Source organism: Glycine soja, chromosome 19 (assembly GCF_004193775.1).
Source record: "Glycine soja cultivar W05 chromosome 19, ASM419377v2, whole genome shotgun sequence".
Taxonomy (NCBI): domain Eukaryota; kingdom Viridiplantae; phylum Streptophyta; class Magnoliopsida; order Fabales; family Fabaceae; genus Glycine; species Glycine soja.
The window spans coordinates 41,636,344-41,752,631 of record NC_041020.1 but is presented as its reverse complement, the minus strand read 5'-3'; the positions used below and the strand labels follow the sequence as shown (position 1 = coordinate 41,752,631).

The 116,288-nt window shown below is 30.9% G+C and overlaps 6 protein-coding genes, 2 long non-coding RNA genes and 1 pseudogene across 11 annotated transcripts; 4 read left to right on the top strand and 5 right to left on the bottom strand.

Moving 5' to 3' along the window:
• The first annotated feature begins 10,667 nt into the window (after positions 1 to 10,667).
• LOC114399687 lies at positions 10,668 to 12,328 on the top strand. The gene has a single exon (XM_028361899.1). The coding sequence runs from the start codon at positions 11,045 to 11,047 to the stop codon at positions 11,948 to 11,950; it is 906 nt and encodes a 301-aa protein (XP_028217700.1). The 5' UTR covers positions 10,668 to 11,044; the 3' UTR covers positions 11,951 to 12,328.
• Positions 12,329 to 13,503: 1,175 nt separating this feature from the next.
• Positions 13,504 to 20,418, bottom strand: LOC114399801. The gene is made up of 2 exons (XR_003663831.1): positions 20,245 to 20,418; positions 13,504 to 13,774 (listed from the first exon to the last, which is right to left on the bottom strand). It is a non-coding gene; the product is annotated as an uncharacterized LOC114399801 (long non-coding RNA).
• A 2,521-nt stretch (positions 20,419 to 22,939) lies between these two features.
• On the bottom strand, positions 22,940 to 31,569 carry LOC114400395 (F-box protein At4g02760-like). Of its 2 annotated transcripts, XR_003663939.1 has the most exons (13): positions 30,881 to 31,569; positions 30,143 to 30,318; positions 29,554 to 29,751; positions 29,363 to 29,473; positions 26,134 to 26,219; positions 25,938 to 26,059; positions 25,175 to 25,239; positions 25,010 to 25,082; positions 24,866 to 24,928; positions 24,703 to 24,767; positions 24,530 to 24,607; positions 24,146 to 24,406; positions 22,940 to 23,556 (listed from the first exon to the last, which is right to left on the bottom strand). XR_003663939.1 is itself a non-coding variant. In XM_028362836.1 (12 exons), the coding sequence occupies exons 1-12, from the start codon at positions 31,214 to 31,216 to the stop codon at positions 24,199 to 24,201; spliced, it is 1,581 nt and encodes a 526-aa protein (XP_028218637.1). In that variant the 5' UTR covers positions 31,217 to 31,569; the 3' UTR covers positions 23,643 to 24,198. The 2 variants fall into 2 exon arrangements, 1 of the variants encoding a protein (XP_028218637.1); XM_028362836.1 differs by lacking the exon at positions 22,940 to 23,556 and having other exon boundaries at positions 23,643 to 24,406.
• A 925-nt stretch (positions 31,570 to 32,494) lies between these two features.
• On the bottom strand, positions 32,495 to 36,064 carry LOC114400523 (pre-mRNA-splicing factor 18-like). Its single transcript, XM_028363009.1, has 2 exons — positions 34,663 to 36,064; positions 32,495 to 33,049 (listed from the first exon to the last, which is right to left on the bottom strand). Exons 1-2 carry the CDS (start codon positions 35,482 to 35,484, stop codon positions 32,636 to 32,638), a joined length of 1,236 nt encoding a protein of 411 aa, XP_028218810.1. The 5' UTR covers positions 35,485 to 36,064; the 3' UTR covers positions 32,495 to 32,635.
• Positions 36,065 to 36,667: 603 nt separating this feature from the next.
• On the top strand, positions 36,668 to 43,267 carry LOC114399092 (annotated as a pseudogene).
• Positions 43,268 to 59,402: 16,135 nt separating this feature from the next.
• On the bottom strand, positions 59,403 to 70,593 carry LOC114398379 (ent-copalyl diphosphate synthase, chloroplastic-like). 3 transcript variants are annotated; one of them, XM_028360564.1, is made up of 15 exons: positions 70,417 to 70,593; positions 69,689 to 69,760; positions 69,494 to 69,585; positions 69,061 to 69,367; positions 68,581 to 68,764; positions 68,130 to 68,344; positions 67,562 to 67,682; positions 67,328 to 67,452; positions 66,830 to 67,056; positions 66,549 to 66,664; positions 63,892 to 63,990; positions 63,554 to 63,793; positions 61,825 to 61,948; positions 60,403 to 60,597; positions 59,403 to 59,804 (listed from the first exon to the last, which is right to left on the bottom strand). In XM_028360564.1, exons 1-15 carry the CDS (start codon positions 70,529 to 70,531, stop codon positions 59,571 to 59,573), a joined length of 2,466 nt encoding a protein of 821 aa, XP_028216365.1. In that variant the 5' UTR covers positions 70,532 to 70,593; the 3' UTR covers positions 59,403 to 59,570. The 3 variants fall into 3 exon arrangements, with proteins under 3 accessions (XP_028216365.1, XP_028216367.1, XP_028216368.1); XM_028360566.1 differs by having other exon boundaries at positions 69,061 to 69,364; XM_028360567.1 differs by having other exon boundaries at positions 67,328 to 67,440; positions 70,417 to 70,591.
• Positions 70,594 to 91,561: 20,968 nt separating this feature from the next.
• On the top strand, positions 91,562 to 94,661 carry LOC114398382 (fatty-acid-binding protein 1-like). The gene is made up of 4 exons (XM_028360570.1): positions 91,562 to 91,967; positions 92,335 to 92,584; positions 93,432 to 93,523; positions 94,359 to 94,661. The coding sequence occupies exons 1-4, from the start codon at positions 91,616 to 91,618 to the stop codon at positions 94,490 to 94,492; spliced, it is 828 nt and encodes a 275-aa protein (XP_028216371.1). The 5' UTR covers positions 91,562 to 91,615; the 3' UTR covers positions 94,493 to 94,661.
• A 3,637-nt stretch (positions 94,662 to 98,298) lies between these two features.
• Positions 98,299 to 99,947, bottom strand: LOC114398110. Its single transcript, XR_003663504.1, has 4 exons — positions 99,823 to 99,947; positions 99,494 to 99,711; positions 99,247 to 99,363; positions 98,299 to 98,788 (listed from the first exon to the last, which is right to left on the bottom strand). It is a non-coding gene; the product is annotated as an uncharacterized LOC114398110 (long non-coding RNA).
• Positions 99,948 to 107,054: 7,107 nt separating this feature from the next.
• On the top strand, positions 107,055 to 108,624 carry LOC114398201 (probable inactive patatin-like protein 9). The gene is made up of 2 exons (XM_028360368.1): positions 107,055 to 108,090; positions 108,253 to 108,624. The coding sequence occupies exons 1-2, from the start codon at positions 107,131 to 107,133 to the stop codon at positions 108,439 to 108,441; spliced, it is 1,149 nt and encodes a 382-aa protein (XP_028216169.1). The 5' UTR covers positions 107,055 to 107,130; the 3' UTR covers positions 108,442 to 108,624.
• Positions 108,625 to 116,288: the final 7,664 nt, after the last annotated feature.

Genomic DNA, 116,288 nt, shown 5'->3' with positions numbered 1-116,288 from the left:
ATATCTAAATAGAGCAAACATTCTATATATTAACGTAATTTTTTTCTTTCTTTATCTCTTTTTGTCATATCATATAGTTTTTTATATTTATATTTTTTTCTTTTATTTGTTTCTCTCTCTCTCTGTGTCTATTAACATAGAATGTTTATGAATCATTTTCCTAAAATTCAATATCAATTAAGAGCTGAACTAAAAAAATCCAACACGAAAGATAATAAACCGGTCATCATTGTTCGGCCTCACAAATTAAAATTTTTTTCCAATCTACATTTTGTCCACGTACATATATAATTAAGTTGCATGAAAGCATATATAAGAAACTTTAAAATTTAAATAACATTTATACCTGATTGATGCAACGCTGGTAATCTCGTCATCTCTCTCTAGAATTGCAGTAAAAAAATCTCTTGCAGTCCAGGCGAGGGAAGTTGACCTGACCAAGATATATATAATCACACCACACATGATAAAAAAAGAAAAAGAAAAACTATCCACCATAGCACATTAGATTTTCAGATGCATTATTAGAATCCCATAACTTTCATAGTTGTGAATGTCAAAAGAAGAAAAATCATTTAAAATATAATTTTTCCATGCATTGTTATCCTTATTGTGATGCCTTGTACAGCGTTTAAAACTCCCCTCAAAGGGGTGGTTTTCTATTCTTCATTCTTCACATCAGGAACCAACCGTGAGTGGAAGCATCCCTTCTTCATTCTCTTTAATTAAGAACACAATGGAGTATCATATAAACTCAAGCCTTGCATTTATTTCTTTATCTTACACTACTGCAGATATTTAACAACGGTTGATAACGATGTTTAATGATGGTTTCAAAATCGTCTTTATAGTAAACGCTGTTAAAAATTTATGATGATTCTAAAATAACCGTTGTAAAAAAGTTAAATTTTTTAAGACAGTTCCAGATAAAAATCATCTTAGTATTTTCTAAGATAGTCCAGACAAAAATAATTTTAAAAGTCCATTTTCTAATAAGTTTCTAAGATAGTCTAGATAAGAACCATCTTAAAAAATTAACTTTTTAAGTCGGTCCAGACAAGAATCGGTTAAAAAAATTCATTTTCTAAGAATTTTCTAAGACGATCCAGATAAAAACCGTCTAAGAATGACTTCTTTCTAAGACGTGTCTTAAGTTTGACTATAATAATTTTAAATGAGGTAAAAACACAAGAAACAGCAAATACTACTAATCATTGAAACATACAGTAATTAGCAAGAAGCAAGAATCTAAATTTACATCGTACATAATCCAAGTCATAGACAATGAGAAGGTTTCTTATAAAGCAAAAGTAGAACATAAAAAGGACCTAATATTTTCATTCCACAACAATAATAAAAATTAAAATCCTAAATGTTCCTCAATCTATTACCATATCACTTGGAGAAAACAGAATCATCTACTTTGATGCATTCACTTTCATTAATTCTTTTCATTTTGAATATAATGTATGTGTACGTTATGTTATTAGCTTAATCCAAGCTACTTTCACAAAACATCATATTTGACCATATTCAGAAAACATTGTAGAAAGGAAGGTAGATGAGTTAAAATTCAAAAGCAACTTTAATAACAACAAATCTTTCGGCAACTCAGGGGTGATGGTTTGGGCCGGCATATTGAACCTAACATATTAATACAATAACATAATTCAATTTTATACTCCAACTTAAAAAGCAAAAGAGATCCCAAAAATTATATCCAATAATCAGGTTACTATCACTACATCCAGCTAAGCTATGCAAAAATGAGATCCGAAAAATTATATCCAATAATCATGCACAAGAAGAATAAGAATCTCAACCAGATATGCAATAGGAAGCACTTCTCATATTTGTGTTTAGTTTCACAAAAAACAACATTGGAATTATGTAGAAGTTAATGGTGGACTATTTGTAATTTGCACGGGTGTCCAAAAATAGATTATTGATATATGGATAAAAAAAAGGGCCAAACAGATTCTGGATATATAGATAAAAAAAGTATAGAAAAATAAAAAAGAAATATATATTTCTAGTAGTGTATAAATGACTAAAACGATATCATATATATTTTGTCGTACTATATAATTGTTTTATTTTGAGATTATACTTCGGTTTCGTTTTCTCATATGATACGTATCCACCTCTGCTTCTTAATTTTGTCTATATTTTTCTTATATTTTAATTATTTAAATAATTTCATGATGATAACTTAAACGAATATATTAGATTTAGGGTTTAATTAAACCATAACACAATTTTATTTAACTCTTTTAAACAAAATCTCAAGTTCAAATCTTGTAAATAAAAAAATATAATCAAAAAAAGAGAAGGTGACTACTCTAAGTTCTCAAAGACACTACAATTTAATCACAGCTCTTAGCTTTTATCAGTGAAGTCTCACCAATTTAATAACTCGGCATTGTGGGATATCACATTTACAACTGCGAAAATAATCACAACTCTTGCCTGTTTTCACTGAAGTACAACACCAATTTAATTACAATTATGAAAAAAAAAAAAAGGCGACGAGCAATTTACAACTCGTTCGGCCACGTAAAGGTCCGAAACCACTTTCAAATAAGAATCTATAGAAAATTAGAAATACATGTAGAAAAGCAGGAGAAAATCGAGCATATTCAAAATGTTGTACATTTATATTATGTACTTGAAATGAAACTACATCAATATTTTTCTCTCTGTACTTGCTGTAAGGTAAATTAGATTCATAATCATTTTGATGGCAAAGAAGCAGGGGCAGCGCCTGACTCAACCAATATTGACCAGAGGACATGCACATCTTCGCAAGGGCAAGACTTCACATCCTTATAGAGAATGTATATTCCTCTCCCTATTTAGTAAAACAAACAAAGGTATCATCGATCATTTTGTATTAAAATAAAGATTAATGATATGAATATATGAAACTATGTTCTGTTTATGAATCTATAATGTAAACATTAACAAATTCCATGTATGACAGAAGCTGGTAAATTAAAAGAGAACAAAAGAGGATACAAAATGTCAATTGCATAATTAAAGATGGAATCTAACTCATTTGGTTTTGAAGGGTCTCTGAGTTACTATAAATCCTAGTACTTCTCTTTGATTCTATGAATAAAAAAGTGTCTAGAATTGAAGCTCAAATGCATTCTTACGCTTTTTGTGGCTTGAATGAAGGCGATCCCAGAGCTTCTTCAAAGGGCAGAGAAGGGATTGAAACCATCCCATTCGGTGATGTGTGCTACTACTTTTGGTCTTGGGTCATAGTAGGTGAAAGATTGGAAGAAAATGAGACCAGTTTTAACAAGGGGGTTGCTTGCAGCATAGTGACTTGAGTAGTACTGCTTCTCATTTAATTTACCAAATTCCTTTTCAGTGCAATCATGCAAGAAAAACATGCCCAGTCGGTGCTATGTCTTTGTCACACATTTTTCTCTCTCGTGGGAGAAGCAAAACCCATGTGTGTATAAGCTATGAAGTTACCCTTTCTCTGGGTATTCACGCTTTCAAACTATCCTACTCTTACCTAAACTTACATGTGAAGCCAAATGTTCTTGACAATTTTATTATACCCTCTTGGTTTCTACGCATTTGGTGGGTTTTCTTCAATTGGTAACTATATTCTTCTGGATGATGATGTTGTACACAAGAAAAAACATAACTTTGGTTGCCCAAGGGGAAATTAAATTAAGCCTCCAAATCCATGCGTTCAAAGCCACACAGAACACTTGATATGTAGTCTTGATCCTTATCCTCTATATATGCGTGCGTATGAGATCAAACAGAATAATTACTAATTAATTAGTTATAATTTTGAGTTACAGACAAGAAAAACAAAATTGAGCAATTTCAAAGTTAATCAAATGCAGCAAAGATACACATACTTTGGCGTCTCAATGAAGGTTTACACAAATCCACTAAGTTCTATATGTATCATAGCCCAATGTGTATCTTAGTAGACTAGTAGTATATAATATTGAGAAGCTAACAGAATGCAGATTTCAACAAAAAATAAAATGCAATTAACGTGTCAAACTTAATCTACAATGTGAAGGAAGGGTTCTAAACAATAAGACATGGTTTCTACTTTATGCTAACCCCTCCATAATTTTTAATTCTTTTTTTAAAATTAATTTGAAGGAAAAGATGGGAATCTTAGAATTAATTATTTTTTAGGCAACCAAAAAGATTTTGTGTAATTATTTGACGAATTAAATAAATCATTGGAAACATCGTATGGTGTGAAATCAAAAGATATATATAATGAAAAAATATGTAGTGTCGTTGGGGTGTTATATTAGCTAGTGTGGTTGTGATGTTATATTGTTAGGTGTCTGACTTTGGTAAAATATGAAGGTGCTACAAGACCAGCAATTTGATAGGGAAGTACCATCTAAAAAAAGATAGCAGTTTTCCAACATGCACATTAGCCCATTATTTTATCAAATGAAGATTTAATTGAATACACGGTGAAATTTGAATTACTTTTATTTGTTTCATAAATTAACTATGTGTACTGGACGCTACATATTATTCAATAGATAAAAGAAAATAAAAAAAATGGACAAATGAGGCTCACTAATAATAAAATTCATGTAGGAGTCACTTTGATTAATTTTTAATAAAATTCATTTAAGATTTAATAAATTACGTAAATTTCATTATTTATTTAATGGGTCTCAATAATAAGAATCATGTAGCAAAAAGTGTGTTAAATAATATACTGTTAACATTTTTTGAAGTTATTATATTTTATGATGCATTACTAAAATAATAATTTAAATTACTTTTCTGTCTTATGTACCAAGTGCATATGAAGAAGTTAAAAATAAAAAGGTTTAATATTAAAAAGAACGTATATATTATATCATAAACATAAAAATCATTTAATATTTTTAAAGTAATTGAAAGGCATTTAAATATCCCTCTTCTAAAAAAAAAGATGTATTAAACTTCCCCTATCTTATTTACTCGAAGCATATGAAAAAATAGTATTTTTTTTGTTATACAAGAAAACAAATGATAATGTAATATGGTACAAATAGCATGTTACATGTATACTTTCTTTTTCAATAACATCGTTTAAATAATCACATTTTGAATTAGGGATGATAAAAATATTTAAGATAGATCTGCCAAGGAAACAGTTTCATTATATTTTTTTTTTATCTTTTTTCATTTTTTGACTTTTATTTTTGTCAGATTTTTTTACTTTGCGGATTGTGTTTCATAAATTTAAGTATGAATGTCTCATCTGTATATACCTCCTACAACTGAGGTTTTGATCACACACTGTGCACAAGTCTTTTTCCAGGATTGTCTCGTTTGTTTTACTCACATTCAAGTATGTTTTGGGAATATTTCCTCTCAACATGTGACATATATGTTCTCAGAATCTTCCAAGAGTTTATTGTCTACAGAACTAGAAACTTTGATATGCAACTTTTAACATAATCTGAACATCAATACTCATCTGCCAAATATATATTGTCACGTTTTTATGAAATGTTGTATCAATGAAGAGTCTTTGAAGACAGGATTATCTGATGTCTTAAGGTTTCAATACTTTGTTTATTGAAGGATAAAGGATGTTAGCGGAATGAAACAATTTTTTAGCAATTTCACTTTTCGGCTTTATAGATTTATACAAAATATAAGGCTGCTTCTAGAGTGTATATAATGGATGCAGCCAGCATGCACAAACCCAGTTGAGGCATATGCACTAGATCGCATACACTGCATACGCAGAAAGACATTATGAATATCTTATCAATGGGTCACGAGCACACTATTACATGAGTGAAATTGACATCACATTTTAACTCAAAATCTATCTAAAGAAATCAAGTTTGTGAATCTTCTTTGTGTTATTCAACTTCCTCATTCTTATTTAATGTAAAACTTCATCTTCACATTTGAACTTCAACATCAACTAATTAGAAATTATATTTTGTAGGTTTTAAAGGAAGTTACTATCAAAGTTAATAAATTTATCATATATTTATATATGAGAAATATAATACCTTACTTCATAATATTATTTAGAAATCAAAAGCATACATCCTCTAATCATTCTTACTAAGTTATATCCCACAAGTCTCTTAAAAGCAAAATATCAAATACAAGGCAACAGAAACACAATACACTTCCATTAATTATATGCCATCAATGTTTCTCGATTTGATTCTTAGGAAAACACAATACACATCCATTAACTATAATATTTAAACCTTAATAAGGTATCTAGGTTTTTCCTATTCCTGTTCTTGACAAGATTTTGGATAGATATATAACGGAAACATATTTTTTTGTTTTCTATCTCATAAAAATTTATAGTGGGGTGTCAAATGTCAGGGTATTTTCGTCAAAAAAATAAATAAATTTCTAAAAAACTGGAGGTTTTAGGGGGTGCCAATAGTAATGCCCACATTGATATTATCTATTTCAATTTCTTTTATGGGCTTATAAGTATGGAAGTTCTAGGCCGAATAACTAACTTTTTTGCTTATCCATTCCCATTTTTAATTTGTTTTCTAAAAAATATACTCTCCAATTTACTTAGAAAAGGAGAGTGGATAAGTAAAAAAGAGGAGTGGATATAACAATTCCCTGGGACTATTAACATGGTGGCCACTGCTTAGGACCCTTAGTTTAGGCTCATGCTATTCGGTATTCTTCACACTTTCACTTTTTTGCTCTTCACACTCCTTTATTTATATATTTCTAAATTATTCTTGCCTCTCACTCTCACACCTTTACTTTTTCATAAATTTTATGAAATTAATTTTGTAATATACATATTTTTAATACATTTATGAAAAACTAGTTTTTATTGAAATATTCTTGCTAAGAAAAAGTTAAAGAAAAATAGACGACATGAAAAATCAAAAAGGTCGAAATAGTTATATTGAAGAGGAAGAAAACAAAGTCTATTATATTGAAATAGTTATATTTTTTAAATAAAATTTAAATTATTCAATTTAATTTAATCTATTTTTATATTATAAATTATGATGCATAATTTGGAGAATTAATTTCATTCTCTTAATTGAACTTTTTAATATATGCAATGCATAAGTTAAAATACCAATTTATTACCATGTCAATGTGAAACATTTTTGAAGATATATTTAATATGAATTTACTTTATTGTCACATCCGATAAGTAAGATGACATGGTAAAATTATTATATCTTACTCAACATCTATGTAAAAGATATTTTGCAATGATAATATATATATAATCTTTCTCTCTTTATATAGAAATGCTAAAAATACGCTATGTTATATACTTTTTGTGACACTTTTTATTATTATTTAAAATTTATGAAAAATTAAAAATAAGATAAAGTAAAGAACCATTCTTGTGATGTTAAATTCGTAAGAAGCATGATTCCTATACTTAAGGTTAAGGCTTGATAATGTTAGCTAACATGACTTAATAATATTATCAATCCTTGGTTATCTTCTTCAATTCCTCCAAAAGCAAGTTATTTAATTCTCAATTTCCCTCCTTCCGAGAATGATCCTCTCCTGTGCTCTAGCAAATTTGGCCCGCTGTACAGTACAAAAGAAGACTCAATGTAACACAAAACAGCAACATCAGGATTTGTAATGTGTGATAAACCCACGAACACATTCCGCAGAAGTTGGATGCCGAAAAAAAAATCCACATGACATGTTTATGTTAATTACCATGCACCTTTTGACAAGTGACTTGGATGCATTTGGAACTTTTCGTCACATGGGTAGCCAAGCTAGGGTTGGCAGGACTTGGTGATAACAAAAAAGTTTCAATATTGTAGAATTTTATTCGCAAATCCAATCCAACAAAACGCATAAAATTCCATCATTGATATTGTAGTTGAGAGCAATTGGTTGTAAGTATGTAGATGCTCTTATTACTACATCGAAGGTGGGAGACAGCAGGACAATTTGTCATCAAGTTAATTAGTTCCCCTATGTGGCAGTGTATGCTTTAAAGTCTATATACCTTTTTCTCTGATGCTTTGATATACAGCACTAGCTTACAGTAACAAACACCAACACTTACATAAGGGATAAATTAACCTGAATTTCCAAGCAATGTTTTGTCTGATAAACTTTACCATTATTCCATCTCCTATAATTATTCCACTATACTCCTGTTTTTTGTTGGTTCGCTTTGTATATAGAATCTATTATATATTCTGTACACTATATGTTGCCTTTTTCTATGACCATTGCCAATGGATGATTTACTATTGTGAGTTTTAAACCACTCATAACTTTTAGATATATAAAAAAAAAAGATTTAATGAGTATAATAAATAAGTATATTATTATGAAATTTGTTTAATATTTTAAAATTTTTATAGCCATTGTGTCTAATGGTTATCATCGTAATATAACCCATAATCGACTATTCAGAAATAGATTTGGTTTACAACTTATATTTAGATGAAAATGGATGACTCATATTTAAGTGTTTTTTTTTTCTTATTTGACTTTTAAATTGTATTTCTGGTACGTATACAAAGAAGATTTCAATTAACTTTATTTTATTTAATATTATTATTTTTAAAATACTCTTCATTTAATTAAAGTGCTAATTTTAATAATTTTTTTTATTTTTCTATTAAGTTTCAATGAATAATAAATTTTAAAAAATATTTTTTGATTAAAATTAATATAATTTAATGTGCTTAGCTAATTTTTTTAATTAATGAAACATTTTTTTCTTATATTTAAGATTATTAAAGGAAGTAAATATTATTCAATTAACTGTAAAAATACTATTAATTTGAACGTGAGAATAGCCCTTCAATTTATTTTCAGGGTCCTAGTTTTACCGTAAAACCCACTGAATTAAGATATATAACCGCAAACCTCGCATCCGTCAAAATATTTGTTAATATTCTGACATATTAACGTGTGTTTCTCATTATTCATACGGTATGGGGTGCAAATTAATTAATATTGCCCGTGGGACACTCTTTTATTTGTACATGCAAATGCAATGCAGCTTGACCAACTTGAAAATCCTCTATTGACGTCCTATAGTTATTACTATTAACTATATCCTTCCAATTCCATTTATTGACTTTTATTTGTACATGCAAATGATCCACATTATGTCATGAATTAATTGTTGAAGATGATGGTCAAACGGCCTGCAATTACCATAGGAACACTTCGACAAATAGTCTCTGGCTATGTCCCCCGACTTTTTAAAGTGAACGCAAAAATAGACCACAATTGACACTATGATAAGTGAAGGAGTTTACTCTATTTTTACTCCTATCATTTTATAACTAAAAGAGGTAAAATAACAATTTTGATATTCTTCATGATACCACTACATCATGATTACATAAGAATATATATGTACAAATACTCACAATCTAACATAAATATAACAAACTCCTTTTAGAATATGTTTAAATGAGATATTATCTATATTTATCTATTATTATTAAAAAAAACAATTAAGAAACATTAATACCAATGATAGATATCACTATTAATCCTCTATTGAACCTAAGATGTGAGATGGATCGTAACACACTAGGTGGCAATGGATGAATCAAATAGTTTCTTGATGAAACAACCATGGTTTATTTAATTTAACCATGCAAAATAAATGTTTTATTTAAATTTTAGAGGGACAAAAACTTAAGATTGTTTTAAACCTTCTAGCCTTGCACTGATAGAAAGAAAGAAAAAAAAAAAACCCTTCTAGCCTTGAATTGATTGAGTAGTCAGTAATAAGTTAACTGTTGCCAAGGTGATTTTGGTTGTCTAAACACAATTGCTCCCACTAATTGTGGGAAAAAGCCAAGCTTTGGGGGGTTGGATATAGAGATGCATTCTTAGTTCTCGAATGATGATTCAACTGAGAAGGAGCCCACTTAATTAATACCCTCCACTTCTCATATCTTGATCCCATAATACACTGTATTGACTCATTCTCTCCTCTTTTCTAGAGAATACCAAAAAAATCTAATATTTTATCCTCATGTATGATTATGGTATTCCGCCTAACAAAAAATCCTTGATCAAAATAATTGTTGATGACTGAAAAAAAATGTTGATATATTTTTTTCTTGCAACTTTAATCGCAAAAGATATATTTAAAACCCCAATTGTGCATATACAAAAATTTGCCAATATATTTTGCCAAACAGTTTGATAATTCAGATTTTTTTTAATAATAAGGATGTAAAAATGATTAAATATTAAATAAGGTTACTCTCTTGCATATATATATATATATATATATATATATATATATATATATATATATATATATATATATATATATATATATATATATATATATATATATATATATACATTTTTTATCATTTAATTATAATTAATCTCATCCTTTTTTCATACTCACTTTAATTACACCAGCTCACAGAGAATGCCCAGTGATGCATCCCATATCATTCTTAAATATTACGTTTATTTCTAATGATTTCAATTATTTTATTTTATGGCAATTATTTTGAACAGTTTTAACATTGTCTCTACTTCTCAGCAGTGACATAATTATAATTTTGAAAACTTGACCTGGCACCATTTTTTTATTATTTAAAAGAAAGTGAGAGAGAGCAAGATGAGAGCATGTATAAAACAAATACCACTCTCTGCAGCACATACATATCCAGTTGCCACGGTTCATGCCTTGACCAACTCTCTCTATTCTATTCTATTCCAGGCTTTATCCATTCCTTCACTTTCTTTGCTACCCCATGTGCTAAAAAGCAAATTCTCCTTTACTTACCCTTCCTTTCTGTTCCTTTCCAATTCTCAAATACATTTTGGCTTTTAGTTTAGTTGTATCAGCATAGAATTAACAAGTAAAGCAAATCTCACTTTTTCTCTCTATCTTTCCTCTTCTGGTATTCCATTCTAAAGAAATATATAGACTCAGATGAAAAATGAAGAGTTTTGGAGCTGATCTTGAAGAATATTAGCTATGATCTTTTCCAGCATATGAGTTGATAAAGATCAGATTTCAGGAAACAAGCTCAGATAATTTTCTGCTGCTGCCATGAAGGAGTTTCCTTCTTGTTTTGGAGAAAATGGTGTTCAGGTAGTAGATTCCTCCTATTCAAGCACCACAAGGGGAGCTCAAAATGCTGTTACTTGTGTATATCAGTGTAAGTTAGGAGGCCGTTCATGCTTGATCACTGTCTCTTGGACCAAAAATTTGATGGGACAAGGCTTGAGTGTGGGAATAGATGAGTTGGGCAATCATTGCCTCTGCAAGGTTGACATAAAGCCGTGGCTGTTCTCAAAAAGGAAAGGGTCAAAGAATTTGGAGGTTGAGTCTAATAAAATTGATATACTTTGGGACTTGAGCTGTGCTAAATTTGGCTCCGGGCCAGAACCGTTGGAGGGTTTTTACTTAGTTGTTGTGTTCAATCAAGAGATGGTCTTACTCCTAGGGGATCTGACAAAGGAGGCATGCAAGAAGATTGACAGTGACTATGCTTGTGCTCACTCTGAAGCCGTTTTTATTGCAAAGAGAGAGCACATTTTTGGCAAGAAGTTTTATGGTGCAAAGGCTCAGTTTTATGACAAAGGCCAGGTGCATGATGTGAGAATTGAGTGTGACACACTAGGGCTTAATGATCCATGTCTTGTGATTAGAATTGATAGGAAGACAGTGATGCAGGTGAAGCAACTCAAGTGGAAGTTTAGGGGCAATCACACCATCGTGGTGGATGGAATATCCGTGGAAGTGTTTTGGGATGTACATAATTGGCTCTTTGGAAATGCTATGGGAAATGCAGTTTTTATGTTCCAAACTTGCATTTCAACTGAGAAGCTGTGGTCAAGCCAATCTGTTTCTGATCCTTCTGTTCCCACATGGGCTTATTCTCAGCAGTTCAGGGATTCCCAGTTGCAAGGTCTTGGATTCTCTCTCATTTTGTATGCTTGGAAAAATGAGTAGTCGGTATAGGACTTATAATTATATCTTATTCTTGAGTGCTAAACTGGTATTGCCAGCCACACAGTTTTCTACAATCTTGTTATCAGATTACTTGAAACTCATAAACTAATCTCTTTCTTTGTTTTATTATTTTCTGTTTCGTTTAATTAGTTATTTGGTTTCTATGTCTTACAAATTTTCTATCTTTACGCTTTAATCCCTATAGGTGTATTTTTTATTCTGATTTAGTCCCTACATATACACTTCTTAATCTATTTTAGTCCCTAGATAAAAGCATATTAAAAAGTGTTGTGTAGGGATTAAAATGAGTAACTTCTATGTATTGGGACTAAAACCCAAAGATTATGTAAGCTTAAGAATCAAACATGTCATTAAATCTTTTCTCTTTTTTTATCTCTTCAATTCAGCTACGTATATTTACCACCAGCCTTCCATATAATTCCTTCCATTAGAACTTCTGGAATATCTCTTGCGGTTTCTTCTTTTTTTTTTTTTTTGCTAAATTTTTGTTTCGGTTTCTAAATTTCAGAATCTGCTTCTTGCAGAAATTAGTTATTAGATATGTGGTTTACTTAATTAGAGCTGAAAGGTGTGTTGAATAAAAACTTTTGAGTGGTATCATTGTCGAGGAGTCTCTATTTAAGGGAAAAAAAAACACGGCGTGACAGTTTGGATGAACTTTTTAATTTTGACGTTTAACTTTAAGCGCATACTTCAAATGATTGATTTCTATTTCCATTTTCAATAATCCCCCCAAAATAATAGCACGAGGTTTGACAGCTTCAACAAGACTTAATTCTTGCTGATAGTTTCAATTTCACAACCTGAAAGAAATTCGTTAAGTTTCCATCAACCGTGGGAGAATATTTTTCTATTCATATTAGGGGAGGGATAGAATGAGCGAAACTGATTTTGTTTACCCCAAACTCTGATGGTTAAATACTTTAGGGTAAATGTCTGAAAAAACTGCTTGCATTATTCTTATCTGAGTGAGGTAAGTGGCCAAGCTATAAGCCTTTGAGAAGCAATGCCAAATTGCCAAGTCCAATATTTATTTTGTTTAACAATTCACCAATTGATTTACAAAGGGATAACATTAATCTCATAATGTTTTTTCCTATGTGAATCATCTTTGGATGAAACACTGTAATTTTCAATTATTTTCCCCCAAGTGCTTCGAAATTATTTTGCCGTCCACTCTATCGATGACATATTGACATGATGGTGGACTCTGCAATAAATGTTTGAGTATTTTTACCTTTGAATGATAACTAAAAAAAAATCTTCCCACTTCTTTTGCTTTTAACTTTTATTAGGTAAAGAACATCTCCAAAGAAGGAAACTTAAATTTGGTGAATATCCGTCTTCTATCCTATCTTCTAAACTCTCGACTAGTTTTTCGTATAAAAATTGTGAATAAGCTATAGACAAAAGCTTATGTAAAATAACTGCTTCTTAGTTCTGACAAAAATATTTTCATACATTCAGGGAACAATTTTCTAAGTCAATTCAACCAAACCAAAGCATAAGTTAATACACATGGGACCAGTGTGTGAAGAAAAGGTCAAGTATTTATTATACAGTGTTAGTTGTCAAGAATTGTACATCACCCTATGATCTCCAAGCCAATTGGCAGTTACATAACATGAAGGAAGCCTCAACGAGTACCATTCAGTAATTGAATATGAAAATACAAGCAAAGGCAAAGAGTGAGGAAAGAAGGGGCAAGAATAATACAAATCACTGATTCTTCCTTTGACCAAATGTGTTTTCAACACCATTTGTAACTTTTTCTCTGCGCTCAGCAATCATATCTGAATATGCCTGACAACAAACAAGGAATATTATATGGATCTTGCTGACAAGCCTCCTCTCAGGTTTAGCCAAATTATACTTGACACCCTTCTCATTTCAAAAGCGACACTTTAAGGGAGGTCGGAGTAAATTTCAATTACCTTCCTTGAAGCAGAGCTAAGTGTATTTTCAATACAAGAACTCAATTTAAATTTTTAATTCTCTTTTAATAGATCTCTTGTTATCACATAGAATATAGAACAATTACTAATTTTCACCTTCACTTGAATTCTTAACTTATTTTTATTGAGTTCTGTTTTATTTCTTGACTCACACAAGAACCTTCATTTTAACTTGAAAATTTGATTTTCTTAAAGCTTAAAGAACCTTAGTTGTAGTTGTTTATGTAAGCAACTTCTATAAGAACTCCTTTGCTTCAATGGTATTATCAGGTTGCTTAAATTTAAGAACCAATATAAACAAATGCATTGGAGTTTCTCTTAGTACAATGATAATTAAATCTCAAAAGAGGTGAGAATAAATTTTGAAATAAAAGGGCTACCGAATTGAAACCTTTATGTGTAATTTATCTTTAAAATATTGGTTAAGGTAGAGTAAACAAATATTGAATAATTTATATATTTTTAATATAATAAATACTATTTTCTTTTCTAATTAACACTTTCTACTTCTTTATTTTTGCCGTACTAGTTAGCATTTGTCTGTCCTGAGTAAAATTACCTTTAAGATAAAGTATTTTTCCTATTTTGTGCAGTATTTGTAAACACAGCAGAACCTCTCCTATACTCCACACTCCACATAACTTTCTCAAATGCAAAAAGCTAATACCATGTAGAAGTAGAACATGAGCCTTGGGATAAGAATAGAGGAGATATATGAAATGATACAGAGAGTGATATAGAGAGCTAAGGAATTTTTGGATTGAAACTAGTATCAACCTCTACAATTGTAGAGGGATTTGCAGTACAAGCTGTGAATACAGGGAAAGTTTTTGGGAGAGAGAAATTAGATTCACAATTCACACGATATTCCCTAAGTACCCTTAGCTCTTCTATTTAACTACTCAAGAAGTAACGAAATCCTTCAATTGGTTGTTGGCCTTGCGTGCTCTGGTGCTTTTGCGCATTCCCTGTAATTCCGGATCATGCATAACAGAATTATCCTCTTGCATTCCATGTGGGCCCTTACACACTTGAATTGATGACTCAGCAACATCTATTTCCTTCTCCTTAATTTGTCTTATTACAATACCATCCCCATTTAAGACAACCTTGTCCTCAAGGTTGAAGCTAGGATAATTGGCTTTCATATCTTCCAACCCTTCCCATGTGGATTCATCTGGTGGCATGTTTGTCCATTGGATAAGAACCTGTGGAATCTTCAACTCTCCTTGTTGAATCACACGTGCAGCTAGTACCTTAGCAGGTAGTACAATAGGCCCAATATCAGTCATTGTCAAGGGAAGTGGCATGTATTGTTCAGTGGTCCCTCCTTTGAAAGGCTTCAATTGTGACACATGGAAAACTGAGTGAATCTTTGCTTCTTCTGGTAATTGGAGCTTGTAGGCTACAACACCTACCTTAGCTATTATCATGAAAGGTCCAAAAAATCTCATACCCAATTTTTTATTCTTTCTCAAAGCAACAGATTGCTGCCTATAAGGTTGTAATCGTACCAGCACCCAATCTCCAACCTGCAGCTCAAGATCTCTCCTTTTCTTGTCAGCTTGATTTTTCATATAAACTTGTGCTCTTTCCAAGTTACTTTTGAGCTGTTGTAGAGTTCTGTCTCTTTCTACCAGCTGCTCTTGCACCGTAATAGGGTCATTTGGTTGAGGCCTATAGCGAGTTAAAGCTGGAGGGTCCCTCCCATAGAGTGCTTTAAAGGGTGTCATGCCAATGCTTGTATGGTGAGCTGTATTGTACCAGTATTCAGCCCAAGTTACAGCTTTATACCAAGCCTTAGGATTCTCAAAAGTGAAACATCTCAAAAACATCTCTAAACACTTGTTGAGAATTTCAGATTGTCCATCTGACTGTGGGTGATATGCAGAACTCATGGCCAATGTTGTACCCTGTATCTCAAATAATCTTTTCCAGAAATCGCTAGTGAATACCTTGTCTCTGTCTGAAACTATAGACTTTGGAATTCCATGCAACTTCACTATATAATTCATGAAAGCCTCTGCAACTGTTTTACTGCTGTAATCACTTTTAAGTGGAACAAAGTGAGCAAATTTTGTCAATCTATCAATTACCACCATTATTGTAGTGTAGCCAAAAGAGGGAGGTAGCCCAGTAATGAAATCCATAGCTACATCTTCCCATACCTGAGATGGGATGGGCAATGGTTGGAGCAACCCAGCTGGTAAACTATGAGAAGATTTTGCTTGCTGACATATAGCACAATTTTGCACAAACTGTTCGATGTCTTTCTTCATATTGTGCCAAAAATATTGATAAGCAATTCTAGCCATGGTTCTAGAATTTCCTGAATGTCCCCCAATAGGAGAGCTGTGATTCTCCTTCAAAATCATTTGAATCAAGTTAGAAGCGTCTGGTATAACCAACCTGCCTTTCCAATAAAGCAGTCCCTCTTTGGTCGTGTAGTGAGGCTTCAGCTGGGGGTGATCTTTGCATTGAGTTATGAGCTCCTGCATTTTATCATTACTCTTCACTTCATCTAGTAATTGTTGCATAAATCGTGTCTTTGGTTCAGACCACGATATCATGAACATTCTGGACAAGGAATCGGCAGCTATGTTCTCCTTTCCTGGATTATACTCAATGACAAAATCGTAACCCAGAAACTTGTGTAGCCATTCTTGTTGTTCAGGTGTTTGTAGGCTTTGATCCATCAAGCTTCTCAAGCTCTTCTGATCAGTCCTGATGATAAACTTACTCCCCAATAAGTAGTGCCTGAACTTTGCGATGGCTTCAGCTATAGCGAGCATTTCTCTAAAGTAAGCTGATTTCTTCTGGTTTCGTGGTGCCAGCTTCTTTGAGAAAAATGCTATCGGGTGGCCATTTTGGTGCAGAACTGCCCCCACTCCAATTCCTGAAGCGTCAGTTTCAAGGATAAAAGTTTGTTGGAAATTCGGCAGAGCTAATACAGGTGCAGATGTGATGGCTTGTTGCAGCCCTTGAAAAGCTTCTTGTGTTGTTTCATTCCAGCAAAATGAATCTTTCCTTAACAAGTCTGTTAAAGGAGCTGCTATTTTGGCATACGATTTAATGAATCGTCTATAGTAGCCGGTCAATCCTAAAAACCCTCTCAACTGTTTCAGGTTAGGAGGTGTTGGCCACTTGAGAACTGCTTCAATCTTTGTTGCCTCCATTGCTACCCCTTTCCCTGACACCACATGTCCCAGATACTCTATCTCCTCAACCCCAAAAACACATTTTGATAGTTTTACATACAGGGTATTTTGTTCTAACACCTGTAAAACTGCTTCCAAATGTGTGAGGTGGTCCTTCCAAGTGGTACTATACACAAGGATGTCATCAAAAAATACCAATACATACTTCCTCAGAGCATGTTGAAAAATTTGATTCATGAGACATTGGAAGGTTGCTGGCGCGTTTGTTAACCCAAATGGCATAACTAGCCATTCATAATGACCATGGTGGGTTCTAAAAGCAGTCTTGTGTCTATCCTCCGGTTGAATCAAGATTTGGTGGTAACCGGACCTCAAATCCAGCTTCGAAAAATACTTTGCACCACAAAGTTCATCTAACAACTCATCTACAGTAGGCATAGGGAAACTATCCTTAACTGTAATGGCATTTAAAGCTCTATAGTCTGTGCAAAACCTCCAACTTCCATCTTTCTTTTTCACTAACACAATGGGAGATGAAAAAGGGCTATTACTGGGCTGAATGATTCCTTGATCTAGCATCTCTTTCACCATCTTTTCAATTTGCTCCTTTTGACTGTGGGGATACCTATAAGGTTTAACTTTGACCGGATTGGAGCCCTCTTTCAAAGGAATAGCATGGTTTTGAGGTCTTTGGGGTGGTAGTCCTTCTGGTGTCTTGAAAATACCTCTGTAAGTATATAATATCACAGCCACCTCAGGTGACATGTTAGCTGGTATCTCATCCCATACGTCATTGACTGCATCAGCTTGTACTCTCTCTACAGTGAACACTTCATCAATACTTCTAGTGTTACACATCCTTTTCAGCTGATGTAATTGTGCCTGACCTGGTCCCATGCTTGTGTCACCCTGTAATGTAATGAATTTTCCTTTGTGGAAAAATTTCAAAGTTAAAGCTGAATAGTCTGCCACATGAGGCCCTAAAGTAGCCAACCAAGCTGTCCCCAATATTAAGTCTGCACCAGCTACAGGTAAAAGGTACACAGGAATCAACATTTCATGCTCTTGAATGACTATAGGGAGTTGTGTCACTACCCCCTCTGCTGTCATAGTCTGTCCATTTCCCACTAACACCTTAAAGCAGGGTGCTGGTTCCACTGGTAATTTCAGAAAATGCGCAATTCTTGGTTGTACAAAATTATCAGAGCTCCCTCCATCAATAAGTATTTGTACTTGGAGTTTGCCAATTTTCCCCATGAAACGCATTGTCCCTAGACTGTTGGCTCCTTTCATTGCATTCAAGGATAGGTGATGTTCTGTGTGAGTTTGGTTTATGATGTTTTGTGGTTGGTCTGGTGGTTCTGTTTCCTCTTCTGCTGCATTTTCTGGTTCATGGTCAGATTGCAACAACATCAAGTGTTTGTTAGGACACTTGTGGCTAAATGAGAATTTCTCATCGCACCAATAACACAGTCCTTTGTCCTTCCTTAATTGCATCTCTGCAGGGGTGATTCTTTTGATATTTGGATTCTTTTGGTTAATGTCCATGGGTCTGGTAGGGGGTGTTGGTAATAAGGGAGTATTGGTTGGTTTTTGGTTGATTTCTGGTTTATTTGAATTGAAGTGAGCTCTATTTTGGTATTGAGTGTTTGGGTTTTGGTATTTTTGTGGTTTGGTGTTGGAAGTGTATTTTTCTTCATAAACTTTTGCTAGGGACACAGCTTTCACAATGTTAATAGGAGTGTGAACCATCACATCTCTCCTAATATCGGGGTTTAAGCCACTTATAAAACAATCAACAAGAGCATCAGTGCTTAATCCATAGACCCTGTTTGCTAAAGCAGTAAATTGCCGATAATAATCACTCACAGTCCCAGTTTGGCTAAGCTTAAACAAGGTAGCTCTAGGACAATCATAGATTGAAGGTCCAAAATCCAATTCTAAGGCACGAGTGAACTCAGCCCAGGAATTAAAAGGATGTGTTCTCTGTATCATTTGAAACCAAGGTACCACATCTTGATCAAGATGAACAGATGTGATAGTCAATCGATCCTTATCAGGGGTTTCATAATAATCGAAAAATTGCTCAGCTCTAAAAATCCATTCCATTACATTTTTGCCATCAAAACGGGGGAAATCGAGCTTGACATTTCTTACCTGAAACGGAGCTTTGTTTGAGTTCGTAACACCATGGGAAGAGGTCTGAGAGGAGTTGCGTAATAACATCAAAAGAGCTTCGTTGATTTTATCCAGTTTCCCATCAGTGGACGATTGCAGATCCTCCATGGTTTGAAATCGAGCATCCGTCACAGCACCAAAACGCTCAAACTGGATCTGAACTTCATCGTACAACTTCTTGATATCGTCGGCGTTTTTCTTCACGTCGGTGGCGAGCTCTTTCATTCTGGTGTTGTCTGCCATGGTGAGATGAAAGCACCAATGAAATGATACAGAGAGTGATATAGAGAGCTAAGGAATTTTTGGATTGAAACTAGTATCAACCTCTACAATTGTAGAGGGATTTGCAGTACAAGCTGTGAATACAGGGAAAGTTTTTGGGAGAGAGAAATTAGATTCACAATTCACACGATATTCCCTAAGTACCCTTAGCTCTTCTATTTAACTACTCAAGAAGTAACGAAATCCTTCAATTGGTTGTTGGCCTTGCGTGCTCTGGTGCTTTTGCGCATTCCCTGTAATTCCGGATCATGCATAACAGAATTATCCTCTTGCATTCCATGTGGGCCCTTACACACTTGAATTGATGACTCAGCAACATCTATTTCCTTCTCCTTAATTTGTCTTATTACAATATACCACCATGCACAAATTAGGGAGGAAATGAGTGAAGTGATTATCACCGAATGTAAAAACAACCAACTAATGGCAATAATTGATACCCCCGTCAGCGCTATTGTCCAGGGTTGACACATAAACAGAATACGAGAAAGGATAAACAACCAAGCAAGTTTACTAAATATCATAAAAAGAATGTTATATTATGTTTTCAAATGTCCAATATTAATGTACAATTCCAATAACTGAGGAGTCCAACATACTTATTTTATTTCATTTTGTCAATTTTAGGGATTAAAAAAATTGATGGTGTGGATTATATATTAATGGTGAGGAAGAAGAGAAGGGAAAAGGGAAAGCTTACCAAGAGGGTTTAGTGTCCCAGACAGAGTCGTAGTCGAGGTAACCCTCCATGTCGTTGACCACGCCATTTTCGTCCAAGAACGAAGGCTCTTTACCTTTGGAGTCACTGGGATTGATGCCAAAGGGAATTGAATAGTGTTCATCAAAAATAATAATTTTTTGCAAATAAAAACTTTTATCACAAGCTCATAAAGATAGATGCAATAGTGTTATCCACTTATAAGAAAAACAAGTTCAATAAAAAAAATCAAGTTTAGTCGTTTAGTAATACTAAATCAATATTTTTACAAAGATTTTTCAGATAAAGACTTGCTGAGAAAAATGTATTGAGATAAGCTTAAAGAATATTCAATAAAATTATTTAAAAGAGATGTAAAAAAATTTGATTTAGACTGATTTATTCAAATTAAGTTACGCTAGTTTTCTTTTACACGATTGTAAAAAATTTTACTAATCAAAACTTCGATTACAAACAAGTATTTTGTCTTGTTACTCCTGACTATACAAATATTCTCTTTGTCACTTCTAACACACCCTTAGACTCTCCTTAAATTTAAGATCACCTAAGTATTGTTTAACATTAAATCATTTTTTGTTTTCACAAACAAAAGTTTAAATGAATATAATAATTTAACAACACTAAGAGTGAATAAACAATTAAGCTCGGATACAAATAACTTTACTTAGAAAAGAGTAAAGAAGATCAAGTGCAAAATATATCGTCCACTCAAAATATGTAGCGTTTGCTTCAGACAACTTGTGCTCGTTTTTCACTTAATTGTTTTTCGACACTTGTTTCTAAAAAAACAAACGTCTTTTATAGACTTTACTGAAAGATTCATCACAGCATCAGTGTTGAGTATTGATATGTCTGTTGTCTCATAGTTAGAGGTGAAACATGTGATGCGCTCTGAATGACAATGATGGAAATAAAAGTATTGATAATTGCATGTGCTCCTCTTTTGCAACGAAAATGACCTTTGAGAAATATTCTACAAATACCTTATATTCTCTTCTATTTTATTTTTTTCTTAAATTTCAAATGTTAGCAATTCAAATAAATAGAGGTAAAGTTGGAATTTGAAAAGCGAGATCGTACACTTCCCTTATAATCCTTTAGTACCTTGTTGGACGTCATTTGTGAGGATATAAAATAAGTGTACATATAATTTAAAGTTCATTGGATATAACTAAAAACAGTTCTGTGTGAAAACACTAATTTTCACAATAAGTGAATGCAATTATTTAACAAAGCGTTGGACACTCAATATATCTTATAAAATTGTTTTTCACTTTAAGTATGGATGCCACTTACTAGAGTTGTAGATGTTAAAATAACAGGTAAGCTTTTTTATGAACTTGGTTCACAATAAGTGAATGCAATTATTTAACAAAGCGTTGGACACTCAATATATCTTATAAAATTGTTTTTCACTTTAAGTATGGATGCCACTTACTAGAGTTGTAGATGTTAAAATAACAGGTAAGCTTTTTTATGAACTTGGTCCTACTCACTTAACAACAACTCATTAATTTATTGATAATTTATAATTTTATAAACATCAAAATTGAAGGTATGATAGGTCGTTCAGTGATTAATGGATAGTCTAGACCTAACATACATTTCTAATTATAACTATAAAGAATACTTACATCACTTAAGTGTAACTAACACATGAGTTAAGGCTAAAAAGACTCATGTAAAAACAAACATAAATAGTCACTTTTATTTTTGAAATTATAAAATAATAACAATTTAGTCATGAAAGAATGATAATTTTGATTTAATATTGTATAAAAAAATGCAAGTATTATGTCTTGTTTTATAATTTAATATTAAATTGATCATTAAACATTACAAATTTATTAACAAAATGGTCCTACAAAAATTAAAACATAATTATGACACTTTTTGCATAAATAAAATTTTCAAAAATAACTTTAAAAAACAATTCTTTTCCTAAAATTAAATTAAAACAAACATCACATTAGATATTAAATAGAATTTTATAATATATATATATATATATATATATATATATATATATATATATATATATATATATTTAATGACTATGCACTATTAACATAAAATTACACTGACAACCAATAAAAATTAATGTTAATATAACATTTAAAATAATTATTATAAAAATGAACAAAAACTTAATCTACATGATGATTTAGAATTAGATGATTTAGAATTAGATGGGGCGTAAAATCTCTTTACATGGTTAATATTTCGACTATTTACACATTTTAAAACAAACTGCATAGTCAAAGTAAATATAATAGAAAAAAATAGTGTATGCACCATTTAAAACAAAATTATACTGTCACTTAATCATAAAACGATATATATAGTTTGTTAATTTGTACAATTAAACTCTTACAAATCATAACTACATTAGTTTTAATTAATTTAATAGTATAAAACTCTTATGCAAACAGTATATGAAAATTAATATGTAAATAAGTAGAAAAAATCATCTTTCATTGGTTTTAAAATATCCTGACATGGGCGTTTTTTTCTTTTAAAGACATGGAATTAAGTCGAGAATCTAAAATGTAATATAAAGTCGACTAAAAAACTGAGTTTTATGAAAACCCGAAACTGTTCAAATATTGGAACCTGACATGCCAACTATCCGTTTTTGCAATGCTAAGAATTGGAAAGTCATCAGATCAGAGAGCAGTTTCATATGTAATTACTGTAAGTTCAAGTAATTTTGTCAAGTTTAGGAGCCAGTAGGAAGAATTTTATTACATCACTTACATAATTTGTGTATTATACCTACACGCAACGATGCAACAAGTGCGAGTTACATTTTTCAAGGATGTCACCTCTCACGAACAGGAATGTGTTTCATCAACGGAGGGCATGTTCATTCATCATGAAATGATCCATGACCTGGCCATCTCCCATTATTACTAATAAAAAGTAAACAAATAATTGTTTACATAATTTTTATTTGCGAATTAACTAAAAAAAGGATACAAGATACATCATAACTCAAGACCTCTCCTACATTAGAACCAAAAATAAATCCCGGCACTATGGATTGATGCCGAGGGAAAATAACCTCTTTTTTGGGGGGGAGCTAGTGGGATGGAGCAGCAGTATATTTACGTTTCTGCAAATATGGAAACAGAGGCCAACTTTTAAAAAATTGCAACTGATCTCCAATTGTCCTCCCAGATTGAAAACAAAATGAAGAACTTCAAAACACAGAGAAGGACAAAATGAAAGTTGAAAAATCCAGGATCCATATTGACATCCATCCTGTGGCATCGTTCTTCCCCTACCGCTCCCCTAGTCCATAAATTCAAAACACAATATTAAGAAACGCCAAGAGGCGAACAAACATTGAGTTTAGAAGGAAAAAAACACAGCAGGAATTAATTTCAAAGCATCAAACTGTATTGTAACATCCCTTTTTGTGGACACAAACGTGTTAGGTATCTCCAATTTCCAATATGGGATACTAGACAGCAAAACTTGTCACGTGCCAACCATGACAATCTCCAAAACATCATATTCTACGTAAGCTTTCAAACTTGTTCATAGTGCATAGTTGTCCAAAGTCAAAACCTAAAAGCAAAGCTAATCTATCCTAGTAAAATGCTTTTATTAAAGGGTCAAGCAAGTATATTGAGGACAATGGTGAAGGAGTATTTATTACACCCTATTAAATATTTCTAATTCCTTAAACAAGTATTAAATGATTTTTGTATTTATTATATAATAAATTCTTTCTTTTTCAATAATTACTTCCTAGTTTTGTTTTCTTCACTAATGACCTCAAGGCACCAGTGCTTTTATACATTAGAAATCAACTTGTAACCCCCCTCCCCCAACACACACAAGTGCACCCGCATCCACAGAGACAATGAGAGAGTACCAAGTTCACTAGATTATTGTCCTTCTAAACTGATGCCTCACAAGGAGGATTCCCTAGAGGGACAAAAAGTCAATCTCATCTGAGCTTTCCTCATATATCACATAGTTGGCATCTTGACCATCCTCATTGCCACTTCCTTGATCACTATTGTAGCTGCTTTCAGATGTACTCATAAAAATTGATCCATCTGACGTGTGGCTGCTCAATTGTGATGGCAAACTTATCTCGCTGTTCATATCAGCATCGAATGTCTCGATGTAACTGCAAGACAATCCAGAAACACAAACAATTGGTGACCTTTAGAATGAAAGAAAAAATCCCTCCGCCTGCAAGAAATTAAGTGCACCAAAATCCAAAATACTCTAAAAGTGAAAACTATCTAACCTTCCTTCTGCTGATGGATATTCAGCCACCAGACACATATCAGGTCTTGCTTCCAAAACCTGTTTTATAGGCATAATACTGGAACACAGCCCCAAATTTGTAAATAAATAAAGAATTAAAAAATAAGCCATTTAGAAAGTCGAAGTAACACATCCATAGATGACAATCATTACCTAGAGTTGTAGCACCTGTGATACCAGTCAGCCTCAGATGCTAAGCCTTCCCTATTGGATATGTCCTGATTAAAGGAAAAAGTGACAACAAAAATCAAAATTGAGAGTCTAGCACAAACTTCACTCTTATTTTAGCAAGGTAAATATATTTCTATATACCCACAAGATGTACAAGCAATTTGAAATCTCCTGCAAGAATTGCAGTCAGTAGCTTAGCGACTTCCATCTGCACAAAGTATTAGTATTTCAGTTCAGAGGCAATTGGGTGGAAAAGGGAAAAAAAGTAGAAATGTATTAAAAATATTACCTCTTTGAGATGCATGCAATCCCTTAAAATTAAGACCTCAAGTAAGTTCCCACCATTGCAGCTTCCAAGGTTTCTGGAAAATAAAGGTTTTAGTATTTTTAATAAATCTCAACTGATCAACAGAATCAGACAGGCTCTAGCAAAGCCTTGTTGGAAACAACTGACCTTAAGAAGTTACCAGTGATTGAATAGGATGTTGAAAAATCAACATATTTCAGTTTCCTAAATCCCTGCACATGAAGTTTGGAATTAATAACTCTGAGAACATGGGGCTTTTCTTTTACTTCAATAATAAATAGGAAAATTAGGAGAATGCCATCTAGTTTAAAATTAATCAACTGAACTTCAAAAACAAAATGGTAGTCTTCAAATCACTCATCAAAAGAACATTAAGATAAGCTGCCCTCACTTTTCCCTGAAAGCATCAAAATGATCACCGATATGTATTATGTAGCATGTAATATTGCAAAATTGTTATTCAAAAATTAAATTTTCCCACCAGTTTTTGATAATCGAAATGCAGTAAATGGATTTAAGCTCATAAATAATTGTATTATTATAAAACATCCGCACATACTCTACACTCCATGATAACAGGTAAGTTACAAGCAGCAAAAGTTCACCATAATGCCTCTAACTTGAACTCAAGATAATCTTTGGGTGTAAAAAGTGCAAAGACAACAAAAATAAATAAAAACTAAAGTTGAGTACAACTAAAGTAAAATGCAGAAATTGAACACTACATATTGAGGGAAACATGTATCTTGTAATGAATAAAATTAATAAAAGGAAAATTCTCTCAATTAACAAGAGATTGTCATAGTTAACAAAAGCTCCAATGGATGCACAATGCACAATGCAAAATAGGTTTGGGAATAAGAACTTGAAACATAGTACATTGAAAATTGATACTTTCATGAAAACATACCTTAACCAGGACGCGAACTTTGCAATCGTGTAGCTTAAACCCTCTAAGGGATAAAGAAGTTAGATGAGGACAATTGTTTACCAGCTCAAAACAGGTTTGCGCTTTCAAGCTGTCATCTCTACCTGATAATCAAAAAAACATAAGTAGAGATATCAAAAGCCCTAAAAAGTAAAATATAGCTGAGAAAGTGAGTTACCTGTTTTAGAAGACTCAAAAAACAAACGCTCTATCAAGTGGCAGTTTGCACTAACTGACATTAATGTTTGCCTCAGCTCAACATGGCTAGCAGTTCAAGAGAGAAAAAAAAAACCATCAACAAATACAATTTAGAAACAACCTTCTCTTTCAAAAGAAATGAATTAGTGGAAAATATGTGAAGTCACAGATACAGATACACATTGAATGCTATTCACTTGTTCGCAACAGAGTTTAAAAGAAGAGATATTGCTATAAAACCAACCAAGTTCATAGTCACAACTCAGCAGAAAGAATTCCCAGCCTAACTATGGCAGATGGAATTTAAAATAATTCATATTCTAGATCATACGAAGTTAAACTGATCTGAGTTCCATTTTCTTCATGTTTAAGGACTTTCAAAAGGTTCAGGGGATTTTTGGGATTCATGGAGTACTACAAAAAATTAGCATGGAATTATGGGAAAATAGTAAATCCCTTTACAAAATTATTGAAAAATAAAAAGGCAAGTTTCATTGATCTCAAGTGTCAAGAGGCACAACAGACCTTTGAAACTTTATGATCAGCCATGATGTCCATGTCAATACTTGCCATGCCAAATTTCTCAAGAGACTTAATTGAGGAAATGGATACAACCAGCAAAGGGATAAGAGAAATAATATAGCATGAAAGCTCATTAAAGTCAGTTCATGAAAAATTGATGGCTAAAGTGATTACAGTCCAGAAGTGACAATATTATTCCCCATTGAAGGAGTTCAAAATTCCTAACTGACTGGAGAGATTAATGGGTGAAGACCAACACAAATGAACCTCTGAACTCCTAGGCTTTGACTTTTGAAATCCACTATTATCCTGGAAATGACAACCAGGTAGCAGCTTCACTTTTATGGAAGATGAACTACCATCTCAAGAGTCCATTTCATTGAACAGGAACAAGTGGAGGAAGTTCAGACTTGTTGACAATCAAAATAGGATCAATTTCATATTCTGTCTTTATTATCATATCAGAATTATACGAACAATACCTCCTATAATTAATTGTATTAATTGTAATTAATCTATATAAAGGAGCATCTGCTGTGTACTCAGATACATGATTTTCAGCCTATTATCCCTCTATATTTTCTCTTATTTTACATGGTATCTAAAACTAGGTAGAGGGAATAACAAAAAGTCAGTGCTCGCTACCCTTCTTATGATAACCCTATCTCCTTTTCCAGCAACTTATTTCACATTTCTCCAAGTTCCAACGCCACTTATCTTTTTCTGGTGACCTTTCCGACCAATGACCCCATCACTCAAATTGCCACCTACCGATCTACACAACGGTGGTGATGGTGGCCACATCGAAGATCTGACATGCCCTCACGTGCATCCTCTTTTTTGTGCCTGACTTAGGCAAACAGCGCCTTGAACCAGCGCATCTGGCGCCAGTTTTGACATCGACTTCCAGCGCAGTGGTCATCCTCCTAATGCGAACAATATCTCCTATAATTAGAATATCTTCAGAATTATACGAACAATATCTCCTATAATTAATTAATTAATCTATATAAAGGAGCATCCGTTGTGTACTTAGATACACGGTTCAGTCCAAATATCCCTCAGTTTCTCTCCTTTTTACAAGACTAATGTCAAATTACATCAGTTCATAAAAGATCTAATTGCACAACCCCAAGTTCTATGCTTTGAAGATGGCAGGTTATTTTACAAGGCAAGTTAGTTATCCCAAGGACTTTTGCTAGAATTCCTTTGCTGCTATCAGAATTCACAAACCATAGGAGGACACTTAGGTCTGTTCAGATATCATAACATCTAAGAGAATATCTGGGGTTGTCTATTGAAAAGGACCGAAGAAAGATATCCAGCAGTTTATAGCCGAATGTGAAGTACACAAGATAAGCATCAAAACCAGTCCCTCACCAGTCTCCTGCAGCCATTGCCTACTCTGACCCAAATGTGGAGTGATGTCTCCATGGATTTCATCAATGGTCTATCCACCGCCAAGCTCAAGGATAACACCTTGGCATGGAGGATAGACTGCCCAAATATGCCCATTTTTTGGCTTTAGCTCATCCTTTCATGGCCAAGGAGATAGCCCATATTTTTATATATGAAATAGTAAGGCATTACATGTTCCCTACTTCCATTAGGAACCATATCTTGCTCAGGCATTTCTAGTCAAAATTATTTAAGCGAGTGGAAACTAAAATCCGAAAGTACAGCAATGCTTAGCATCCACAAATGGATGGGCAAACTAAGATGGTAAATAGATGTTTGGATATTTAAGCTGTTTCACAAGGTATGTATAAGCAGTGGCCACAATCATTGAGTTGGGCTGAATGTTGGTTCAACACAAACAACACCCTTTAGAGCCTTGTATGGAAGGGACCCTACCTTAGTCTTTAGAGGGTATACATTTCCCTCAATCATGGACTATGAAGTAGGAACCAGCTCTCTAATCTCTACTACAAGGGACTTAATTTTGGATGAGTCAAAGGATAATTAACATCAAGCTCAGCACAGCATAATGCAGCAAACCGATGAGAAGAGAGGATTTGCAGGTAGGAGAACAGATGGCCTGGCCGGCTGGCCCTATAGGTTTTAATTCTTGGCCCAGCAAAGAAATGAGAAACTCGGTCCAAGATTCAATGGGCCCTATCAAGCAATCCAAGAGAACGGGGAGATTGCTTACATGCTGCAATTACCTGCCACAAGAAGACTTCAACCTATATTCCATGACATTTGGCTGAAGAAGGCTGTATCAGGCTCCTACAGTGCTTGACACTTGCCCAAAGTATTGACAGACAATTGGGAATTGAAGACACAGTCTAAGGATTTTTTGTATTTTTCACGCATTGCTCATGTGGAAGAAGAGTTGCTAGTATGACATGACTTACATGTGAGAATTCTTCATAGTGTATCACTGTCTACCTCTGGACCACTTCAGAGGTCTACTGAAAATACATCAGTCTTTTTATCATTTTTCGTTCTATTCCTGGTCAAATTCAACCAGAATTCCCAGCCTAAATGTGGCAGATGGAATTTAAAATAGTACATACTCCAGATCATAGGAAACTGCACTGATCATAAAAAGAGTTCCATTTTCTTCATGTTTAACACACTTTAATTTAACCAATGACATTTTCATACCATAAATCCAGTAGCAGTGAGACAATGCTTATAATGAAAAGAAGGGAAAGAACAAGAGTTGAAGGAAATAAACTTACAGCCCAACAATTTCCAAATCAAGGAGAGAAGGGCATGCTGACAATGCTGCACCAAGGGATGCATTATCCATTCTCTCGATATTGTACAAGTGCAACTTTCTCAAAAGAGCCCTACAAAAACAAAATGTAAGAGCCCATTCAAAACAAGTCACCCAAACATACTGAATACTGAAGTCCATGAAAAAACATACCCTGGGGCACCGCCATCCCCACTTAAAGGGCTTAAACAGCATCTTGTGAGAATGGATGACTCTCTCCCTTGTCGAGATCTCTTATCATTCCATGAAAAGTTAGATACTTCTACAATAGCATTTCTGATGGTACAAGCAAATGGTGGACAAGATCCAAGTGAAGTAGTAGCGCCAGGGACAACACCAAGCTTAAGAGACCTTATTAAAAGAATTAAAATAGATTTCTGTGAGAAAATAATGACACATGGAAAAAAAAAGAAGAAAGATCACATTCTAATGCTGGCCCAAGAAGTTAACACTTAACACAAGCTAAGATATTTTTTACGGTTGAAAGAGTTAACAAAGTTTACATGGTAATATACACTTCAAATGATAAAACTAGTTCTACAAATTCTAATAGGAGCAGATAAAGACAATCAGTGATGAAATGTAAGCACCCCCCCTTCCCCCACACACTTTGGTCAGCTCAAGTGCAATAGGTGATTCATTTTGTACTGTCAAATACTATACACCAAAACCACCAGGTGTGCAGTTGATCAAAGTTTGCTCAGGAACAAAAAAACATAGCACGGAAAGGACATTTTCATACCTTAGTGCCTTTCCAGCTCGCTGAACCATCGTGGCAACAACTGCATTGTTAACCTTCGGAACCAGCGTCGTCAAATCAAGATTTGCATAGCACATAGGATCTTTAGCACATTTGCTAAACAGTGAACAAGCAGCCGAAGCATAGCACAGGCTCTGGGTATCAAGCATCGAGAACACCTGTACAACGAGATCAGAATCAGTACCCAGAGAGAGCTTACTCATCACTTCCACGCAGAAGCACGTTTAAAACCTACGGTAGTTCCCCATAATAAGCAATGGAAATTTCAATCTTTTCGTGAAACAAAATGCACCCATAGACTCGTGCTCTGCATGTTCCTCCACAAGCACTTCATTGATGTAGAGCATTGTTGTACTCGATACTTAGAGAAAACTCGAATCCTATTATATTCAATAAAAACCATTTCCATAATATAAAGAAAACGCTTCCCTGAGAAAAAGGGGAAAAATCAACAGCGTTGAAACAACACATCCACCGACTTAATTAATTAGCTCAGCAACACGAAACGCAAAAGCACGAATCTACAGCAAGGGGAAACAGAGGAAAAGCGCTACTCTTTACGAGCAACATTTGAAGCGTAGCATAACATGATTATTATTATTATTATTATTATTACATTGAAATTGAAACGAAAACAGATTAATTGAAAACAAACAGGTATAGTAAGGTGGCATTAAAAAATTAGAGGTGAGGGAAATGAAAAAGGAAAGTGAGAGTGACCTTGATGGTGAGGTCGGGAGGGAGGGGCCAGGAGAGGGAATTGTGGTTGGAAGCGCGTTTGCGGGAGGAGTGTTTGGCGGCGTCGAGGAGGAGAGAGGCCATTTTGAGGGCGCGATCGATGAGATCGGAGTCGGCGTCGGAGGGGACCGATTGGAGGAGCCTCTCGAAGGAGAGATCAAGGGAGAGAGAAGCCACGTCCGAGAGGGAGAGAAACGCCTCAAGCCGACGCTCCACCTCTCCCAGGTTCTCCGCTCTAGGGTTTTGGGACGGACACGGACGCTTCGACATTGACGACAACGACGTCGTTGAGGTGAGAACAGGGGAATGGGAATCCATGGTATAGTAGCAAGCACACTACCCACCAACACACACGAGTGAGTGGTTTCGTTTCGTTTCGTTTCGTTTCGTTTCGTTTTTGTTTGGTTTCTTCACATTCACACGACCCTCACCCTCTCTCTCTGCCTATGGCTATGTACCGCTGCAGATAGATCCTATGCGTTTCAGTGCCGGTGCTTCTCGCCTTAGCGCCACGTGGACCATCACATGGCTCACCTCACTCCATCTGTACACCTCCCTACAAAAAGTTTTTCTTTTTTTAAAAGAATCTTTTTTCTACACCGTCCCGTTCACAGTAAAACTGGATTCCGATCCTTGGTTAATGTCTCACTTCCATGAAATGTCATGAACAGAACATAATTCAAAGGTAAGATTTTACTAAAAATTACTAATCAAGTTTTATGATTAAGATTAATCATCAAAATAAGTGATATTTCACATTAATCAACAAAACAGTAACATGATTTTAAAAAATTATTTTTCTTATCTTTTTTCCTGTCCTTTGTTGGTTGCTTCTCGGGCAACGCTTTATGTTATTTTACCCCTCTCCTTCAGCATGACATATGATCCATCAGTTGAGTCCCATTTGTTTAGTCATGCACAACCAAAATAAAAATTCTTGTCTGCACAGCTCCTAATGAAACTTTGACAGATGGAGATTACATAAAGTGAATGTAGTTTTATTTTGATTTTGATTACATCTACAATCTTCGGTGCTTTCTGACAGCTGTTTAAATAAAGACACTCACTTAAACAATTTATAGATACGCCAAATTTCTCCCTTTTTCTTATGTTTACTAAGCAACCAATTGGATGCACGAAAAGTAATGATCAAAATGCAATTTTAATTCTTTTATGAGTTTAATGATCATACAGTCAAGTTTTTTAAAACTGATAACCAATCATAAATCATAGTATGTGACTTTTAAGATAGTTAAGCCTTAAATTTTTTGACGTACCACTTTCTTTCAAAAAAAAAAAAAAGGCTCATCCCCGGAGGAAAATTGATTGGAAACCAAATAAAAGCCCTTAATGCCTCTTGGTCACAAAACAAAAAATAACAATCCAAACAAATAAATTAATCTTTTAATGGTTGTCGCTTCCAACACTTGGCTGTTTCCTGCACCTCTTTTTTTACTTCTTAAATATAAAAGTACATTTAGAAATTTTGGCTTCCAAAATGACCAATCCGAAAAGTAAAGAAAAAAAACGTTCTGAAAAGGATGCCCGAAACAACTTGGTGTTGCAGGAAGCAACAGCCTCTTTGAAGACACCATCAGAATTTTACATGTTTTCGCCATTTTAAAAGATGCATTTCCTTTTATACAATCAATAAGAGACACAAACAGACTGTATCTAGCAATTAAACATATATAGTATGCATCATACGATGATGTCATTTCAGCAAAACATTAAAAACTAGATGTCTCTTGGAGCAGGCATTATCCTAAGCCTCTCTTCAGAAGCCTGATTGCCCCCACTAAATCTCTCTTCTGCTAGAAGTGAATGCAAATCACTGCCATTTGCCAAACTATTGAACTCAACAGCTTTAGAAGGCAATGTCGGATAACGGCGTTGGCAAAATGTCATTAATCTCTTCACAGATTGCAAGTACTTGCGAGTGGTCTCATCATTCATGATGTGAGCAACACTGTTGGTGTAGATCTTTTCACGGGCAGATCTTTCGTGAATACCAACCATAGTGACACCAATAGGCCAGGGTGCATTCCCAATGGCCAGCTTGATATAATGGTCCATTGCAGCTAGATAATCTCTCTTCATACAGCATTCAACCATCAGCAATAGCGCCTGGCGAATGTCATCCGGAAGAACCTGTAACCGCATACATTCCATTAGTTTAATGCTTCAGAAAACATGCAACACTGACACATATCTTATCAACAATAAAATTTTAAGCTTGCTACTCAAACAAAATCCATTACTTTGAAACAGTAGTATGCACTAAAACAAGGAATATAGCCTTCTAAAGGGATTTACTATACTATTACTTCCCCGACAAAATATCATTTTTAGGCTCTGATTGTGCATGATCCTATAGAATGATCAAGACTAAGCATAATATCATATTTTTTAAAAGTAGAAACTAACCATAATATGATCAAGCTAAATAGTTTGGCTAAACTATTACCATTGAAGTTTCTCAACACGATTGCTAGATTAGAGGGAGGTGTGGGATAATCAACCATTAATGCAGTTTTATTGTCATTTCTGGTCATTAAATTCTGTTCATCAACATCAAGGACTACACCTACACAACAATTTTTACACCAACAAAAATATGCATACCTTACCTGTCCTAGACTCCCAGTTTCAAGTTTTCAACAATAACAAAAATCCTAATCCAACTAGAAAAGTTGGCTATATCAATCAATCACGCCACTTAGTCTCCATTTTGGCATGTGTTTGGATCAGCTTATTTTGGGGGCAAATATGATTTTTCTTTGGAGCTTCTTGAAAAAGATTTTTGGGAGGAAAATAATAATTATTTTCCCTAAAAAACTGATAAATAATAAGTCATAGATTACACACATTCACCATCAATCTAGAAGCAATAAGAACATTGTAATGAAGTCAAGAAATTAAAGATGATGGTGACATTAATAGAAAAAGAGCATAATGAATTAGATAAAAAAAAAAAAAAGAAGCAAATGAGAACTATGAAGTCTAAAGGAAAAAAACAGGAAAAATAAATCGTGTAAAATGTGGAGGAACAGAGGTAACTTTAAGTGGAATGGTCAAGGAAGAAGGATTTCAAATCCTATTATGTTTCTGAAGCAAAAATGTGTGGGAAAATGGGGGAGAATTCACAATTCTATCCAAACTAAACAACCTTCTTTCAGCATTTCAGGAGTAAAAATGTGTTTTTGAAGCCCATAACATGATAGCAAAGCTATAGCCCGTGAAAAGCAGCTATTTTGGCCACGCTCCACTATTTGAATCCTATAAGTAGTCTAGGGATGACCCGCTCTGCTACTCTCCACTATGGCGCACAATTGACAACGATGGTGCAGATTCATACATATGACCTCAGAATGGTCTTACTTACACTCCAACCATTCCAAAAATCATAATAGAAGATACTATCACAACAGACTCTAGCCAACACCTAGATGTCATGCATACAGTTCTCCGAAGACACAATACAATGACAACAGCTTACTTCTCCATCTCTCTTGATTCAAAATTGCTTTACACTTCAGAATATTCTATTAAACTAAAACAAATTACTAACACTATCTAAGATAAATTCTAATATGATCTTAAAATTTGGGTTTGAGTCTACCTCAATCCTACATTGCCCCCACTTATGTACTTTAATTTGGTCATATCTAGTTGACGTGCGATCTCCAACACACAACTAATCCGCAATGCCAAACAAAATTCAAAGATAACATAAACCAAGAGGTAAAAAAAAGAAAACTCACCTTCTTCCTGCAAAACTTAAACAGCGGATTCAAGTAACGCGCACACTGCTTAAACGTGGCAACCATGGACTTCCCCTTGGCCGTGCGCTTCTCCGCCTCAGGCATCTCGCGCAACTCCTGCTTCCACTCATTCAACAGCTTCTTGAAAAACACCAGAATCTTATCCTCATCGCAAAGCTCCTCGAAATTCGCCTTCATCCGCTTCAAGTCCTTGTCCGCTTCGGCACCTTCGGAGCTGCCGCAGTCGCTCAAGTCATCATCTCCGGCTCCACCCTCACGGTCCTGAGCGGCACCGTCGTCGGCCTTCTGGCGCTTCCTCTCGCCGAGGATCCCGGTCTTCTGGCGCTTCCTCAGCTCCGCAATATCTCGCAGGAAATCGTTGGTCTGCCCCTCCGTCATGTCGCTGTCGACCTCGAAGACGCCGGCCTTGAGGACGTACTTGAGGCGGTCCAGCCTGGCGTCATCGTCTTCTCCGAAGAGCGTGACCGGCTGCTTCAGGAAGCGGAGGCGGCGGATGACCTCGGGTTTCGGGAGCACGAGGTTGTCGATGTTTTGCTCGTCGGTGAGGGAGGCGGAGGCGGAGGCGATAGTGGACGAGGCCGAGGAGGAGGCGGTGGATGAAGAGGACGGGGCGGTGGCGGCGGTGTCGGAGGATGTTGCGAGGCGCTTTAGTGACTTGGCTTCCAATTCGCGCTTCTCTTGCTGGCGGAGTTTTTGGATTTCCTTCTGCTGGATCTCGGAGCGCTTGAAGAATTTCTTGCCGCCGGTGTCTTGCGCCAGGGATTGGCGCTTCTTGAGAAGCTCTTGCTTCAGAAGGTCCATCTAGGGTTTAGAGATGATCCGATCAGAATTCGGTAATTTGGGTTAAACTATAAACACCGTTGTAGAGGAAGAACAATAGAACGACCGCGTTTTGGGAGACAAAAAAAATTTAAAAATGAAAGGGGTTGGGGCCAGGGATGGCAACTGGCCGGAACAAGGACGGATTTACTTATCTCCATTTTGCATGGTTATTATCATCGGATTTTATAGGATTTGGGAACTCACAAGGAACCATCGAAGGAGACAATTGAAGCCTCCTATTCTGCACAATGCTCAAAGAGTCTCCACCACCCCTGCCACTCTATTTTCGAAAATCCTGCAGTTTCTATTTTTCCAAATATATTCAATAGCCACACCAAAAAACAAATTAAGATTAGCTATGTCCATTACACCGCAACTTGGAAATTAAATTGGAGATCAGCCAAGAACCAAAATTTGCTCAAACAACATCTGGGAGTATGGCATTCCAAACCTCCTTAGCTGCCACACAAAGCCTCAAAACGTGCTCAATGTTCTCTACCTCTTGACCAACAAAAAGAACAAAGATTCTCATAAGATAATCCTCTTCTAGTCACTAGAGCATTATGAGCTATTTTCCATGAAAAAACACCATAAACCCCCATTTAAACAAAGAAAAAGTTAAATGAAAATATTTCTAATAAAATCTAGGAAGAATTATATTATATAAAAAATGTTAATGAATCAAATTGTAACCTAAATTAAAATATATTAAATTTGAATTGGTACTTAAAATATAAATTGATGTTTTTATGGGTTTTTAGATTTTGTTTAATATTTTTTATGATAAACGAGTTTAAATCTAAGTTAATCTTTTTTGACAATTCTTTTTTGAAACTTTACCAAATATTAAGAAGGCATTATATTAGGTAAAATTCTGGCCTTGAACCAAATATTTTTTTTACGAGAAAAGATACTCTTACTACGAGAATAATTCTTACAAAATTATTTTTTATTGTTTTCATTTTTTTTAATATCTAATGATTATAATAATATTAAGAAAATAAATAATAAAGATAAGAAATGATTATAAAAGAGTTTTCTTGGAGGAGGTAGATTCCTTTTTTTTTAATTCATTTTAAAGCAAACTAATTAAATATTAAGTAATATATAAAAAAAATAATTAAATTAAATGAATTAACTTTATTTTATTTCCTTACTGATCCAACCCAGTGAACGTGGAACACACCTGACACGCGACACCTGATCTGCGAGCGAGGGTTTGTGAAGATGACGACGATTCGCAGGTTTTGCTGCAACGATCTTCTTCGCTTTGCCGCCGTCAATCTCGACCATCTCACCGAAACCGTAAACATTTTTTTTGGTCCCTTTTCCATTCGATACTGCATCTGATGGTGCCTTCGCTTAATTGCTTCATGGTTTCAGTTCAACATCTGATGGTACATGACCTATCTTGCAAGATGGCCCGGCTATTTCCACGTTGCCGAAGGCCCTGGAAATCGAATCATGGGTTACAGTGAGTAGTAGTCTTTCTTTGCCTTTGCTTTCTCATCTAAAAAATCACTGTATGCCAATGCTAAGTAGGTTGATTTCGTTTTCAAAAGGAAAAGTTGTGCAAAATAGAAGCAAGGGAGTGAGACTGAGAAATGAATTATTGTTTTGTTTTCAGTAGCTTAACAGCTTGTTGCCTTTAGCAGGAATTGGTGGTTTAAACTATATACATGTTTAGGAATGATACAATGCACTTCACAGTTGGGGACTTGATATAGAACATGATAATGACAATTTAGATTTCGTCTGCTGTTTGCATAGGCTAGTGCAACGTAGCTTGTGTTTCTCTTGCAAGTTCAGATATAATGTGCCTAATTGTTGATTAAGTCTCTTTCAGCAAATGTTAGCATACGGGATCGAACCCACAACCTTTCCCCTCTTCCGTTCTCCCTTAACCATCCAACCACCTTATATCTCCTGTGGATTAAGTCTTTATTTCATCATCACCTTCTATTTGAAGACGGTAGGATATTAACACAAATGTTATTGATGTAGTTATGGGTAAAGTTGAGGGGCAAGGAGAATCTTGGCATGGCCATGTAACTGCGGTGACCGTTGCTCCAGAGTATCGAAGGCAGCAGTTAGCTAAAAAACTTATGAATCTGCTGGAAGACATCAGTGACAATATGTAAGACGTGTATATGTTTGATTTCTTTTAATCTTTCAAGTTTCTAAAACATTTCCTGTCCTCTTTACACAATCTTATTTGATTTTTCTTTTGCCGGTGGTTTTCTGGTGAATCATGTATTCTGTACTATAGGATATGACATCATCATAATTGATATTTCTCTAGTTGGGAACTGCAAGAAATCTATTGGAAATAGATGCATTTAAAGCTTAGGTTCATTTATTTTTTGGATTCATGTACTTAGGAAGTCGCACTTGTATTTATTCTTGTAAATATAACATGTAGTTAATTCAGAAGTGTGTGTTTGTGTGTGTATTTATAAAATATCCCGATTGCTAATCACTTGAACATTTTGTAAGCTTTAGTCCATCCAAATCATGAATTCCTAGAATTTCTACTTCTCAACTTGGTATCAGAGGGTTTGGTTCTCCCCTGCTTTTTATGCTGTCATAGTAAACCTCGGTGTACATTATCCCTCCCCCATGGTGCAGCGGTAAAGTTGTGCCTTGGTGACTTGTTGGTCATGGGTTCGAATCCGGAAACAGCCTCTTTGCATATGCAAGGGTAAGGCTGCGTACATTATCCCTCCCCCATACCTTCGCATAGCGAAGAGCCTCTGGGCAATGGGGTACGAAGTTTTAAATAGTAAACCTCGGTGTCCATGAGTTTTCAGCATCTGTCTCCCACTATCAATAGAACCTCTGCCTGGATACCTTATTTTCCAGCTGTTTCTAAACTAGGGTGTCCAGATTCTCAGCCACGTACCACCACATGCAGGCATGCAGCCACAGTATCTGTCCTGACAGACTTGTGAAAGTTGTGTTCTGCCTTCCCGCCGTGGTTCCTTCTCATATTGGATTGCCGTTGTGCCTCTTCCAGAATTTCTATTGGCCTCTATTGGACCTTTTATGGGTCACACTTCTCACATAAATCCTTGTTTGGGTAGTTAGTGGTTCTAAATAAATACCCTTGAAGCTGCTTTTCTTTGAACTCCCTGTTTCAGCAGAATGGCATATGAAAAATCAACAAGTGATGGTCCTATTTTTCCTATATTGGGAAAGAATTATCTAGTCTGGTCTGCTTCTGTGGAAATTTGGTTTCTTTGTTCAGGAGTACCTTGATCATTTGGAAAGACATGTGATAAAGTCTCAGTAGAAAAATCGTGGTTAGTGGAAAAAGCTTGACTATGAACTTTGTGACTCCGTTCCTTGGTACGCCAATTTGTTGAGCCAAACTTTTAGCGAACTTCAGAACTTTCAAAACCTGTAATTTGTCTTGGAAGAAGGCCCAAACTGTCCTTGCTAATGATATTCAACGTTTGTATGACTCTACAAAAATTAGCCTCTCTTAAAGAATTCAATCATGAAATGATTCCATATGTTTCTAAATCCCATTTTGTTGTTGAAAAATTAAAAATGTATTTGGAAGCTGATACTTTAGAAGGTGTAAAGAAGAAACTTCACAATCATTATATGGTGTTGGTTCTTCATGGAATGCATCCACATTATGAGCATGTTTGTGATCAAGTTCTAACTGGTCAAGAGTGGATGATTTGGTTACTTGGCTTCTTCAAGTTTTCACTAAAAATAGGTGGTAATTCAATTGAGTCAGTTTAATCTTCTGCAATGCTGCCTACAGGAGTTGTGAAAATCACAGAGGAGGGAGGATGAGGTGGAAGAAGTGGTCCTCCTCAATGTTCATATTGTGAAAGAAACACTCAAGACACATGTTTTTCTCTTTCTTCATGGTTTCCCAAAGAGAATACAGTAGACATCTCCAAGTCTGAAAAATCTGACCAAAAATTTTCAGGAGTGTATAAAAAATATCTTGAAATAAAGGCTGTTAAGCAGTCTTAGTTGTTTTTTGCCACTAGCCTTCATGCCTCAATAACCCGTGTCTCTTAATCTGATAATAGTCAAAGTCCATGGAGAATTAATTCAAGTGCCTCTAATCACATTGCTAGTAATAGTTCTTTATTCTTCTCCAAAATGTGCACCTAATAAAATGAATGCTGCCTTAATCTATTGATGATCAAGTTCCCTATTCCCTTTCCTAAAGAACCATTGTTTCATGTTGCCTATGGTTTTGGATGCACTTGTTTCGATCATGAGGTTTCTCCAATTTTAGATAAGCTTATTGTTCAAATGTATTCTTGGATATTCTAGACTTCAAAAAGGATATAGTTGTGATTCTCTAGCCAATAAACGTACATGTCTGCAGATGTCACATTCTTGAAGAGACTATGTTTTTTCTCTTCTTTGAATGAGTCCAACTCTTATCGTCCAGTATTGTTTCTTGTATAGGGATAATCTATTCATGATGTTGCTCCAAGCAAGGTTTAAACTAAGTTGTCCAATCACCTCTTGTCACATATCAGTGTCCCCATGAGTTGTTCATCTAACATTACATATAGAACCATGTGGGTCATGTCCTACTCAACAAACCTACTATGCAGCTTCCTGATGCAAATTTTGATTTTCCAATTGTATTCGATCCCCTAAAATCCTGATTCTATCTACAAATTTTTATGCTATAATTGTTTATCTCCTCCATATTTCTCCTTTATATCTTTATCTTCTATTTCAATTCCAAAAAATGTGTGATGCACTTGATCATCTAGGATGGCAACAAGTCATAATTGATGGAATGTAGGCATAGTGGTACTTAGGAGTTCTTTCCCTTCTCGAGAAGATAAATGTTGGTTGCAGATTGATTCATGTTATTAATGTTGATCCAAATGGAGAAGTTAATCATCTTTATGTTAGACTAGTTGCCACAGGGTATACCCAAATCTATGGTCTTGACTATGGTGATACTTTTTCTCCTGTGGCAAAAAAATGCTTTAGTAAGTCTTTTTCTTGCCATGGATGCTATTAGTCATTGGCCACTACATTAGTTGGACATAAAAAAATGTATTTCTTCATGGAGAACTAGAAGAATATTATATGGAACTATCAATTGACTTTGTTGTTTAGGGGGAGTTTGGATTGGTTTGCAAACTTTGATGTTCTCTTTATGGGCTCAAATAGTCCCCGCGAGTTTGGTTTGGGAAGTTCAATTGTGTTGTTCAAAATGTTGGACTAAAACACTATGAAGCATATATATATACACACATACACACATCACATTACATCGTTAACAAGAACTTATCCATAATATCCATCCTTTCAACATGGTCAACAAATGTCTTGGGTGGTAAACCTTTAGTCAACGGATCCACTATCATTAAGTTTGTACCAATATGTTCAATTAACACTTCATATTTCTGCACTTCTTTAACTGACAAATACTCCAAATCCATGTGTTTTGCTCATTTCAAGTATTTGTCATCTTAGAGAAGAAAATAGTTATGGAGTTATCACAATAAATTCTCAGCAGTTTGGCTATACTATTAACAATTTCAAACCTTGAAGTAAAGTTCCCCAACCACAATTCTTGAATTATGGCCTCAAAGCATGCCACAAACTTATGCTCCTTGGTAGAAGGGGCAATTACAGATTGTATTGCACTTTTCCATGATATCACTCCTCCAACCAAAAGAAAAATGTAGGCTTCCTTGAGTCCATGCATCTAGCATAGTCTGAATCTGAGTAGTCAATCACTTCAAGGTGATCTGACCTCCTATATGTGAGCATGCAATCCTTGATGCCTTGTAAATACCGAAGAACTTTCTTTGTAGCTTTCCAGTGTTTTATTCTGTGATTGCTTTGATATCGGCCCAACATTCCTATGACAAAATTAACATCCGGTCATGTACATGTTTGGGCATACCTCAAGCTCCCAACCAATGATGCATAGGGGGATAGACTCTATTTCCTTTCGTTCCAAGTCATTTTTAGGACATTGCATTTGACTAAACTTGTCCCCTTTCTAAATTGAAACAATCCTTGGATAGCACTTTTTCATTCTAAATATCTCTAATACTTTATTAATATATTCTTTCTGTGTCAATCCCAACAATCCTTGTGACCTATCACAGAATAGAACACTGGATTCCATATCATGCCCTTTCTTGTGTGGTCACACATCCATCTAATTATTCTTATTTCTGCAACTCTTATTTTTATCTTCTTGTCCCTTTAAAACCCATTATTCACTATCATAGAGTATAACTGAATCTATAATTGTATGATAAAATTTACCTGAGTTTGGTAGGTCATTTGTGATCACAAATAACGCTTGATGTCTTTCTCCATTTTAGCCATCCAGCTTGTATCTTGTGTGTGACCTTCTTATTAATTTCTCCATTATTTTGTAGTATTGTGTTATAGAATTTAGGTGGGAAAGAGGAAGAAACAGAAAGACAAACTTACATATCATATTGATCCCAAATATTTAAACTAAAAAATGTGTTATGACATCATTTCCCAATTTTACTTCCAAGTCATAATCCTCGTCTCTTGCTAAAATTGCAATATATATAGTGTCTTACTCCTAGTTAAGTAAAAACCTTTTGTTTCCAAAGTTCAAGTTTTAAGTTAACGGTTTCTTTTGATTTCTCAATCAAAGCTACATCATTTGCAAAAATCATGCAATTAGGGATAATCTTGTGTCCTTGGTTACACATCCAAGACTAGATTAAAAAGTAAAATTATATCATCTACAAAAGTATGTAATTCGGGATAATATTTTGTATGACCTTGGTAAACAGCACATCCAAAACTAGATTAAAATGTAAGTGCTTAAGGCTTAGCCCTTACATTTCTATCTCTATAAGAAAGTCTTTATTTCACCTCTTGGAAATCGTACATGTTCTTGTATAGTCCGAATGTAAGTCTTAATTTATAGTATTGGTATAAATTGGATATTATGATTTGTTATATCAATAGTTTAGAATTCGATAGGGATAGGAGATATATAGATTAAGGTTTATTTTCTTACATTATGATTTTAATTGGAGTTGCTAACTATTTTTTTTATGCTAATTGGAGTTGCTAACTAATTAGTTTTCTAATTGACATCATAGCTTGGCTATGTAATTTATCGACGAGTGCTACGCTACTATTCTGGGGAAGAAGATGGTTTAGGTATGCTTCTAAGTTCTTGTTTTTCGTTTTTGCTTCTTTCTCTCTTAACAAAGCTCTTGCTGCTAATTATTCATTGTCATTTTATGCTTTGCTTTTAGATATGAGGAAGGCATTGTCTTGAGATGTTGAAAAGAAGTCCATCATCCCTCTTAAAAGGCCAGTCACTCCTGATGAGTTAGAGTATGATTAAATGTGCTTTTCATGCAACTCTGTTGCGTGAGCTTATTGTGTCTGAAAGCAAATATATTGGTTAGGTATTATACGGTAATTAATTTACATTTGTTTAATTATCTGATTTCATTACGAGTTATATTTCAAATTTTGTATTAGTGGGATGTACTCTTTTGGAAGTTATTCTTGCACTACTAGAATACTAGCCTATGTTTAGAAGTAAACCCTGTTTGTACTTGATAGGTTGTCAGCTTGAAAGGGGAATTGATCATATTCCGAAGGTTTTGTGGATGAAAAATGACCATAGAATATAATCTTGTTAGCAACATAAATAAGATTCGGCATTTCTTTATTGGGCTTTATTGTAAAATCTTTGTGTACCCATCACTGTTGTGCTCTTTCATTTAATAAAACTAGTTTTTTGACCCATGGATGGATAAAAATAGTTTTTGGGGAGTTATATTTATTTTGAAAATGAAATTGATGATGAATTAAGAACACCTGATAACTTAAAATAATACATATGAATTTGATGTTGATAAAATAAAAACAAAAAAAAAATTTTATTTGGTCATTATTTTGTGTTTTATAAATGAATAATAAATACTACTAACAAGTTTCTCAAATAATGGCTACAATAACTGAAACTTGAATCCTTGAAACATGAGACATTTGAAAATTAACATGATAAAGGAGAAATTGAAACAAATGATCATAAATATGATGTAAATATTTCATAATTATAAATAAAATGGATCATAAATTTCTTCTAAAGTATGTCAGCAAACGTCACAAAATCAAAATAGACCTTTGGTATACTGTCGGTGTCTAACTGAGTGAGCTTTGTGGCCTTGACAAAAGACAATGTATATTTATGCTTGGTTGGTTTGAATTTCCAATCAAGGTTAACAACCAATAGGTTTTCCATCAAATAAGATAATATGTTCGGCTTGATAGAAGTTTGTATGCGTCAATTCTGTTTTAAAAAAGATATAGACAAAATATTAATGATTGAATAGGCAGTTTCACAATACAAATAATAATTCATTTCATTTTTTCAATTCAATCATAAATTAAAAAAAATGGGAAAATGCATATACAAAAACAATTTTTTTAATATGTTATAACAATAAATTGTTTTTTTAACAAGGGGTATAAGATACAACTTTTTTTAAAAATGATTTTACCGTGTCATAAACTATTGTTTTGATAACAAAGAAGAGTAGAATACTAATTTTTATTATCTTTACAACAAGGAGTTCATTTTAATACTCTTAATCTGCTGAAGTTTATTGTATTTCGGTTGCTTCCACAGTCTGATAACTCGAACTCTTAATCTCCATTCTATGGTTGTAGGCTTAATTTTTTCAATGAGTGAAATTTTAGGCACCATTAAATTGCAAAAAAAAAATACGTGTTATATTTTTATATGATAACAATAAAACAATATAAAAAATATGTACCCACAACACAACTGCACATAAGAATTTTAAAAGAAAACTGAGTGTTGGAGATAAAACATAAAGTGTGTCATCAAAATGGTATTATATAGGACTCTGACTTTTGAACCAATTTAGAAAACAATTGTACCAATTTTTATTTTTTTTGTGCTGCCACTAATTGGTTTAAAAATAATGCAGACGAAGTAATAGCATTTTACACGTATTGTTTCACAACACACAATTTTAATATATCACTTTTTTGTTATTTATTTTAAATTGGACTAATTGCACGTATTAATACATTTAGGTTAAACGTAATTTACCTATTTTATATGAATGATATAAACGTAATATATTTTTATATTTTATAATCGCACGTATCAATTAGTAAAAATTTCAAAAGATATTTGTATATATTATCAATTACACGTATCAATTAAAAATATTTTGATTTCATGTAATAAACTATATATAATTCAACAGTAACTAATTTTTTTTAATTCATTAGATATATAAAAAATAGCTTAAAGAAATATTTAACTAAACAGTGTATTATATGTCACCTAAAAAAATTATAATTTTAATATAATAAATATTATAAATTCATAAAATATAAAAATATCAGATAAAAAAATAAATCTTCAAATTTGGTTTAAAAAATTATTTAATTAAACAGTATATTATATGTCATCTTAAAATATTATAATTTTGATATAATAAATAATTAATATATATATATATATATATATATATATATATATATATATATATATATATTGAGTGCGAGGAGTTGTTGTTACTTCAAATTAACATTAAATTTTAATTTTGGGATACATTTATATTTGAATTAATTTTTTGGTTACGTATTAATTTTTAAAATTAACATTAAATGTTAATTTAATCAAAAGATAACTATTTTAAAATTTGTATTTATACTTGATTGAAGAATTTCTTAGCTATCAAATTAAACCAATAATATATTTTGTTTTCGCGCAATAAAATTATTAATTTGATATGATTATTGGTATATTTAAATCTCAGTCACAATCCTTGTCTTCATTGTATTATAATAGATTTAAAAAATAGATAAATAAATTTATATATTTCTGATTAAAAAGCTATGTGTATTTTTATTCAACATTAAAAGTATATAATTCAATATTTTGTCATCGAAAAAAAATATTTTGATTTCTTCTAATAAATTATATATAATTCAATAGTAACTAATTTTTTTAATTCATTAGATATATGAAAAATAGTTTAAAGAAACTATTTAATTAAACAGTATATTATATATCACCTTAAAATATTATAATTTCTTTAATATAATAAAATTATAATTTCAAAAAATATAAAAATTCTAGGTAACAAAAAAGAAATCTTCAAAATATGTAAATATATATATATATATATATATATATATATATATATAAATTAGTTTAAAGAAAATATTTAATTAAACATTATATTATATGTCACCTTAAAATATTATGATTTTAATATAATAAATAATAAATATTATAAATTCATAAAATATAAAAAAACAGAAAAAAATCTTCAATGTATATAATTAAATAAAATATTTAAAATTTGAAAATAACACTGCAAATTATACTTTTAGCCTATAAACAATGAGCTAAAATAAAATTAAAAATTACTATATTAACCTTATTTTGAGCGGGAAATTAAAATTCCAACAATTCCTCACTTATATATATATATATATATATATATATATATATATATATATATATATATATATATATATATATAAAGATTTTGTGTCTTTCAAAAAAATCATAAATAAGGTTCGACATCAATCTTCTTTGGTTTTGGTTGGTGTTGCATTTACTCTATCTCATGTTTTGTTTTAAAAAAATAAAAAACTTGTCTTGTATCCAATATGTTATACTGCTTATGTCTCTAATTATAAGATATTTTTAAAAATTTATTTGTTATTTTTTATAAGATCTTTTTTTAATTTCTATATGTATTAATTATTTTTTTATATGCTTTTACTTAATTATTTTTTCTTAAAAAATTAATGAAAAATAATTAAATGAATAGAAAAATAAGAAAATAATAATTTTAAAATAATAATATAATTAATTAACATATTTAGTATGATTAACTAAATTAACTAATTTTTTTAAAGAGGATAAATTAGTTGAAAGGAATATATACTGTGAATCTATGGAAAGTTAAATATCACTTGCGCGTGTCATTTCATTAGGTTAAAATTATCAAATCAATGACACTAACTTTATATGCGTTCTTCTCTCCAGAAATTTCTAAGCTTGTGGTTTCCTGATTTTTCCATCTAAGAGTCTAAATCAAATCCATTTTTAGAAAGAAAATGATCTGCGAACTTTGCTTTATCTGTCGACACTGGATAGTCTTACTCATTCTTGGTTTGGAATAGGAATTGATCTACGACCTTTACTTTATCTCTACCTTATCCTTTCAGTTTTAGGTGCTGAATCTCTCCATCATGTCCTTGTCACTTGGGTTATGCTCGAGTAATATCTTGCTTACGCATCTGCAGATAGTGGACGAAGAATATTAGAAAGCATTCCATGATATTAAAATGAGCAGAAAATTTCAGAACTTAATATGCAAATTTGTGGGTTATAATCTTCTATGCCCTTGCATCACTCCTAAAACCGATTGAAAAGGAATATGTACTATGATTCTAATGGAAGTTAAAGTGCTTAGCATGGCTGTTGGATTTGGCAGTAGTTGTATTGGTGGGCTCACTGTTTCGGCATTAGTGCTGTTTGTGGGCCAATATGGATTTACAATCCGTAGGTCCCCTTTACGAATTTTCTTGGGTAGAACGTTGTTTTTTGAAAAAAGAAAAACTCATTTCATGGCTTAATGACCCAAAAGGGATAAAAAAAGAACTCCAATTTTTTGGTATGATTGTATCCTCCTATTCACAATATTGGTGGACCAAGGTACCTAAGATTGGTTAATTAAAAAGGTACCTGATATTGCTGGACCAGCTAGTGAGATAACCCAACAACGGACAAAGATGGATCATCTACCGCCTGTATGTTTCCTGATTACCCAACAGGTAAACAAGCTAGAAAGGAGTTGGAGACGAAGATAGAAATGATAAGAGGAGTACATAAAAGAGTTACAAATTAAGCATCGAGAGCATAAATCAATTGATACAAAAAAATTGTTTCAGTTTAACTAGGAATCAGTTTGCCGACAGGGGCCTTACTCGGTTTTAGCAGAATGTCTTATGAGAAAGATATACGTGGTCTAAAAAAAAGATAAAAGTGTTAGGAAAAAACTAAAAGGAGAGAGCAATGAAGGGTTAAACGCTTAAACTGTGGTAGTGAATTGACCATTCCCAAAAAAAAAAAAAAAGTAGTGGTGGGCACGTGCCTTATGTCCATGGTGGGACTATATTGTACCAAAACCAAAGATCGAAGAAAGTGACACACTGTGTGGGGGCTGGAGGGGCATTACCAAAATGGGTTACACTCCAAAACACTATCTCACTCCTCCACTTTTACATCTGATATTTGCAACTGTTCACGAATTGAATTGGATTAATTTTGAAGAGAAAAATTATTTGATTTTTTTTTTGTTTTATTAATTTATTATTTTATTGGTTTAATTTAAATTTTTAATTTGATCAATTTAAAGTAATTTGGATTAGATTGATTTTTAGTTTTAATTTTACTTTTAACTACTTTTAGAAAATACTAAATAAAAAGTAAGATATATAATAAAAAAATAATTTAAAATATCAAATAATTTATTTATATGTTATTATATAATTAATAATAGAATTTTTACGCATCTTAAATCAAACAATTTCTAAAAGTATCTTTAATTCAATAAATTTTTATAAATAAATATAAATTATATGATAATTTTATAAATTTATAAGAAATAAAAATAGAAATAAGTGATATTATAAATTTATGAATAAAAATATATACACATTATAAATTATAAATTCAGTTAGAATTGATTTTTAAAATCAAATCGATCTCATCCATAAAAAAAAATTAATTTTCCAATTTTTCAATCCATTTGATTTTTTGTTTATTCAATTTTTGATTTTAATTAATTTTTTCAATTCACATTAGATTGAATCGACGATGTCAAATCTGAGAATCTGAGGATTCTTCTTCTCATCTTTCTCTCGTTGAAACCTCCACCTCTATCATGGGCCTCATGGTCTTTACAGTTTTGCAGTTATACATATATTTCTGAAAATGCTGACCCACTTTTCCATGATTTGAATGGCAAACACATGCAGGCCTCATGATGCCACCCATATGCATTGCTGTGTGATCAATTTCAGGATAATGGGGACCTCACATCGATGTGTGCACAACTATATGCTTGCCATAAGAAGATACTAGTGAGTCCACAATCGTGTCACTTTGTGGCCATTTTCACTTTAGGTGAGTGATTAGAATGGACGACCAAGTGGAGCCCCGAGCTCTGTGTGTGCCATATTTCATTGGCTAGTGTCTTTGACAACTCAGTTGATGTCTTATAAAATCTCGAACCTTTATGGGAACAGCTTTTCACCCTTTTTATCTTTATAAATCTTTCACATACTTTCATGCAACAACTAGGATTACAGTCGGGTAGAAATGAACAACAATTAACACGGGGAAAAGTCCATAAACCTCATCTTAAAGATTTTGTGTCTAAAGTAATGTCAAATTTATCTGTGTGATTGACTTTTAATTTATTAATAAAAAATTTCTTAAAATATTTATTTTCTTGATTTGTCAACACAATGAGTGTTGGATAATTGACACTTTCATAAGTAAAATTATCCACATTTAAAAGATCGTGATAATACAATAAAGATTATATTTTAAAAAAATAATAACAAACATACAAATTTAACGTGGTTCATTACTTTTTACCTACGTCCACATAATCGTCTCAAAAATATTTCACTATCAACAAAATAATTACAAAATTGTAACACATCTCAAATAGTGTATCACTCTACAAATCCAAGTACCTCCTTCAATGGTTACAAGAAATGATAATACTATCACACAAAGACATTTTTCTTTTAACAAAGTGACTTTATTTCACAATCTCTCTCTCACACACTCTCTCTACATGTGTTATTTCTTCACTTAATCTCTTCTCTATTTATAGTGAAATTGCCACCAATTATAATAAATAAGTTCTCTTGGAAGTTGAAACAAAAATAACTTATAATGAGTTCATTCAACTAAGGTTCATCTAGTAAAATACAATCTTCTACTTTGCATTTAAGTCACCTAAACCTTAGTGATAAAAAATCAAATTCTCAATATGCATGCACATTATCTTTTGGCTTGAAACTCGGCAATTCTCCCCCTCAGGCCAAAAGATAAATATCTTTCAATCAATTTGAAAGTAAACAAACTCCGCCTCTAACAGAAGCATCTCCTAACACTTCCACAACATTAGAAAACTTCATTTTCTTCTTCACTTTGCTATCATGGTTCCTCTTCAAGGCTTGACCATCCAAATAACAAAGGTCACCTTTATTTTTCTGTCCTCGCAACACCAAGTATCTCCCCTTATACACTTTGCATCCCACTTTGAACCAACATATTTGTACCCTTGTGATGTCATCTCCCTCATAGAAATCATATTGATAACGACAGAAGGTACAAATCTCACATTTGAGAAAGTTCAAATAGCACCATCATGGAGTTTCATCCTCACATTCTCTATGCCTTCAACCTTTATTTTTTCATCATTCCCTAACTTGAAATGTTTGAATTCTCCATCGGTTTTCAAAGTATCAAACATCTCTGGATCTTTGCAAATGTGCTTTAAGGCAGCATAGTCCATCACTCATTTTGTTTTAGCAATCTCATCGTTTGTTGCCAAAAACACATTATATTCATCTTCAACACTTTTTACTATATTAACTTGGGAGTTAGTGTCATCTTTGTTCATATCTCTTAATTTCTTCAAGTCCTCCTTCATTTGTTTACACCTCACTTGCACATAACCATTCTCACCGCAATAGTAACATTGTATGTTACTCATATCTCATTGCAGATGTGATTGCGATTTTGATCTTCCTCTTGGCCCATCATGTCTCCTTGAATGATTCCTCCCTTGTTCAGACTCCACCACAACTATTGCATTGTGTTCATCATCAATATTTATTGTTCTCTTCATTCTCTCATTTTCTCTAAGAGCGAAAGTCACCTCATTCAAATTTAAAGTTAATCTTCGCAGAAGCAACATTTGAATCAAAGCTTTGAAGGACCTTGGTAGTGAGGCCAGCAATAACAACATCTGCTCCTCATTAGATAGTTTATCATCTGCATTCAACAATTGACTTACTAGCCGATTGAACTTGTTGATGTGGTCATGGAGATCTCCTCCCATTTCCATTTTGAGTTTATACAACTTCATCTTCAAACAAAGGCGATTGATTAGCGACTTTGACGTATAGATATTCTCAAGTTTCTCCCACAAGGCCTTCGATTTTGTCTCCTTCAGCACGTGTTTTGTCTCAGGAGCAAAGGTTAACTGAATCGTGCTCAAAGTCCTTCTTTGGATCTTAGTCCACTTAGTTTCATTTATAGAAGTTGGTCTTTCATCTTCTAATGCTTGATCAAAATCTTGTTACACCAAAAGGTCTTGAATAGTACATTACCAAATCATAAAATTTGTTTTTCCATCAAACAACAGTATCTCAAACCTTTGTGTGTTCCTGACCATAGCTCTAATACTATTGTTGGGTAATCAACACTCTCATAAACAAAATTACTCACCCCCTCCAAAGGATCGTGAGAACACAACAAAGATTACATCGTAGAAAAATAATAACAAACACAAAAATTTAACGTGATTTGTCACCTATTGCTTACGTCCACGGAATCGTCTCAAAAAGTATTTCACTATCACAAAAATGATTACAAGATTATAGTCCACCCCAAATAGTGTATCACTCTACAAACCCAAGTACCTCACTCAATGGTTACAAGAAATGATAACACTCTCACATAAAGGTACTTTTCTCTCAACAAAATGATTTTGTTTCACAATCTCTCTACATGTGTTGTTTCTCTACTAAATTTCTTCTCTATTTATAGTGAAATTGCTACCAACTATAATAAATAAATTCTTTTTGAGGTTAAAACAAAAATAACTTACAATGCATTCATTCAACTAAGATTCATCTAGTAAAATGTAATCTTTCACTTTGCATTTAAGTCACCTAAACATTAGTGATAAAAAAATTCAATTTCCAATATACATGCACATTATCTTTTGACTTGAAACTCTACAATAACTAATATTTAGATGGGTATTATGATCCTTATTTTTATATCTTTATTTTTGAAAATTTACTTTTGTACTGATGTATCTATGATTGTTAATTACTTTTTTAATAGAGAAATATTGATTAAAAATTCAAATAATATTTAAAGATCTGTTATATAATAACGTCACAAACATAGTCATAAAATATTACAAACATTACAATAAGCTTTTGCATCAATAAATTTATAAACTTTTAGTTCTATGTGATAGTGATGCATCTTTGATGTGGCAACTTGTGAGGTTTGCTATGTTGCTTCAACGCCACAACTCAGTAATGTACATCTCATGCAGTCATAAAAGATGTCTATTAGATTTTGATAATTGTTTTTAAAATTTATTTTACATATATAAAACGGGTATTGGACAACATGTGCATTAAGATATCTGTATCCCCACTCATATTCATTTAATCAAATTTTACGAATAACTAATTACCTGTACTCCAACTCATCAGATGAATAATTACCTTATCATGAAGTAATTTTATTAATAACCATAAAATTCATTATTCATTATCATCCTTCAAGTTTTTTTTTTTTTATCGTTTGTCATCCTTCAAGTATGCAACACTTTAGATAACATAATCTATGTTTACTTGTTTTTACGTGGTCAAAAATAAATTATTTTAAAGCTTTTGTGGAGTTTATAAAGAGAAAGAGAAAGAGTTTATCTTTATTATAAAATTTACAATTTACATCTACTCCACATATTGAAGTTGTTGGGGTTGAAAAATCATTTGTCGGTGAAAATTTTCTGCACACAATAGAATTATCTACACACCCAAGAGATCTTTACATGAAACACATTCTATTAAGTGGAATACACCACAAGCTTACGTAGACTCAATCCTAAAAACAAAAAAATTTATATGTGTTGGGAATAAATGTGTATGTGTACATTCAAATCATCATGTAATCAATTCTAATTTTAATAATAAAATATTATTTTATTTTCATTATCATATTTCACTATTTGATTAAATGGTCTATTTGATAACGTCTTTGATTAAAATTAAAGACTTGTTATTGTAATAGAGATTATGATAATGAGAAATAAGTTTGTTCTAATTTTAATCTAAACCGTTCTTGATCATAGGATTACTGTAAATAGGATATCAATAATCCGGATAGATTAATATATATGTGATAGTATTTATTGGATAAATATTAATAGATCTTATTTATTAATTTGCATATATAAATGAGTCACATGTTGATGTGATCATTGAATCGACTCAATTGAAATTTTTTAATGGTTAAAATTTACCATAAATTGTCAATAGAAAATTCTCAAAATGAGGTATAATAGTTTTCTTTGACCTCAGATTGTCATAGTAATTAACAGGTTATTTGTTGTATTTTGATTCCGGACACCTAATACTTTAGAGCACTTGTTGAATGAATATTGAATATGATTAAATACCTATAAAATTAATGATTAATCAAGAAGAAATTCATCAACTCTTAGTAATGAGTTTGAGCTCTATGAATAAAATTATATTTTGGCCAGGAAATTTAAATGAAAAAAGAAATGAGTTTCTTAAGTCATTATGAGTTAATTCAAAAGGCTTTGACAGTAATACCATACTCAAGAGTTAACCCAGAGCTGTAAAGATGGAAGAAATTATTACACTACTCTTCTAATGATTCTTGAAAGTAAAATGTTACTTCATGCTATCCGGACGTTAAGGGAATGTTGATAGACGATTACCTTGATTAGTATATTAATTTGATTAATATATTACTGACTTAGTATTGAACCTACGGAATCACACACAAACGAGTGTTCTAATCTCTATTAAAGAAATTATTTTAATATTTGATGATTAATTAAATTAGAGAATTTAATATGATCAAATGATTAATTGATTTAAAAAAGGTGAAATATTATTATGTTTTTGCTGAAAATATAAATAATATGAAAGATTTGGTGAAAGAAGAGAAACAAACATGTATGATTTTGTATTTGGAATTTGGGTTGAAAAGACGGTTAGATATAAGTTTGACTTGGTCAATTATTATTTTAATTGCTAAATGGTTAGTAATAAAAGGTAACAATAAATAATATAGTTTAAAAAAAGATACTATCAATAATGATTTTTGATTTGATCAGAAATTTGTTATTATTTGTGTGCTATAAATAGAGTCTTTGGCTACACATTGAAACGATCTCAATACCACTTCTTTATTCTTATTTTTACACTTGTCAAAGGTATTGACGAATAGAGGTCAATTTCGATGTGAATACAAATAGAGTCTCTTTATACTATTGAAGAATTTTTTTGCTTTAAGAGTTCATCAACAAATACACTTTTAATATATCATGTGTTTGTAATATAATTTAAATACCAAATAAATCCTTTTATTCTATCATGTGTGTTTTTTTAACACATCTTTTCCTACAATGTGAACTCATAAGGTGCCTTCCTTTCAACTATTTCATACTCCAGATTCATTGGACCAAAAGTAAAATAAGATGTCCAATTCCGCATCTCTCGGATGCTCAAATAGTAACTTTGGAGTCATACAACTTAGTGAATGGTTAGATTTAAGTTCAAAATGCGGTGTACGAATTTTAAAGTAAATCTAATAGCTCACAAATTCAGTTTTACAAAAGGAAGAGTTTGAATGTTTTTACAAATTTCATTTTACTCCCAACGTCCATTTACAACTCAAAAACAAAAACATGCATTTATTAGCCAAGACGATTTCGATTGCCAAGTATTTAGCCAAAAAATTAAACTATTAAAATTTATTTCCCAGTGATACTTAACTTTTTTTTCCTTGATTATAATAAATTTAAATTATTTTTTTGTCCTCTATTTTTTATTTGATTTGGTTCTTTAATTTGTTTTTAGTTCAATTAAATTTTATAATTTTTAAAATATGTTCAACTAAGTTTTTGTTGTCAATTTAGTCTAACGACGTTAAGTATTCAACAGCAAGGAGATGACAAGTCAGTCATAGACCACGTAGGATTTCGCGGTTAATGATTTAGATGGAGTTGATAGTCAAGACGTAATTGAACCTATTTTATAAATTAGATGATTTAATTGAATTTGAAAAAAAAAACTACCAGAAAAAATCAAACAAAAAAATTAAGATAAAAAACTAATTTAACCTTATAAGAAGTCAATTGATTTAAAGGAGGGAAGGGGGAAAAAATTAATGGAAGGAAGAGGAAAAAGAAGATAGAAAATACATTTTATTTGGTATAGGAAGAAGGGGAAGAAGATGGGAAATCTCCGTTTGCAATTTTGGTGTTCCTTTAATATCAAAGGATTTGAGAGGGAGCAAATTGAACTGAAAATATATTTTATAAAGAAAAATTATGTTTTAATTGCAATAGAATACACAATTCAAATGCGCTTTTGTTCAAATTATTTACACTTTTTGTTATATATAAAAACCTTAAAAGCTTAGTTTTAATTTTTAGTTTATCCTAATTAATCCTTAAATTATTGTTAGCTTATCACTCAAGGCATAGATAAATTAATATGAAATTATTTTTGTTTAACCAGTAATTTTGAGTTCCAATCAATCGAGAGAAAATTTTGTTGTCCGGGAGATTTAATTTATCCGACTTCAACAAAAAATATGCATGCCTATTGTCTATATTATTTGGTAAAAAAAAAAAAACAGATACTCTAACTGGTTATTCATACAATATAACAACAAATTGTTCTTTTCACTTGAAATTAATTTAAATTCAATCATTACCGTTTATCCTTAATTAAATTTCAGCCATTGAAATAATTTATTTAATAAATCACAATTAAAACATTTATTTAAAAAAGAAAATTGAGAAGACAAAAATGTCGGGGACAAGAAGACAAAGAGTGCTTTTATGAGTACCAGCTCTCATGGCTTTAACGCTATGTCCTAGTGACGAATGGCCAGAATTTCAACATGATCTCGATTTGCGGCTGCTACTACGGCAGTGGATTCGGATTTTTTACTGTTTCCGTGGAAACAATCCAACTTCGTTATGAGAGTGTCTCTACGGTTTCTAAGTTTAATTTTTGTAGATGTAAAAATATAGTTAAAATGAGAAGTCTCTATTTGGGTAGTTAGATTTTGATGTATTTTATATAACAAGATATGATATAATTGATAATTATCTCTTAAGTTGTATATATGAAAAATATATATTAAAAGCAGTCAATTTTTTAAATAAATTTTAATAGTTGAAGTGATTAGTCCTTAACAGTGGAATATCCTAGATAAAAAAATTAAGCTACTATAATTACTAAGGAAACTGATGAGGTAGTAATAATTACCCTTCTGTTTTTTCATAAGTTGCTTTCCACATTTGCGGTTATGTCCACGAAAAACCCGGAAGATTGATCATAAGATGTTACATTACACTTGCCAATTACCAACCTCAAAAGAAAGAGGCTAGAAATATATGTCATCCAATTAATTTCCTAATTGACCTCTAATTTTATTGAGGACACAAAATTAGTTATATGATCGACAAAAGCAAATACAAGCAAGCACATAAGAGCAAGAGGACAAAGAGGAGGAGGCACTGGACAGGGCGATTATGATAACAAGTGTGCACCATATATAAGAGATCTTGATAATGATAATATGGGAAGGAGCTTGTGGCGAAGATGGGGTGTGGGACAAGTTCAGGGAGATAGGTGGGGAACTGAGCATGGAAGAGTTTAATCGGAGACGATATGGTGGGCACTGGCTGTGCTGTATGTGCTCTTTTTTTCTTCAGAAGTTAAATAATTATGTTATTGTGAAAATTTAATGGCTGGGATTTAACGAGGATAAATAATTATGATTTATTCACCATTATAGATTAATAAGTGAAGAGGAGGGTTAGTAATATACTTTCTAACAACTCATTCTAATATACATTTATTATTAGTTAAAATTTATTAAAATTGCAAAATATAAAGAGATACTCATTAAATAAAAAATGAGACTTATAAAAATTATAACTTTTAATAAATTTTAATCAATAATAAAGTGTGTATTAAAAAAAAGTGTGTTGTTTTGCTAATATTTCTTTTAGGTTAATAAAAAAAACTTATTATTACAGTAAGTTAATAGAAATCTCCCTTAAAGTAGGTTAGGAGAAACTACCAATTTCAGCGAGAATTTACCTTGAAGTTTATATGTTGCCTATTAATATGTAGAAAACAAATTCGAGAATTGAATCAAGTCATAGTTAGTGTGAACAAAATACTCCATTAATTAGACGTATAAAACCTGAAAGTTTTCTTATTGATGATAACAACGATAGATGATAGTGAAGAAATCAATCATGACCTTGATATGAGTTGGAACTTTTAACTATAATGTACGCTAATTATGGATATATCATGCCGAAAATAGACCAAATTTATATAACTTTTCAATTGGAATTAGCAAAGCAGTGTCTATGTGGAATATAGGTTCCAAACATTCATGACTTGGATGTGATGAATTAGTCAAATTACTTATCCATAGGTCTTTTAATGAATTCTCTCTTCAGGTATTGTGAAAAATGTTTCACTAGAAATATTTTTGTTATTGGTTTGACTAATATTCCCCAAATGTAGCTCTAACACTTTGTTCATTAATAATTTAATGGCTGGGATTTGAGGTAGGTTAATAACTATGATTGATTTACCTGCTATAAGTTACTTTACATTATTTATAGTAAAATCTGTAGTAAAATTTACATTATTTATTAATAAAAAATATAATTAAGAATCAAATTCAAATTTCAACTAAGTGGAGTGAAAAACTTGACTTATGGTGTCCCCATGTTAACATAGTCTTTCTCTTTGTTTACATACCATTGAAAGTTTCTTCTCATTGCCGCATTTCCTTGAATTATTAGATTGTACGTAACAGGGCAATAATATATAAATAGGTGATTTGATTTTGAGCATACTCCTTGACCCTAATTCACTCATGTACAGTATTTTGACATACTTTGCTGACATGATAATAAATTTTAGTGGGGTGGAAGATAATGCAATTTTGAAATGGTATTGTCTCTAAAGCAAATAAGTAAACGTATATCTACTTTTATTTAATTTAAAATGTATCTTGATCTTAATTTGTTAAAATTTAAAAATAAATATATTTTATTTATGATGTTATAGATAGATTTATTTAAAAAATGAGTTCAGATGATTTTTTAAGCGTGTGTTAAGAACATTTTCTAATTGATAATCATAAATTAATTTACTTGAAACGAACAAAATGTGTTTTTGGCTTTCCTAATACAGCATTTTGGGTTCAGATGAATTTTGATGGTAGATATTTTTCTGTTGTAATGGGAATTCAAATGTAGGATTTGGTGAAGCTCCACTTCATGCGAAAGACCAACCCACCAACTATGTCACATGTTCACACGCGCGACCTTGTCTGCCATTTTCATTATTGCCAACTTTTTATCAAGATATCATAGGACAAACAGGTCAAAACATATCTCACCTTCATTCTGAGAACACGTTAACGTGCTTCACTGCTTGAATCTATGATAATTAAAATTCCACTGCTTGCTAAATCTGTACAAACCATGTTATATCTAATCTCCATTAATTATTCAAGATGGGTCAGGTTCAAATTAAGTATCACTAGTCTTTTGCACTGTATAGGTCTCGTAAATCATTGCTATATATGTTATCACAACAATAGTTATGGGTCTTGGGTAAGTGATGTAACAAGTATCATTTTTCTTGTTAAGAGAGGGGCTAGCATTCACAAAGGGATGACTCTTGTAACTCACTTAGCTCTAGTAGTCCATGTTCTTATTTTGTCAAAGTTGATATAAATTGCATATCTTATGATTCTTTTTCTTTTGTTAATTTCCAATGTTTTAAAAAGTTTGAGTTCTCTTATAGTAATAATCATAATCTACCTTTACCTATGAAGATCTTGTCGCTTGGGTACTATACATAATGGTTAAAAGAATATCTTGCCTATTTCTAACAAAGGTACAATTCACTTTAGATAACTTACAAATAATTAAATTTATAGAAAGAAAACTTAAATGAATAAAATAATAAAAAAATTAAACTTCTCATATAAATAAAATCTTAACTTCTTTATAGGTACTAACAAACTTAACAGAGTAAGGTGTTTTAGCTTTAAAAAATCTCAATAGGTTTTATAATTGAAAATTTCGCATAAGTTATTCTAGATATATCATAATAGTTGCCAAACAAGTTATTCTTCCTAAAAACAAATATATGTCATTCTTAACATTTTAAAATTTCAACTTTAAACTTATTTGTAACTGATTATACATATTATTTATTTTAGTTTTAATCGATAGTAAAGACAATAACAACATTAATAGTCTCATATATAAGACGTGTTTGTAATTAAATTTTAATCTCAATGATTTATTATTTTAATCTTAATTTATTTATTGTTATTTATTATTCTCATGTTCTTGAAGTGTAAGTATATATTTTCTATTTATACTAAATCACATAATACCGTGAATAAAATTTACAATTTAGGTAAACTTTACTAGATTAACTTATGAAGAAAAAAAAAGTTATATATTGACGTATATTTCACTTGTCATCCAATTATAATAATTTATATATGATAAATTTGTTAATTTTTATAATAATTACTTTAAAAATTATATTAATAATAATTTGTAATTGGACAATAATATAAAAATAATTTATGTCATTAATGTATGAGCATTAAACTTTTAATTTATTAATGTTCAAATTTCTTAACTAAAATATTGGGTTCAAATATTGTAGACAGAAAAATATAATTTAGAGAAAAAATTGTCATAAAATTATCAAATAAACAAAGATTAAACAGAACAAGTGGATATTTCATAAATGGTAGCCAAACTGTGCAAAGTTATATACATCGAGCCGCAACAACTGAATTTGTTTTCCTTTCTTTTTATCATTACAGAGGGATAATATTCACAATGATATGGTGGAGTCTAATATCTATTCAAGAAATAAAATTTGATTTAAACGACTTTATCAAACAGAACTTTGGCAATATGGAAGTTGACGGTCCTTGAATCACAGAAAGCTGTATAGTAAAAACTCTTGGCCACTGTGAGGAAAGTATTCTTGATATTGAAATCAATGCCAGTTGGAGATTTTTGGTACACCAATTGCACGAGTTCTTGCATTTTTGACTCTTCTTCTTGGGTGATCATGCTGTTTACATTCGTGCCGCAGTTGCCGCTCTCGAGTTCCTTGATGGATTTTATTCACAAAAATACAAATGTTAACTAACAAACTAAACTAACTATACATATTAAATCGAAGATATTATTTAAAACATAAACGACAAAGGGCACCAAACCCTGAATATCGCGCATAGTGCACCACTACACTAAACGACAAAGTTTTGTGTTCGATGCTGTTGAATTAAGAATTTCAATTATGCAGTACATAGATGTAAATGCTCATGTTCACAGGTTCTCAATTATGATCATTTTGAGAAAACTAAATAGCGTGCCCAATAAAATTGGCCATTGGGTTGATCCGTTTCTTTTTATAATTTTTTTTCCTTGCTATCGTAAACCCTTTTCCTTAAAGCTGCTGAGTTCACTTTTTCCTAGTAATAAAATCCCAAAGAGCATACTATATATCTATGCAGCTTTTTAGGTACACTACAAGATTGTAATACTAGCATGCTTTTTTTTTTTTATGTTTTATGGGAAAGTGGGGAAGGTAAAAAAAAAATGCATTAGGAGCATGGAGACAAAAGATGAAGGTTTGGAAAGTAGCTAGTAGCTAGCTAGTAGTATTTGTCGTAGGATATGTTATAATGGTTGCCGTGTCACTGACCTTGTCCTTTTGGTGGCAACGGAGTCTATTGCAGAGTGTGTTAGTGAGTTGAAGGAGACTCTGATATTGTGGATCGAACACTTGATCCTCGGAAATCCAATGCCCGTCACATAGGTTTATTATCTGCGCCAAAAGCTCAGCTTGTCCTTCACATTTGTCTCCTTCGCGATGCCAACTTGAAAGCCACTTTTCCCACTACAATAGCATCACAATAACGAAACAAATGAATAACATTGGAATCAGTATTTATTGAAAAAAAACTCAAATTTCAGGATCACAAAAAATAATATCAAAATAAAATATACAAATGAATAACATCCTCATCTTACAAGCTTAGTTTGAAGAGTTTAATTAAGTTCATAAGAGGACATGAGTCCATCCAAAATTCATAAAAAAAGATACCTAATAAACACCAAATCCAAAATTGTTAGGCATAAAAAAGGTTTATTAAAAAAAATTAAGTCTTGTATTGGCTTTGATAGCTTACGTTCTAATACTATTCTGATTTGGTGGTTGTATTGGTCAACTAATGTTTGATTCTCCACTTTTGTTTTGGATTCCAAGCAAGGATTCCTTTTCAGTCGGCGGTACGGACCATCGGTTGGTTACGAAATCATTATATTTGGGGAAAATGTCAAAGGTGACGGAGCCTCAACTGAATTCTTGTGCAAATTATCTATTTACTCTTTGCGTTTCAAAAGCTAAACAAACTCGTAAAAATGTAACTTTTGAGAAAATATTTTCTGGTTTTATTTTTACTTTTAACTATAAAAATGTTATTTTATTTCTTGTTTTGAAATATTTATACGATAAACATAGGAATGATTATTTTTTTACAGAATAAGAACGATAAAAAAATATCACAAATACTTATTAACAACATACTTCAAAATTATTTTTCAATCACCTTATTATCATGGGAACTCTTATGCTGGGTCCACTCAATGTTTAGACCCATACTTTCTTCGCATAGACAACATCAGATTTCATCATATATAAAAATATAATATAGTATAATTTCTATTCACCAAAGTGTAAATTTTTTATAATATTAACCAGTCTGAAATTAAGTTAAGTGTGAATTTTAAAATACTTATTATAAAAATTATTTAAGTTGTCAATATAAAAATTCTTTCCACTATCAAAATATATATATATATATATATATATATATATATATATATATATATATATATATATATATATATATATTCTTTAAAATAATATTAAAAAATAATGTCAAAGAGTTGAGAGGGTAATGTAACTAGCCTTGCTCTTGTTAATTTGAGTTAAAATCATCTAACACGTAGTATGTTTTACCAAATATAAGGTACCAATCATAAATTGTCTCAATTCACATTAATCAAAAGAGAAATTTGTGATCAAATTATAGTGGTACTTAGTGAGGAATGGTACACTCACACTGCGATGCATGTGATATCCAATTTCGTGACCGTGAGACACGAGTATATCCCACGAGATTTGATCTATGGTGGCAACCAAAGCCTCAGCCAGTCCATGTCCTATTCTGTTCCTGTTCAACCTCCTGTATTCAAAAATATTAAAAAAAAAATGTGTTCAATTTCTCATCAGGCTAAAGTACAGGGCGACAGTCTCCAAATGAAAATTTTCAAAGGAAATTGCCAATTGGAACTAAATTAATCAGTAATAAATTTGAATTCGGTGCTTACAACTTGCACCCCCAAGATTGAATTTGCGTAACAACGTTAGGCTGAAACAGATAGTTTAAATAATGGTTATAGTAAATTCTTTGAAGAATAATAGTTAACAAGGATATACAACTCCACTCTGGGTGGACTAGGGATTTTGGTGTCTACAAAATGATTGGGGAACAGAAAGAAAGAGAAAGGTGTTTGTCACACCGGACAGAACTTTGGTTAAAAGCCTCCCACTTGATCATATGCTGTCCATATCATATAGGCCAACCTAATAACTCTATGATGGTCCCAGCTATCTTGTTCCCTTATACGGCTGAAGGATCAATCTTGAAGTTCAACACTTCAATCAAAATATCTTAGAATTTGAATTTTGATATAACTTTATCTCAAAACAATTAACTCAAAATCTCTTAGAATTTGAAACTAGACCTAACTTAATCTCAGAAGTTAACTGAGGGTGGATTGAAATTGAATATCTTAACCCTATGATTTGCAGGATTATATATTTATGGGTGACCCAATACTTGCACGATAACACCATCTCAATTTCTAAAATTTAAGTTTAGATTTTAACTTTAAAAGCAAGTTAATTGAAGTGAAAATTGTCTTCTGTTTATACTTTTTTATTCGTATTACATATTACTACTAGCTCATGTGCAATCTCCAACAAAGTCCACAACTCGTGAAATAGAAAATTCCTATAGATCACTTGTTCATGCCGATGTCAAGGGTTTCAAAATATTCAGTATTTAAAAGAAGCTCATTCTCTATTAGGATGACATAGTCATGACTCACTCTCAACCATGTGCTAGCTACAACTAGAGTATATCCAACATCGATCACTGAATTGTAGACCTCCTATCATATATAATGTCATTCTACCGGAACAAGTGTTGACTTAGACGTTGAAGTTATTTTTGTGGGTATTCTTACGTACCTTCACTTTCTTACTGGACATCATCTCACTGTCACTCTCTTAAGTTGAAGTACCGTGGGGCCTTTGTATCAACAAGGCTCACGTAGATCATATGTATATAAATAGGTACAAAAAAGAAACGGTACATACATCTCTAAACGTACATGACCAACAAGGACCTAAGAACCATGATTATATAACAAAAAAGAGTGGTATGTATATAAGTTTGATAGTTTAATTATGTTTTTAGTGTCTGAAATTTGAGATGAATCCAGTTTTGGTTCTTAATTTTAAAAAAAAAAACATTTTAGTCTTTCAAATTTTATAAAATAGTTTTTGGTTCTTAACCACAAAATTTCAGAGACTAAAATAGTTTTTCAAAATAGGTTTTAGTTCCTAAACAACTAATTTGAGAGACTAATTTTTTTATTTATTTATAATTTGGAGAACCAAAATCAGATTTTTTTTTGAATTTCAGGAACTAAAAACATAATTAATTCTTTAATTAATATGACATGTTTCAGTATTTATACAAACTGGGAAGAGCATAATTTACCAGCCCATGGAGTAGTCTCGCCTGTTAATGCAGTCACTGAATTTTTTCATGAAATCTTTCCTCATTTCTGCATCACTAACATAGGATGTTATGGTCTCAAGTAAGACACTGGTTTTGGCCCACGCTAGTCTCACATGAGACTTTTCAGGCTCAAATATGCTTGCTGCTGCCAGAAAATAGGCCAACAGAAGAGTTCTTCTGTTCAATCCAAACTCTCCCAACCTAGATTCTGAGTACCACCTGTTACATGTCATTACAAAAATGAAAGCATAATAATGTCAATTACATTATAGAAACTGAAGCATTATATAGATTGGAATAGTTTTAGTTGCTCTTACTTCTGAATTCTCCCCCACTCTATTAGATGCAGTGTCTGGCAATTGTTGTAATCTAATTTAGCAAGCTCGAGATAGTTATTGTTGTTCACATAGGCCATCCTGTGACGAAAAAGTAAGCGATTTTAGTTAGACACTTGTTAAATAAATTCTAATTATATAAAAATTTCTGGTACACTTTCACCATAAAACCTATTAAAATAAGTTTAAAAATCTTTGTTTTAATAAGCCATCACAAAAGTATTTATTGCTACAAATTTAAAAAAAATTATAAGAGTCATAAGCTTAAATAAGTTCTACAAAAACTCTTTCACAAGTAAAAAAAAATTAAAGAGAAAAAAAAGTTATGTATTGATATGTAAAACTTTAATTATCATTTATGGTAAGTTTTGTTAATTTTTAAAAATTTTATTAATGATAATTTATGAGTAAATAATAATATAATTTTTTTTTTACAGTCAATATATCACCCTTACCCTCAAAAGTAAACTAGCACAAAAAAAAAATTAATAGTGCGAAACAATACAGTTTAATTAATGAACCTCAAATAATCCAGTTCCTTAGCTTTTTTTTTCTTTATATATATATATATATATATATATATATATATATATATATATATATATATATATGAAGAGATAAGTAATTTCCAAAATAATTTTAAAGAATTACATTTCATTTTAACAATTATTTTTAAAAAATTTAATGATTATATAATCATTAGATTTAAAAAAATAGTGATAAGGATAAAAGGATTATTTTTATAATAAATTAATTCTTTTTTATTTATATATAAACACCTTTTAATTATAAATACCCAATTAATGGGCATTGTTTTTTGTCTATCACATTATATATTACTTTTTCATATTTATATTTTTATTATTTTTATTTTACTAGTGTGAAATAACATATAAAGTATCCAACAATCATTTCGTCATCTATTTATGTGATAACAGTGTTATGCGAGACTGTGCGTAATCAAATACTAAAATCTAAAAGGTTTTCAAGTGACAGTCAAAGAAAATTGAAAACGTTTTTGTGAAGTGTTCTAATAAATTATTAGCTTTTGCTATAAATTTACATTTTTTTTACACTTTACTTTTTACAGAAGTGAGTCGGAGTTCAAAATGCATAGGGAAAAACATTTGTTCCTTATTGCATTTGGGTTTTTATATATTTATTATTATATCTATCTGTATGAGTATGAAGGAATTGATGATCCAACAACCAACAACATTAATTATACATGGGTGTGTCGCTATCACTATTTTATGTTAAAAAGACAAGTGATATATAAATGACAAATAATGTTATACCATTACTTTTTCATACGTAAAATGTCATTGATTAATGAAATAATATTATATTTCAACATCAACTTTTCTTTTTTATACAGTAATAATATTTATCCTTTTTATATTCTTAATTAAAATTCAAGACTACTATATAATATCTTCTGGCCACATTTCAATTTAAAGGTTGAAGTCAAACTGATTTTAAGGAAACTATTTGCACTCTCATCCTGATTAATTAGTTTGAACATACGTTAATTAATATAAAAATCCTTTAACATGCTTCATTTTAGTTTATTTGATTTTAACTAATAGCTCTTAAATGGTAAAAGTCCCAAACCGACAGTAGTTTATTACAAGATTGTGATCTTAGATCAATTTACTTGCAAGATAAACAGATTTACTTAATCACTACCTAAGTTTGAAAGTTAATTCCAAACTTTTGTCTGTGTAAAAACTCAGTGAAAGACAAAAAAGAAAGAAAAAATCTTTAAAAAAAATCATGATTTATAAATAAAATATGAATCATGTGACTTCACATTCGGATTAAAAAAACCTAATTTCAGTATAAAAAAAACTAATTTATATTAGCTTTTTTTTACAACAACTAATTTGTATTAGCTATTCATGTATTCAAGGTAAAGTATTATCTTATAATGAGTTAGGGGAATAATTAAATATTAATCATCCATATAAATGATAAAAATTAAAAATCATATAAATTTTTAAAAGAGTGTGATTATATATCATTATAATAATATACATCAATAACTTTATAGAATGCCTTCATCTCATTCTTATGGATTTTTTTTATGAGAAATGATAACATACAATACATTCTTTCTAACAGACTTTTTTTTCTGTTTAACTTATGCACGGTCAATCGGTATAAACAATTTATATTATCGTTTAATAAAAAATTATAGTAGATACAACTCTAACTGACTACTATAAAATCAATAAATTTATCGATTATAACTGAAAGGTAGTATAAAATTGTTGTGCACTCTTAGTGCGTTTAAATTAATTTTTTTATTATTAAAACTTGCATGAACTTTACGTGATAAAAACATGTTCTTTTTTTTCACGTGAAAGATTATTTTAATAAGTTTTCATCATCTCTGGTTACTTTTTTTAAAATTCCAGGATTATGCGAAGATACAGAGAAACACAATCTTTTGCACATGGTTTCATAATATATATATATATATATTGTTAGAACGTGGAGTAAAATATTCACACAATAGAATCCATTTCGAATAAAGAGATGGTCGCTGCAGTTGTTTCTTCTGTCATGAAAACCAAAACCAAAAGGAAAGAAATGTTATATATATATATATACTATGGGATGAAAGTGCGAAGTACCTGTAAAGGGTTTTGCCTATCCACACGTCACTCTCACCACCGTATTGATCAATGTAGAATCTTGTCTCCACTCGAGGTAGGCTTGCATACCATGGTACGTCCAAAGCGTACGCAACCTTCACAACACAGAATCTTAACATTAGTATAAACTATAAAAATACAAAAAAAAAACTTAATAGCCACATATACATACAATTGCATACATATACATCAAGTGGTCCAACATATATATTCCCACATAATGTTGATTTATTTATGACATCGATTAGACCACTACCTACCTCTTCTGCCAGGTTCTTCATTATGATCCATTTATCTACTAGCTCATTTGCTGCTCTCTTATCCCTCAAAAATTTGGCAGAGAAATGCTTCCCATGCTCAAGAATTTTCTCTCCCGGGAACATTACTTGTGTGGCCCTATATAGATTAAACATTCCTGTCACGGCTTGTGTAGTCTGCCCCGTGAAGCAGAAAAATTCACCATTTCTCTCAAAGTTCTTGAACACATCTGTCAAATATCAAAATCAGTTAATTAAATTACGTATTTGCATTTTAGTATATAGATTTACGACAAAATAACTTATATATTCACAGTACTTATTAATATAAAATAAATTTGTCTACTTCTTCAATAATTACCTTAGAAGTCTTACTACAGCATTGGTGATTGATTTTGAATTAATTAACAATCTAAATTTTACAGTGATGGTTCATAATTATTATATTCTGGATTTAATTTGATAAATGTTGTTATCTGGTCAACCAAGTAAAATACTTACCGGCTGAAACTTGATAGCCGTGTAATCTTAGTAATCTGAAACCCATTGCCGTGTCATCAATGTCTTGAACATTTGAATTTCTTGCCCAACAAATACCCTTTTCAGTCCAATATCTGAAATTTTGTCTATGTATATATTAGAATTGCTTAGTATGGCAGACCTCTGTTTCATGTACCGTTAATTCGTTTCAAAGTGTTGTATTTAATATTAATTTGAGCATCATTATTGAATTACCTGTGAACATAATTCAAACAGTCCTTGATCTCTTGCTGAAAATACTGAGATATTCCGAGGCGTTCAAGCCTATCAACCACCCAAATATGTTCGAACAAATCCACTGGGTACACGTTCGGAACTGATATATAAACAAAAGACACAACCAAATTAGTAAATATTGTAATGTTATTAGAGAAAAGGGGAAATGAAGATTGAATTGGAACTGATATAATCATATAAACGTAAACAATCATAAACCAAATTAAAAACAAATGTATTAATCCTATTATATTATTATATTATATATTTTACCATCAAGGTTTTAAATTGTAATCATGACCATAGTTGTAGTTTTGTCATGTTTCATTATGTTACAGGAAATTGCAGAAAAATGTAACTGAAACAGTCATAATTATGGTAGTGTTGTGATCATGGACACTCTGAAAACTTTGACGTTGTGGCCAAAATTGTAGTCTGACCTTTTTGTTTAAAACTTTGGGTACGATATATAATGCTATAAAGAAGGAGGGAAAGAAGATTGAGAGGTGAAAAGAAAAAAATAAAAAAGGTTAAAATGGAAGTTTACCTCCCCCATTGAACCTCTTGACCACTTTATTCAAGTAATTGTGGCAATTTTGGTCTTTAGTTTGCATGAGAGCAAAGGCAGTGGAGGACGGAGAAAACAAGAAGGAACCGTCTTGAGACTGCAGTTTTAGAAGCTCTTTCCAGTCAAGGCCTGACATCCCTTCCAAGCTATGAAGCAGACTTGTGGGCACTTTATGCATCATCGCTTTTGGTATTCTATCCCCACCAAAGCCCCACAACACAATAATGACACACACCGTTAAAGGGAGTTTTCAGAACTTGTAATAAAAAAGTGTCAAAGTGATCGACTCTTATATAAATATATACATATATTTATACTTTCCCAGAAAAAGAGTTTGCGAGATAAGGTTGCTTTGAATCTATTATGAAAATAGACATGGGCGCATAACACAACTCGCTGGCAAGCATCATTATGACCACAACTAAGGTACCTTGTGAGTTTTACGTTTCTCATTGCGAAGATTTTGTTCAGGATTGGGGAATTGTCCGGCACTTCAATGTTCAAGCCACGAGCCATGTCAAGAAGTGATGGAAAAGCTACTTCAAACCCAATTGGCATATGCTCCACATTCTCATTCTGAAGCTGGTTAAGATTCTCCTTAAAAAATGTCATTCCTGTGTAACAATATTAACAAAATTGATTAGTGATTTTCGGTTATTATGACATTCGCTTAGAGTATTTATCAATTTTATGGATGATTAATTTTCAGTGAAAGTCTGACTGATCAACAGTGAGATATCTTTTCATAATCATCAAAGTCTAGCTTAAAATCTTACTTGATAAGACCAAATTTATTACCACTCCAACCAACGACCTGGTAAATTGATTGGTAATTAACAATTATTTAGTTACCATATCTTATATTTGGTTACAAAATAAATAGAGGCATGTAATTATAATTCAATTTTACCTTTCTCACACTTTTCAGGGTGCATATGCCATGATTTTAATGCAATAACACAAGCCAACGTGTTAATAATCCGATCATGGGCTGAGAATAATTCCTTATCACCCCATGAACCATCAGGGTGTTGATTTTTCGCTATCCATTCTAGACTCGATGGAAATTGAGGAGCACCACTTCCATGAACATCTTCTATCAGAGCAACCCAAGCAGTGTCATAAGCAGATACTGTTATCTCTCCATCTTCCATGGAACCCAATATTGATTTGATAGTGTCCACTCTCTTCTTGATCTCATTTGCCACAAAAACCTTCTTTTAAACAATGTTGTATTAACCATAAAAGAAATGGCATATGTCAAAAAAATAATAATAAAAAAAAAGAAAGTTAATTAAGGAAAGGCACAAAACAGAGAAGTGAATTGAGAAAGTTTAAAGCACCCCGATGTCTTGCTCCTCTTCTATGTCATCTTCCACATTAATCTCACGAAACTTTAACGTTGCTAGACTACCCTGAAATATGTCTGAATATTCTGCACAACGCACAACACAACATTGGTTCAAGCACGCTTTACACAAAGCAATTAATATTAAACTACTTTTAATTAAAAGTAAAACTAAGAAACTCTATTATACCTTGTGTTCGTGGTTTGGATATTGCTCTGCATCTTATCTCTTGTTTGTCGTTAGTCTCGGACAACACGGCACCTATATATAAAATGATATAAATCTTTCACTAAATTACTTGCGTTCGTTGGAATTAAGTGCTATATTACTTTCAGCTTCCAGTGAAAAACTTCTCCACTCTTCTTTAATTTGTTTCTTTTTGTATATTTTTCTTTTCTTTTTTGGGTGGAGGATAAAAAACAAGAGACAACGCATCTAACAACTTTAGCCTTGTTGAAAGTGAAATCTTGAGGATCCAGAATGGCTATGTTCTTAACGAAATTAACTAAAAAATATTAAGCTCCTAATCGAAACAAAGGAAGCGGCATGCACATATGCCAGGAGAGAGTATCACTAGTGAAAGAAAATAAAGTAAGGTTGGTGAGTAAAAGAATAGATATAATAATATCGTGATAATTCTTTGATGAATTGTATGCACCATTTGGCTTCTATAGTTTTCTACAAAAACAAGTTGCAACTATCTGTGCTTTCACATTCCTAGGTAATAGAATGTTTCTGAGCAACAGAAACTTACAAGCTTACAATCTTGAAAGAAAAGAAAATCGAAGACACGGTTAAAAGATTAACAAAGACATTATCGTGATAAGACAAGTTGAATCAAGAAGAGAGATGGTTGGTGAATCAACAAGGGGTATAAGAAAATGAATTGGCGAAATTATTGCATATAGTAGACTTACCCAGAGAGGATTTGGAGAAGTGGTGAAGAGAGATAGAAGAAGAAGATGAAAAAGGGAAATGGTTAGAAGAAGAGAAAGAGGGAAGGTGGCAGTGAGTGGAGAAGTGAGAAGCCATGATGCGTTTGTGTTGATTCAACAAATTTTTGTTTCACTATGGAGAGAAAGGCAGAGTTTAAAAGGAAGGGAAGAGGCAAGCAGACAGAAATGACTTCCCAAGAGATTCCCGCTAATGGTTGCATGGCATCATCTAAAACTAAAGAATAAGGGCACTGCTGTCCTTTTCCTATTATGATTTTATCTCCTTTCTTCTCTCTTTTTACCCCCATTGTAATATTGTGCATGCATTACTATTGTGATGTAACATATACATTGTGTGTCGTAAATATTTCAATGTTTTCAAAATCAGATTGATTTATTGAATAAGTGAAATATATTAGTTAATCGTTAGTTGGTTTCATCATAATTAAATTACTATTGAACAAGTAATAATTAAATATATATTTTAACATTATATAATATGTTAAAGTAAAAAAAATTAAATCCTTAAAATAAAATTAGGTAAAACTTAAATTAACATGGAGAATAAATAAATAAATAAAATACGGGTTAATTACAGGGTCAATTTGTTTAAACTTTAAAAAAAATTCGAAATAAGCACTTTTTAATGAAGTATTTTTTTTAATAAACAGTTAAGATTTACTTCTAAAAATAAGTAGAAAACTGTTTTTTAATCAAAAATAATTTAGACAAATATACTAAGAAAGCAGAAAATAGAAAACTATTTATTTTATTAAAATAATCATTTTTTAACAAATAAATTTAAATAAGTTGATCCAAAATTTTATTTCACTTGACATTATCTTTTTCTTATCACAACCCTATATGATTTTTTATTTTGTCCCTATACAAGAAAGAAAGAGTTATGTTATTCATACAACAACTTATATAATATTTTGTACAACAATACTTTATGTATTTATCTCTCTCCATTGCATCATTTTTTATATCTCATACCTCACTATATATCTTAGTTGTATATATAATTTACTGTATAAATTATTTCATGAATAAGTAATATAAAAGATCGATTGTGTATATGAATAACATTACTTTTTATTACTTTTTTTAGGATAAATGTTATTTATACAATAACTCAATGTATAGCAACATATGTCTGAATATACATTATCTCATGCATTTAAATTTTAATATCAACCGCTTGATTATATATATTCAAAAATTCAAACACATTTTGAACATATAAACGGTTAACTTCTTATTTCTTTTAGTGAGTAAAAACGATTTTCATTTTAAGAATGTGAGAACTTTACATATGAGTCATATAATCATATATACAAATGGTTATTTGATAAAATGTTTTTTTATCTAACAAATATTACTCATTAGTATGTTATGTTAGCAAGAGGAATCAAATTCATGGTTTCTTTATCATTTCAATCCTTATGTCCCTTCTCTCAACTACTAAACCACCTTATGACTTAAAATTATTGGACAAAATTAAAAGTTGTTTAATGATTATATGACCATTTAAATAAGATCTAATGTCTAGATTTGTGTTTATAATTTCTTATAATAAGAAGAATTCTCATTTGATATGTTCCCTACAAACACAATTCTAATTGGAAGTTTGGTCATTCTTTAGCGAAATTTAAGTCTGGTCATTCTTTATCTAATAAATTTCGCTAATGATTTTTTAGTTTTAACTAATAAAAATATGTTATATGGTATATGTTAAAGAATATATTAGATGGTATGTTATTAACACTCATCATAAATGAATTGAAAAGTGTTAATAATATATTTTCTTATACATTACTCTTTTGATCACATTTTTTTTATTGAATCAAATTTATTAGAAATTATGAATTTTAAGAGACTCGCATCTTAATTATTATATGAGCTCCAATTAATTGAACTGTTTTATTAATAATAATATGATTTAGCCTTAGAAAAAAGAACATGAAAAATGTGTTAAAATTAAACAACATAGTTGTACTGATAATATTCCTCAAATTAATATTAAGGGGAGAGTACTATCAAAGTTCGACAATCAATGGAAGAATATTAGCCATTAAACAAATTAAAGCTTGAATATTCAACTCTTTGAAACGAATATCCATTAGCACTACTAGTGCGTAGGCCTATTTTATTTGAAGAAGTAAAGGACACCAAATAAACCAACAAGATTGTGATGCTGGTGAAGTGATCAGCATTCCGGCTTCTAGTGCTGGTTTTTAACCTGGAATATTTACCCGAGCCACAAGATTGATGCTTCTCCTCATCTCTGCAACTAACTTTTTTTTTGTACTTGTTTCATTCAACTTGGCCAATTCTAATAAATAATTATCATCTGTCAGTCCTTGGTGTCCCATCGGTGGCATTTAATGCGGCAAAAAAACGGAAAAGAGATTATTTTTTTTCAAAATTAACGAGAGTAAAATTTAAACTAATGTTCAGAAATTTTATGACTTTTGAATTGAGATTCGTAAAGTATATTACAATTTTTTTTTCATTTTTCATTAAAGTCATAAAAAATTTTACGCTTTCAACTTTTAAATATTTTATTCAATATGACTTTAAAGTTATAAGAAAGTTTTTTTTCTTTTTCTATTGAAGTCCGAAAATATTTTATGATTTTAATTTTTTTTAACACGACTTAAAGGGATACTTTTTTTATTTTTTTAAGTCGTAAACTATTTACTACTTCAAATTTGTAAATAGTTTTTTATTTTAATTATTTAACGAATTAATGTATATTTTATTTTTTTAGTTTTATTTAATATTTTCTATATTTTTTTATTTTATACTTTCTATATTTTTTGTATATTTTTTATTTAATGTATTTTCTATATTTTTTTATTAATGTTAAATTAATTAATTAATTAATTAAAAAGATGAGAAAATTTAATATTCTAAAAGTTAAATTCAAAAGATGAGAATGTTAAAAATTTAACCTATTAGAGTTACTTTTTGATGTAGTATTAATGATTTTTTTTTCTCTATTTATAAATATTTTAATTTACACATGCATTTGCATATATACTGTAACCACAATCCCTAAAGTGAAAGAGTTTTCTTTATTTATTTTCTATCTCAAATTCCTTTGCAGTGATAAAAAAGTAAATTGCATTAAGAATAAAGATATAGAGATATGTGACAGGCTAAACAAAATCAACTCATACCTAATGATGACTTTATTTAAATACTCTCACTACAAGAATTATGATTTTTAGTAACTAAAAAATTGTGATAAAAATTCAAGTTGTCACTAATAATATAGCATTAGTGACTAAATTTTATTTTGTCACTAATATTATTTACAATAGTGACAAAAAATAAGTTGTCACTATAATTTTATTATTAGTGACAAAAATATATTTGTCACCAATATCTACATATTTTATTTCCATATTTAAAATTATTATTGATGCACATTCTAGTAGTCAACATCATTAAGGTATTTATGATAAAAAGAAAAAACCAAGTTTATCATAAATATTATATTTCATTAGCCTATTTGTTTTCAATTACAATTGAAAAATTATTCATCATTAAAAATTTAAAGCAATTGTGAGATAATAAGTAATTAACAAATTATTCATCATTCAAAATTTAAAGCAAAAAGAAATTGAATTTTATTTTCTTATCTTGGTTAGTTTTTATCTTTCATAATTTTTCTCAATATCTTTTTATCTTTATCTCTTTTGCTTTATTAATAACTATTATTTTATCATTTTTATATATTTGTTGCCATTTTTTATTAATTATTATTACTCATTATTTAATTGGTTGAAAATAAACATGTATTTTTTTAAAGAAATATTTTTAACAAAATTGTGTTATAAGAAAAAATGTTAACCCAGAAATAAAATAAAAATTAAATTTTAAGTAAATAGTTTGATTTTTTGTACTTTTTAAAATATTTTTAAATACATAATATTTATTTAGTCTAATTATAGTGTAATATTTTAATGATAACTATAAATTTTATACATTAAAATAGACTCATGTAATAAACATAATAAAATAATAGTCAGAAAAAAATATATTTAATAAATTAATTATGATGATAAAGTTATGTTGTTTAAGAAAATAACATTATTAACATTTAAAAAAATTAAAAGGAAATTTATCACATTAAATTTAATGATCTGGATTTATCTTTTCTTTTAAATCGATTAAAGTAACTTATATTTTTTTATGCTTGTATAGTATCTAATGGTTTTTTTAATTTTTTATACAATTTTATTAGTCACATATTTATATAATTTATCATATAAGAGTATTTTTAACTGTCATATTTATCTTTATGTAAAATTTAAATTAAATCTTTATATTAGATAAAATACAAAACAGGTACTAATGATCACATCCACTTCAAGCATTAAGTGGGAATTCAACTTCCATATTTGTAGTTGCTTTTGTTTGTTTTTTCTTTGTTGTTACTTCTATTAAATTTATTTGATTTTGTGTTACTTTTAACAAAAGATAGTTTGAATTTAAACTTCAAATAATACTTATTCTAGTAGTTTTTCCTCGAGTTAATTAAAATTTGAAAATTAAGGAAAATTTATCCATCAAATTAGAGTTTTTTTTTTACTTAAATATATTTTAGGTTCTTGATAAATTAACAGATTTGTTTTTGGTTCCTAATAAAATTATTTGTTGTGTTAAGTCCCTAATAAAATAAGAAAATTAATTTTTGGTCCTTGTTTTATATTTTAATCCTTCTAATATATCTATCTTTTTCATTTTTGTCTCTATAGTATGTAGATCATTTTTTATTAGTCTCTATCGAGTATTTTTTTCAAATGGACTAATAGAAATGAACAAAATTTTATAAGGACTAAAATAAAATAACAATAACTAAAACTATAATTTTTGTATTATTAGGAACTCGATGAAATTTTTTTATTAAAAATCCAAAATAAAATTTAACTAATTTATTATAGACTAAAAGCATATTTAAACTTTTTTATAAAATTAGAACTATCTCTTGCTTCATTGATAAATAATAATAATTCTTCATTCACCACGGCTACCATTCATGCTAATTAATGAAAGAATTTAATTTTATGAGTGTTTGTTACAAATGGAAATATTCTGTTTGTTTTGAAGATCACGTGAACCCCGCTCCTTTCATTTGCTCGTTCAATTCCCTCTTTCTCAATCTCATTCATTTCACCGTCCAAAGTAAAATATTATGTGAATCAATTAGATAAAGGAGGAAGTTATAACTTTCCCATTATTAATTAACCTCCAAAAGTTTAAAAAATAATTATAAAAAAAACCCACCTATAACCTTCTACCTATTTACGTCAAAACCAAAACCAAAAGTACCCGTACAAAGAAGTTACCTTCCCTCATAGTGGAGAAGGAGAAAATAATGTCAAAGATTGAAGGTTCCAAGTACGAGGAGCTTAGGATGCATAGAATTATAGAGAATCAAACAAAAATAGAAGCTTTAGGGTTGTCCAAATTGGTCACCATTTTCAATGATAGAATTCAAAAAGTTAAGAAAAAGGATAAAAAGAAGGTCAACGTTAATGATGAAGACTATGAATCTGAATATGAAGGGGGATCAAGCCATAAACAATAACATTAAGCACAAGAAAGGATAATGCACAAAGTAATAATATTAAATAGATAGGAAGAGAGATTACATAAAAAATAGTTGACTGTCAAGTTTCCAACAAAAGGGGGTTTAGTCTCTCATTGTCATAGAAGATCTTACAATTGCAGGAGGATTATGAATATATAAAAGGGAATAGATTAGAAAGGAAATAGAGTGAATGAATGACTCCTAATCGTGCTTAGCGAGTATGGCGGTATTCGCGCCCAGTGCATGTCTCGCACTAAGCACGCCTTTACTTTCTAGAATTATCCATACTTCCTTACACTAAGTGTGCATTGTCAACTGAGTCTGTGCATCGCGCTAAACGTCTAAGACGCGCTGAGCAAGCAGTTTCAAATCTTCAATTTGTTTCTTGAGCTTTACTTTGTTTTTTTTTCGTGCCAATTATTCCCCAAGCATCATCAATTCATCAACTTTTAATATTTTCTGCACAAAAACTTAAATGTTTTTAAATTCCAATTATTTGCACAAAAAAAGGAAGAAATAAGCGAGAAAAATTTTCAATTCCTATATAATTTAATTCCAAAATATACCTATACATAGTAGTTATCACATGCATTTGAGTAGGTAATGATGAACATAACAAGAGCTCGATGGTGGTGGGTTGAATGCAGATGATGAAGTGTTGAAAGCAGTACCAAATCTTTGTGAGAGCCTTTCAAAAACATTTGAGGTATATATGCAATTGTTGTATATAAGTTGAAAAATATTTACAAAGCTTATTAGCATCAGTTTCATTCCCTTGGAAGCAAAGATAAACGACCTCAATATTTGGGTCCATATTTTACATTTGATCTTTCGAAGCGACGAGACACAGCAAGAAGGCTAGCCACTAATCATATACATAATGAGATGAACAAACCAATTTCAAATTGGCCTAAAAATGCTCATTGTGTAGAACTGAAGGCAAATTGACAACTAATATTGTTTCTACTTTTCAATTTTATGTTTGTGTTTAATTTATATTTTTTATTTTATATTAATTTATTATATTGTTTTTATTTTAACAACTATTTTTATTACTAAATTATTTTTTGTTGTTAGTATTAAAATAATTTATAAAATAAAATTAATTAATATTATTGTACAAAATTATTAATTTACTTAATGATAACGGTAAAAATGAAGTAAATATGTAAACAAAATTAATATTATTTTATAAATTATAAGTTAATTTTAATAACAAAATATTTTAATATTTTTGTTAAACAAAGTATATTTTAATATTAGTTTACGACTTAACAAAAGAAGAAAAAAAAATACTCTTTACGACTTTAAAGTCGTGTTAAAAAAAATTGAAGTAGTGAAGTATTTTACAACTTCAATGGAAAAAAATATTCCCTTAAACTTTAACGTAATGTTGAAAAAAAATAAAAAATAAAAATCGTAATTCACTTAAAAAAAAAGTGGTAACACAATTTACAACTTTCAATATACAAGTCATAAATTATCATACATGTTACCATGAGTATTAATTTAAATTTTATTCACATTTGGTAATTTTGAAGAAAAAAATTCCTTTTCCGTCGTTTCGCCAGCATAATGCAGCTGTCTGAGTTGGACAATTAAGACATGTTCTTTCATTCAAAGGTATAAAATACCAATCATATTTAGTTTCAATTATTTAATAAAAGGGTTAGATGATGTCCTATGTAAAGTAAAGTGTGATATGTGGTTAGATATCACTCTCATAAATTTGAATATTTCTAGCATTGCTCATGATTTATTTGGTTAGGATCAATACTGACTCAGATTTTATTTTATTTTTCAATTTAGACGTAGGCTGTTTATTTTTTTGAGTTTTGCTAGAAGTGTTATGAAGGTATTTGTTAAAAAATGAAAATATTCAATAAGAAAATGCAATATATTTTAAGAATTTAAGAATTGTTTTAATGTTTTGCAATTCTTAATTAATAAGTATTTTAAAGACAAACATTAATATTCATTTATTTTTAATCTTGAAAAATTAATCAATTAATTTAAACGCACAAAATGATACTACACTAGCTAAGGCCCATGTTAAAATATATATTTTAAACTACTTTTATGTGTTTGATATATAAAAAAACAATGAAACAACAAATTATTATTGTTATATGCTTACTAGGTGTCTATACCTAATGTGAGATAAGATCAAGAAGAGAAAAAATAAAAATAAAAAATACGATAAATAATTTGATGTCATAAGAAAAGAAAAACAGTAAAAAAAATAAAATTGAATAGATGTAAAAAATATTATATAAATATATGATCTGTTCTTAATCAACCACAAATCTACAATTATCTACCAAAAAATTAAGCACCGTGCTAAGACTAATTGCAATAGGTAAGACTTCTATTCCCTAAAAAAAAGGTAAGACTTTTATTATTGAGAGAGTTAAAGTTATAATTTTATAAGAGTTACTTCTCATTTTCATTATTTATTTTTTTACTATTTAACGGTTAAAATTAGAAATTAATTATAATTATTAAATTCTAATTAAGAAAATAAATGATAAGGATGAAAAAAAAAACTTTTTAAAAATTATTCTTAGGATAATCTGATCTCTTTTATATATATATATATATATATATATATATATATATATATATATATATATATTTGATTATTCCAACCATAAAATATATTCATAATGATAATGGTTAATATATCAACAATGATTAGTTTAAGTGGATGAGACTTATACTCTTTAAGTATGTAATGAAGAGTTTAAATTCTAATTGATGCGTATGGAATAGTCCACCTTACTCCTTTGCAATCATACCAGGAGAAAAAAAATATAATAATGGTTAGTATATTTATGTATAATCCATATTTTCCATGATGCGAGGAATGATTATAGACATCTTCATATTATAAAGAACTAATAGCCATTATACCTAATATATCTATAGAAAAGAAAATTAATTGCACTTGTTTTCTTGACTCAAATGGAGAAGGTACAATAACCCTTTTTGCTATTATGGGATCGATAAATATTTAATATATGTTAATTTGAAAGAATTCCATAAGTATTCTATCATCGCCATCCAAGACATGCAGTCTTATCCAATGGCATAGTGAAGCAGTAATGCCATCTGCAAGTACTGCACTAGCTCCCTGAGCAGCCGTCACAAGCCTTAATGTGCAATACTGAGGAAATTCGGATAACAACTGAGATGAATCTTCAAAAGATCAAAGTTAATGCGGATGTGATTTGAAACGCGTAACAACGAGGATGAATATGGGTGGGGACGCGTTTACGTGAGGGACTAAAGTAATTTAATACTACGTATTTTGGTTTAAGTATACTTTTGGTTCCCTTAGTTTAATAGGTGTTCCTCTTAAAAAAATAAGTTTAGTATGTGTAACTAAGGTCCCTGTATTTTAAAGTGAGTTAATTGAGTCCAGTTTACTCAATTTTACTATCAAGTCCTTCTATTATCGCGTCAAAAACATGAACAAAATTTATTGATCATGTATCATTGTATAATTGAGATGATATCTTATATATAAGTAAATTACAATATATATATATATTAAATGGGATATCAAAGTTGTATATATATTTACTATTATTAAAATAAGATACTACTATCAATATATTATTTTTTCTATATTTCACTATAAAATAATATGATAAAAAATATATTTATGTTTCGATAGAAGTATATTAATAATATATACTAATTTATTTTTTATTAAATTATATATTAATATTAATTTATTAATACATTTAATTATGAAAAAAATAATTTTAATAAATATATATTAATATTAATAAATATAAATTAAAATATTAATTTACTAAATTATCGTTATATCCATAATATTATTATATTACTAATATTTAAAAGTATTGTTAATTATATATATATATATATATATATATATATATATATATATATATATATATATATATAAAATTTATATAGGGAACTGAACAAAATATTATAACGGTAATAGTTTCATACTTCGACAACTGAAATATACAAAGAAAAAAATAAAAAATAGGGACAACAAAATTTTATAATACCAAAGTGTTTAAGAATATGATATTAAAATATACAAGTAATTGTTAGCTTAATTTTATATTTATTTAATAATAGTAATTAATTATATATACAATTCTAGTATCCGTTTAAGTTATATATATATATATATATATATATATATATATATATATATATATATAATATTAATTTTTGCTTTTATATTAATGAAACATGATGACTGAGTGATTTCTTGTCTTTTGGAAGAACGTGGCATTGCAAAATTTATGAAAATTTCATATTATTTTTGCATAATGTGTCAATTGTCATGTCAACATGCAACCTCAACAAATTCTGTCAAGTTTTTAATGAAAGGCGAACGAAATGACTTAATTATAAATTGAGTAAACTTTAAAGATTTAATTAGCTAATTTAAAAATGTAAAGATCCAAATCACACATATATCAAATTTAAAAGAATAAAAATACAGGTAAGCTTAATATTTTATTAGAATATATATATATATATATATATATATATATATATATATATATATATATATATATGTGTGTGTGTGTGTAAAAAATATCATTATTAGTATTTATTAAAATTAAAAATTCTCTCAATATTTCTCTAAAATAACTAAATTAAAATATTTACTAAAAGCCTATAATTAGAAACAATTTAACTATTTTAAAGGTCGACTTTATAAGAAAATTATATCTGTCTAATTATTAAATATAAAAAAATTGTACAAATATAAAGCTTTTTTGTCAATAAAAATAAAGATTTAAAAGGATGTAAAGTGAAAACGCCAGATGGGCTTAAGCATTAAAGATGCTCGGTCCAGTTAACAAATTATTCATCAGTGCAGCCCTACTTCATGTTCTGACATCTTGGATTAATTCATCTTAGTTGATGTATGAAAAAGAAAAAATGAAAAAAGAACTTTCATATATTTTTTTAGGAGTGCTAGCAACACACTCTTTCATACATACTCCCTTATTAATTAAAATATATTAAAAATTACAAAATTAAGAGAGTCATCAAATAAAATATAAATTTCATTAAATTTATTATTTTCAATAAATTTTAACTAATGAAAGAGAATGTGTTCAAAAAAATATGACCCTAGCATTTTTCTATATTTTTTTAGTTTAAGACAACATTAATTATTTCATCTGTTTCAAAATAAATGTCATTTTAAAAAAATTATTCAAAATAAGCATTTTGTTAATTTTTTAATATAATATTAATTACTTTTTCTAACAAATACGCCTAATAAGGATCACTTTAGTTGTTTAATGTAATATTAATAATAAGGTTAGTTTTGAAAATTATCACTCTATTTTCTTTCATTTTTTATTAGTTTTTCTTGATTTATATAAAATAACCTAAAGATTAAAAAAATTCCTCTAAATAATGAAATTATAAATTGGAACAAAATCATACTAATTAATTTACATACTTAATTTCTTAATTTATATATGATTGATGTAATGATATAAGATTTTTTTTTATATTTACATGTGAAAAATAATTTATTTAATAAAAGAATCAGTAATTTTTACAGTATAAAATTTTGTTAGACCAAATGAATTAAGAGATACTCGTTATCTCTATTTGACCTTAAAAAAAATACTTAATTCCTTAAAAAATCGCATACTTAATTATCAGTTGAACAACATGTTTGTGGTAAAAATAAAAAGTGTCCGCTTATTTTAAATTTGTTATAATTAATTCGAAAGTTGAAACTGTTAAATATGATTGGGATAAATATCAAAATTAATCGTAATTTCAGATTTTGACCCTAAATGAAATGGGCACAAAATTTCAACTCTGCAGCTTTTCTCTAGTCCCATCAAGAAAAGGTTAGATAGGCTGTTCATGATTAATGATGCACGTGGTTAGTACATTTTACAAAGTCAAGATAAACCGCACAACCCTGTCCATGATTTCCCCAATATGTAATCTTCATGATTTCCCCAATATATATCCTCATCAAAAGCGAATTGTTTTTTTTTATGAATCCAAGATTTCCATTGATAAAAAGGGTAGTAATAAAGATGATTCGAAACTTGTGTTTTTCCCAGCATATGATATTTACAAATTGGACAAAATGAATATGTTATCAAGACATTTTGCGACAAAGGAGTAGCCGACAAATCCCAACCGCCAAATAACACAGGTACTGTAAAATAAAACACTATGGAAGAACCAAAATGACCCAAGGCTGTGGATAACACAATTACTCCCCTGTTGTCGGCGTAGATCTTCTCTTGTTGGATGGCTATGAATAAACATGGGCCTGCGGTAGGTGTGAAATCCAATCGGGTGAGAGTGCCAGGGTCCCATTGTTTTACTCAGAGTTTAAATTATAATCCCAAGTGTAGAAGAAGCTCAATAAAAGATCTAGGTTGTCAATATTACGACATTCATATATGTATGTTGGGTAGGTTTTGCCAGAGTTAGTTTGCTTTTGTAGGTAATGTGAGGAGATATAAACATTTATGTATTCAGAAAATATTATTATCCTCATTTTATTATAATTATCGTGTAAAAAATTATTTTGAAATATTATTATTTTAATTTTTTTTAATGTAATATTAATTATTTTTTTATTCTTTATTTCTTATATATTAATGATGAATTACAAATCTAAAAATAAATTTATGATATGTAAGATTAATTTTATAAAATTATTATTTATTTATTATTTTTTCTCGTTCCGTATAAAATAATTTAAGACCATCATTTAAGATGAAGAGAGTACATTTGTTCATAAGGATATGGATGCGGTGCATGAAGCAGGCAAGGATGATGTTTCCGACGAGCAATAACAATGATTTTGGTTCCTAAAAGAATTGTATTTCGTCCTTGTTGTTACATTGCCTATGTTAACGTGCATTTTGTATATGATAGTAAACATCAACGATTGTGATGAAAGAAAATCCAAGACTAAAAGAAAATTCTGAAAATATTTCAGGGACTATTTAACAGATTCAACTTATTGATAAGGATGAAATTCAAAATAAATAAAAAATTCAAACACCGAAAGTCAACAACAAAATTATTAGGAACCAATTGTAAATTTTAATTTTTTTATGAAAAAAACACATTTAAGTCTTTTTTTACAAAAATGTTATAGATTATTTTTTTCCATACTAATAAATTTCTGGATCAGTCAATGTTTAAATTACCTCAAGAACAACGTTAAATTTAGATATCTAATACGTACTACCACTAAATTGAATTTTAAAGATTGAACAATAAAATTTTTAAAAAAATCATCGAAAGTATTATTCTTTGATACAGCTAATGAATTTTTTCAATGACAAGACAGCATCCCATCTGATTTTAATAATGTTTTGAATATGAAAAGTTTGCTGCCAAATGTTGCTGCTTTTGGCAAGGCTGAAGTCTTATCTTGACGGTCCTTATTAACAACCGTAGCAATTGTTTTTTCTATTCAAAGAAAACTTTAAGTTGGCACTTCGATTGACGTCAAATATGTTCAAGATCATGTATGTTAGTATTAAAAAATGTACCCGTGCGCGTGAAGAATACTTTCAAACGTGCTAACTTTTGGATGATCGAAATGACTATATGGTAGACAATACATATATATCTAAAAATATATTCCCCATCTTTGGGTCTATAATTAAGCTGCACATGTGAAATGAATCCTTTTAATAGAGCCCTCCATTTATGTGAAACAAATGTCAAATGTTAATTATGAAAAGAATCTTTGAAAATGGTATCAATAGACGGTTTCCTTTTATCATATAGTACTTGTTTAATTAGTTTCATCAATATCACAAGTTATAATTTGTGTGTTTTCCCAGAAATATTGTTCGTATCAAATAGCTCTATTTTACGTGAAATTAACTTCTTGTGGTGTTTTCCCATCACCTCACCTGCATCCATACACATTTGGATAGATCTCTTGCATTAAAATAAAAAGAAAACGGTCGAAGATATAAGATCAGTTGCATGCATTCGAATAATTCCAACAATAAAACAAAAGTGTTCGCACGACATTGATTATATACCCCCATTTATGGATGAAGGGAGATATAAGATCAATTAAGTGGTCGAAGAAAAATGATGAAAAAATGGTTGAAGAAAAATGAAAGAAGAAGAGATTGTGGGTTCAAATTTTCTCCAACTAACAAAACTAATGAATTAATATTTGTCTTAAAAATAAAATAAAAAGATGACGGATTATGAAGGCATGTGTGAAGAATACTTTTAAACGTGTGCTAGCGTTTAGATGAAATGATTATGGTAGGCAATACATGTATCTAAAATATGTGCCCCCTCTTTGTGTTTATAAGCTGCATATGTGTACTGAATCCTTCTAATAGAGCCTTTCACTTATGTGAAAACGAATGTTATAATGTTATAAAAAGAATTTGTGAATTATAGAACTTTTATCACACTTATTTTCTGTTTTTCAGATTAGTTATATTAGTTTTGTCAATGTCACGTATAATTTGTGTGGTTAAGTTTTCGTGAAATATTTTTCATATCAAATAGGTCTGCTTTACGTGAAAACAACATGTTGTGGTGTTTTCCCATCACCTCACCTGAATCCATACACATTTGGGCAGATCTCTTGCATGCATTCAAATAATACTCAACAATTAATGGAATCCATTGTTAGGTCAGGCTAATGTGATGATTTGGTGATTTGGGCAATCACATGCATTCAAATAATACCAACAATAAAACAAAAATGTTAGCACCCATAAATACAGAGCTGTTTATTGTTAATGTGGCATGTGGGTCAGCTCCTGCCAGTTAACCTTATTATAGCACCCATAACAATTCGTGGTTAATGGGAACTAAGCTAGATTGCTTATTTCTTAAAGTTGAGACAGAAATATAGTGAGTAATCCCCTTTAGCTTCTTTTAATATACGAAAATCATAAAGACGGTTCTATATTAAATATATAATTTTCATTTTGGTTTTTGTTATTTTATTTTATTTCTTCTAATAATTTTATTTTTATTTTAGTTCCTATAATATTTTGTTCATTCCCTTTGAAAAACATTTGATAAGGACTAAAAGCAAACGATCTACATATTATGGAGACTAAAAAAAAAGATATATATTAGAAGGAATAAAACAAAAAAAAATACAAGGACCAAAAATTAAGTAAAAAAAAAATTAGAAGCCAAAAAAAAATAGGACTATGTTTTAGGAACAAAAATATATTTTAAGTTTTTTTTTAATGGAAAGAAATGTATCCATCAATGTTGCTATCATTTTTATATTTTGTTTTCAAATGATATTTCATATATACAATTATTTTTTATTTTTTAATTAATTTATTTAGTTATCAAATATAAAATGAAGTTTATCACATATTTTTTACACTATAGAAGACTATCTAAAATTAATTTTTTAAAATATCACATATTTATTGTATATTATAATTTATTTACATATAGAAAATATAAAAGTTGTTTACATCTTAACATAATAAAATTGAATAGTTTAATACATATTTAATAAAATTGAATAGTTTAATACATATTTATAATATTTTACAATGTAACATAAATTTCCACTGGGATGATTACCAGTTTCATTAAAATATATATTTAGAACCGTAATTTTTTTCATAAACCCTGGTATATTAGTATGCCATGAAGCTTAAAATAATAAATTAACTATATATAAACAAATAGAAGCTAAATATAAACAGATAATTAATTCGCCATATACATAAGAAGTTAATCAATTCCAATACTGGAATAAAAAAGAGATGAAAACGTATACCTGGAATGTAGATTCTTGTGGAGGAGATCAAATGACGCTGAGTAAAATTAAGCCTAGAGAGAGTTTTCCTAACCAGACAAAATAAAGATAGAGAAATATTTTGGTGGATGATAAAATAAAGTAAAATAAAAATGTAATGTTTCCCCCCCAAAAAAAATAGAGACTGTGATGGTGCAGATATGTGTGGATGTGATGGTGCAGACTGATTCTTTTTGGCTTTTTTTCCCCTACCTAGACTAACCATTATGAAATTATTGCTCTTTTCTGGAACAATTGTTCCATAAGAGTAATGGAAGACATTATGTAACTACTTATCCAAAAGAGATGTAACATAATTTCAGATTGAGTAATTCAGAACACAAATGTGTTATTATCTTTCAGATAATCAGTTCTGAAATAATGTTGGGATAATTATATTATGTTATCCAAAATGCATTTGGATTACACAATCTAGAATCATCCCTACATTATTCTAGAACTACTTATTCATAGGGCCAGCTATTTTTTCACTTACAAATTAGGATATCCGACTAGTAGCATCATCGTATAGTAAAAGGAGAAAGATAGAAGAATGTGAGAGAGCAAATTATTCTAAAGAAGGGTAGTTAGGGCATAATAAAAATTTTAGGGAGTGCTGTTGGCAAAAATTGATTTTCAGGGAGTAAAGGCCTAAATAAAACATGCTAGCCCAGTTTAGGATGGGCTCAAGACGTTGGAATTGTCCTTGTTTGGAGTCCAAGAGGTCTAATGAAAGTTGTTGCTATTTACACTGCCCTCCAATACTTATAACTCCCCCTGTTCTTTTTCTTCTCCAAAATATCCTCATTACTCACTCTATAGTCTATCCTTATTCGTTAAAACACACTCCCCCTTGTATAGTAACCTCCTCTCGATCATCGCACTCATCACACACTTTAGCACTGACATCGCCTTCTTGGATGATTAGTTCTCCAAAACCACGACCGTGCACATCGAGAGAGGTTCGACTATGCCCTTTATAATGGTTGTGTTCACTTCAATATTTTGACCACTGAAGAGTGTTTGAGAATTACGAGGTTTATGGACGGATTTAAATATATTTAAATTTAATATAATTTTTAAAAATAAATATCAAGGTTTTCATGATTTTTTTTTATTCGTTGGAAAAGAAATACAACGTTCTCCCAAAACTATCCTGAAGCAGAATAGTTTGAAGGAGAGGGGAAGGACAATGCCAAACTGAAAAGGCTATACATTGTGTAGCACCACAATTATGGTTTCCATGATTTAATTACTATTAATAACTCTATAATAAGTTAAATATTAATCTTACCCTATTTTCAATCCATTTATGAATTTGACCATTGGGTCTCTTGTCTTTATTCCTATTATTTTCATTTCTTATCTCACTCATGTGCTCATTACAAAATGATTTTAAAAAAATAGAAATAACTTATTTAATAAAAAGTAAGAGTTAAAATACTTACTTAATCCAAGGTCTAATTTCTTAATATGTAAAAATAAACTTGTTGAATTTCAAAAGAGTTCATATTTTTCCAAGAACTTCTTCTAAGATGCTAACCATTGTTATTAAACACTGACAACCTAATGTAATCATTAATCCACATATTTATTTGATCAATTCAATCAAGAATATAAGAATATGATTCTCCTCTGACTTCATTAATAGTCAAAGGTCCATAATATACATAAATTGCCAACGATACAATTGTAATATTAGGCTAATAATCAGGAAACAAATATTACCTAATAAATACAAATAACAGAAAACAAATATTACCTAATAAATACAAATAACTATTTTTTAAATATATACATATTCTATCACACCCTTGCAGTTGAAGCGGAAGGTTGTCGTACGCTGAGACTATCCCTTCCCTGACATCTTGAAACAACACCAAAGGAAGACTTTTTGTGAAAACATCAGCAATTTGATAATGTGAGGGGACATGTAGGACACGTACTTGTCCATGGGCAACTTTCTCACGAACAAAATGAATATTCATTTCGATGTGTTTAGTGTATTGATGTTGAACTAGATTTTCGACAAGATATATCGCACTAACATTATCATAGTAGACCAATGTAGCTATATGGATAGGACAATGTAACTCCAAAAGAAGATTGCATAACCAACATGACTCAAAAACCACATTGGCAACACCTTGATATTCGGCCTCAACATTGGAGCGAGATAGTGTGGGTTGGCGTTTAGAAGACCATAAGAGCAAGTTATCACCAAGAAACACACAATAACCAAAAGTAGATTTTTTATAATCTGGGCAACCACCCCAATTTGCATCTATATAAGAAGTCAGAGAAGTAGCTAATGAGGGATAAAGATGCAATCCAGAGTGAAGTGTACCCTGAATGTAGCACAGGATGCGCCTGAGAGCATGCATATGATCATCCATCAGATTATGTATAAATAAACAGATCTATTGTACGACATAAGAGATGTCAAGTCTCGTGAATGTGAGATACTGGAGAGCAAGTTTCGGCAAGACTACGGTAGTGAGAGGGATCCTCATATGAAGGATTGGTTTTAACACTAAGTTTCGGTTTAGTACCAACCAGAATTGGACAAAACTTACAAAATAACATGTCAGCACGTTCAATGATTAAAATAACATGTCAGCACGTTCAATAATTTCTTTTGCATACATGTATATATTCTATCAAAAAATTTATATCATTAGTTATTTTCATTTTTTTAGTTTGATATTTGTATTTTTAAAAATAAATACGTAAATATAATAAATAAATCTTGATAATAAATACATGAATTCAAATTCTCGTTAATAACATCATTAAAACTCATTATCAGGCCATTATTTTTTTGTTAACATCCATAGTACAAAACATAAAGCCATTGAGAATGCACCCATTGTGATTAAGTACTCAATAATATAGTCCTCTTAATAATCCTTTTCAAAAATTTAATAATTATTGTTCCTTAAAAATTCATTTTCAATTAAATGTTTCACTAAACAATATGATGTATTAAGTAAATAAATGAAAATAAAACTATAAAAAGATGAATTGTCTAAAGTGCTAGTATTATTTTATGCTGAAAATAATTTGTAAAAAATTCCTTACTTTATAATTTATATTATAAAAGAATTATACAAGATATATCGAATTCCAATATATATGATATTAGTGGTAATTATATATTAATATTATTTATACACTATTAAACTTGTACATTACAGATAATTATAAATGATAAATTAAAAAAATATCACAAAGAAGGTTGCTAGCTAACTAGTGCTCCAAGGAAACTAGTTGAAAAATTAAAAGGAGAATTTTTTTTTTATCAATAATATATGAAATTACATTTAAAAATTGTGGGGGAACACATTTTTATGCATCTCAATAAAAAAAATTCATCTTTTAATTTCTTAACCAATTCTCTTAAGGTATTAGTTAACATTTTTTGTATTAATTAATATATTTTTTTATCACCATAATATTCGTATAGAGTATTAATCAATTTTATTGAGGAATAATCGGATAACCTGATCATTTTTAATGAAGTCTCTATTTTCAAATCACTTTTTTTCATTTATAGGACTTCTCGAACTCGAAGTCATACTTAAGGAGACTAAGTCTAATACTACTTAGACCAACAATATGTTGGTAACAAAAAAAACTTTTGTCTTAGATTAGAGATTATGAATGTTTCCCAACCAACTAGCTCAGAGACTAATCCAACTTATGACGTGTATTACTCGTTGACCCAAAATAATTTTAAAATGAAAGAAATTAGACACTAATTCTCCTACTATATAACTTATTCCTCCACATGTGAATAAAGCATAGACTTACATTTGTGTATCAACCCTACGGCTTACATGTTGGTACCAATTATATTTTTTCAAAATCACTTTTGATTAAACGTCCACTAACTAATGTGATTTATTACATAAATGCAATTTTTTTATAAAAGATTATCCTATTCATTACTTTTTATATGATCTCATATAATTTTCACAATACATAAATTCTCTCCTCCTTAATCAGTATCCTATGGCACTGGATATCAACACTGATTTTATACTATAAAAGATTATTATGTAAGACCAGGGTAGTAGCCAAGTTGTTTGTGAATTATTTGGGCGCAGCTCGTTAGTTGCTCACTTAATCTCGTTCATTTAATTAAATAAATAAATCCAATGAGATTAGGCTTCAGTATCTAAATGAGTCATATATATATATATATATATATATATATATATATATATATATATTACATAAATGATATTTTTAATGTAAACATATCTACCTCTTAAAATAACGTTAAATTAATTAACTAGTATATTTTCTATTATATTTTTTAACGTTACTTATCACATGTTAAGTTCATTTTGCTAGTAGTATATAATTATATAATATTAAAATAGTTATTAAATATTATATTGTAAATTTAAAAAATTATTTAAAAAAATTCATAAAAGAAAAATAATTAATTTATAAATGAGCTAAACAAGTCAACCTGAAGCTTAATATTTCATAACAGGTAAGTCCAATTTTTTATTAGACTGAATTAAATAAATAATTTAAACTTGAGTATCATGTTTTTAACAAGTTAAACAGAGCTCAACTTAATTCTACTGGTTTACACTGAAACATTAAATTGTGATATATATTATATTGATATTAATGATATTAATCACGTATTAATAATTTTTAAAACTATCAAACTTAACATACAATTGCAAATGATAAATGAATCAATTATTACAAATTATTACTGTTAGTTTTATTTTATATTTTGAGTCTGATATTTTTATTTTCAACAATTAAATTAATAAATATAATAAATAAATGCAAAATAACTCATTAATGAATGCATAAATTCAAATTCTCAATGATAAAGCTATTTAAATCCATTATTATTTCTAATACCTAATAATAAATATATATTTAAAATCCATTTTCCATTGTTTCAACACTTTTGTTTTAATTCTTTAGTTTTAAAATTCTAGTAATTTTGGTCTTTAAAAATGTGAAATACAAACAATATTTCTCTCAACAAAAAAGATAAAAAAAAATAATTTTAAAAGTTAAAGGACAAAATGAGAAGCGTTAACCACACATTTTTCTAATGCACTTTATTTTATTAGTTAAAATTTGTTGAAAATAATAAACTCATGAGTAAAATCAATTATATCATTTTTATGATTTCTAACCAATTTTAACTAATGGTATATATATATATATATATATATATATATATATATATATATATATTATAGAAAGAGTGTTTCAGAAACTACATTGCCAATATTTTTCTATTTTTTTTAATATTTAAGAGATTAAATTCCAGTGAAAAAAAGATTATTGACTTAAACATTTTTTAAAACAAATTTATTACTTAACGTAATTTTAATATTTGTTTTTTATATAATTTTCTTCTACTTTTATTTTACGATAAATTATATTTTTTTTAAAAAATATTTTGAAATGTTTTTTATTTTTATAAAAATTTAATATGTTTTTAATCCTTATCATTATATTTACTAAAATCATGTGATTTTAGTTCTTCTTAGAAACATGAAGAATTAAAAACAAGTCTTTATGGATAAAGGTACTCCTAGAAACTAGAGTTTTATTAAGTTTTTATATAAAAAAAATACTACTAACATTCTAGAATATTTTGACTTTTGAGGGAGAAAAAAAAATATTTTTTACCACCTTTATTTAATGTCTACGAGTGTAGTAAATTTACCTTCTTGCGATGTCTTGGCTTCTGAAATAGTGAAACTAACGAAGCAAAGATGTCGTCCATGCTGCGCTTCCCTTTCTCGTTTCCTCAGCCCCGAAGGCCTCAATTCCCTCGCCCATTCACCGCATTCGCCGCCGCCGTTGCCGGAGCCTCCGCCGCCGTCGTGGCCGTCTCCTCCTCCGACCGCTCCTTTCTCCGGAATGCTCTGAATTCCTTCTTCTCTTCTGACCTATCAATGCCTCTCTGGGGTTCACTGAGTTTGGCCGACAGTGGGGTTTCCGTGGTTGAGTCAAAAACCGGAACTTCGTTCCCTTCGGTTTTAGACAGTTCTCAGAAACTCTGCGGAATTGGCTTGCGGAAAAAAAGCATTTTGGGATTGAAGAACATTGATGTATACGCATTTGGTAAGGCATTTTATTTTCCTCAACCCTCACTAGTTTAAATGTAAAAATAATTACAAAAAAATGATCTTTTCCCAATTTAGCTCCGCACTTTCCGATTAAAGAATAATTTTGGATCTTTTAACTTTGGTTTTATCAAGTGGAGATAACTCAAAAAAAAAATCTAGGTAGATTCCCTTTTGGATGCAGTATCTGGAAAGTTTTACTGTAACTTAATTTTAGTGTAAAGTTTGCTAATTTGCAACTACTTTCAGCTTGGTTGGACAAAAGGGAAGGGGAATTGTTGGTTTGGAATGTATATTATCAAATAGTGATTAGGGGAAAGATCAAACTTTTATGGTATTGAGAAAATTTATGTCATTTGTTGTAGGTGTTTATGCTGATGATGAGGACATAAAGAGACATCTTTCTGAGAAATATGGGAAGTTGTCTGCGTCTGAATTGCAGGGCAGTAAGGAGTTTACTGAAGATCTTATGGAAAGTGATATTTCCATGACAATTAGACTTCAAATTGTGTATGGGAGATTGAGCATTCGTTCTGTACGTAGTGCATTTGAAGAGTCTGTGGGAAGCAGGCTGCAAAAGTTTGGGGGATCGGATAATAAGGAATTGCTTCAAAGGTGAATAGTTTCTTCAACTGGCAATCTCAGTTTCATATGTTAAGAATTCGTCGTTACATTATTATGTTTACTTGTGTGTATAACTTGTCGGGAAATTGCGATCTGAGACTGAACCGTCACTTTCAAACACTCACACACTTGCAAAAGTGTTTGTCAAAAAAAGTATATATGTGCATGTCACTGTAACACTTCAGAACTCTCTTAGTTGCATTTTTAGCATTGGGGAAGTTGGCTTTTGGTGGGTATTAAATTTGAAGCCTTTTCTTTTCTCTTTCTTCTTTCTTTTCTAGCTCTAGCGCACTGTTTGGTTCAAAGGAAGGAAGTAAGTTATTTTAATGGAGGGAAAGGAGACCTTGTTTGGTTTGCATAGGGAGTGGCGGGGAAATAAAGCAATTTACCATTATATACATACTGTAGATAAATAAAGCTGTTAAACTCAAATGTTCAAGTTAAAGATAATTTAGTCAGCATAACCTAAAAGTTTTAAGTACCGTCTCTTCCCTCCAAATCCTCCCAATATCAGAGGGGAGGAGAAAATATGAAAGGAGAAATTTTGGCCCCATCACCTCCCCACCTAATATTTGAACCAAACAAGCTGTTTTTAAGAGAATACCTCCCTTCTCCTCTATTTTCATCCAACCAATTACTAGGCAACTCAAAGATATCTCTAACATGCTTTAAACTTAAATGCATTTTATAATTGATACTGATATATTAGCTTTGATAAACCATGGGAAATTTTATTCCAAGTATCTGTTCATGAGATGTAACTTTTTCCATCTAAATGGGTGAGAATTTTCTGTTGTTGCATATTATGATTTTACTTTACTGGCATGCTGTGATGTAGCTTCACTTCACAATTTAAAGATGAATTCAAAATTCCCCGTGGATCTGTAATTCATCTCTCAAGAGACAAGGGCCATGTTCTCCGTACATCAAGTAAGTCATCTTTCTCCATGTCTACATTTCCATCTCAAGTTTCAGAATTTATAATACAGTTAAAAATATTTTTCCTGCTTCGTGTTTTTTGTACAAGGAAAAATCAGGTCTTAATAGTGATTCAGAAGATTCAGTTGAGAACTCATGAATATGTTTCTTCTTCTCTCTACTTCTTTCTTCAATTAGAACTGTGTCTAACTTAAGGGGTGTTCCCTTATACACCATAGTCCAAACTGGCTACATGAAGCTCATGTATTAATCAGAAAGTCAAATCCATGATCATATTTTATTGATACCTTTCCTAAAGCAAGGAAATGGGTGGAATGAAACAACTACTACTGTTTTATATTCTTCAACTGACAATATGATAATGAGAAAGAGTTTTGTCTCAGAATTCAGGTAATGTTGAAAAATGGATTATGCGTTTTCTCTTTTTAGTTTGCACTGAATCTTTTGAGAAATTAGCTTTAGGATCTGATAGTAATTGACCTATCGGGCCACTTTTACCCTTACTAAAAATAGCTAATATAAATAGCTCAAATAAAGGTTTCAATTTTTTGTTTGAAGTATCTAGTACCTTATGCAATTACACCTTGCCACCTTGGTGGTAAGGTTGTTATTCTATGGAGACCATTGTTAAGCGTTTAACTTGGAGGGACCTTTCAAAGTGAAACTGGTACAGTGTGCTGTATAAATGTTCTTTAAACAATGCAAATCTTTAGCAACTAGCATTAGGTGTTTAAGTTACTTTATATTATTAATGCGTATGCTTTATATTTTTTCTTTGTTACATTACAACAAGATTTTTTACATTAATTTATCTTATTTCTTGTAGTTGATGGACAGGAAGTGGGAAGCATCCAGAGTAAACTCCTATGTAAGTCAATTCTAGATTTATATTTTGGTGAGGAACCATTTGACAAACAGGCCAAAGAAGAAATTGAGCTCAACATGGCTTCTTACCTGTAGAGTTATAATGTTAAACTAAGAATCTTCTCTAAGACATGAATTCTGTACCCTTGTCAATTCCGTGCTTCGAGTAATTTTTGTTTGCTGAATCATTATTATTAATTTAAACATGTTGATGTATACCTTGAGCTTCAAGATTGCAATATGAAATTAGTCATATTTCTAATAACTATCTTACTCTGACATTTTTTTGGAGTATCGACTATTTCGTGTGATTCATTCGTTTTTTCCCCCCTTTTTCACACGTACGAAAAATGTAACATCTAGGATCCGATGTGAGGAGGACTTATTCTATAGAGGAGGCTAATGTGCCCTATAATAATTTCCTATTCTGATTTATACTAAAAACCCGTACATCTTAGTCTTGAGATTTCTAAAGTTCTAATCTCACTTGTAGAAGAGGAAAATTTCTGAACTCATACTAATTATTATGCATGAAATATCTAGGGTATATTTTTTTTTTTGAGTACCCAGATTCCATTTGAGATCAAGTGGTATTATTTATTGCGCATGTAATTGAAAAGCAGAAAAAGATATACTTTTAGGCATTATATGCTTCTTCTGAAGTGGGTTGACAAGACCTAGATTTGTTTAGTTTATGAAAATGGAAATTTGATCCTCATAGGGAGTTTAACTTTTATACTATAACGCTCTTAAATCTCAATTAAAGCAAGTTGATAGCACACAGGTGATTTTAGCTAACAAGAAAAGCTAGACTCAGGCATAGTCACTTTAAAGATATATGCATATTACTGGATCTTAAATTGTAATAATCCTAATCACTATCACATTACTAGAATCCCCTTTTATGTATAATTCGTTAAACATGTTAGTGTTAAGATATGTACAGATCTTGTTGTGTCTAAAATAATTATATCTTTGATGAAATAAAATTTGGGTTCATTAAGAGATATAATTTCCTTCTCTCAATGGAGTTCATTAAAATATTCTGTCTTATTAACGTTTTATTAGTTAGTAGGGAGATTCTTGGAGATGAAGGGGCAAGTATACGACTTTGAAAAATATATCATACTTTGAAGCAATGGAACGAGCTCAAAATCAAATAAGAAATTTCTGCATATAATTTGTCACTCTGGATTCTTTTTTCATTTGATCTTTATTGCATTCCCAGTAATAGAAACAAGATGATTGCCGATTTGGCACCTATCCCAACGAGACTAAAAGGGAAAATAACATTATGAACGATGACGCTTGTTCAAAACATTTATACTGATTTACATGACTTTTTGAAAGAGCACTTTCTCAATGAGAGTTTATGGTCTCTGGGTTACAATATGCTCCATAGTAGAAGCCCTTGGCCACTGTGAGGAATGAATTCGTGACATTGGAGTGCATGCCGTCTGAGGAGTTTTGGAGCACCAATTGCACAAGTTCCTGCATGTCTGATTCTATTTGAGGGATAGTGATGCTGGTTGGACTGAGGTTGTCGTTGCCACTATCATGTGCCTAACAAGAAATATAAAAAATCAGGATCTGGAACTTAGTCTAGGCATCATATTTAAGGGCTTTAGAAGAGCTTTTACACATACATCTTATTTAAATATATAAAAAAGGCTTGTAACATTGTTTTTAATGAAATAAACTTTATAAAACAAACGCTTAATTAATACACACTTTAATATCTATTATTGACCTTGTTGCTTTGATAATTGCGGAGCCCAGGCCAGACTCTGTTAGTGACTACAAGCAACCTATGGTACTGTGGATTGAGATGTAGTTCTTCTCTACCGAAGTTGTTCCGTTTGTTTTGCCAACTTGACAGCCAGCCTTGCCACTATCATTTTCAAATAGGCTTAAATTCACTTTTGATTCTTCAGTATGATTTTGGGCCCTCAAATTCTATTACTCATTTTTTCTTAAAGAGGCAAAATCAACATATAATCAAAACCATTGACTGAACCACAAGATGTGGCCAGGCCAAGGCAAACAGTACAAACAGATAGACAATCTTGATCTATTGTTAATCTATCATCAATTTTTTAATGTAAATTAATGGCGTAGCATCTAAATGGCAACATAACACTAATTAACGTGCTGGCATGACAAATAACTTATTATTTCACACATAAGTTACATGACATTGATGGTTGAAATTTTAGTTTCTACTGTGACATTAATATTATTAGTGTCACACCATCATATGTATTGGATTATCATGTCATTTGTCAGGTCAACACATTACTTTGATGTTATATTAATAACTTGTTAAAAAAAGTTATGACAAACTAATGATAGATCAAAATTGTTAAATATTAAAAACTTAGGAGCCAATGGTGCAATAAATGTTTTTGAGGGAACAAAATTGCACAATTGTGTATATAGGAACCAAAGCATTTCAAATAAAATGTAAAGTTTTAGTGAGAAATTTTAAAGTATTCATTAATTTAAGAAAATATTTCTCTGTATTTGCATTTTATTTTTATAAATAATTACAAAAATGTATTTTTTATATTTTTGCTTTTAATTTTCAAAGATTTGTTTAAAAAAGTAAGGTTGTTTTTTTTTGCCGGCGTAGTGTATTTAGAAACGAAATTTACCTAAATGGTATAAGTGAAAAAGAAATTACCAAACTAGCATAAATCAACCGGCATGCCGAAATTGTAAGAAAATAGATAATGATAGTGTCTACTTATTCGTTTTATTATTATTTTTTAATTGAAAATTAGAAGTCAACAATCTAATGGAGAAACATGTACCTGATTAAGAGCTTATAATAAGGAAATGAGGGAATAATTTATTGGGATGTTATGTGACTAGAGATTCACATTAAAACTTAATTCAATCATATAGTTTAAATTGTTGACTTGTCATCTTTACGTAGTTAGAAAAAATATATATGCACAATACAGAATCTTAAATAGTAATAATCTTTCTTAATTGATAGGTAAGTTTAATCTACTAGGTTTTTACTCAATTCTCATAAATTTTCTAGAGGTCGACCTGAAACTGGATCAAGTCATGATTAAAGCTAATGTATTCCAACGAGACTAAAAGGGAAAATAACATTATATGTACGGTAACACTTGTTCTAAACATATTTTTATTGATTTACATCACTTTTTGAAAGAGCACTTTCTCAACATGGGAGTTTATGGTCTCTGGGTCACAATATGCGCCATAGTAAAAGCCCTTGGCCACTGTGAGGAATGAATTCTTCACATTGGTGTGCATTCCATCTGAGGAATTATGGAGCACCGATTACACAATTTCTTCCATGTCTGATTCTAATTGAGGAGTAGTATTTCTGGTTGTACCAGGTTGTCGTTGCCACTATCATGTGCGTGCCTAACAATAATTGCAAATATATATATATATATATATCAGGATCTGAAACTTATAATCTAGGCATCATATTAGAAGTGCTCTTGTTATGGAGTATTCATTTTATCTCCTGGGTTAACACTGCGCTAAATTAAGTCAATATTGACTTGAAAATAACTGTTACGGAAGTTGCATCAACTTCTCCTATTTATCTCAAATCAAAGTACTCATACAGCTATAATTGGCACCTACGCTTATCCCAGATATATTGGATCAGAAGCAAATAATGAACTTAAGCGAACTAGCCTCCATATATACGCCCTAGCTATACGGCCTCCACATGGGAAATTGGATCCTCTTCATTTCCTTTTCTCTCCATTTCTTCCATTTTTATAAACTTTTAGAAAAATAAATCAAATGGAAATGATGCATTCTTTATGAGAAGTAATATTTATTTTCTAAAAAGCTTAATAATAAAAAAGTGGAAAAAAAAAAGAAATGGAAAGAATCCAAACCCTTCCACATGACACTTAACAAACCTAATGACTTTTTCCGCCAAGAATGTTTATATATGCAAGGAGATCTTGCAAGTATACACAACTTCCCTTATTCTCACTCTCTAAGCTCACATGCTGACTTGATCATCCAAATCCATGCACGTGGCTCTATCGGAGTTATTCACCGTGGACCACCACAAACCACCATACGAGTCGCTAGAATCTTTCTCCTCATGATACATCGCAGAACAGTTCTATAAGAGCTTTTACACATCTTAATTAAATATATAAAAATAAGTTCCAACTTCTTTATAATGAAATAAACTTTATTAAATAAACGTTTAATTAATACCACACTCTAGTCTCTATAATTGACCTTGTTGCGTTGATAATCACGGAGCCCGTGACAGACTCTGTTAGTGACTTCCAGCCATTACATTTATAATTTGCACAATCAGCTCAGTTCTCTTCCAAAGCAGGTTCCTTCATTTTCCCACCTTGACAGCCAACCTTGCCACTGATTAAAAAAAAAAGATTTATTATTTTTTTACTCTTAAATTTTTTCAGATTTCTACTTTTAGGCTTTAATCTAAATTTTGACCGATTATAGTTCTAAAACTATTTTCAATCACCATTTTTAGTCTATATTTTCAACATAATATAACAAGTTGAGAATCTAATAACTTTTCACGTGATGAAGGAGTTTAACATGAAGTCACATATAATTTTTTTGTATGAACTATGTTCTTGTTATTAGAAGGATTAACAGAAAATAACAAGGGCCAAAAATAATTTTTTGTTTTATTAGAAATTCAATGTAAATTTTTTATTAATAATTTAAAATAAAATTCATTAATTTATCAAAACTCAATCCATATTTAAGACTTTCACATATTTCATATAACTGAAACTGTTTTGAACGTGTCTGTCAGAAGTGCATAGAAATTTAGAAAGTTCAGAAGGGTTTCCACTCACTGCTTGATTCAAAATAATGAGAAAATTCGTGACCATGACACCGAAACATTTGTAACCCAAGGTAATCAAGGTTTGTCAGCAAAATCTCCAGGAGAACTCTCTCTCTTGTTCAACTGCCTGCAAAAAACATTTAACAGGATTTTGTTGCATCACCGTTATTATTTTACCATAAACTAGTATTTTCTAACAAGCTAGCACAATAAATGTGTGATAGGGAAAACAATGAATTAATGGCATGCTTAATTACTTGTTTGAGTAGTTTCGTCCGTAGATTCTGTTATTGAACAAATCTACAAAAGCACTCTTAGTTTCTTCATCATTTATGCTCAACCTCAGTGTCTGAAGCAATGCAGCAGTTTTAGCCCATGCACAGGCTCAAATATGCTGGCTGCTGCTATAAAGTAAGCAAATAGTAGACTTTCTTTGCTCAACCCAAATCCCTCTAGTCCTGCTTCAGTATACCACCTAATATACATGCCATTGCAAATTAATTAATTAATATTGCAATTAACTTTACTTTTGCTTTGGTCAAATTAGTAGCATATAATGGAGTTTTTTCTGGGGGGATACACTCACCTTTGGATTTGTTCCCATTCCGCACAATGCTCTGCTTGACAGTTGTTGTAATCCAATTTTGTAAGCTCGAGATAAACACCACTGTTCACATAGGGCATTCTGTTAAAGAAGAATACTAATTTAATCTATCTAAAGAGGTGAAGGATGATTGGATATGGAGAGAAGACAGCTCAAAATATCTTGATGGTGAAATCTGCTTACCGACTTCTGTGATATTTAAAAAAGACTTAAAAGTCAATTTAGTTCCTATAGGTTTTTCTCTGTAAGTTTTTTATTTATTTTTAGTCTATAAATTTGCACTTCAATTAGAATTTAAAATAAAAAAACTCAAATTTATATAAATTAAAAATGAAATAAAAAATATATAACCTTTTTTATTAAATAAGAGATAGAGTAAAAAAATTAATAAAGGAAAGAAAAATAATGTAATAGAGAGAGATAATTAAAAAATAGTATAAATTATTGTATATATAAATATAATATATACTTGACTAAAGATATAGGAGTGATTTTAGGCTAACTTCTCCAACATTAATTTAATGCATGATTATATTTGTTGAAAGTGATAGTATGACTGAATGTTTGAGGATTGAAGAATGAGTACTATTGAGTACCTAAACGAAAACTTTTCTTTGTAGTCATTTGACCATCATATATGTGACAAACCTGATAGTTATATTTTATTTTATTTTATCAATTTTTCATATTATATTTTATTTTATTAGAGCATTATGGGATTAAAAGAATGGTACCTGTGAAGGGTCTTGGCAATCCAAATATCACTGCTTCCACCATAATGTTCAAGGTAAAATCTCGTCTTCACTCTGGGTAATTAGCTGGCATACCATGGCACGTCCAGTGCATAACCCACTAGTTTTACAATGCTATATGAGCTACAGTAAAAATATGAACCGGAGAGGAAAAGAATAAATAGCTTTAACCTCATAAAATTGTCGATTTTTTTCTTATTGTTTTTCTAAATATATACCTTCATGCACATAAAGTACGTAGCTAGGTTTGCATATATTATTTTTTTAACATATAGGTAAGTTGGAACGCACCTCTCCAGATAAATGTTTGGTATGATCCATTGGGAGCTCACGTTTCTTAGTTAAAAATTTGGCAGAGTAGTTCTTGGCATCCTCAAGAATCTTCTCTCCTTGAAATAGCACTTGAGATGCTCGATAAAGATTAAGCATTCCTGTCACAGCTTGGTTTGATTGCCCAGAAAAGCAAAAGAATTCGTCATTTTTCTTAAAGTACTCAAACACACCTACCAAATTCGCCATTTGTGAAAATCATAAATATATCTTTCTCTAAGCAATATAAGAGATTAAAGGAATGTGTGCAAATGCATGCCTCAGTAGCCTTGATTTTTTATCTTTTATTTTCAGGTTTAATTTATTTACCAAGTTTTAAAGAGTTTGCTGTTAGATTATTTGACTGTTATGCACCAGTCATTTAGTGGCTTAAGCTTAATTGTTGAAGTTTAATTAGTTAGTTGTTATTTTCTGTTTTTCAATTTTTAATTCAATCTATTTAAGTGAATGCAATCAATAAAAATGTATATTTTTGTTATTTACATCAGTTCTCCTCTTCTTTAATATATCTCTAACAAGTCTATCGAAAATTCATATGCGTTCAAACAAATCCACCGGATAGACATTTGGAACTAGACAACAAATAAATAAATACTATGTCACAGAAATAATATTGGATTCAAATCAGTTAATTTTCTATTCTTGTGAATGTTGTAGTAGAGCATTTATTTGCCTCAAATATTAATTACGATAGTTTTAAGTCACCAATTCAATTGAAAAACACACGAGTTAAAAGACAAAGAATGTTAATTAAACAAAATGAAACTTTTCTTTTATTAGAATATTCTTTTCATAATTTTGACTAAAATTTATATATATATTAAAATAAATAAGCATTCATCAAAACAATTTTACCTCCCCCATTGAACCTATGGACTGTTTTTTCCAAGTAGTTGTGAGCATTTCCATCCTTAGTTTGCATGAGAGCATAATTAAGCTGTAGAGGATGGAGAAAACAAGAATGACCCATCTTTGGACTGCAACTTTACAAGCTGCTTCCAATCTAAGTTTCGCATTCATTCCAAACTATGGAGCAGTGTTGTAGGCACCTTGTGCAGAACCTCTCTTTGTATTCTACCCGCAAGTGACACATGGAAGTAAAATTATTAGAGTTTAAGTAAAAATTCTAAGAGACTTGAAACAATTCTACCCATATTGCCTTAAAAACATTGTTCCACCTATTAGTTATAATGTGCTTGTTTTTCTGTTTACAAAATTACCCCGGAACAGTTAGTCCTACAAATCGCTTTTATAAATTTCTCTATTCAAATGATAAGACCATCATAGGTTGCTTTGAGAACTGGAGTTACATATTTAAGTGAATTCAATTTTGCCAGGTAAGCAAAGTCTCCTTTTCATTCATGCATCATTGCCACTTTCAGATGATGAGACTATGAATTCAATTGGACTTGATATATATAACGTAAAAGAAATTATACAAAAATGGATTATCTTACTCTTCAAAGCATTGAATGTTCTCATTTGCCGCGGTTGAGTGTTGAATGTCTAACTCGGAAAACGGAATATAGACACCACCACGGCTCTAACCATCATCGTCATTTCTTTTGAATTCAAGATCACAAAAGTATAATGGTTTAGTACCCTGTATTTGGTGCTAGCTTATAATATTATCACATATATAGGATTCATTTTATTAAACTAATAAAAGAACTATAAGTATATTGGGTGTTTTTGGGTTGCAAGTGATAATTATGGATAGTAGCTTATTTTTTATATGACTTTTAAAGAACTTATAAGTTTTTTTTTTTATCAAAATAGGCTTAGTTTATACACAAATTTATTTTAATAGTTTATTTTTGAAGTAGTTAATGAAAAATAAACTAATCTATAAACTATTAGTTTTTTTTACTTTGTAATTTTTTTTACTATTTTATTTGAAATTCTATTTTAACATTTTATTCTATTTAAAATTTTTTATTTTTTGTTTTAAAATAATATTACTATTAAATTATTTAATAATATTACTAATAAATTATTTAAACGTTAAAAAATAATTTTAAATAATATAATTTATTAAATTTATTTTATTTTATTTTACTTTTTCAAAAAAAGGAAAATTTATTTTTATTATTTTTTATAATACAAAATTTTAAAAATTATTATCCACTTTTTAGTATGATAAGTTATTGGAAATAAAATTCAAATATTATAAATATTAAATATGTCATTTTACATATTTACTAGTTAAACCAATTCATTTGTAAATTTTGAGTTAAAAGATAAAATCTTACAAATCTACCGTCTATTCAAATTTTGTGAATTCATAGGTTATAAATTCATTAAAATCTAAATTACAAAATTCTAATCATAAATTTTTTTTAAAAGAATATCTTAAAAGTCATTACATTTTTACAAAATATTTTAAAATTTACAAGGATTTTTTCACGTCAAAATAATCTTTTAAAATACTAATCCAATAGACCCTAAACATTTTATGTAAGTATTTATTAACTCCTAATTTGAATTAAATATCAAATTAGCTAAATATTTTACTTATTCAACCTCACATAACCCATAGGCACTAAAATATTTTATTAATCATAAAAGTCTTAAAAAACCTTTAAAACCATTACATTTGTACAAAAAAATTTAAAATTCACAAAAAAAAAATTATGTCAAAATAATCTTTTAAAATGCTAATCCAATACCCCTAAACATTTTATGTAAGTATTTATTAAGTCTTAATTTTAATTATATATTAAATTAGCTAAATATTTTATTTATTCAACCTCGCATAAACCATAGGCACTAAAATATCAGTCCATTTTATCTCAAATTGAGAACAGAACATAAATTCATTGCCGGGGAACAACAACATAAAATACTAAACAGAGAACATATCAACCATTTAAGAAGTACGAAGAATAGAGAACATACCAATAATTCAAGAAGTAGAAAAAAATGCAGACATCTTGCCAGTCGGTGAAATGGAAGGAGTAGGTTTTAGAAGAGAAGGGAAGTGAGGGTAAATATATGTTGAAAACGCATGTATTTACTGTAGTGTTACTTAATTGGTTACAATAATGCATTTTATATCAAGTTGGATAGGGGAATGGGAAAAAGGAGATTTATTTTAATGCTTCTACATCAAGCTGTAATGCAGAACTATAACTAGATCAGTGTTAAAAACTGAAAATGCAAGGTATCCAACTCATCCATGAGACTATGAGAGTAAGAATCTCTCGTATAGTATAAGAATAAAAAATGCTCCATGGACATCTGAATGAGTGTCTACAACTGAAGAGAAAAGGAAATAGAAATAATAAATAGATAAGGAACATTGCTAGGTACGAAAATTATCGGGCACGAATTGCACGAAAACAAAAATAGACGGTGGTTATTTTTTTAAAATAAATATTATTTTAAAAAATTTGAAACAAGTAACACGGGATTTGTTACAAATGAACGTTACATTCATGCTAAATAGCATTTTTTTTCCCAGGATAAGTGATAATTGATAATAAAAAAAATGAGAAAAGAGCAACTTCTTGTATGCGGGGTTGAGACCCAGTTGTTTAATCTGAAACTTTTCAGAATAAGGTTTTTGGCGGTAATTTGTTATCTATAACATCATAATCCAATAAACTAGCTTTGGAATTAGAATGTCCAATTAGAAGCTTTAACATCAAACAAAACAAAACGGTTGAAATTAGAAGGTTCAATTCCAAAATACAGTTCAAAGTATATTTCTTGCGCCTAACTTTATCTTAAGGGGAAAAAATAAAAAATAAAAATTAGGGAATTGCTATTGGTCCCAACAAGATTATTATTGACACCTATTATCATTCTAAAATTCCAAAAATATTCTTTCCCATAATGTGCAATGGAAATACATTTTTGCTATATAAGTGAGAATGCAAAAATACATTATATAACCAAATCAAAATTTCATATTAGATTACACAACAAAATTATTTAATTTTTTTTCACTCCCACACTTGTAAAATAAAATCATAATTCCGTTATGTTACATAAATTGTAACACACGATTCCGTTGGTGAGCATAATTTGCAATACAATGGAATGAGAGGGAATTATGATTACATTGTGTTGCCAGAAGCAGGAAAAAAAAAACCTGAGAAGGGAGGGATGTATGAGGGAAAGAAGAAAGGAAGGAATAAAGAGAGTGAAAGAGGAAAGTATGAGGAAAAAGGAACAAAGGGCTGAGATGGCTGAGATGGGTGCCAATATGGAAGGAAATGAACAAAAGGATATTTTGATAAAAGTGCACTCATGATAGGGGCTAAAACAATTTTAGAGGAACCAATATCAATTCCCAAAATTTTAACAAAGATTGGGCTTTCAATCTAGCTTTGAGTGAGATCCAAAAAACAGTTCAAGCCCACAGTTAAAGACCGGAAAATATCTGCTTGATGTTTTGTTTTTGGGCCCACAGCCTGCTTTTGTGCTTGACAGAGAAGAATAGTCCATAATGGATAAAAACAAATTGAATGGGATTTGTTATATTTCCCTATTTGGACCATGCTCCCGTTTATTATTATCTACGGGTTTCTAAGTTCTAAAGTTGTTTCAGTTTGGGTTGAGGTAGAATATTGTTTTACTTATATTGTAATTGATATTTACACATCTTTATTATTAATACACTCCCCTTTCATATTTTTCATGATTTTTTTTCTAAAAATATTCTCTTTTTTAAAATCAAATTCCAGAATTAATATAAATAATAATACATTCCAAAAAATAATTTTTGTAAGTTTTAAAATTTCAACACTTAACTGAAATTTAGATTATATTTAGATTGGTGATAAAAGATAAAGAAGGGATGGTGTGAAGGGAAACTATTCCAATGTTTGTCTTGAAAATTAAGAATATAATATAATGGAAGAGCAAATATTATGATCCATTTCATTACTTAATTCCATTTTTCTGCCCCTCCAATTTACAGTGCGGCTGATGGAACTAAAACTTCTTACTTATTTTTATGAAATGACTATATTGTACACAGTTTGAAAATAAATACATGACTCAAAAGACCAATAACTATCCTTTTAAAAAGAACCTAATTAAGTCGAAACAGTGCCTATACATAATCATAATACCCTTATTCGAGAACAAAATTTGAAGTGTTTACAGCAATTATGATGGTTTCAATCTCATTTTTTATTTCCATTCACCAAACTGAAATCCAAGATTTAATTTATTCTAATTCTCAATTCTACTTGAATCAATAACATTTTGGTAATGTGTCTTAATTTAAATATTTTTTTATATAATTTCTCTTGTTTTAAAAGGTCTTTTATTAATTTATTCATGTTTTAGATATTTAATATAGTTTTTGAAATATCATGTTACTTATTAATTTTAATTAAAATTCCCAATCCTGTACTATCAAGTTCAGCTAAAGATACATACAGTTGAGCTCAAGCATTCTTTTATGCAATCCACATCAAATCCTCTTTTTTGTGCACTTCTTTTCCATTCTGTGGAATAAAAGAATAGTAGTCGTTTTAGAGTTCTGTTTGTTTCATAAAAAAAAAAAAAAAAATACTGTAAACGGTTAACTGCAGAAGGAAAAAAATTTCTTTCATCAAACTTGTAAAATACTTATTGCTTAACTAAAAAAATAAACAGGCAAAATATCACCAACACCAGAAATTTTGGGCTAGAACTCATCCTATCTGTACGCTACGCAATTGTTTTAATTTCCACGTTCCCGGAAACATCACTGGAGATTCTCTGTTTACCTTCCTCATCTCAAAACTGTGCACTGTGCACTGTGCGGTGCACAAACAAGCTGGCCATTAATTAAATTTTAAAAGGAAACAAGAACGAACTCACCAAAAAAAAAAGCCGAGCCGACTGACAAGCCGAGTTTAGCGCAAGCCGAGTTTAGCGCTTCCCGCAAAACAACACGCGCACTTGCACGTGCAAACACACGTAACTCTCTCTCTCTCTCTCTCTCTGCAGTTGTAGTAGTGAACTGATGTAAGTGGCAACAGGGGTAGTGTAGTAGTGTAGTGACCAGTAAAGTTAAATTAATTAATTATTAATCTATCAATTTAATAAAGAAAAGAAAAAACAAAAGGCACGAAACGCACTAATAAAAAAAAATCAACGACAAGGACGAAGAAGGACCGTGTATGCAGCATTATAACTACCCCATTCCCAAACACACCTTTCACTTCCTTCCTCTTCTTCTAACGCACTCTCAACTCTTCACTTGTTAATGCTTCCTCCTGAAAGTTCTAAACTCAACGCAATGGAGCTTAGCAAAGTCACGTTAGAGATCTTTTCAAAATTGGAGCAGCAATGGCTCTCGCACTACGAAGCATCAACCAAAACGCGCATTCTCAGCATTGACGGCGGAGGAACCACCGCCATTGTCGCCGGCGCCTCCCTCGTCCACCTCGAAGACCAGATCCGCGCCCAAACCTCCGATCCTCACACGCAAATCGCCGATTACTTCGACATTATCGCCGGAACCGGCATTGGCGCAATCCTCGCCTCCATGATCACCGCCGACGACGGTTTCGGCCGGCCTCTGTACTCCGCCAGAGACGCCGTCAACTTCCTCGCCGAAAACAACCGCGAACTCTACCAGCCGAAGCGCGCCGGCGTGCTCCGCCGACGCCGTAGATTCTCCGCGCGGAGCATGGAAGAGGCGCTGAAGCGCGTTTTCAAGAGGAAAGAGGGAGAAAAACTGTTGTTGACTCTGAAGGACACGTGTAAGCCGCTCCTTATCCCTTGCTTTGACCTCAAGAGCTCTGCGCCGTTCGTGTTCTCCCGAGCCGACGCGTCCGAGTCACCGAGCTTCAACTTCGAGCTTTGGAAGGCGTGCCGCGCCACGTCGGCGACCCCTGGCCTCTTCACTCCCTTCCACTTCTCCTCCGTCGACGGAAAAACCTCGTGCGCCGCCGTCGACGGCGGCCTGGTGATGAACAATCCGGCAGCAGCTGCCGTCACGCACGTCCTCCACAACAAGCGCGATTTCCCGTCGGTGAACGGCGTGGAGGATCTCCTCGTCCTGTCCATCGGAAACGGAGCTCAGGCGAAGAGAATGAACAACGCCGGCGAGTGCTCCACGTCGACGGTGGTTGACATTACGCTCGACGGCATTTCCGAGACCGTTGACCAGATGCTAGGGAACGCCTTCTGTTGGAACCGTATGGATTATGTCAGGATTCAGGTACGCCATTAATCACACTGAAAGCGAAAAGAAAATGAAATTAGATTCATTGGATCGGTCTCAGTGAACTGAAAGCTACTTCTTGCTCACTAGTAGTTGTAACTTTTTTTCTTTTTCAGTTTTGTGTGACGGAGTTAATTGACGGCGTGTTTGATTGTGCAGGCATTTGGTTTGGGAGATCAAGGAAAAGAAGAGAAGGTGCTGAACGAGAGAGTCCTGGAATCGTTACCGTTCGGGGGAAAGCGGTTACTGCAGGAGACTAACGGTAACAGAATCGAGAGCTTCGTGCAACGTCTTGTTGCTACTGGGAAGACAAGTCTTCCACCTAGTCCGTGCAAGCTTCCGCCGTAAGCCTCTGGCTAACGGCGTTTCTTTATTTTAATATTTTGACGCTGTGACTTGTATCCAAGGTTAGTTTAGGCTTTGATTAAAGAAGGAAAAAAAAAAAAAAGTGCAGAAGGCTGAAGCTTTTATTTTATCTGTTGTCGGAGTGAATAGCGGTTAATAAAAATCACATGATAGAGTTTCTCGCGATTCCGTTTTGTTCCCTTGATTCTGATTTTGACTTGCAAGTATGGTGAGGTGAGACATCTTTTCCAAACGGGGTACATGACGATTGGACTTTTGATAATTACCGTTTCTTTTCTGAGACATGCTTAGCCAAATGGTGATTACGGTTGCATATGAGTGTTAATTCCCCAAAATGGCTGCGTGATTCGCGGGGTTGGAGCACCACTACTAGTACTAGCCTTCTAGCCCGTGATCAATCTCTTTTTATTTGAAGTAAAACACAGAACAATTAAAAGAAAAGTACTACGATGCAATCCTGGCTAAAAGGTTCCAAATCAAGTTTTACCTGCTTGATCAAACTTTTTTTTAGAGTTTTTTAAGAAACAATCATTTATCTAAATTATTTTTTTAAAACATGCGTCCTTGTTTCAACTATTGTATCTGCTCGCAACTTCATTCTATAAAACAAACTTAATTGTACTATAATTTATTGAAACAAAAAAAAAATTACGTTTGAGAAATTAAAGGTGTAGAGTATGAATATATTTCCGACTACTACAAGATTCTTTTAATACCAATTCATATACACGGCATAAAATATAAATATTTATTGCCGATTATAGTTTTATAAGAAATGATAGGAAAATTAAACACTAACCAATTGTTTAAATAATTACTTTTTGGGAAAAATAAATTAAATTTCTACCTATACTATTTTTTTAAGCAAATTTCAAAGAATTAATTTGTTTTTTAAAGATGTTCGCCCAAGGTTTTAGAAACCGTTTCTTTTACTTGTGTATCGTACAATTTGCACCTTTCTTTTTTACGTGATACTTAAATTATGATATTATTTTTTATTTTATAAAATCATGATCTTATTTCATAAAAATCTAATGATTTTTTTTATAAGCTCTTAAAAATATTTTAATGTAGTTTTACCCATGTGAGTGTTACCCTATGCTTGGTAGGGTGGAAATGAAGAAAAGGATATGAAATTTTAAAAATTGATGTAGATCTCATACCTTCAACACGCTATTTTAATTATTCATAGAATTAAACTATGTGAAAACAAGGAGATATTTGACATTCTCAAATAAAAATATGATATTCATAGATAATTAATATATGGGGGCAATTATCATCTTACACAGGTAGTTGTTCTTGTTAGAAATACGAGGACTATAAAACACACATGGGATCTTTATTAATGACACAAGAAAATCATACAAATAAACTTTATGCCACCTTCCATTCAAAATCTTAAAGCATTAAGTAGGTATTTGGCTTGGTTATTTTCTGTTTTCATTTTCACTAAAAACGGTAATAAAAATGTATTTGGTTTGATTTCTGAAAACATTTTGAGTGAAAATGAAATCAGGAAACAACTAGAAAATGAAAACAATAAATTTTCGTTTTCATTATTTTTAGTTGAAAATAGAAACCTCATTTTGGTTAAAATGAAAATGATTGTAGTCTTAAGCAAATATAAAAATACAAAAAGACAATAAGTCAATATATCATAAATTTTCAGTATTTTTATTTCATGAAAACAGAAAACAATAAATCAAATCAAACATGTTTTCAGACTTCAAATCTTTTGAAAATGAAAACAGTTTTTAGAGAATGAAAACAGGAAATAAAAAAAAATGAAAATGCAAATCAAACACACCCTTTTTCACTTATATATTATCCCATGCGTGACGTTCTCATACTTACCTCCAATACATTATAGAGTATACCTAATGAGAGATGTAAAGTTTAAGAACCTGTGCGTGTAAAGTTCAATCGTTGGAGTACTTTGAGTTGCCCTCCACGTGTGAGAACGGTCCTTAACGGATTTTTCCCATTAAAACAATATTTTTCTCATGATAATAAAAACACAACGGGAAATAATTACCGAATGAAATCAACAAGCAAGAAAATAGTTTAACGAGAAACAAATTCAAAAATCAGCCATCAAACCTAACAACAGAGAAACTAATAATCAATGGATAGAATCAAGTCCAAAAATTGACCATCAAACCCAACAATAATCAATGAAGACCTTCATCGGAACTTCCCTTGATGAACACAATTCTAATCTAGCCACTGACTCCTGCACAACCAAAGATGGTGTCAGGGAAAAGAACCAAGGGGAGGAGCAAAGAGAGCATCACCATCAAGCATCCTCTCATAGCACAATCATGATTATTGTGCAACAACTACGACCATCATATCGCTCCTCGTTAAGCATGTTGACAACATCGTTGCTCATCATACACGTTGGAAAAAAAAAAGGAGAATAAGGGTTCTTATGTGAGAGAGTGGAGGGGGGAAAAGGGGAAACGCCAAAATGAAATGAAATGAACTACAGAAAGAAAATGAAACCTAAATCTGAGTGAAATGAAATGATAATGATAAATGAAACGAAATTATAGTAAAATGAAACGAAATGATAATAAATTATAAATGACATCAGAAATAATTAGGATGACACAAGTGAAATACTTTTTATGGTTATAAGCAACAACATCTCTAGTTCCTTAACTTTTTTTTTTGTTGGTATAGACTAACTCCTTAACTAGTATATTAGTTTATATTTAAAATATTTATATGACCATATAAATTTTTTTAAAATAATATCAGAAAATACACATCTATATAGCTCCTTAACTATTTTGATCATAAATAACATATAACATTTACAGATTACAATTTACAAAACCTATTTATGGCACACACAAAAAGACACCTTTGAAGAATATAGCAATAATTTCATGCAGCAACGTGTACTCGTGGAGGGGGAAAAGGAAGCCAATCCAATCTCATATTGCGTCAAACTGATATCATGAATTCATCATAAGAGACAAGGGTCTTTTTTCTCCGTGATTTGATTCCTCTCTTACAAATTAAAGCTTACATGACGCAAATTACCTTTTCCTTTCATTAATTTAACTTTTTCAGCCATTCATTTATAGCATGCTCCTCTGAATTATCTTAGTCCTTCTTTTGGTAGGTGAGTTTAGTGATTGCAGTGTAGTACTTCTTCCCCACTGCTTATTGCTGGCATCACCCACCGGTTTCTTATGCCACGGCATTAAATAGCCTGTAATTTCAGCTGCTTTATGTCACTTTCTTTGTTGGTTTTTCGTTTTTTCCCTTGTGTTCTATTTTCATTGCCTTTTTCTTTCAAAGTGTAAGTGCAGATTACTTTACAACAAATGTTATAAAATATATCACTGTCTGGCAGAGCACATATATGCGCTGCTCCCTGTATTTCATTATGAATAACTCGGCCAAAAGTGATCGCTCACAACATTTTTTTTTATTATAATTTTTACAATTAAGAGAGAAATATATAAAAACAAGAGGAGAAAAATATAAAATAACATGAATCGTGTAATACAGTAATATACAAAGAATGTGTTGAAAGAATGTTATGTATAATTAGCATTACTGTGATTGCATCTGGTAATCAAAACAAAATTCACGGCTTTGTTAACATTAATTGGGTTCTGGCCCTGCATGATTTTAGTCAACCTGTTTAATTTGTTAAGGTCCTTTTTTCTTCCTTTTTAGTTTCTAAAGTGTCTCTTCACGAAAGAAGATCGTGGGTTAAATTAATCAAAGGATCTAACTTATTAACTGATACGGTTCAAAACCAGCAAACAGAGCAAGCATACAAAAGCTAATAACAGAAAAGAAATTGAATCAAACAAAGATAAGGAATAGAAGATGAACACGAGCAATTACGTGGTTCAATCACAAAAGACCTACATTCACGGGAAACGAAGCGAAACTGATATGTTATGGTGCAAGAGTTACAAAGATATATGTATACAAATAGAATCTTGTTTGGTCCTTTTACTGTTGAGATAATGATAAATGTCATATTTCAGTTATTGTTTAGATTAAAATGTTAGTACTTATCTTTTGATTGTAATAATTTTCTTATAAATTATCCTTAAATCTAGTTGTTTTATATGTATTGTACATTTACTAATGTTTTTGTTTAAATATGAAAAATTCATTCATGATTTTGTAGGTTTTGATGGTTGTTTGTTAAATTCATAAACAAAGTCAAAAGAAAGGATAAAATGGTTATTTTTCTAAGATTTTAGACATTCATTCGCTCAGGCTAGCATCAAGCTCGTCTAGGCTAATCAAATTTCTTCAGCCCTAAGCAATCAATCTGCCTAAGCGAGCTGCAGCTCGCTTGGGCAAATTGGTACCTTCAACACTGAGTCACAAATTCGCTTAGGTAGGCTATGCTCAGTTGGGCGAATTTCTCAACACCTCTTGGCTCTTTTCTATAAATAACCATGTTTAGGGAGTTGAAAATATCATCTAGGCAGAGAAAAACATGAGAAACTGAGGAAGAAAGAGAAGAAAGTGGAAAGTGGAGCCTGGGCATTGTAGAGTTGTGATCGTAGATCGCATCATTCGTTATTTCTCTTAGTTTTGTGTTTTACATAATGATCGGTTAGTTTTTCTTAAGGATTGGATATAATCTTTGTACCTTTATGTATCCCTTTTGATATTATATATGTATGAATCTTTTCTACTCATTATTGGTGATTTTATTATGCTTGTAATGCTTGATTCTATTTGATCACTACTTTCATGAAATTGAATTTTAAGTTTGATTGGGAAGTACTTTTAGAATTTGAACTGAGTGAAGTTACTATTTACGTTACGTTGCTAAGAATGAAGCATAACATTTTGATTGCAAAAAGCACGAGATTATGATTGTAATGCTGGGGTATTTACTTCATATGTGAGGGATCGATATTTAGAAAATATTCTTAGGTCCCAAGTGCGAGGGATAGACTTGGGATAACTTAATGTGTGCATTAGAAATGTTAGAAAATGATTCATATGTGTTTATTTTATTAGGATACTGAGAGTATGAACGATGAAATTCAATCCTATGTTTTCTTGAATTAATTAACTTCGTTTTTATTGTTTCCGTAACTTTACGTATTTCCGACATACTAAATTCTGTTGTTTTCATTATTTTTGTTATTTCCGTAAATTTTGTTATTTCATTACTTTAAATTATCTTTCATTAGTTAAACAAACCCATGATATTTCAACTAAACTTGTACATAAATATTAAACTGATAACATTTATCCAAATTTATTAAGTAAACTCAAGTTCCTGTTAAAACAATCTCTTTTTACAAATCTGCAACCTACAACGATAATTGTTATGCTTGCTAAGAGTCCAACAGATAACAACATTAAGGATCCCCAAGTTCCTCACTATTGCAACATACCCATAAGGAATTAGAGACACATCTTCATAAATCTCCACCTTGTCTCTAGATCACAGTTTGTTTTTTCCCACAAAACTTATACTCTTCATATAAACCAATCAAGTCCAAGCAATGCTTAAACTTTGATTGTGGTATAGACTTGGTAAGAGCATTAACAAGATTTTCTTCATTTGGAATCTTCTCAACCAAAATATCCATGGTCTCACATTGTTGCATGGAAAGAAGATGCACCTTTCAAAGTATCACCTAATCCTTGATGTATCAAGATTGCTTGCATCTTGATTCTCCAAAAGCCAAAATCATTGGACCCAGAGAAATTTTCAATATCTTGATTCTTTGTGTACAATAGAATATTGCTTGGTCCTTTCACTGTTGAGATAACAGCATCAAGGATCCCTAAGTTTCACTTTATCTCTCTCACACCCTTTGATCTTCCTCTCATTCATTGTCATCACATGAATGGGACCACACTCTACTGCAACATACCCATGAGGAAATACTCTTACGTTTATATACCACTCAAGAAGACAAGTTATCAAAGAGAAAACTACCAAAAAAGAAAAACTAAAAAAATAGTTAGCTATTGGCCACCAACTAACTTATCAGACAACTGCTTCTAACTAACTTGAGAGCTTGCAAATTGATATTAGAGACACATCTTCACACTAATAATTAATTTATTATAGTTTCTAAAGGAAAGTTATAAGGTTGACTTGATGATTGAAGGGAGAAAGAAGGGGAAAGATCACATATCGTGGATTCGAATTACTCTTACTAATAAAAACTAGCATATTAACAATTAACGTTGGTGTTTGGGTAAGCCACAAAATCTCACATTACTCAGGAGTCGAGATCATGAATCATTTATAATCATTTTCTCCTCTCAATCCACCAAGGTGTCTTTTACAAGAATAAAAATGTGATATTCAATCCAACACTTAAATGGACAATATTTCAAATACAAGTACTCTAACATTATATATTAAAATAATTTTTTAAAAAATTTTGTATCATTATATATTGGAATTACAATCACAATCATATTTAAAAAAGAGTTAAAAGACTACAATCATATTTAATTATATTCATTAAAAAATTAAAAATATATTTTACGTTATAATTACCTTACATTTGATTGCACTCAAGAGTATCGTTACATTTCTCACGTTATAACTTTAGAATCTGAATATTCATGGAATAAATGAAGGATATTAAAGTTTGGGTCTCATTGGTTATGGAGGGAGGGGCCCTTGGGGGGTTGGGACTTGGGAGGAGGAGGTGACCACAACCATTTTCAGCTCGTGTTTTTCGGTTTTAGTCCAAACTGAAAGGGATTTGTTCTGAATTTTTTTAGCGTGACAGAGTTTATTCTTCAGAGCTAAGTTAGATCCTTTAATTAATTGATTTCCCAATTGGATGCTCTCTTTTGATGACGAGAATTTAAGCATTTATGTAAGTGTGAGTAATTGGTCAAACTCGGTGCTTACCCCTATTTGCAAATCTTAAAATTGGTGTGATATAATTCATGAAGTTTAACAACTATGTATTGCTTGTGTAAAAAAATTACACTATAAAACACTAAATGATAAACCTTGTAACATAAAAATATATAGATAAGAAAATAATAAGACTCTATCTTATGTAAAAAAAAATTAATAAACATTTTAAAGTAAGTTTTGCCAAATCACTCGAACCCAATTAACCATCGGTTTGATACCGGTTCATTAGTAAAACTGTTTTGATTGACTACTAGTTTGATTCTCGGTTTAATTTGATGAATTGATCGATTCAGTTAGATTTTTAAAAACAAAGACACAAAAAGAAAAGAAAAAATTGAAATTAAAATATAACTTAAAGTAATGTCTCACAAAATAATATAAGTTATTAAAATGAACTTATTTACTAATTGTTGTTAATATTGTCAAAAAAAGATTTTTTATAAAGATAAAAAATTAGAAGATAACTTAAAATGATTTCCAAACATATTTCAAGTTTTGTTTTCTTTTTCAATCATCCTCTTGATGTGTTTCTTGATTCTTGCGGATTAAGAATATAAAAATAAATTGAAGCCCGATTAAAAATAGCATGAATGATATATATAAAGCAACCAATTAAGATATTATTATATATGTTTAGAAAACAAGTGTTAACTTTGATTTACAATGATAACATGACGGACCGATATTATAATCTTCAACAAATTACTCAAACAATAATTAACCACTAGTCTAGTTTCAATAGCTTAAAGAATAAATTTCTAGTAAAATATATATTTTTGGAGGAATCTAGTAAAATATTTTAAAAAGCGTGAGAACACATGCAAATGTTTCAAGTAGAGATTTCACAGTTCACACAATAGTGTGAGAAATTTCAAATAATAATTTAGCTGATGAAAATCATGAATTGGGCATTTAAGGCACGTGCACAACA

Coding starts and splice junctions, on each gene's coding strand:
- LOC114399687 (XM_028361899.1), top strand. CDS start 11,045: ATGAAGGAGTTTCCTTCTTGTTTTGGAGAAAATGGTGTTCAGGTAGTA.
- LOC114400523 (XM_028363009.1), bottom strand. CDS start 35,484: ATGGACCTTCTGAAGCAAGAGCTTCTCAAGAAGCGCCAATCCCTGGCG. Junction 33,050..34,662: donor TTAAGTTTTGCAGGAAGAAG/GTGAGTTTTCTT, acceptor ATGCGGTTACAG/GTTCTTCCGGATGACATTCG.
- LOC114398379 (XM_028360564.1), bottom strand. CDS start 70,531: ATGGCTTCTCACTTCTCCACTCACTGCCACCTTCCCTCTTTCTCTTCT. Junction 66,665..66,829: donor TGAAGAACCTGGCAGAAGAG/GTAGGTAGTGGT, acceptor TGTGTTGTGAAG/GTTGCGTACGCTTTGGACGT. Junction 61,949..63,553: donor CGAGACTACTCCATGGGCTG/GTAAATTATGCT, acceptor TTTTGAATACAG/GAGGTTGAACAGGAACAGAA.
- LOC114398382 (XM_028360570.1), top strand. CDS start 91,616: ATGTCGTCCATGCTGCGCTTCCCTTTCTCGTTTCCTCAGCCCCGAAGG. Junction 92,585..93,431: donor AATAAGGAATTGCTTCAAAG/GTGAATAGTTTC, acceptor GCTGTGATGTAG/CTTCACTTCACAATTTAAAG. Junction 93,524..94,358: donor CCATGTTCTCCGTACATCAA/GTAAGTCATCTT, acceptor TATTTCTTGTAG/TTGATGGACAGGAAGTGGGA.
- LOC114398201 (XM_028360368.1), top strand. CDS start 107,131: ATGCTTCCTCCTGAAAGTTCTAAACTCAACGCAATGGAGCTTAGCAAA. Junction 108,091..108,252: donor TGGATTATGTCAGGATTCAG/GTACGCCATTAA, acceptor TTGATTGTGCAG/GCATTTGGTTTGGGAGATCA.
- LOC114400395 (XM_028362836.1), bottom strand. CDS start 31,216: ATGGATTCCCATTCCCCTGTTCTCACCTCAACGACGTCGTTGTCGTCA. Junction 26,220..29,362: donor GATTTGGAAATTGTTGGGCT/GTAAGTTTATTT, acceptor TTGAACTGCTAG/CCATGTTGAGCTGAGGCAAA. Junction 24,768..24,865: donor TCAAATTGCTTGTACATCTT/GTGGGTATATAG, acceptor TCCTTTAATCAG/GACATATCCAATAGGGAAGG.